Consider the following 144179-nt stretch of genomic DNA (forward strand, 5'->3'; position numbering starts at 1 on the left):
AAAATGGTGATAAATTTGGTGTGGAATTTTCCAGGTAGAAAAAAAAAGCCTCCCATTGATTTCAATGGGTTCTGCTTAAAAAAAAAAAAAAAAAAAAAAAAAAGCTAGCAAAACTCTCTGAAATCAATGGGAGGCTTTTTTTTATGTGGAAAATTTCACACCAAATTCCTCATCATTTTCCTCCATGTGAATGGACCCTGCGTTCACACAGAGTTTTTTGGTCAAGAATTTGGTCAGGAAACTGACTTAAATTCCTCCTCTTAAAAACGCCTCACCATAAGACTGCATGGTGAGGCATTTTTTGGAGGAGGAATTTGAGTCAGTTTTCTGACCAAAAAACTCTGTGTGATGGTCCGGGGCCCCACAGGACGTAAATGCCATGATTTGCCTGCGGCAGAAACACTGCGGGAAAAATCGTGGCGTTTTACAGTGCAAGCAAAGGGGATGTGATTCATGCGAATCCCATGCCCACTTTGCAGAAAAAAAACACAGTGCGGACACCGTTGCAGTTTTGAAAAACGCAGCATGTCAATTATATCTATGGAAACGCCGTCGACTTTCCCATAGATATAATTGTAACAAAGTCCACGGAGGAAAACTCCACAAACTTTCTGTTGAAAGCGCTGCGGAAAGAACCGCAGTAGGTTCCCATGCCGCGGTTCTTTCCGCAGCGCTTTAGCGCTGCGATTACGGCCCGTGGGGCCTTAGCTTAATAGTCAATAAGTGCCCACTGTTTGGTGTCTGCGAAGGACTTTTTTCTTTTCTAATTTTCAGTGGTCTCTGGAATAGAGATTGCGACAGATGTGAACCCAGTCTTACCAATAATCATATTTCACTACCACATAAAATGTTACTAGCTTGTGACAAAAGCAGTGACCAGGAAAAATATATCGTCCCTACATCACCATGATATTATAGGGATTCTATCATTAAAATGCAATTTTTTTTTCTCTGGTTTTCTTTGCAGCACTGGGTTCTCTTACAGCACTGGGGGCGTCTCCAATGCTGCAAGAGAAATCTCCAGTGCCACCTCCATCTTCATCTGGAACGTCCTCTCTCCGCATCCTCTTCCGGCGCTGGGTTCAAACTTCTACACAAGCCCAATGGCAGAGCCAACTGCACATGTGTAGAAGATTGAACTCTGCTCCGGATAAGGATGGTTTTGAACCCACAACATTTAAATTTCTTTCTGCAGGCTGGCATTGCAAAGGTTGAGAACTGAGTCAGGGCTCGTTCACATCTGAGCCCTGGGTCTCGGGTAACCTGCCTCGGGTTATGCAGTTTTCTGTTTCCTGCCCGAAATTGGACAGGAGATGGAAACCTCCAGTCAGTTTTCAAACCCATTCATATAATAATGGTATTGGAAACTGTCTGGCCGTGAGCACCGGTGAGCGTTTTGTGCTCTCCGCGGCGAAACCGCAGAGGACTTTGTTTTCGGTTAAAAAACAAAAAAAACAAAAACCAGTTTCGCCATGAAGAATACAAAACGCTCACCGGCGCTCATGGCCGGACACAGTCTGCCAGGTTTCCGTCTTCTGTCGGCAGAAGACGGAAACCTGAAAACGTAGATCGAGCACTGGTGTGAACCCAGCGTCAGGGGTAAAACCTGCAGAAAAAAAAAAAAGACTTTGGCTGAGGCCTCACATTGCAGAAAACAGCTTTTTTTTTGTTGAATATTTTGTTGCTTTTTTTTTTTTTTTTTTTTTTTTTTTTTAAGCCAGAGCCAGGAGTGGATTGAGCAGAAGGTAGTAGTATGAGTACTTCCTATATATTTACCACATCCTTTTGTAGCCATTGTTTGCTTTGGCTCAAAACACTGCGACAAAATCTGCAACAAAAAAAAGCAGTTTTTCGGTAATGTAGGGCCTCAGCCTTTGACTGCTTTTTGCCATGAGTGTGTCCGCTGCGGGATGAGGCACAGGACCAGCACCAGGTTTAAGCTGGGTTCACACAGGGTTTTTCGATCCGGATTTTGACTCAGAATCCGGCTAAAAAAAACGCCTCCTATTGAATTCAATTGGTTCCTTTTTCTGCGAGCGATTTGTTCCCACTCACGGAAAAAAGAAGTGACATATCCTTTCTTGAGGTGGATTCTGCGGCTGATTCAGCCGCGGAATCCACGTCACGAGACTCCCTCCCAACTAGGCCCATTCATTTGGGCCTAATCTAAGAGCGGGATGCCGCGACTGGATGCTGGTGCAGTGCACATGGAGTTTTCCGACGACTAGCCGCGAGAGAGGTTTCTTGGAGTGGATTTTGCGCGTAAAAAATCCGGACCAAAAAACCCTGTGTAAACCCAACTTTAGCAGGCCCTTGGGCAACAGAGTGTCAGTGGGCCTCCTGTTAATCATGGTAAGAAGCCTAATAAGTAGAGATGAGCGAACACTGTTCAGATCAGCCGATCCGAACAGCACGCTCCCATAGAAATGAATGGAAGCACCTGTGACGTCACAGGTGCTTCCATGCATTTCTATGGGAGCGTGCTGTTCGGATCGGCTGAGCCGAATAGTGTTCGCTCATCTCTACTAATAAGTTACATCCAGTGAGTGCTGAAGCTCATAAAGAACATCATATATGCTCTGCCTGGGTGGACAAAGATTGGGTCTTTTTTTAAAACTTTTTGTTAAACTTTGTACCTCCCAAAAAAAGCCCCACAAATTAAAACTCTGTTCACATGCAACATGGATTCTGTTGTAAATGCAAAACAGAACACAATGTTTTTTTTTGTGATGGTAGACACCACCTTTCCCTAACAGATTTTGGTCTGTTGAGTTTTATCATTTCATGCTTTTACACTGGACGTTTGCTGTAATAATTCCTCACTACAACTACAGATATACAATCACTGATAGCTGTGTAACAAGGGTGAGGTACTACAAATCCCAGGGCGGAACTGTACAGACCAGATTACTAAATGTTAGCAAATTAACAGGATTAAGTGTTTCACTGCTTATCTATAATTTATCTCTGTGTCACTCACATGCCAGCTGTACTGAAGCTCTGTATATCAATTGGAGAAGACCACAGCTACAGATGAGTCAGACAGGACACAGGGGGTTGCAGATGGACTAACTGTAAATTGTCTGGTGTAAATAGGGGATTTTATATTCTTTGAGTAAATCACATGAAATACTGGAAAAATATATAATCTAAAACATGATGACATGAGGTGTAGATTTTGGATTGTGTCTGGATATGATGTCACTTCTTCAAAGAGGAGAAAATTTAAGTATTGTCCCTTGGCCTCCCTCAGTCCAGGTGGTCGCCATGTAACTCTGCAAGGACTTACCTGTACGTCCTTGCAGAGTAAGCAGCTGCCTATCCAATCGCTGTATACATACACTCACCGGCCACTTTATTAGGTACACCATGCTAGTAACGGGTTGGACCCCCTTTTGCCTTCAGAACTGCCTCAATTCTTCGTGGCATAGATTCAACAAGGTGCTGGAAGCATTCCTCAGAGATTTTGGTCCATATTGACATGATGGCATCACACTTTTTTGCCGCAGATTTGTCGGCTGCACATCCATGATGCGAATCTCCCGTTCCACCACATCCCAAAGATGCTCTATTGGATTGAGATCTGGTGACTGTGGAGGCCATTGGAGTACAGTGAACTCATTGTCATGTTCAAGAAACCAGTCTGAGATGATTCCAGCTTTATGACATGGCGCATTATCCTGCTGAAAGTAGCCATCAGATGTTGGGTACATTGTGGTCGTAAAGGGATGGACATGGTCAGCAACAATACTCAGGTAGGCTTTGGCGTTGCAACGATGCTCAATTGGTACCAAGGGGCCCAAAGAGTGCCAAGAAAATATTCCCCACACCATGACACCACCACCAGCCTGAACCATTGATACAAGGCAGGATGGATCCATGCTTTCATGTTGTTGACGCCAAATTCTGACCCTACCATCCGAATGTCGCAGCAGAAATCGAGACCCATCAGACCAGGCAACGTTTTTCCAATCTTCAATTGTCCAATTTCGATGAGCTTGTGCAAATTGTAGCCTCAGTTTCCTATTCTTAGCTGAAAGGAGTGGCACCCGGTGTGGTCTTCTGCTGCTGTAGCCCATCTGCCTCAAAGTTCGACGTACTGTGCGTTCAGAGATGCTCTTCTGGCTACCTTGGTTGTAACGGGTGGCTATTTGAGTCACTGTTGCCTTTCTATCAGCTCGAACCAGTCTGGCCATTCTCCTCTGACCTCTGGCATCAACAACGCATTTCCGCCCACAGAACTGCCGCTCACTGGATGTTTTTTCTTTTTCGGACCATTCTCTGTAAACCCTAGAGATGGTTGTGCGTGAAAATCCCAGTAGATCAGCAGTTTCTGAAATACTCAGACCAGCCCTTCTGGCACCAACAACCATGCCACGTTCAAAGGCACTCAAATCACCTTTCTTCCCCATACTGATGCTCGGTTTGAACTGCAGGAGATTGTCTTGACCATGTCTACATGCCTAAATGCACTGAGTTGCCGCCATGTGATTGGCTGATTAGAAATTAAGTGTTAACGAGCAGTTGGACAGGTGTACCTAATAAAGTGGCCGGTGAGTGTAGTGCTTACTGGGTTATGAGTACAGCTGTGGGAGCCTCCATAATGCATTATGTGATCTGCCAGGGGAGGGGGAACTGCCTAAATTACTGTGTCCAAGAGGCCCTTGATTATAGCCGATTGCACGCAACCGTGTGCTAACCAGCAGTCATGAATGAACAGCATAGGCAGCGCGCAGGCGATACACGGATGTCACCTGTGTGCCGCCTGCGCTTCCGAGGCCCCTTCTATTAAATGAATAGGAATATAGAATAGTTGCAAAATTGGTCAGGAATACGACCTGTTCCTTATTTAGCTACCCGGACTGACGGCCTGCATACGAGACTATGTAATTCACAGTCATGTGTACGGGCCCATAGAATAGAATGGGTCAGTGTGCTCTCCAGCAAAAACCTGTAGCCTGCTAGAAGGCTGTATTCCTCCTGTAACTGGGGATAATGCATCATCCCAAGTTACAGGATAAATCAACAAAACAAAATGTTAAAATGCCCCCCAAAAGGTCTCTAATGTGTAAAATAATAAAATAAAAATTAAAACACAAATATAAAATAAAGAACAGCACTACCACGTTCTTTTTTTTTTCCTTCACATTTGCTCAGATGTTAAAAAAATAAAACCAGATGCAAGATTTATTTGAATAATCCAAAAAAAGTTATAGCCTTTAAATGTAAAAAAAAAAAAGTCATCTTACAGTAAATTCTATATTTTACCCATTGTCTCACGCTGCCTTACACCTGCTTACTTGACAATCAATCCCATATACAGTAAGGGGTTTTCCAAGTTATTACCCAGCAATAGTAAGTTTATTAAAACGACAAAAGAGACAGCAGTTTTCTCACCTGTTACTTCTAGTGCTGCACCTGCACAGTCAGCACCATGACAATGCTGTAGCAAAAATGATGGCTGCAGGACTGGGGAGCAGCAATGAAAAGAGAAGAATAAATTTAGGTAGCAATTCTTTTATATTAATATTCTTACTTCTGGGTAATTTTGTAGACGATCGGAAACCCCCTTTATTGTATCATGTAAAAGTAAGTAAACAAACATAAAACACAGCTTTGTTTATCTCTGAATCAATGTTTAAATCCTGGATTACATAATTAATACAGAATATATTTTACATGGAGATGGTGCACATTCTAGATTAGGAACAGACAGAAGCTAAAATAGGAAGTGAATGGTACTTGTAAACGAACAGGAAATCTAATGTAATATAGTCTTGCCTTTCACAACTTCTTCAAATATTTTCTTAAGTAAGGAATCATGTTTTAGTTGTGTCACATCTAGCATATACTATTCAGCTGCAACAAATAGTCTATTTGCAATGCGTAAGAATTATTATAGTGCTAACCATATTACCACATTATATGGAAACCCTGTACCTTAAGAATACGTTTATATGACGAGTTTTTTTTTTTTTGTTTTTTTTTAAATGTAGATTGTGAGCCCCACATAGAGCTCACAATGTACATTTTTTCCCTATCAGTATGTCTTTTTTGGAATATGGGATGGAAATCCATGCAAACACGGGGAGAACATACAAACTCCTTGCAGATGTTTTTTTTGCCCTTGGCGGGATTTGAACACCAGGACTCCAGCGCTGCAAGGCTGCAGTGCTAACCACTGAGCCACCGTGTGGCACCTATATGACGAGTTTGTCATGAAACTAGGTCCTTGTGTTGGAGGAATTTACTGGCCTGCACCTTATGCCGAGAGAGGGACTTCTACTAGCAGTGGACTAGTTGCAGGGGGCTCAATTGTGATGACCCTGTAAAGGGCCTACAGCCAACTGGAGGCTGCCGGGGCTCTGCAGCACCATGATAGCGGTCGAGGAAAGCCTGGTTCCCTGAACACTACTCATCTCAAGAAGCAGATATTGTCACTCATCTCTGGTATCTATGAACAGCAACGAAAATGGAAAGTGGCCCGGTGTTATGTGATGTATGTACTTGACAGGTGAGAAAAAATAAATCTTATACTCCCCTCTCCTGAGCTTCCGATGGTCTTGGGGCCCCGGCCTGCATCTGACATCATGCACCCAGGGATCACCACTTGGGCCTGTGATTGGGCCTCTGCAGTCATATAGGACGTGCTGACATCATTACACTGGCATGCTTTATGTCACTGTTGAGGCCAATCATAGGCCCCAGTGGTGACGCCGGGAGTGCATCAGGTCAGTCGCAGGCAGGAGAAACCCTAAGTGGATGCTGAAGAGAGCTGGACGCTGGAGGATGCCAAGGAGAAGTGAAGCAAGGTGAGTATTGTTTTGTTATTTTTACTCACCCCCCCTGGGCCTCTACTTGTGAGGAGACTCCAGTGTATAATAATAGCACTGAAATGACCCAGAGAGCTGAACCTCAGGAATATTTGTGGAAATGAATTTTTGGGGGTTTGCCTGAGCCTTTCAAGCTTGGCAATTATCCTTTCTTACTACCTAGTGAGCAGATGTAGCGGGATGAAGGTCTCCTGACTGAAACGTTGCATTACTTTGATCTACGACTTCACTCTACTATATACTATGTAAAATGGTGTTGCTATTGATTGTATGTTGTGAGGAAAAACAAAAGAAGATTCTGCGCTTCCTTTTAGTGGGATATGACAGTGGTCGGGCTGATAAGGTTGGTGGATGACTCTTCCTCCAAGAGACACCCACTTCCCACCTCACCTTTTTGGTGGATTAGGATGGGAGTAATGTAGGGCTGTATAGCCAAAAACGGGCGCCGCCACAAACTGGAAGGAAGAGCTCTCCTCAGGGGAAATGCTGTTTAGACACTCAGGCAAAAGACTAATGGAATTCTGAAGAAAACCACAATAAAAACCAGTGGGTGCAACACACCCTCGACAGCAATGCACTCCAGTCTCCAGTCAGCTCCAGTCGTTGCTGTCAAGGGTGTGTTGCACCCACTGGTTTTTATCGTGGTTTTCTTCGGAATTCCATTAGTCTTTTTCCTGAGTTGATATTGATTGTGAAATATTTTTTTTTTGTCACAAAATAGTGTGAAAATAAAGAGAACTCTTTCTGAAAGCTCAAATGATTGATTCTGTTGTCAACTAGTGTTATCTCAAGTCCCTTTATAAGTAGTACTAGATTCTTGGGATATGGAAGATGAGAACCTCAGCTTTCATGTGATACCAGAACCATTTTTCTAGGTCATACAAAACCGGAGATACAGCTATTTTAAAATTTTAAGTGACTATCCCCTTCTTTAGCAAATGTTATAGCTGTACATACTAGCAATACAAATGGGGACTTTCCCCAGTAACAGCTCAGTTAGAGCGCTGCTAGGGAGAATTTAGAGACTGTTTTTTTAAGGTTACTTAAAGGGGTTGTCCCATCACAAGGATCCTATCTATACTGCTTGTTAATGTGGATGTAAGACTTTTCCTAAATACATTGCTTCAGCAAAACTGCTTTGTTTGTCCACTATATTACTTTATTAATTTCTCTGTTGACACATCCCTTGACTTATCTTGTCAAAAGTCAAGTGATGTATCTGCTGCTCTCAGGGGGGAGGGAGCAGGGGCTAAGTGCACAGGAGCGAGCCTGGAGGGGGGTAGTTTACACTTTGGAGGGGAAAGGGGCCGCTAATACAGACAGGGCCGGCTCCAGGTTTTTATGGGCCCTTGGGCGACAGAGCCTCAGTGGGCCCTCTTGTAAAGGAGGTGGGGGAGTCGAGACACTGTGCGTTGCAGATGAAGCGAGTGACGTCATGCAGGAGTGTGGCGTCACCAACGCCATACCTCCCAATCTTTTAAAGAGCAGAAAGAGGGGCAAAATGTGCGGCGCGCTCTGCGCGCCGCGGCAAATTTAGTTCCACCCACTTTTATGTTGATTCCACCCATTCTCATTCATTTATTATGTGCTCCCACACAGTATAATCCTCCTACAGTCACCCGTAAATTATATGCCCCCCCTCCATCTCTCCCCCAGTTTCATATACACCCTTCCTCTGCCCCCAGTTTCATGTCCCCCCTCCATCTCTGTCCCCAGTTTCATCACGTTCTCCCCCTTCATCTGCCCACAATTTAATGTCCCCCGTCTCTGCCCCAGTGTCATGCCGTCCTCCCCCCCTTCATTTGCCCCCTCAGTTTCATTGGGCCCCCTCCATCTCTGTCCCCAGTTCCATGCCGTTCTCTCCCCACCCCCTCCATCTGCCCCAGTGTCATGCTGTTCTCCCCCCCTGCATCTGCCCCAGTGTCATGCTGTTCCCCCCTCCCCTTCATTTGCCCCCCAGTTTCTTTGGGCCCCCTCCATCTCTGTCCCCAGTTTCATGCCGTTCTCTCCCCCCCTTCATCTTCCCCAGTGTCATGCCGTTCCCCCCCCTCCCCTTCATTTGCCCCCCAGTGCTCTGTGGGCCCCGGCACTTGCCCGACTATGCCGTGCGCTGACGCCGGCCCTGAATACAGACCCAGCATCCGCTGTAATAGAGAGGCGGATGCCGGGGAGTGTAGACGCCGGCACAGGTGCCTGCAACATCGCTATGCTCCTGCCCTGCATGAAGCCAGCAGCGGCAGGAGCAATGCTGCTATTCCCTCAGTGGTTTGTGTTCATGCATTAGTATATTATCTGATCTGGTCCAGGCAATGCAGACAAACTGACATGGGCAAACACCTTTAATCCAAATTGGCAGTTTCTCAATTTTAAACATGCCAGGAAAAAGAAAATCTAATATGTCACAAACAAGGAGAGCTATGAAGGAAGCCAGAAGTCACAGAGTTCTCCTCAAGCGAAGCTGAGGGGGATCATCAACGCCAACAACAGATGCATTATATGGCATCACAGTGAGCGGCTGAGATGCCAGAACAATTACAGGCACGGTGAGAAGAGCAACTTCAGTGCCAGGCCAACTTGAGAGCTGCTGAAATGCCGTAGCAGGCAGATCATCAACGCCTACAACACGCTCATTATATGGCATCCCAGCGAGTTACTGAGATGCCACAACAATCACGGGCACAGCGCGAGGAACGAGTTCAGGCCAGCTTGACAGCTATTGAAACGCCGGAGCTGGTGGATCATCAACACCAACAACATGCTCATTATATGGCGTCCCAGTGAGCTTCTGAGATGCCGGAACAATTACAGGCACGGTATGAAGAACAAGTTCAACAGCAGGACAGCTTAAGTGCTGCCAAAACGCCGGAACAAGCAAACCATCAACAGCACCAATTTGCTGAATACGCTCATTATATGGCGTCCCAGTGAGCTGCTGAGATGCCGGAGCAATCATTGGCACGGTGCGAGGAACAACTTCAGTGTCAAGCCAGCTTGAGAGCTGCCGAAACACCGGAGCAAGCGGATCATCAATGCCAACAACACGCTCATTATATGGCGTCCCAGTGAGCTGCTGAGATGCCGGAACAATCACAGGCACATTGCAAGAAACAAGTTCAGCAGCAGGATAGAGCTTGAGAGCTGCCGAAACGCTGGAGCAGGCATACCATCGATGGCAGCAATGTCCTTGCAGAACAAAGAAGCCACTATCTGGATATATACAGGGGTGAACCTGCCGTTTTCGTGGATGACAGAAAGCCCCCCCCCGGAGGAGGGGGCGGGACGGAGCGAAGGGGGCAGGGCGGAGCGGCGAGAGCAGGCAGGGAGAGGACCTGCTCTCTGTCTGAGTGTGAGGGGAGGCCGTTGGAGCAGCGCTGCGTCCACAGGGTCTCCCCAATCCACCGCTCAGTGACGGTGACGCTAAGCCAGTCCAGGACAACCTGTCCTGGACTGGCTTAGGTAAGCAAAAATGTCGCCCTCCCGAAGCCCTGGCATAGCGTCGCCTAAAGCGGTCGCTTCAGGTCGCCTCATGGGAGGTGCGGCGCTGGATATATATAATCTATCGACAGTCCGGAAGTGGTTAAAAACTCATGGCACCATATTTAAAAAAAAAAAGAAAAAAAAAAAGGGAGTTCACTTGAAAGAGAATGTCCAGACACCATTTGCATCAGGTCAACGAACAACGGGCCAATTAATAAATAATTTTTCTCTGCCCAGACGTCAGTGCTAACAGTCTAGACAGTTCTCAGTAGAATTAACCCTTCCTAGCATTACCTCTCCCTGCTCCCTTATAGCCCAGTCTCTTCTAGTATTAGCTCTCCCTCCTTCTCATATACCGTTCCAGCAGATATGGAGGTATGGAGTATGGATATACTGGTTAGTGGCTGGAAGTGTCTGCTGCTTCTCCCTTCATACTTCACACAGTAGTGCAGGTTGCAGTCTTGTGTAAAGTATGGAGAGAAAGGTGACAAAAGGTGAGAACGGAAGCTGTTCAGATGGTGGTGTGGGTCAAGAGTGTTATGGCAGGGTCACACGGCTGTAATACTAATGTATTCTGTGCTCTGTATTACAGCCATGAGTCCCGTTATAGGTGTAGAGAACCTCTCAGTTATTGCACGACACACCCGGTACCTCAACTTTCACTTCTTTTTTTTTCTTTTTCCTCTTTTTTTTTTTTTTTTTAATTAGCTTGCCATACACAAAAGATTGCCAACCCTGTAGTAGAGATTGATCTGCTTCAAAATGGGAACTAGTGAATTCAATGAAAATCACTGAGAAGGATGGCTAACTATGTATATATTTATTAAAGTTAATAAAAATGTCTCACCCATGGCCAATTTATACCCAGGACAGTATTTATTACATAGGGGTATCCTCTTCCTCTAGAGGACTCTTTCTACCCCAACCAAGAAAGTAGTCTTGGTGAACTCAGCAAATTAGTTCAGAAATGACATGGATACCTACTTTTTGGTGTATTTTTTATATTACAAATTTACTAGATTCGTGATCAAGGGATTTATTGCCTGGGATTGCCAGATGAGAAAATGATGAACATTTGTTAGTGCTTTACTTTTTTTTGCAGTACTTTAAGGGTAAGTTCACACAGGGTTTTTTGGTCAGGATTTTCAGTCCGTATCCACCTCAAAATCCTGACCAAAAAGACTGCTCCCACTGAAATCAATGGAAGCCAGTCAGTTCTTTTTCTGGGAGCTGGTTTGTTCCGGCTCCCAGAAAAAGAAGCGCGATGCTCATTCTTTTAGGCGGATTCGCCTCGCGACATCTGCCTGAAGACACTCCCTCCCGACTAGGCCCATTCATTTGGGCCTAATCTGGAGCAGAGTGCATGACTGGATGCCAATGCACTGCACCAGCATCCGGTCACAGCTACCTGTATTTTGGACTGGAACTTGAAGCGGCCTCCGCCTTAGATTCTGGTTCAAAAAACCCCATGTGAACTTACCCTTAGGGTGCATTCAGACTACGTAACGCCGGGCGTGTATGAGAGCCGTACACGCCGGCATTACGGCAGACTGCCGAACACTTCCCATTCACTTCAATGGGAGCGCTCGTAACAGCGGCGTTTACGAGTGCTCCCATTGAAGTGAATGGGAAGTGTTCGGCAGTCTGCCGTAATGCCGGCGTGTACGGCTCTCATACACGCCCGGCGTTACGTAGTCTGAATGCACCCTTAGGGTGTCCAAGTGCAATCTTGCTGCTGAGAAAATCAGTTTGTAATCAATAATCAAATGAGCTGTTCATCTGAGGTGTGCCCGTGCCTGCTACTGCAACTATTTTTGGCTACGGTTGCCACACAGTGCAACCCCCAACATGACTTGAGAATAAACAACAGCATGTAAATTGTTTAGAAGAGATTTTGGTGAAAACGTGTGTGAAATTTGCAGTAAGCCCACATGTTCCCTCTAGTGGCATTTGCAGGTACTTAGCATATTATCATTTTCAGTCTTAGTCTATGCAAGAGATTTGACCAGGGCTGGTTTATACAGGTTAGGGCTCGTTCACATCTGCGGCCCGGCACTCCGTACTTAGGTTTCCGTTTCCTGCCTAAAACACAGGCAGGATACGGAAACCTGCAGGAGTCTCTCTCACCCATTCATTTGAATGGGTGAGAGAGATGTCCGGCCGTGCGCGGCGGTGAGCGTTTTAGGCTCTCCGCCGCAAAACCGGGTTTTATAATCCGGACACAGTCGGACATGCAGTACTCTGTGTCCGGATAAAAAAATCAGGTTTCGCGGCGGAGAGCCTAAAACGCTCACCGCCGCGCACGGCCGGACCCGGTCTATGGTTTCCGTCTTCTGGCATGCAGAAGACGGAAACCATAGAACGGAGACCCCAAACGCAGGTGTGAACCCAGCGTTAGCAGAAAAAGAACCCATTGAAGTCAGTTTTTTTCAGCGCTGAAATTCCACACCAAATTCCTCACCATTTTCCTACGTATGAATGAACCCTTACTCCCTCTTATTAATAACAGTTCCCCCATCCTTATTATTAGTAGTCCCTCCTTATAAATAGCCTTATACATATTGTGGGGAAGGTAGCTCGGTAGAAGCAGTGGTGCGGACCCAAACAGTCAAGACAGGGACACAAAATGTGCAGCAAACTGGTTTATCTAGAAAAAAAAGAGGAAAATAAATAAACCTTTACATCAGGCACAAATCAGCCAAACAAAATACAGCCTTAACTTCAGGCAAAAATAAAACAAATTCCTGCTCGTCCGACTGACTAACTAAACAGAAGTAACAACCTAACTATACATGTGACTTACTACCAGCCACACAAAAAACACAAGCACAAACTGAGCTAACTGGACTCAGGGTTACAGGACAGACCAGCCACCTCCTCTCTTCCTGGATCTGCCCTGAAGAGCAGGCCCCTCAGCCTTTTATAGGCCAGTAATGAGCCTATGACCCACACCGGCACTGAGGCCTGTTCCCGGCCCGCCCTGGACCACACATAAGTCAGGAATCTGGGGGTAATATAGCGAGACTTCAGAACTTTGTCTGTCACCTTTTCAGTATATATATATATATATATATATATATATATATATATATATATATATATATATTTATGACAAACTTCCACAACCTACCGTATTTTCCGGCGTATAAGACGACCCCTGACTTTTCCAGTTAAAATATAGACTTTGGGATATACTTGCCGTATAAGAAAATAATCATTTTTCTTAGTTTGGTGCCATCAGCTGTACATGCTAATACCACTGTAAAACTTTCTCATGCCCTGTTGTTTTAATTGTTTCATGCACTTTGTGCACAGGTTTGACATCCATGGATGGAAAGAGACACCCACAACATGCTGTATTTTTCATTCTGATGTTAGGAGGCATTCAGGGTCTAAACTAATGTTGTGGATGTCAGAAGAAATACTATAGAAAGAAATAGGAACAACTCTAATTTCAGATTTCACTCCTGCAGTGAAGCTATGCAAGAAGAGAAAAAGGGGCAGGCCAGACGGGTGAAGGAGGCGTGGTTTTCTAAGCAAACTTGAAAACACACCTCCTTCATCTGTCTGGCCCGCCCCTCCTTCCCTGCCTGTGTGGCATCATTGCAGGAGCGAGATCTGAGAGGCAGTGAAGGAGGGGCAGGCCAGACGGGAGAAGGAGGCGTGGTTTTCTCGGCAAGCTTGAAACCACGCCTCTTTCACCCGTCTGGCCCGCCCCTCCTTCCCTGCCTCTCAGATCTCTCAATGAAACGACACAGGAGGGAAGGAGGGGCAGGCCAGACAGGTGAAGGAGGTGTGTTTTTCTCAGCACAGCACTGCTCTCCTTTTGCCATCCCCCAGGCTTTCAGGACGCCTCCAGTAATAGGATACAAGGGCCAGAGGGATGCACTCTGACTAGACCCGGCATATAAGACGACCCCTGACTTTGGAGAAAATTTTCAGGGGTTAAAAAGTCGTCTTATACGCTGGAAAATACGGTACATGTGTATGGGATATTTTTGAAACCTGATAAGTTCCGCACAGCAGGGAGCGCTCTTTTCTGCTTATTTCTTTCCCATTAAACAGCCTGTATAAATATATATATATATATATATATATATATATATATATATATATATATACAGTCCTATGAAAAAGTTTGGGCACCCCTATTAATCTTAATCATTTTTTGTTCTAAATATTTTGGTGTGTGCAACAGCCATTTCAGTTTGATATATCTAATAACTGATGGACACAGTAATATTTCAGGATTGAAATGAGGTTTATTGTACTAACAGAAAATGTGCAATATGCATTAAACCAAAATTTGACTGGTGCAAAAGTATGGGCACCCTTATCATTTTATTGATTTGAATACTCCTAACTACTTTTTACTGACTTACTGAAGCACAAAATTGGTTTTGTAACCTCAGTGAGCTTTGAACTTCATAGCCAGATGTATCCAATCATAAGAAAAGGTATTTAAGGTGGCCAATTGCAAGTTGATCTCCTATTTGAATCTCCTCTGAAGAGTGGCATCATGGGCTACTCAAAACAACTCTCAAATGATCTGAAAACAAAGATTGTTCAACATAGTTGTTCAGGGGAAGGATACAAAAAGTTGTCTCAGAGATTTAACCTGTCAGTTTCCACTGTGAGGAACATAGTAAGGAAATGGAAGACCACAGGGACAGTTCTTGTTAAGCCCAGAAGTGGCAGGCCAAGAAAAATATCAGAAAGGCAGAGAAGAAGAATGGTGAGAACAGTCAAGGACAATCCACAGACCACCTCCAAAGAGCTGCAGCATCATCTTGCTGCAGATGGTGTCACTGTGCATCGGTCAACTATACAGCGCACTTTGCACAAATAGAAGCTGTATGGGAGAGTGATGAGAAAGAAGCCGTTTCTGCACGTACGCCACAAATAGAGTTGCCTGAGGTATGAAAAAGCACATTTGGACAAGGCAGCTTCATTTTGGAAACAAAAATTGAGTTGTTTGTTATAAAAAAAGGCGTTATGCATGGCGTCCAAAAAGAAACAGCATTCCAAGAAAAACACATGCTACCCACTGTAAAATTTGGTGGAGGTTCCATCATGCTTTGGGGCTGTGTGGCCAATGCCGGCATCGGGAATCTTGTTAAAGTTGAGAGTCGCATGGATTCCACTCAGTATCAGCAGATTCTTGAGAATAATGTTCAAGAATCAGTGACGAAGTTGAAGTTACGCCGGGGATGGATATTTCAGCAAGACAATGATCCAAAACACTGCTCCAAATCCTCAGGCATTCATGCAGAGGAACAATTACAATGTTCTGGAATGGCCATCCCAGTCCCCAGACCTGAATATCATTGAACATCTGTGGGATGATTTGAAGCGGGCTGTCCATGCTCGGCGACCATCTAACTTAACTGAACTTGAATTGTTTGTCCAAAATACCTTTATCCAGGATCCAGGAACTGATTAAAAGCTACAGGAAGCGACTAGAGGCTGTTATCTTTGCAAAAGGAGGATGTACTAAATATTAATGTCACTTTTCTGTTGAGGTGCCCATACTTTTGCACCGGTCAAATTTTGGTTTAATGCATAGTGCACATTTTCTGTTAGTACAATAAACCTCATTTCAATCCTGAAATATTACTGTGTCCATCAGTTATTAGATATATCAAACTGAAATGGCTGTTGCAAATACCAAAATATTTAGAACTAAAAATGATTAAGATTAATAGGGGTGCCCAAACTTTTTCATAGGACTGTATATATATATATATATATATATATATATATATATATATATATATATATATATATATAAAAATATACATATGTAAGGAGGAACTATTATATAAGGGGGCTTATTTCTAAAAATCTAGTGGGGAACTATTTAAAAGGAGGATCTATTATTAATGAAAACTATACATATACCATATTTTTCGGACTATAAGACGCACTTTTTTCCCCACCAAATATAGTCCAAATGCAGCAGGTAAATCACTGTGTGCTGCGCTGCTGTGAGGAAAACGAGGCAAGTTCACGAGTAGATAGATATTACTGTACATTGACTTGTCTATGTACAGTAATATCTATCTACTCGTGAACTTCGCTCAACTTACCTGCTGCTGCTGCCCTCTGCTGGTCCGGTCCTCTGTACTTCATGTGGCTTCAGAGCGCCCTGCGCCCTGCCCCCCTAGACTAGTATTATAGAGAAGGCGGGGCTTAGGAGAGTGTGGGTGGGTACTGGGAGGGGAGACATGAATGATGCACTCACGTCTCCCTGCCCACACTCTCCAGCCGCCGCACCAAGCCCAGCCTACTCCCTGCATCTCTACAATACTAGTCTAGGGGAGGGGGGTGGGGGGTGCAGGGCGCTCTGAAGACATGTGAAGGACAGAGAAGCGGACCGGAACAAGAAGAACTGGGAGCTGCAGCTGTGTAGGTAAGCGGAACCCGGAGGGGTGTGTGTGTGTGTGTGGGGGGAGGTCTTAAAGACTTGTGGCCGCTCCTGCAGAATGGTTGACATAGCTACTGAGTCTCTGCTGTACAGGAGACCCGTTAGCTATGGCAAACGCAAGAGCGGCCACAACACAGTTACATGAGAAAACCCCACAACATTGGCCATTTTTGATATACTGTCCCCAGCATCATTGTTTCTCTGGTCACACAATTCACATCTAAACCGATCCACTGACAAGTTGCATTCCCATATCACGTGTCTGATTTCCAAACAAGGAATTTCCAATGATGAAAACTGCTCGGTGCCTGAGTGTATATTTGCATAGAGCAAAGTCAGGGATTAATTTGCTCTATTACAAACTTATTGGTATGTGCCAAAATTTATACTGTATGGTGATCTCAATGAAAACACATTTTCTATCAGTTACAACTGGTTCTTGAATGGTCCAGCTAATATCACATAGTGTTGCCAGCAATACAATTGAATTAATATGGAATTAAAAGCAGTCTTCAATTTGTACTCAAACATGGAATATAATATAAAAATATTAAAGTAGATTACAAAAATCATCAACAAACACAATAGTGCAAAAAAAAAGGGAGTTACACTTTAAGTATTCAGCATTGCCTGGGTCTGGTGCATAGCAAATGTGGTGACAGTATTGAAAAAGCGGACCTAAATGATAGACTGCTAAGTTTAACTTCCATTGGGGGAAAATTATTTGAAGCCTGTCATATTTGTAATAAAATATTTTTCCCATATAGTGAAAGCTGTAGAGTTAAAAAAAAGAAAAACAGATCCTTTGGAATTCTCATACAAGTTCCGTCTGCCCTCACCTCCCTATTATCTGACAGACCCACACCAATATCCCACTCCTTCAGCCACTTTAGTGAGAGTTTAGGTTTGGTGAGCCGTATAACCCCTATATCAGTGGGTACAATATTAGTAAGCCTGTTTCTCACCACACCTATTGTCTTTAAATACTGGCGTTGTGGGGTAGTCTTTACCTTCAGTTTGGGTTATTTGGTTGTTCACTTCACGATTCCTATAAGGAGCCTTGCTCTTAAGCAGGGGCTATCATTTTTGAATACTTACGTGTTCCTATCTGTGTGTAGGCAGCTCTACTTTATTGAAATATTGCCTTCTTATATCAGGGGTTAATGATGCACTTTTACAATTAGGGGCTATAAGAGCCTGTATGCACCTCTTGAAAATTAGGCTGCCTACATTATGACAGTTTGTCATAAATTGGGGTTTTCCACTATCCCTAATGTGTGTGTAGATTGATATAAACTCCTATTTCTATCTGCTACTTCGTATATTTGGTCCTAATATCACATGCAGGTTATTTTATAGGATTGTTATATCCTAGAGTCGACTTATTATTATTTTTTTTTTCCTATGCTTGGTTTCTCTGTGTTCTATTTATATACACTGTATGTATTTATTATTTAAGGTAAATTCAAAAGCAAAAACATTTCTTTAGGGATAAACCTAGCCTCTCCGCTGCCTGAGGTGAACTATAGAAAGGTGCTCCCCACCCAAAAAAGGATACACACAGTACCCAACTCCTTTGTTTTTCCTACATGGTACATAACTAGCTTTTTTTTTTTTTGGCCCCCACTCAAAACCCAGACCCCATTTTTTTGTTACCTCAGCCCAGTATATGACCCTCTTTTTTGGGCCCCTCCCCAGTATATGACCCAATCCCCCCAAATTATATGAAACTGCAGTGACACAATTCAACCACTACACAGAAAATCGAGCTTTCTGCTTCCTGCTCCATTCTCTGCACATCCTGCTCCACCTTTCTACAAAAACATCAAGTATCACAAAATATTTTTTTCCGCTTTTGCGTATAGATTTTCCCTCATTCTAACTATATGTAATACGTACACTGTACTATATCTCACAAAAACAAAACATTTTTCACAAGGTTGTGTGTTTACCAGGACACAATCCAAACAGTCATCTATGCTTACTAAACTGGATTACTCACATAATCACTGTGGTTACGTTATCATCAAAATAGCAATTACTGACTTCTAGATCGTGATTTGTGCTAATAGAATGGGCAGCCAGACACAGGTCTCTTACTGACGCAAATATGTCTGGCGGGAGCTGAAGTGGCTTCAGGGCAGCTCACATTATTATTGTACTTTTATGATATTAAATTAGAATTGTAGCATGTACGTACTCTGTAATGAGTGATTAAAGGATCCATACATCACATGACCAGTGACAGGACTTTGTGGCAGATATTCTGAGCTAAAGGTTTAACATATGAGTGGCGAAGATTAGGGCACTATTACCTATGTGAGGACTATGGATGGGACTACTATCTGTGGGGGCGGGCTCAATAGAAGAATGTTACCTAAGTGGGGGTGACTATTACCTGTAAAGAGTACTATTAAGGTACCATTACCTGTGTGGGTGGGATTATTACTTATGTGAAGGACACAAGGGGCACTAATGTTTTGCTTCATCAATGGGTCAGAGACTCATCTAAACGGCTAAAGATTCGGATGGGGCTACACAGCAACTTTGGCAGCAACTCCCACTGCACAACCAAAGATCACTGTGTCACCCTGCAACTTATCCACTAATGTAAGTGAATGAAGTCACTTTGCGACCCCGAGGGTGCTGCGACTGTGACTTCTAGACACAAAAACATCAAGCAGTGCAATTTTCAAGAGAACAGTGAGTTGCCATGGAGCCCAAGAGACATAATTAACACTAGTTTTTATGTTTGCTCTCCTCCCCTGAGCCGGGAGGGGTCTGAAGAGTTAAAGGGTTGGTCCACACCCCCGCACGGAATACAATTGCAATTGTAAGCGATTTGCTGGCAAAGCACACAGACCCCATAGACTATAATGGGCTCCGTGTGCTTGTCAAGCACTGCCCGCATGAATGATTCGTGTGGGCAGTGCGCGGCAAGCACACGGAGCCCATTATAGTCTATGGGGTCTGTGTGCTTTTCCAGCACAACGCTTGCAATTGTATTCCGTAAGGGGGGTGTCCATGTGGACTCCCTCCGAACGGAATTCAAGCGCTAGTGTGAATCAACCCTAAGTTTGCACATATTCAGTCTGAATGGAACCAGCAGGTGAAGCTCGCGAGATGAATCTTGTGGGGTTTGCCCTACAAATACTCTTGCCTCTGAGAATAAATGGTGTCAGGGTTTCATTGACCGTAACAGGATATGAGACGCATGGGAACCCCTGGAGGGCTAAGTAATGGGCCCTATTTACGGTAAATAAATAGGGCCCATTACTTGCTGGGGTTACTCCAATAGATAATGGTATATTTTTTTTAAAAACAGCAGGGGCCCTAGGATCACATGCCCTGTAGCAGCCACTATGGCTGCTACAGCAGCAGTTATACGACTGTGTTCATGAAATCCCAGATGGACTGGTTGATGTTGAGATTAGGATTCTGTGGGGGCCATATAACCCCTTCCAGGACTCTTGATCTAAAGGGCGGTCAAGGCAAATATTGATTTGATTTAGATTTCTCTTTTGTTTTGTTTTTTTATTAATTTTGATAAGCAACCCTAATTTTGTAAACATTCTTATGCTAGGTTCACACTTCGGTTCTCAATCGCATGGGGACTTGAAAGACAGAGAGCCCGTCTCCTTGTAATGTGGTTACTTGCATATACCCACAGATTCCATAGACTATAATGGCTTTCTAGTGGTTAACCTAGCCTTACTTTACCCCATTTTTTCATTCCAACCTAAGGCCGGGGCCCCACGGGTCGAAAACGGTGCAATTTACCCGCAGTGGAGATGCCGCAGGAAAAATTGTGGCATTTTGCAGTAACTGTAAAGTGGATGGGATTCTTGCGAATCCCATGCTCACTTTGCATTAAAAACCTCGGCGCAGACTCACCACGATTTCCAAAAATGGCGTGGTTTTGGAAATCACAGCATGTCAAATATATCTACGGAAATGCCGGTGGTTTCCACATAAATATAATTGTAACAGAAAGTGCGCAGAGGAAAACTGCACAAACTTTCTGTTTAAAGTGTTGCGGGAAGAACTGTAATGCTTTCCCGCAACACCTTTCAGCTGCCGGATGTCCCGTGGGGCCTTAGGGCCCGTTCACACGGAGTAAGCGCACATGTATTTCATCAAAATACACATGTAAAAAATACACGTGTAAAAAGACTCGCATTGACTTCAATGACATTTTTTTACATGTGTAAAAAAAAAAGAAAACGTCAAAATACACGTGTAAAATGTCATTGAAGTCAATGGGAGTCTTATTTTTACACGTGTATTTTTCACACATGTACTTTGCAAAAATACACACGCGTTTACTCCGTGTGAACGGGCCCTTAGCCTAAAATAGGTAAAACTTCCATCAATGAACTATCCACACATCACAGGGGCAGTTTTTGCCACTGTGGATTTTAGCCAGAAATGCTGTTGATTTTATGAACTTTAAAATATGCAGCATATACCTATGTAGACATGCCCTTAGGCTTTTACAGTATAAAATAACAAAAAATACACACTTGGGTACAGCTGCTTTTAAAGCATTTTTACTGCAACTTTATTTCATACCTGCCTAATTCTATGTGCCTATAAATGCTTCTTGGCCACCAATTCTATACTAAAATTGCACCTAGTTTCATAGTTCCTTATTTGTCAGTAGAACGCCCCCCAAAAAACAAAAAAAGCCCACTATTATTTGGAGCACTGACCATACCTATTTGATAAGGGTTCCATACACGGTTGCTATTGACTACTGTAAGAGCTGCATACAGAACAGTCCCCTAGTGGCAGTGTAGTATCTGATCAACCATCATGTTATCAAAGCTGCAATATTTATTAACTTCAGCAAGTTGCGTATATTAGTATTAAAAGGAGTTTTCTACATTCTGCTCTGGTTACCTTTCTAGCTTACCAGGTCACACTATGGTGGGTGGTCAAGGAATACTGCTGCCGAAGTCTTATGATTCTGTTAAGAACACATTCACTAAATGGTGTCTTTGTTCCTTGGATTCTGGAAAGAATGCTGACTGCACACTTCCAAGCAGACTCAGGCTTAGTCCTGACCACGGGGGCATACGAATACTTGGGAGGTAAGAAGCAAAGATTATAACCGTAGTATATAAGAACAATGGAAATGGAATTAGTTAAGCTTTACCAGTGGTAATTTTACTATTGCAGTACATCATTAGGGAAATTATCATTTCAGGTACGTGTCATATTACTGTAATAAGTTTATGACAAAAACACAAGCTCCTCTAAAGTCTTCTATATTTTACAAGAGGAAAATAGAAGTTGTTGGCAGGAATTGCAACAGATTTGTTAAAAGGCAACAACCTCTTAAAGGGGACCTACATTTTTATCAGAGTTGAGATATATGCAGGGTCTTGTTGGGCAATCTGCCCTCTGGTTATATAAGCCATTATATGTGGTGCTCAATCAGTTTTTCTGCTGTTAATAGCCCCATTATGCCAGCAACACATTTTGCAATTCTGTTTGAAGCATTATAAGAAAAGTTGCTTGCTGTCTATGATTAACATCCCATCAGCATAACACAAGCACCTTGCTTTGTTTTGATAAGGTTCACTGTATAGCCAAAATGACATGTCACCTGTATTGTATGGGTCAGTATGATTCTGGGTACTCCAAATTTACTAGAAGCACAGATCCTCACCTTAAATTAAAAATTAAAGAGCCATTCACATCTCAAGGTTCCTATCTATAGTGGTAGCTTATGTAAATTGAAGCTTTTTCCTAAATATATTGCTCTAGAAATGCTGCTTTGTTTGCCTGCTATGTGAACTTATTCCTTCCATTTACACAGCATATCCATAGAGCTGGACCTGTATGATAGGACAAGTGATGTCTCTCACTTCTCTCACTGTTATCTACAGGACTCTGCGGGACAATCCGTTCAGATAATTGCAGTTTGCTGATAAGACCCTATCTGTTTTCTCTCTATGTAAACACATAGATAACACTGAGTCCTTCTCTGCAAGCATGGGTATATTATATGATCTGCATTTATATTAGCGTTCTAGTAACATAAGAATGGTGATACTCCATAGTGTCCTGGTCAGCAAGCTGGGAGGTGGGGGGGGGGAGCATACAGGAAATGAGAAGCAGAGCCAGCAGGCGAAGCTGCTGAAGCAAGAGATGGGAAAACCCCTTTAACATTTAATCACTATTTAAAAAATGTTCTCTACTCCTAAATATGTCATGAATTAAAGTCGTAACAATCCTACCAATTTGGGTTGTCAGATGCAGACACAAACATTGTACCAAAAAAACCTCTCAGAAAAAGGAGGGGGGTCCATGTACTGGGTGTAGGAGACAGTAAACAGTAGTGAGACGATTTAATGGAGCTCACCTTCACACAGGGTTTGAGCCCTCTACAGCTGGAACTGTCAAGTTCATCTCTAAATATTCCCTGTGGCGCACCCTCGACAGTGTTGCGAAACATGGAGATGGCTTTAGGGCTTTGTTAGGGCCAGAAGTGGGACCACCCTCGTAAGAGTGGGAATCTTTCTTTTGGGGTGTCAGGGATGATTTAGGGTTTACCCCTCCCGCATCCAGTACCTGGATCATTACAATGATAATGAATTGCAATGCATTGCAAAATGACGACACTTCTATTACAGGCTGCATAGAGTGACTTGTAATAAAAGTGAATAGAAGACAAGCCCGTAAATCGGCAATAAGTTCCTGGCTGTCATAGTAATGGATTGTCAGCCCCAGATCTCACTCTGGAGCCAGCGATCCACAGGAAAATAGTGTCTTGGTCAAACATGTTTGACTTATTGACTATATTGGGTCTGTGTGCGGGAGCTTGCTCTTTTACAAGGCAAAATATTCTGTGCTATTTTGTCCGACACATAATATTGCCCTTTTTTTTGGGCTGCCACCACTGATATCTTACTCCTTCGTCCCCATTCCAGCTCAATACCAATCTGTTTTGTCCTCCAGGGGGTGCTGCATAGTGCCAAAGCAGAGAGGTACTAGACAGGTGCAGGGATGGGTGAGTAAAATATCAGCTGCTACCTTTTCAATACGTTGCATCTGATGTGAAAAAAAAAAAAGCCATAACGTGCTTCCCAATTTCCAGGGCCTTTCACAAATGTGGATTGCCTTATGGCAAAATCTGTCTGTGATTCAAGAATCAAGCATTGTGAGTCAAATAAAAACAATTTTTTAAATAAACTTCTGACAATGCTTTTCTTTGAAGTAGATGATTATAAAATACAGAAAAGAAGCTGCATAAATACAGAAGTATTACACTTAGGTACGTCCAGGTTCCGCCTACAATACTGCAGACATACAGTAAAGATTAAAGATAGATTTTCAGTTCAACTATTCATCTCAAAATGGTGATTTGTGTATATTATCAGTATTTTGCATCTATAAAAATTCAGATGAACTTTTGCCTCGGAGAGAACCTTGACATTTTTGTGGTGAGTTTACTGTTTAGTAGCAAACATTAAAGATAGTAACTCCAAGCTGCGCAGCAAAAGGTCACAAGGTCAGGGCAGTGACCAGGAGGATGATTATTTCAGAGTAACACATAGTACCCTTTGTACATTAACTCTGTAATCTAATAAAATATAATATATATGTATTATATGTGTATGCCAGCATGATAACAGTAATATATTTGTCTGATATGCTTGTGTATTGCTGCATACTGGGGTGCATGTAGGACTTGACTTGGTGGTAAGGGGGTATAGCGCTAATGCTGCCATCTATATCCCCTTTCAGCAATGCGAATCACATGCCCACTAAGCGGTGCCAGACATACCTGTATGTCCTAATCTCAAATTCAACTGCTATCTGCAAGCTGCATTTTTCCTCTTCAGCCTACTCCTTGACCTTAGCGACAGAATCAAATACCCAGTTCTGCTAATGTGGTACTTCTGATCACAAATAGCCATTTACACCATTAAGTGTTTGGAAGTTTGGTATTTGTATGTAACTACTAGAGCATCTCAATAAATTAGAATATCATCAAAAAGTTATTATTTTTTTTTTTAGTAATTAATTTGAAAAAGTGAACCCCATATATATTGAGGCATTACAGACAGAGTGCACGTTTCCAAGTGTTTCTTTGTGTTAATGTTGATGATTATGGCTTACTCCGAAGGAAAACCCAACAGTCATTATCTCAGAAAATTTGTATATTATATAAGACCAACTGTAAAAAAAATATTTAACACAGAAATGTTTGAAAATAAAAATTCTGTCCAGTAGTAAAACTACTTAGGCAATTTGCATATAAAAGGTATGTGTGGAATAGCCTTTCTAAAGGCTATGAAAGTATGTGCTTAGTTAATAATGACTTTTCCCAATTTTAGAGCTCCTTTAACCCCTTCCCGACATGCGCCGTAATAGTATGGCGCATGTCGGGTCTGTAACTATGGCGACCGCCCGGGAGCCGCCGGGTGTCTACTGCTTTAGACAACCGGCTCATGCCTCCGATCGGTCCCCAAAATGTAAATAAAACCATATAAATTTGGTATCCCTGGAACCGTACCGAAACACAGAATATAGGGGACATGTCATTTTGGCTGCACAGTGAACACCGTAAAACCAAAGCCCGTAAGAAAGTTGCAGAAATGCATTTTTTCTTCAAATCCACCCCATTCTGAATTTTTTTCTTGCTTCCCAGTACATTATATAGAATAATTAATGGTAGCATCATGAAGAAAAATTTGTCCCGCAAAAATTAAGACCTCATATGGCTCTGGGAGCGGAGAAATAAAAAAGTTATGGGGTTTAGAAGGAGGGGAGTCAAAAACGAAAGACGAAAAATCAAAAAATGCCATCGGCGGGAAGGGGTTAAACCAGGTCTTGGTAATTTTGGCAGTGTGGACAGGTGCCAAGTCCTGCTGGAAAATGAAAATTCCATCTCCAAAATGCTTCTGGGCAGAGGGAAGCATGAAGTGCCCTAGAATTTCCTGGTAGATGGCTGCACTGACTTTGGGCTTGATAAAACACAGTGGAACTACACCGGCAGATGATATGGATCCCCAAACCATCACTGATTGTGAAAACTTCACACTAGACCTCAAGCAGCTTGGACTCCAGACTTGCTCCAGACTCTGGGACCTTGATTTCCAAATGAAATGCAAAATTTACTTTCATCTATAAACACCTTTGACCACTGAGCAACAGTCCATAACTTGGAGGAATTGTAGCAGTCTTTTGTATATTAAACTGTGCCCAATCCTGATCTTTTTGAAACATGTTTTGAATATTAGCTTTTATTTATGAATATGAACTTTGTGTACCAAGAACCAATGTGATACAAAGTGACTACTATCCCTGTACTCAGATTTCTTTGTAATGCGGTAGATACATTCATTCTCAAGTGAGATAGCACCTAAATACTGTCTTGTATTAAAGGGGTTTTGCCACAAAGCATATTTATACTCTGTCCATATGTTCTGGGGACAGATCCACACGATCGGGTATTTATACTCTATCCTTTTGCTACAGAAGAAATGCAAAAATATGAATGAAGCATTTATTGTCTCCCTTCTCCTCTATCCTCTCCAAGCTTGCAGAAGTGGATTGAGCGGAAGGGAGACGTATAAGGACTTCCTATATATGTCCCATTCATTTTGAAGTCATTCTTGGCTTTGGCTCAAAAAAACTGCAGTAAAATCTGCAGCAGAGTTTTTCCGCAAATTGGGGCCTCTGCCTTAAGATTTACCTGTTTCATCAATTGCAACATAACAAAATCTGTAACATCATCATAAAGTATAACATTTCCTCTTCCTAAAAAAATTGACAAAATAAATAAAAATGCAGTTAAAATTCCATATACTGCGTAAGGCTGCATTCACATGAAAGAGGTGCAAAACGACCATGAAAAACATAATTTTTGTGCCCAAGGGGCATCCGTTTTGACAGTGTATGGAGGGATCAGTGAAAACGGCCAAAAATAGGAAATAACCTACATTTTGATGGTCTGTGGTAAGACATGACATAGTCCCCATTTACTGACAGTGAAATTAATGCTATTGTGTGATGTCCTTTAAAAAAATGGACATCAAATTGCCAGTTTTCACTATTGTGTGAATCTGGCCTAAGTGTGGTTTGCATTAAACAAATGGCTGTAGACTCAAGCTCTCCAGTGAAATTGCCTGTCAGAGAATCTCTAAATTCAGATTGGTATAAAGAATACAATTTGAATATCAATACATTTTGGGGGTCATTTACCATCTGCCCCATCACAGGTGTCTATTTATGATGTAGGTATATCTCCTTGTTAACAAGCAAGCAAATTAATATAAAAGCATCTATTGTTGGTTATAGAGACATGGTTTATTCCCCAAATGAGCTTCAAAGAGGAAACATATTTAAGTATTGAGATCAATGACCTGAAAGTCACGGGGTCTGCCAAATGACACAGAGTTTTTGCAGAAACTTGAACTTGGCAAAGTCCACTATCACCTGTCCAGAGCAGAGTGTTACAGCTGTGAGCAGCAGAGCGCAAGCAGAGGGCAACATCTGAATCATGGAGTCCACCGAAGAGTTTAAACCAGACCCCAGGTATAGTGATATTAGCATTCACCTACATACATGTATGGCATTGTGCAATATGGTTTAGATAATGCTAACTCTTAAATTCAGTATTGTTATAAGATACATACAGTATATATCTTTTCTATGGTATCTGCATCCTGCGTGGATAATGTAAGTGTGCCGTTCTGGATTTAAAGAAGATTAGTACTTAATCTAATCTTCATTTCTAAATCACACATTGTGGAATTACTTGATAATTTAACATTCTAGGAATCATTTAGGAGGAAGGTGTAATGGCCACTACGTATACTACTGACCATACACTCAGCTATGTTGTCCAACTTACCCATACACATGCCTCGCCAGTCTGGCAGCAGCTTATCCCCCTGACAACAAAAGGACTGAGCACTAGATGTCCTGAGGGAAGGTCAGTTCAGTGTATGGTCGTCCTTTGTGCCACATATGCTATGTCAGATCAAGTCACTGTTCACGCCACAAAGACTGTCACCCACATTAGATAAATGACCAAGAGACCATTTTATACATACATATGTGAATGTTCTTATTATGAGCATGACCAAGAAAAATAACTTTTCTTCTGTGACGTGCCTTACATGGGGAGGTCAGCACTGTCACTCCATTGGCGCTCCTGCAAAATGACGATGGGGTGACAGTTATGGCAGCCAGTGGTCTAACAAGTGTCCCCCCTGGTCCATTATCATTCTTTGTGTGGAAACCAAGCAGAAACCACATGGACCCCATTATAGTCTATGGGATCCACTGGTTTCCTAAGGTAACCGCTTTTTTATGCGGATTAGGTTTCCGTTCAGGGAGTCCCCAAGCAGACTCCCTGAACGGAAATCCATGCACAGATGTGAACTGGTCCTCAGAGTCTCACTGAAAGTGCACAATACACTGCAATAGAGACATATACATATATATATATATATATATATATATATATATATATATATATATATGAATGTATTGGAGGGTATAGCACCATCCCAACCCTATAAACATAGAAAAAGCAATGATATAATAAAAGACAGGTCACGCTCATTCTTTTCCCACCAAACTCTATATTAATGTGCTTAGCTCCTCTTGCTCTCTAACATGCTGCCTGCAAATTGGACTGTATTTTCAATACAACAGGATATCTTTAAAAGAAATATTCAAGAATAAGGATTTACCTAGTGTTAAAAACAAGCTGTGTACACTAGTTTAACTGTATGGTTCATAATGGTTGCATCTGCGACTGGGCCCAGGAGCCAAGGGAGCCCACAGATCACCCTCAACACAAAGGCTGAATACATTTATTTGATCTCCTTTATTTGTGATAATAATTAGAGATGAGCGAGTACTATTCGAAATGGTCGTTTCGCATAGCACGCACTCATAAGAATGAATGGAAGCGGACGGCACGCAGACTTTGCCGGTGGCCGGCCGCTCGACCCCCTTACGGCTGCGTCCATTCATTCCTATGGGTTTGTGCTATTCGAAACGGGAGTACTCACTCATCTCTAATAATAATCTGATTTCCTTTGATGGCTGGTAGTTTGTGCATCATAAATTTATTATCTCTGTTCTTTGGTGAGCTGGAGAGATAAGATATATGACACACAGCTCTCCAGTGTCAGAAAGGAGTAAATGAACCATTTCATGGCAAAACAGAAATTGATCAGACCCATATAGCCAAGGAGAGATTCTGTAGGGGCATCATTACAGTGCATGGGGGCACCCACTGGGGATGAGAATGATGGGACGCCTGTTTGCACAGACATGTTGTGAAGAGGTTTAGGCCCAGATACAGAAAGACAGGGAAATGTAAATAGGAATGGATGGGATGCAGCTGCAGGTTGAGAAGAGAAGTTGTGCTTTGTCCCAGGCTGAGCTTTTGCACCAGGGCCTGTGAGCCTTTAGTTACTCCCCTGGCTGTAAATATGTACATTATAAACTGTCAACTTAGTAGCAGAATGTAAGTGCTCTATATGTAGTATAGCTAAAACTAGGCTCACACTAGCGTTCGGGAACTCCATAAGCAGGACTTTTCTCTCTGCCGATTACCTTTGGCAGAAACCTGGTGGAGCCCATTATAGTCTATGGGGTCTGCAGGTTTCCACAGGTAACCGTTTTTTAAGGGTATTAGTTTTTCAAGTCTCCAATCGGACTCAAAGAAAGGCAACACAGAAGTTAGTGTGAACGTAGTGTAAACTGTGAGGTTACCCAGGGCATGCTATCAGATAGGAGTGGACTTTAATTCTGCTTTGTTAGGTAAATCCTAATTTTACAGGTAATTTTTCTTTTTTTCAAAATATGACATGGTGGTGTTTATATGAGGGTGTAAACCATCCAAAACCTTCTCTAGGCAAGCTACTGGGTGCAATTATATTCTAGAGGTACTCTTTATGATCCCAGTTCATGTTTTCATGTGTTTGTTGTTTCTTACAGGCTTCCCAAACAGCTTGTTTTCTTCCTGATGAACAACCACAGTGTTCCACCATCCTGCTTCTCATTACCACCAACAGCAGCACGATTGCCATACTGTACGTCACCTATACAATTCCATTCCAATTATAATATGCTAAACTGTCTCTCTAGTGCCACCTATAGGTGGCTTACCTGTCAATGCCTGTCCCTTTCTACAGGACCTGTCAGCTCTCTGAAATGCTTTTATTAGCAAATATTTTCACTTCTAATGTTGTAACAGTTTGCTGGAAAGTCCTTTTGGCCTCTCTATAAGTGGGTTAAACATTAGTGGGATAAAAAAATATTTATCTTACCTAAATTTCCCTTTGGATCCTCGTCTGGCTTCAGAATGGAGGGGTAGGCAAGTTGTGTCTTCCTACTATACGCAGTAGATTATGTTTAGCACAATCTTAGACTACCACTTTCCCCATTCATGGTGTCATTTGTCACCATGACTACCCCTGGATTGGTGACAATATGAGGTCTTGAGAATATGAGAATATGACATCTTAACATCTAATCTAAGATAGATACATTTTTAGCCTTATTTATCCTAAATCTTACCAGTAGGTGAACAAACATGTCATTCGAGTTGGATAGTTCATATAAAAGTTCAGTTAAGGTTCACGCCTGCGTCAGTGACTTCATAGGAGCTATCGCTGAAAATAAGCGAAGAGAAAAGGACTTTTGTCGTCGTCGGTTTCAGTATAAAACCAGCGGAAACCTGACGGACTCCATAATAACCGCTGTTTTAGTGGAGGTGCTCTCCGTCAGGGGGACTCGAATGACTGAGAGCCCATTACTAATGTGAACCTAGCCTAAGTCAGTAGGGAATAAAGAATCAGCAGCATATCTGTAATACAGTAAACTATAAGTGATGAATATTATAACTTGGTGCAGTCGTTTCCAGTAAATACATAATACATTTAGGTTGTAACGTGTCAGTGTTTCATCATATTGGGTGCCTTGTACCACTCCAGAACTTTGGTTACTTGCAGTGTCAGCCTGTATTATGCTTATTGTGTTATCTATAACATATCATGTCTTCTCTTTTTAGTGGTGGACACTATGCAGCTGTGCATTATGGGGATTCTCACTATTCTTTCTATAATCTCACTCATTGTTTATATTGAAGATGCTATTTATATTATAAAGAAAGTGCAATGCCCAATGAAGAAAAGAACATCTCTATGGAGCAGTGCTGCCCCAACGGTAAGAGCCTAGGGTAATGCCTGCAAAAGTCACAGAGCATGCCCACAACACCCTTAGTCAATCAGCCGTTGTCTTATGTTCATGTACATTCTATTAAGAACATCTCTTCTGCTTCTGCTGCTGTAGCAACTAAGGTAAGATAGATAATGAAAAATACATATCACGATACAATACAAGGAAGCTTCAGACAGCTAGATCAATATAAAGATTGAAAAATTACGTCGCAATAGGTAAGAGTAAAACAACTTTTGCATTATGAGGCAGTGTAAGTGGTAAAGGAGTCCTATATACTAACTTACTGTGACACCAAACGTGTCCCTTTGACGGCAACCATAATTCTGATGTGGCCTTCGCTGAAAATGAGTTTGACAACCATATACTATAGATTGCAGGTGGCTGAAGGTTTGTTCAGCCAAATGGTTTCTTGTCCAATTTGGAAAGCCCCATACACATTATTTGCTGAAAATATCCCTTTCTCATCACTGAGATACCTTACACATACTGGCTTTTAAAGGGGTTGCACAGAATTAGAAAACATGGCTGATTACTGTTTCTCAGGAAGTGACATCACCTCCATTGGCCACGGTCCTGCTGCCCCTCACTACCATTCATTTTAAGGGGACTGAGCTATAGCATTACCATGTGACCAACGGATGTGAGATCACTTCCTGTGAAGAAAGCAGCCATGTTTTCTAATCCTGTGCAATCCCTTTTAAAAAAAAATCCATTCACAGTCACAAGATCTACATTTCTTATTATATGTAAATTAGATAAGTCATCATTCTTAAGATGTTAAAGGACTGTATGAAAGTAACTGACTATGACGTGCCAGATATTTACCTGCTTATTCACTGTTCACCTAACATTTATATGTAAGGACTCTGTACAATGTATCCTGTACCAGAAATGTGCATTATATTAGATTCATTTTCTTGTGATGGTTTATATTACTTTAGGTCATCTCAACAATCACATGCTTGGGTTTGTGGATTCCGCGTTCTGCAATGTTTGTAGAGATTGGTATTGGCACGTGAGTATTAGTTCAATGTTAAAAGATAATGCGTGTCTGCTAGAAGATAACTTAACTTTAGTTAGTCAAATATGCTTTCTCCTATAGAGAAAGCTAATCTTTGTAGTCAAATAATCGTCTATTCTGTTGAATGTGGCCAATGTGCAATACCGAATACAGCCCCAGAACAAGCATAGTGCTGTTCAAGAATATATGCCTTCATTATGATATTTCATGTAATATTTTATACAATGCCATTGCTGACACTTCCAGAATCTGTTTAGACATTATTTGGATAATATGCGGCTAAGACTATGCTTCCCCCAACAGGGCCATATCCAGCAATCGGAAAACCCCGATTTTGGGGCTCCATACTGGCAAAATTTATGGGCTCCCTTCACCCAGATGTATTTTACAGCTTCCTATCTTTTATCCCACACACAATATAATGCTTTCCAGCCCCCCTCCCCCCACAATGGCCCCACATGGTATATAATGCTTATATTTCAGTGTGACATTTCTTTTATATGTGTTTGTTGCTATCTGGCCAAGGGCCTTGCTCCTTTAATACATACCATTAAAAGTTATATTTTAGTTTTTATTTGTCTGTGGTCCCACTACAGAGCTAAACCTCAAACTGCTTCAGGTGAACATGCTTGAAATTCATCTTGACAAATATTCATGGGGTTTGGCCCTCTAGTTTGTTTTGGTGTTATTATTGCACTCTGGTTTCTCCTCAGACCCCAGAGTATAATAAGTGGAAGCCCAGAAGAGGTGAATAAAAATAACAAACACTTATACTCAGTATACTCTTCAGTTAACTTCTGGCCTCTGGTTGATGTCATGTGCCCGGGGTCACCACTGAGGCCTGTAATTGGGCCTTTGATGCCCATGCACCGTCAACCAGGGGAATGAAGAGGAAGGGACGCCCAGGAGAGGTGAAACAAGGTGAGTTTAAGTGTTTGAAATTTTTACTCACCTCCCTTGAAGACCCCAGATTGTAATATTTTTTTATGGGTGATGAACCCCCCAAATTTCCATTTTTTGGCTGAGCCCAGTGCTGCTCTTTTATTTGTATTAATTTACACTGAAGTAAGTGAATGCCAATGAAAGCAGCTCAGCTAGGCGCTGCCACTCTACTGCAATATAGCAAGCAGGCTACTATTGGAAAGGGGCCTGAGGCCAGGACTTTTTCCATTAGCAATGTGGGCCAGTCCAACACTGGATGTATATCATTGGGGTTTTAAGACCTGGTGACAGGTCCTTTATAAAGGGAAATAGTCAACTTTCCTGGCTAGTCTATTTTAGCAAATACTTGCAATCCCTGAGTAATAACAATTTTGGACTATCATTTCTTATAACACAGTATTGTGCTGTTCCTCTGTTATTGCTCCTAGACATATATGAAGGAACTAACAACTGGACTTACTATTCTACTTATCAAAGGGGTCTGTAAAGGGTCACACAGTATTAAGACCCTTGCAGATAACCATATGAAAGGTCCAGAGAGCACACTGACACATTCATTTCTATGACATCCGTGTGCCTTTCATTCACAGCCAGCGGTTAGCACACCCGCCTAACACTAGCAATGCCGATAGGACAGCATCACACTGTGTAGAGTTATACCTCCAATTGGTAACGTCCAGTTGTCAATTTCTTCATAAATTTCTAACACACAGGAGATTCTACAAAATTGTTATTTCATGGGAAATACAAGTATTTGCTAACACAGGCATGTGAGGAGCAATGACAGGTCTTCTTTAAAGCTATTTTTTCTCTAAACATAGTCATAATGATTATCCGACTTGTCACTGGGTCATGCTTGTCACAGACAGAACAGTCCTGTTCCCTTTAAGGTAGGAGACACAAGCTACAAACAATTAGCTGAATTTCCTTCATGGATATTCAGCAGGGTGTGTACCTGAAAGTTGGGTGGCTGGTTTTTGCTGGGATATACCTGCAGGCATTGCTATGGGATTGCTGTAGCTTTTAATCTTTGCATTGCAAATATTGGAAGCTGCAGGTGAAGCCCGCAGCCATAAATACCATGCTGTGGATTTAAAACCTATGACACTGGTCACATTGTACTCCAGATTTTACTCTCAGCATATGGATTTGATATTTTAACGTCATCTACAACTGTAGGTCACAGTGAGTTAGCTACAGGCAAATTTCCTGTGGCAAACCTGCTGCAATCCATCCTTGTGTGTCCCTATCCTCATACAGAATCTCAATAGACCTTTATGGAAGAAAGAAAGTTGTTTTCTAAAACCGTCTTTACCCACCATTGTCAGCACTTTAGTTATTAGCCACCATCATGATTCATCTTTACGTATAAGCACAAATATGAGCAGATTTTTCAGATGCACATGTAACATACAATACATGACACTTCAAACCCTCTGAATCAAACATGCTATATACTGTATACGGTATTATATATTCTGTATGGTGTTCTGCCCTCACAAAGTAATACATATACTTATATACTAGAAAGATAAGGCTACCATATATCCAATCTCTATGTAAAATGATAAGTGGTAACTATTTTGTCTCAAAGGTATTTTGCAGTTTGCTTCTACCTCATTTTGATGGTTATAATAGAAGGATATGGGGGAAAAGACGCCCTTGTCAAGAAACTAGAATCTACAGATGTGCACCTTAACACAGGCCCATGCTGCTGCTGCTGCGCATGCCTCCCCCGCATCAAAATGACCAAGTAAGTTTTACCACAGTGCTTGTAAGAGGAAAACAAAATCGTCAGTGACCGCTAACTTTCTACAGCGCCCGGTCAAACATATCAGGTTATTGTGTCATTGTGATGCACCGAGGTAGGATGTATTTTATTGAAAGTAGCTAAACTAAAATAAATTAATTATTATTAATAATAATAATAATGGTTAAACTTCACTGTTACCAGCAAACTCATGCTGTGCTTGGTTACCACAAGTGGCCAGGAAATTGGCCATACACAGTTGCCGCAATATCTTGCCATGTCTCAGTAGGGTATATGAACATGTGTTGTCTTACTAAGACAACCCTTTGTATTGTGGGAACACTGCAATTTTGCATTTGTTTTAGTAAATTATATAGAATCCTTGTAAGGCTAAGGGCTAGTTCACACGTGAACTGCCCGCGCGGGTTTTGACACAGAGAGAGACGCGGCGAGCCGCGTCTCTCTCTTGTCAAAACCCGCCCGCCGCGACCATCGCTGTCGCGGCTTAACCCTCTGCTGTCGGCTCAAATGAATGAGCCGACATAGGAGGGAGCTGCCGGGGGCGGAAGCCGCGCGGCTGAGCCTGCGCGGCTTCCGCCTGAAGAAAGGACATGTCCTTTCTTTTCTCTGCTAGCAGCAGCTCGCCGCTAGCGGAGAACAGAAGCCCGGCGGTCTCCATAGACCACCATTATAAGGGGAGGTTTTTGACGCGAAATCCGCTGTCAAAAACCTCCCCTTATACTCACGTGTGAACTAGACCTAAGGCCTCTCATAGCGAAATGCATAGAAAAAAAAAAAAAGATTGCTGTGGAAAAATATGCAGGGTTTTTCATTGTGATTTCGCTGATTTTTTTGTGTACCAGTAAAAAAAAAGCAATGTGTGAACCCTATAAGATGACTCGAATGAAGTTAGTATATACAAATACAATAGGTATTTAACAATCAACATTGAAACCACCAATGAAGCTGAAATGAATAAGATTGATTGAATCAAATTAGCACCTGCCATATTAGGCAGCACATGATCCGCTGTTTCCTGGTACATGCAGTTCCCAGCATTGTCTACATGCCAGGCGCTGCTCTGCTCACTCCCCATACTTTTAGTAGCCACTAGGGTTGAGCCGATCTTGACTTTTCAGGATCGATTTTAAAATACGATTTCTGATCATTTTTCATTTGAACCCGATCTCGATCCCAATTCCGATCCCAATGCTCAACCCTAGTAGCCACAGTTATTAGTACTGTAGCAATTTTCCATTCAAGTCTATGAGACATGTTACAAAATCCAAAACTGCTGCTACTAAATGCATAGGCATGTATACAATTCAAGGAGCTGTGCACTCTGGGAAACAGCTGACCTGCAGGCTTTTCAAGAGCCTGACCCCCACTGATCTGGTATTGATGGAATATCTTAAGAATAGACCATGAATTTTGTGGATAGCTCCTTTGAAAGATGTGTTACTAACATATTGGTGCCAGGTACCACATGATACCTTTAGAGATCTTGTGGAGTCCATGTCTCAACCTATGTCTCACCACTCAAGGAAGACCTACACAAAGTCAGGAAGGTGGTTTGAATGTTATAGTTGATTAATGGATGACAAGAGCCTACCGTGTTTCCCCGAAAATAAGACAGTGTCTTATTTTAGATTTTGGTCCTAAAGATATGCTATGTCTAATTTTCAGGGGATGTCTTATTTTATTTTTGTGTGCTGCTGTCACCACTGCGCTACGCTGAGATGTGCTTGCTGCGTAAAGACTGTATGAAGAAAAACATTGCAACCGGCTGAACGCTGTGTGCGGTGCTCCGTGTGTACAGGAAAACCAGCTGCTGCCGTGATACCGTATGTTGTATCCATTGTTCCTGCTGCTGTGGGATGAGCTGGGAGAGTGGAACCCCCCCCCCTCTACAATGCTTAGTGTATGCGCAGCGAGCATCTCCCAGCTCATCCTACAGTGGCAGGAACAGTGGATACAACGTACGGTATCACAGCGGCATCAGCAGCTGGCATACCTGTGCACACGGAACATCGCGCAATGTTTTGCTTCATACAATCTTTGCGCAGAAAGATTATTATTATTGGGGGATGTCTTACTTTCGGGGGGTGCCTTATATTAGGAAATTCAACAAAAACCTCTGCTATGTCTTGCTTTCGGAGGATGATTCTTTTTTGAGGTAACAGGGTAAGTACCATTGATACAAACAGGTGCATATTATCTTATGTATATGTTATACAAACATGTGGATATTATCTTATATATGTTATATAAATCATCGTAATTATTTTATATAATTTCATGGTGTAAATGGCAATTTGTGGGATTATTGTAAGAGAAGTTAAACTGACTTATAAACATTCAATCTTGTCAGATCCAAGCCATCCTCTCCTAATGTAATGTCTATTGGTGCTGTTTTACAGAAAAAAATATTTCAGAAATGTAAGCTCAAGTATCCTTGCGTTTCATAAAGTGGTGTTCAGCAGATCCTCTGCCAGAACAGCAGAAAAGCTTTTACTGAATTTATTAATGAGTGTTTAACTTTGCTTACTCATCTCTGGTGAAAACTATTGAAACCAGACTGCACCCACATCATTTACTGTATTTGCTTGCACCTTTATTTCAAGGACATGACCTCTGCATCTGATGCTTGCCTTGTCAAAACCAACAGAAAGTCATGTAAGCCTAAGGCCCTACGTAGCGAGTCGCAGCAAAAAAGCACTGCGGAAAAGACCATGGCGGAAATGCAACACATTTAATAGAAAGTCCATGTCTTACATTTTTTACATGAAAGCATGTGCATTTCCCATGAAATAACACTTCAGGAGTAAGTTTTCTCTGAGGCCTGCTTCACATCTACGCTTAGGTTTCCATTCGGAGAGTCCGCTTGGCAACCCCCCCCCCCTTCCCGAACAGAAACCCATCCACATAAAAAAGCGGTTACCTACAGAACCCATAGACTATAAGAGAAAAGTGCTGTTTGCAGGACTTTTCTCTCTGCATATTTCATGTGGATAGGGGACCGGAATGGCCTGAACGTAAATGTGAACTGGACTTGAGTTTTGCTTTTTGTTTTTCTTCTTATTCTTCCAAAGAATGTGTAAAAAAAAAAATTGTCAACTCAGCATCCCCAGTCTCCTTGGTAATAGTCTGATCCCTACGCATTCTGATATTTTCAGCAAAGATTGGACAGTTTTGGAACATACAATTCATTCATAGATTTCCAGAACGAATAACAGGATAATAATACTATGTAAAGTTTTCAGAAAAGAATCAAGGATTTATTAGGACAAACACATCAGGAGATTCAAGATCCTGCTTTATTACAAATGAAAAATGTGTCCAATGTTTTTCTTTTTAATATCACATTTTATTAGTGATTAAATAAAAGCGCTCTCATGGTCCTGTATAATACAATTCCAGTACTGAGTTATATGGTATGAGCCTGCAGCAGGGATTGACATCATTGATAACGTAATTGCTCTCATGAGTTGTTGTTATGCAGCTTACTGTACATAGTATTCACCTAAACAAGCCCTTTATATTTTACTTTTGCAGGAGGAAGGTGAACATCTTCATTCTAAGCGTCTTTCAGATGGCGTTCTTGAAGCCACTTTTTAATTTCATTGGCTTGATTCTTTGGACTGATGGAATTTACAATACAGAAGATGTGAGATGATATTTGTTTTCTCATGTAGCCTTAGCTGTCTAAGTGCTGTGAGAATGTTTAGTTAGTCATGCTGTACATTTGTATACTTTCTTAGTATGGGTATCTTCTTACTTATAGGAATCTCCCTACTTGATATGAATATAAACTAGAAGTAAATCTTGCCACCGAACATTAACTCTCACATGCCTGTGCTGCATGCTGTTTTATAGCTATGTCCTGGGGAGATTATTACAAGATCTTAAGCAGCCTTGTAAACTTTTTAAAGGCCTAGGCATATAGAAACAGAATTTGTAGTGATTGAGCTGCGACACTAATACAATACTTGGTAAGCAGTGAATAAAAGTGTCAACTTCTTCAAACAGTTTACCTAAATGAAGAGAGTCCCATTTATTGGGTAATCCAAAGTTACCCACATCTGTTTATGTGTCAGCAAAGTGGGTAGAGTTTATTCTGATTGACAAGTCCTATGCCAGTCTTAAAAGAAACTTGTCAGGTGGATTTACCACCATAAACTGGTTCCATGATGTACATGTTCAAATATTTCTCTACCATAGCTGTCTTTCTGTAATCTTTATGTTGCATCAAAGTAAACCTATAAATGTTTGAAAGCATAAAAAGTCATATGCTACACTAAGGAGTCATGGTGGTTGGGGAGAAGCTGCAGCCTAGTCTCACTGTCCGCTGTCTAATCTACCTTGTGATGTCGGGGATGAGGAGCCTGTGACGTCAGTCATAGCTAGGAGGTTTGATTAGCCAGCGGACTCCCCGTCCAGTGTGACTGCTTAGGGTAACTTAGATATGACGTTTCATGCTTTCACACATTTATAGCTTCACTTTGCTGAAGATTACAGAGGGGCAGAATGTGGAGGGCGAGGTGAAAAACGGTGCTCGAGGCAAATATTTGGCATAAGGGGACATTCGTACAGAGTATTTCTGCTCTCAGTTCTTAGATGGATACAAATTTATGTTGTCATTTTCAAATATATTCTGTGAATTTTAGCTTTCAGGTGCCAGTGTTGCACTATGGATGAACGTAGCTCTTGGCTTTTGCACTATAATAGCCCTATGGCCAATCGGGATACTTTTCCGTGAGGCTAAAGTACACTTGGCTGAAAACAACATGGGAACTAAATTTGCAGTTTTTCAGGTAAGCATCAAACTGAATTTTTTCACACTTTCTTTTTGCACTTTTGTTTTTCCTGTCAGCAGTAACATTTAAAGGAGTTTGCAGAAATATTATGTATATGCAAATGTTTTGTCGCTTACTGGTAAAAATCCGTTTCATGTCAAGACATCCTGCAAAGACCTGCTGTCATGCAGCTACACTGATGGAAAAATAAAAAGTAGTAAAAAAATATAACAAAAATGATATACATTTGGTATTGTCATAATTGTGGTAACCTTAAAATAATATTACTATATTATTTATACAGTGCTCACCATGTATACATAAAAAAAAAAACCTATGGAAAAATTGGAGTGGATACAGGCTTGGAGTGGCCCACAGTAGAGCAGGTCCCTGATCCTGGAGGGCTAGTGGACCCCTAACCCCAACCCCTGCAAGCATGGTACATGGCACAGAAAACTCACCACCCTATATGCAGGCAGCATCTCACATAGCATGTGCACCCATGTACAGGGGGATAACTAGTGGGTAGCAGTCCCATGTCAAATGTTCACCTTGGGGCCCTGCCATTCCTAGTTACACCACTGCACATGTAATAAACTGGGGGGAATATTTAACAATCTACAACTACATATCATCTTAGCCACCCATTGTTTTTTAGAGATGTCTTGGGTGGCTAAGATGATATCTAGGCAAACAGACAGGTCAGCCACTATCTTTCCTCCTGGGCTCAATCTAAAGAAGCCCCAGTCTAAGGCAAGAGCAAGCCAACAGGCTACTAAGAGGACCGCTAGAAAGAGATAGTCCATAATGAAGGCTAGGTAGCAGGACATTACCAAAAAAAAGTGCCAGTTTTTAGTAGTTGTCAATGAGTGTCAGGTAATATTTGCATTTAGCTGAATAGCTGGCCTACTCCTAGGCACCCCAGTCCAACATTGCATCAGTGTGTTTAGGTACCAGACAACATTGATGGTCTATACCTCTTAACTCTGCCTCTGGATGTAGAATTAGAACCCAAAGAACTTAGCAAGACGCATAGAAACTTTATTTATTGGGACCTATAGTCTTTATAAGAATACTGTTATTTTTTTTTTATTAATTATTATTATTATTATATATTGACTATAGCAAAACCATAATCCATCAATTTTTAGTATTTACGGTACATAAGTTTTCATTGTTCTCTTCTCCTTTTTCCAGTTGCAGCTTATCCTGACCACATTACAGGCCTCTATCTTTAGTATCCTGGGTAACACCGGAGTGCTTCCTTGCGTGCCTCCATATGCATTTAAAGCAAGAGCTCACTGTGAGTTAGCACACTATTCTTAATAGATATTTACTCCTAAGATATATACTGTATATATGTACAGACTAGGAGTTAGAAAATACATTTCACTGTCTTGTGTAATGACCTGAATAGATAATATTTTATTTGCAATATGTATAAGCTTTAGATGAAGCCGTACCACTTACATTGCTGCTGGCAGAGACAGTAAATAACTGAAAGATATTTGTTTTATACTGTTTGCTAGTTCAGCCAGTTCCTTCAGGAGCATGACATGTAAATAGGTGCACACACAGGGAACCTGGCCGAATGTTATATACTGTATATCTATGAAAAAGGTCTTGAAAATGATGTAAAACATACCGGCTAAATTTTGAAATCTGGTTTAAGTATTATTCTTTTAGGCATATCCACTAAATCCTAAAAGTGACACATAGTTTTTAGCTGGTGTAAATGTTCCACACTAAATCAATCTGTCATATGCTCAAACCAACGAGCAAAAAAAGCACCTATGATCTCCAGTTATAGAGTCTGATTTATACTAAAGCTGCAACAGTATCCACATGTGTGCCCAAATATAATACAGGGGCTTTCTGACTTTAAATATTTCCTTTGTGTTGAGAAGTACCAGAAAGCAGTATATCATAGTAGACAAAGTACAAGGTGTGAACCTAGCGCAAGGCAGGCTTGTCACACTGCAACCCCACAACTGAGCATGAATGAATGTGGCATGTTGTCCATATGTAAGGACACTCTAGCTGATTCCATGTTTAATGAAGGAACATTACAATGCCAAATTTTCCAGGATGTTTTTGATAATTCAGGACAATCCCTTCTAATTCAGTACCATATTCCGGAGAAGTCAAGTATATTGATGGATGTGTGTGTGTTATGTCTGTAATATACTGTATACAGTGGTACTTACGTTATGTCCTTGTCTCTTTACAGTGATGCATTACCATCTGCTAATTATAGAGACATTTTTATTGACGATATTGGCCCGGAATGCATATAGGAAGAAGGATGAAGAAACGGGATACACAATAAAAACACAGGCTGTGTGACTTCGAATCTGCAGTCAGTGCTCCAGAATACCGCACTCTGTGGGTTTATACATACCATACTGTTTATAACCATGCCATAGAAAAGACTCCATGAATAACAGCAGCATTTTGTTACATTCAACGATGAAAAATTTAACAGAAACATTTAATGAGAGTTCTATGTTAACCTAGGATGTCATCTACAAAGACCAGTCCAAAATACCAAAGCAAATATTATCGGTATCTATACATGGAGTCTTCCAATACTACACGGCCATGATTCTTGACATGAAAGAATGAAGTATCTAAACAGGATGAGCTTTTATTCATAAAGTTCACAACCAAAAATTATCACTGAAAATCCTTTATCCAGTTCTGTGCAATGTACATTGTAACCATTTCCCATAATACCAATTTTCTTTATAGTGGAATTATGATGGTATCACAAATAGGTAATACCCAACAGACTAAGTACAATTTTTTTTATACTGAAAACTCTGGTCCTCATATAAGAAATCATACAAAAGGAATTATGGCCTCCTAGAGACAGAGTACACATTTTGTACGGAATGTGATTTTATTTACATGAGAACGTTTGCAAACATAAGGCCCATAATTTCCAATATGAACAATATTGAGCACAGCTCATTCTAGCACAGCTGCAGGATCTATCGAGAGTATTATTGGCCTGAAGCCCATTTATCCTGTTTCTCCAAAAATAAGCCCTATCCCCAAAAGTGAGTCCTAGCTTGATTTTGCAGGGTTTTTGGAGTAAGCTTGCAATATAAGCCCTAACCCAAAAATAAGCCCTAGTTACAGTCAGTGCCTCCAGCGCCAGGTTATATCATGTGACATGACAGAGATAGAGAATAGGTATGATGTACCTCCCAACCGTCGTAGACAAGTGCCCCACTACCTCCTGCCATACTTGGGTAAAATTCACTCATCCACTCCCGAGTCCTCCTTCCTGCCTCCTGAGTCTGCTGTCTGAGTGCTATCTCCTGGGTCCTGACTTTTGGTCACTATCATGCTGTGGGCTCGGCTACCTACGTGAGCAGACGTCACATGCCATCCCTGCTCGCTCCAACAGAGGCAGCCATTCCACTATAGTACATCCCCCTTAGTGTAAAGGAGAGGAGATAGAGAGGGCATGGTGCCACTGCCCCACAAATCGTTGAGAGAGCGAAAGAGACAGTAAGTTTGTTCAAGAGACACTAACATAGCACCAGCATTTGTGGATGTAAGTTAGGGTTATGGTTTCTAACCCTAACCACTTTACAAGATTCGTCTGGAGTGAATCCGAAAAGATTCGGATTTGCTCCGATGCCTGAAAAATAAGACCTACCCTAAAAATAAGCCCTAGCACTTTTTTTGGAAAAAAAAATATTAGAAGACACAGTTATTAGTGGAGAAACAAAGGTAAATTTGTACTCTGTTATTGTTCATTATAGTTCTCATGAAATGAATCATATCTTTGTTAACAACTTGTATTCTAATAAATTCTTGCACTTTGTTCCATTATAGTCCAATTACAAACATCCATTTTTCGCTATTACCTTTATTATTGTCATACAATAAACTGCCCTGTATGCTGTATATGTCACAGGCATTGGCTCTTTTTTTTTTTTTGCAGGTATTTACCAAAAATATAATTTGTAAAGCATATGCATCTGAACCATAAAATGCTAGGACCACCACCAGGATGGTGACACACAATATACTGGATATGGCAATTGTTGCACCAGTTCCTGAGCCGTCAGTGCTTTCTCTTATTCCGTAGGTGACAGCACCGTTTAATTTCCGCACCATTTATTACTGACCAAGCAAATTTGATGTTACCGTGCGGCCAGTAACTAAATCCAGATGAAATTAGTTTGTGATTTGATTTACAGAGAAGTAATAACATCAGTAGCTCAGGGACTGGATGTGGCTATTGCTGCACCTAGTACATAATGTGTCACCACCCTAAGTGGTTAGACTAAATGTAGAATATTAAGAAATCACCACCATAATGGGGCCACAATATGGCTCAGTGGTTAGCACTACAGCCCTGCAGCGCTGGAGTCCTGGTGTTCAACTCCTGCCAAGGACATAAAAAACCATCTGCAAGGAGTTTGTATGTTCTCCCTGTGTTTGCATGGATTTTCATCCCATATTCCAAAGACATACTGATAGGGAAAAATGTACATTGTGATCTCTATGTGGGGCTCACAATCTACATTTAAAAAAAAATAAAAAAATCACCACCATATTCTCTGCAGTTGTGAAGTGTCTTTAGGGTGACTGTATATGGTGCTTTATAGTCTGCTGAAAAACTACATGCAGTTTTTATTTGCAGTAATGAGTAGCGCATGTTACTATACATCTCAATGTCAATAACCATTAAATTGAAAATTTCTGGTACTGGTTATCATACAGGTGAGATACATACTAACGTGCTAGGCATTATTACAATTATACCACATGCAGTTATTCAGCAAAAAAAAAATAAAAAAAAAAGAAGCTGTATAAGGCCGGGGCCCCACAGGCCGGAAACACCGCAGGAAAAATCGCGGTATTTTACAGTACTTGCAAAGTGGATGGGATTCAAGCGAATCCTAAGCCCACTTTGCGGAAAAAAATCGCAGTGCGGACACGCTGTGATTTCCATAACCGTTGCAGTTTTGAAAATCTCAGCATGTCAATTTTATCTACAGAAATGCCGGCGGCTTTCCCGTAGCTATAATTGTAACAGAAAGTCCGCAGAGGAAAACTCCATGAATTTTCTGTTCAAAGCGCTGCGGGAAGAACCGTGATGCGTTCACGCCGTGGTTTTTCCCACAACGCTTTAGCATCCCGTGGGACCTTAGCCTAACATGAGCAAGCCTAGCCTCCACCCCCACCCAAAAGAAAAATACCTGATTCGGTGATCCTTGGTTACATGATGGGGCCACCTATTCGCAGATCAAGAAATCCCCTTATTTGACCCCCACACAGTAGAATGCTCCCCCTTTACTGGCTCCAACACAGTATATTATCCCTTTTAGGCCCTAACACACAATATTGCTTCCTTCTTTTTGTCCCCCACAAAGTATACTGCCCCAGTCTTGTCCATGGGTATAGGAACACATTAAGTCCTAGATAAGCTCAATCACTGAGAGAGCAAAAAGCCCCTAATTTCATAATTCAAACACCCCCAACATACTGCATCAGTTTGAGAAATACTACCTAGAATTCCACAACCTTCCATCAGAATCTGTGCGCTCCTCCTCCATGACCTTTATTGAAGTCCATTCACCACTACTTCAAAAACTATAACATGCTCACTTTACTACCAAGGTTACATCAGCCTTGGAACAACCCATCTTTGGGGACGAGGTAACCCTTCAAACTAAGCATTCAAACAAAACTCCAGGCCTCAATGACTTACCAGCCTCATCATATAAAAAAAAACCAAAAAAAAAACAAAAACAAACTGAAGCTTTAACAGTATTCTTGGTACATATATTTAACTCACTGGCTGGGGGCACCCCCTCCCACCGGATATTCCCGGGGCTATCATTTCGGTGATACATAAAGAGGGAAGCATAAATGCCAGCTATTGGCTAATCTTCTTAAGTGTGAATATCAAAATATTTGCTCAGGTCATTGCAACGTGACTTGCTCCCCTGCTTCCTGGAATGGTCCATTTAGAACAAGGGAGATTTGCACAAAAATGTGGCTGTTTATGTGAAAAGGGCCCACACTGTCGATATGGAGTTCTTGGTATCATTGTAACGGTTATGGTGTAACATTGTCCAAAACAGCAAAAAATTTTTTATTGAAAGCACAATTGACATATTTTTAAATAAAATTTTTGCATAAAACAAAATTGTGATTTTTTTTACCCAAATATGTTTTGGACTATTTTCTCTATAATTAGTATCGACGATCTGGGCCCTTTTCACGTAAACAGCCACAAATGCTTAATGGCATCCATTTCGTCCAGATCAAATGACTTCCCTTATGCCTTCTCTTGAGTGATGCGGAGAGAACTCCGCTGTTGGTTTCCAGCTTCCCATCATACAGAATATTAAAATGGTACCATTAGAAAGTAGAGTTTGTCCTGCAAAAGTAATGTCAGAGAGTGAGAGGACTGTGAAGGAAATGTCAATTACTTCCAGTAGGTTTGGTTAGCAAGCGAACAGTGCAACTAGTCTGCAGCTTCTCCCCGTCCACCGTGACTACTTAGGTTAATTTACATGTATAACATGATAGGGTCAGTTTAAACCTCACAGGTTCCTCTCAAGACCTTCAACCTTTTTTTGTAGTCTAGTTTTGAACTGTTCAATTGTATTTATGTTGTTTTGTGAGTGAGGTCCCCTGCACTGGACACAGTATTCCAGACAGGAGCGTAATTACTGCAGAAGCAGCGGAGGCAGCTGCCACAGGGCCCGGGCCATTAGGGGGCCCGGTGACAGCCGCTACCACTGCGTTTTTTTTTTTTTTTTTAATAAGCCGTTACGGGCCCTAGTTACTTGCTGATCCTGGCTGGGCCAGGATCAGTAAGTGACACCGCGGGCCCCACAAATACTATCATTATACTCGGGGGTCTGCGAAGACCCCCGAGTATAATGATCGGCAGACCGGGAGAGGTAAGGGAACGTAAAAAACACTGTTACCTCTCCACGATCCTGCCAGGCCTCCTTCCTACTTGTCTGACGTCTCTGATGTCACATGAACCCGGCCTGCTTCCCGGGTCATGTGACGTCTGACGTCATAGAAGTAGGACGGCAGCAGAGAAGTCAGCGTAGGAGCCAGGGGACAGGTAAGAAACAGTAATTTTTTATGTTTTTATTCCCCCGGGTCTCCGATTATTATACTCTGGGGTCTGAAAAGACCCCAGAGTATAATAATTGTTTATGGGTGTCCACTATGGGCTATAATACTGTGTGCAGGGGCCACTATGGGGGATAATACTATGTGCAGGTACCACTATTGGGGATAATACTGTGTGAAGGGGCCACTATTGGGGATAATACTGTGTGCAGGGGCCACTATTGGGGAATAATACTGTCTGAAGGGGACACTATGGGGGATGATACTGTGTGCAGGGGCCACTAAGGGACATACTACTGTGTGCAGGGGCCACTAAGGGACATAATACTGTGTGCAGGGGCCAGTAAGGGACATAATACTGTGTGCAGGGGCCACTATTGGGGATGATACTGTGTGCAGGGGCCACTAAGGGACATAATACTGTGTGCAGGGGCCACTATTTGGGATGATATTGTGTGCAGGGGCCACTAAGGGACATAATACTGTGTGCAGGGGCCAATAATGGACATAATACTGTGTGCAGGGCTTACTACTGCACCGCCAGGAATTAAAAGAGACTGAATTTAATCCACGTTTCATTGAGGGCGGGTTCACACCTGCGCCCAGTCTCCGCTTTGCAGGTTTCCGTTTCCTGACCGAGAAACTGGACAGGAGACAGAAACCAGCAGTCAGTTTTCAAACCCATTCACTTGAATAGGTTTGTAAAGTGTCCGCCCGTGAGCATCTTGGACACAAAGTTGGACATGCAGGACTTTATGACTGCTGCAGAGACCAGAAGACACTCACGGGCAGACACTGGTTTGCCGGGTTTCCGTCTCCTGTACAGTTTCTCGGGCAGAAGATGGAAACCCACAAAGCAGGGACTGGACACAGGTGTGAACCTGCCCTTACAGAAAACTGAACTTACTGACGGCTGGGGACTAGATGCAGCACCCATGGAACATTGTGTGTCTCCCCCTACAGGTGTTACCTCACTCTGCTCCCAGTCACATACATTATCACTAATTATGGGTTACACATGTACTCATATTACTTCTAATGGAAAAGCACATGTGTATCCAGGCAAATAGAGGTACGTGCATGTGGCTGAGAGCGCAGTATGATAGCACCCCTATGTTTGTGTTATATGACTTTAGTTCGGTGTCGTCAGCCTTACAATTATTGCCCGGCACTGCGAGGACCTCATCTTTGATTTTTTTTTTTAATTCGGCATGCTGAACAAAAATGGTTGCCTACCCCTGTGCTTGAAGGTTTGACTGGTGAATTTTTTTTTAAATCTAGGTTTACATAGAACTATTTCCTGCATTTCATCCTTCTAAAAGGTACCAAAAATATGCAATAAATATGCAGTGTAAATCAGCTGTTTATTTCTTTAGAAACAATTTTGGTGATACTTCCTAAAACAATTTCTTTACATTATAACAACTAAAATAAATTAAAAAAATACACACCTTTGCTAGAAAAAAACATTATTAGAAGCAATGTCAAACTACAATGAAAAAATCCAGTGGTATATCCTAAAGGAAGCCATTTATGCAAGCAGAATCTGTATTACTCAATGGAAACTGGGATTTTTAGTGTATTTTAGTGCAGCCTCATTTTGTTCCTTATTTGTTGTCAGTGTTTGATCAATTCAGAATTTTACTACAAATTGTTGGATAGTGTGAGATTTATTATTTTATAAACACGATAAATCTGCACATTCATCTGAAGAAAGGCAGAATGTTGCGATGTGCAGATCTAAACATACGCAGAAAATAGATTTATGACAACAGGCACTTTTAATGAGAAATGGCTAAATTCCATGGGGTTAATGTTTAATACAATACATTTTGCCTGTCACCACCCCCACAGAACAGTAAACTGTATTTAATATGTCCACTATCATGACACGCACAGATCTAGTCTCCATGTCACTTGGATCAAGCTCTTTCTCCTCCATGATAATAATTTACTGTCCTGTCACATGGGAGCTCATGGCTGAAAACATCTGTAGGGAGTTCAAGTACTAAAAGGCTACAACAGGATGCAACAGTCCATGCGATAAAACCTCCCGGTAAAATAGAAAATAAATCAACAACAAAAGAAATATATTTTGGACACTTAGTTCATTAAAAAGAGATTGGCTTCATTTAAAAATACAACAAAACATGGTAATTCGTAGGAAAGAAGCTCATGTCCTATCCACTACCACAAAGCGTGCCTCGTGGGAACCGTTCGGTTGAGTGTTTTTTTTCTTCTCTATGTGGCTCCTTTCCTGGAGGTCAGAGGGTATAGAATCTGCAACTGGAAGGAAGGACTAAACATAACAAAAAGTACAAATCTTTAGTCCTCCTCATCCTCACTGATGTCATAGGCGGCAGCAGCAGATCGAGAACGTCTGCCCGGTGATGAAGGTGGAGAGGATTTGGCAGAGAAGGGCCATCGGAATGATGGAGAAGGAGAACGTTCCCTGGCTGGACTGCTGCTGGGGCTCTGTCGTGGACTAATAGCTTGGAGCATTCTTCCTTTTCCCTCCTTCAGCATGTGTTTCTGGAACAAACAAATGGGAAAGGGCACAATAACTTCCAATCAAATTCTTCAGATTTTTGTGTAGTCAGACTGTCAATATCAGAGCTGTGAACAAAGCTTTATCTGTTTAGGCCAATACTTATTAACGCTAGGTTCACACCTGCGTTCTACTCTCCGTTTTGTGCTTTCCGTCTTCTGCATGCCAGAAGACGGAAACCACAGACGGGTCCGGCCGTGAGCGGCGGTGAGCGTTTTATGCTCTCCGCCGCGAAACCGGATTTTTTTATCCGGACACAGAGTACTGCATGTCCGACTCTGTGTCCGGATTATAAAACCCAGTTTCGCGGCGGAGAGCATAAAACGCTCACCGCCGCTCACAGCCAGACATCTCTCTCACCCATTCAAATGAATGGGTGAGAGAGACTCCTGCAGGTTTCCGTGTCCTGCCTCTGTTTTAGGCAGGAAACGGAAACCTGCATAACGGAGTTCACAACGCTGATGTGAACGAGCCCTAACAGATGGATTACTTTTCCAAAGTATTGATTAGCCCTTGCTGCTAAGAACAGAAGCATGGCCACCATGAACCACAAGATAGATCACACTTTTACAGGCCAGTTATTTATATGTTGGAGCAGAAGAGCTTTGTCAGAGTGGTGCAAGGTACAGTAAAAAGCTGTATGAGCAACTATTCTATCTATAGTGGTGACCCTTAGTGCCTTTAAAGGAACCCCATCCCAAGTATGACTGGTGGAGATCTGACTGCTGTGCCCCCCTTTCCTCCAGATCACTAGGCCCTAAGTCCTCACACTTTCGAGAGGCATTTTATTGGAGCTATGGTCATACATACATCGTGACAATCCATGCAAAGTCTAAAAGATTTATAGAAATAACCGAGTACACGGACAACTGTCTTGGTAAGCCCCAGGGACAATAAAGGGCATAAATATGAAGTTATCCCTTATTGATACTCTAAGTACTACACATTAAACCATGGAATTACAGACTTCGGGGGACCAGGTGCCATGCACGTCATAAACAGTAGCGTAATTATGGCCGTAGCGGGTTATTATACTGTGAGGAGGGGCCACCATAGGACATTATACAATGTGGGGGCCACTTTGGGATATTATAGGGTGGGTAATTGGGGTGTTATACTGTGTGAGGTGAGGAAAGGGGCACTATGTCATGGGGGACAATGATTTCCAGTCATTCTACTGCACCATAGGGAAAATACATCATATATATGTTTTTTACAATTTAGAATTAAAAAGTAAAAGATGGCTTACCAAGGCTCCTTCTGGGCCAAACATCTCCAAGAAGTTGCCAATAAATTCTCGTGACTTCTCTTCCCATTTCTGAATGAGATCAATACTCTTCTCTTCTACTTTTTGAACAAACTCTTTTGACTTCTCCTCCACATCCTTTACCTTCTTTTTTACCTTATCAACTCGTTCCTGCAAGTTGTATTTCTTCTCCTAAAATCAACACATGTATAGTGAGGTCCATGCCCAAACCATAACTAATAGCCTTAGTAATACATTGGAGGGAATAAGAGTCATGAATGGACCACTGCAAGCCATTCTTTACTTATATGTACAATACAAATAATCCTCACGTTGATAAAGCTGACATTCAGCTCTTTAGCTGTATATCCACGCTGTAAATTACGACGAACATAGACATCATAATCTCGTACGATCCTTGTGATAATGTCAGATGTAGATATTCCTTCTGTCCTTTGGGTTGGTGCAAACATTCCTGTTTTAATGAGAAAAAATAATTTCAGGATGATTCCAGATTTATTTTAAAGGAGTATTCCCATCTCAGCCATTTATGGTATATCTAAAGTGTCATAAATGTCTGATAAGTGGGGGTTCTCTTATCATATCTTATCTATCAAGAGAACAAGGGTCCCCTGACTATTGTTCCACCAGTTGACAGGTTACAGACTGAATGGAGAAATGGCTGTACAAGTGGTCAGGTCTCTCCATGCAAGTCTATGAGCTTGTTCTGCTCTTTTTGTAAGGCGCACCCACTTAACAGAAGAACTAAAACATAGCAGATATAAAGCTGTAATATGGTAAAATAATATTTAGGCTATAAGTGCTCATTGATGAATTAAAATAAATTGTGCTATTTATGAAACTTATGTGTGTGTATATAACATATTACAGAAGAGTACACAAACCTGCATCTTTTATGTGTTTGTAGACGTCGTCACTTCCCGCAGAAGAATAGGGAATATCATCATGTGCAACAAAGTCAATCTGTAGACAAGAAAAGATTCACTAATGATGATAAACAGCAATTCTAGGGAATACATAAATGAACTAAATCACTTTATAAAAAGAAAAAAAAAAGTCAATATTATTGTTGGTAAGTCCACGAGATGTTAAAACATGCAAGAAACAGATTTTAGTTGATGAATGGGACCTCCTCCAAAAATTAAAGGAAGTTTTAAAAAAAATAAATTTTTATATATACAGTCCTATGAAAAAGTTTGGGCACCCCTATTAATCTTAATCATTTTTAGTTCTAAATATTTTGGTGTTTGCAGCAGCCATTTCAGTTTGATATATCTAATAACTGATGGACACAGTAATATTTCAGGATTGAAATGAGGTTTATTGTACTAACAGAAAATGCGCAATATGCATTAAACCAAAATTTGACTGGTGCAAAAGTATGGGCACCCTTATCATTTTATTGATTTGAATACTCCTAACTACTTTTTACTGACTTACTGAAGCACAAAATTGGTTTTGTAACCTCACTGAGCTTTGAATTTCATAGCCAGGTGTATCCAATCATGAGAAAAGGTATTTAAGGTGGCCAATTGCAAGTTGTTCTCCTATTTGAATCTCCTCTGAAGAGTGGCATCATGGGCTACTCAAAACAACTCTCAAATGATCTGAAAACAAAGATTGTCCAACATAGTTGTTCAGGGGAAGGATACAAAAAGTTGTCTCAGAGATTTAACTTGTCAGTTTCCACTGTGAGGAACATAGTAAGGAAATGGAAGACCACAGGGACAGTTCTTGTTAAGTCCAGAAGTGGCAGGCCAAGAAAAATATCAGAAAGGCAGAGAAGAAGAATGGTGAGAACAGTCAAGGACAATCCACAGACCACCTCCAAAGAGCTGCAGCATCATCTTGCTGCAGATGGTGTCACTGTGCATCGGTCAAAAATACAGCGCACTTTGCACAAGGAGAAGCTGTATGGGAGAGTGATGAGAAAGAAGCCGTTTCTGCAAGCACACCACAAACAGAGTCGCCTGAGGTATGCAGAAGCACATTTGGACAAGCCAGCTTCATTTTGGAAGAAGTTCCTGTGGACTGATGAAACAAAGATTGAGTTGTTTGGTCATACAAAAAGGCATTATGCATGGCGTCCAAAAAAAACAGCATTACAAGAAAAACACATGCTACCCACTGTAAAATTTGGTGGAGGTTCCATCATGCTTTGGGGCTGTGTGGCCAATGCCGGCACCGGGAATCTTGTTAAAGTTGAGAGTCACATGGATTCCACTCAGTATCAGCAGATTCTTCAGAATAATGTTCAAGAATCAGTGACGAAGTTGAAGTTACCCCGGGGATGGATATTTCAGCAAGACAATGATCCAAAACACCGCTCCAAATCGACTCAGGCATTCATGCAGAGGAACAATTACAATGTTCTGGAATGGCCATCCCAGTCCCCAGACCAGAATATCATTGAACATCTGTGGGATGATCTGAAGCGGGCTGTCCATGGTCGGCCACCATCAAACTTAACTGAACTTGAATTGTTTTGTAAAGAGGAATGGTCCAAAATACCTTCATCCAGGATCCAGGAACTGATTAAAAGCTACAGGAAGCGACTAGAGGCTGTTATCTTTGCAAAAGGAGGATCTACTAAATATTAATGTCACTTTTCTGTTCAGGTGCCCATACTTTTGCACCAGTCAAATTTTGGTTTAATGCATATTGCACATTTTCTGTTAGTACAATAAACCTCATTTCAATCCTGAAATATTACTGTGTCCATCAGTTATTAGATATATCAAACTGAAATGGCTGTTGCAAACACCAAAATATTTAGAACAAAAAATGATTAAGATTAATAGGGGTGCCCAAACTTTTTCATAGGACTGTATATATATATATATATATATATATATATATATATATATATATATATATCATTTTTCATATTACATCTCAAAGCATATTGTTAGAAACATACTAATCCTGCAGTTTTCACTCTAGCCACTAAGTCTAATAATAGACTGACACTTGACAATTCTGAGAGAGTTTTCTTTTCAGCAGTCACCTCATTTACATCACAGACAGGATTACAATAGAATAGAACACCTCTATAGATAACATAACTGACCCATCATTGAATACACTACTGGCAATAAAAGGATGTCACATGTTAACTACAACCACCATCTGCACAGAGCATCTAGACCAGGGGTCCTCAAACTGCGGCCCGCGGGCCACATGCGGCCCACCAAGCACTTCTGTCTGGCCCCGCTGACAATGCTGGCAGGCATGCATTTATAATGAAGCTCCTGGGGAGCTCGGGCCAGGCCATGGAGCGCACTTCACTTTACCTATTGGAGGTCAGCGCTCCCGATGTCTGTGCGACCTGCTCTTCCTCCGGCCCACTGTTTAAAAAGTTTGAGGACCCCTGATCTAGACGAAAGCTCTACCATAAACCTAAATCTATTTCTGACTATGGCCATTACTATGCTGTAAAGCACATAAGTAAATGCTGTTAACAGGGCAGAGGTGAAGCTCTAGTAAAGGAAAACTATTAAAAAAAATATATATATATTTCACCATCTGCTTTCAATATATATCAAAAATGGTAATGCATTTCTGAATTTCAGCCTACAAAATGTATTACAGTGGATAGGCATAAAAGGACAGGTGGCAATTTGACCACTGGGAGCCTGACTGATCCCTAGAACATGGGATGGAGCAGTGAGTGATCATGTACGCTTCTGCTATATTCACAGTCTATGGCACTGAAATCTTTGCAAAGGGATCCTAGCTGTCCGGTCTCCACTAAGCTGACTTTTGTCATTGATTCATTGGATAGGTGATAGATGTTTGCATTAAAGGAGTATTTTAAATGCAAAGGATAGCCGTGGGGTGTGGTGAAACCTCTCTCACCCTGTGCTCCTCAAGAAATTCTGGGGTGAGCGTCCATGGTGCATTCCTCACCACCTCATCCACATAGCGACAATGTTGAACTGCATCATATCTTTCTGCTTCATTCATCACTGTGAACCCCTTTAAGTTATGCGTCAGCTCATCACTACAGACTACAAGAAAAAAAAGAAAAAGGTATAGTTATAGTGTACATTTCCCCAATTATAGCATATCCACTGTACCAACATAAATACCTTACACGTTTCCTATTATTTATAATAGCACCATAAAATAGGGCCAACTACATTGCAAGCCAGTTGGCCTATCTATAGGGCTAGCAGCCATGGTAACTAGAGAAAACCAATGCAAACATAGGTAGAAATATAAACTTCATGCAGATGTGGCTCTGATCAGATCCCTATGATATGAGGCTGCAGTACAAACTATTGAGCCATGGACTGACCTTAGTGAAAACTAAAACATTTTCACTAACTAGAAATGTTGGTGTTAATGGGTTACTCCATAAACTGATAAAGTGAAAAGATACCGCTAGGATTTGCCATTACTATTACTATATGATCTTTCATTCTCAGGATTGGGTGAGGGTCCAAGAAATCAGACCTGCACCAATACTAACTATGAAGGGGCCGCTGCTCTGATAGAGTTTTCAGTTTTGTCTGCACAAAGTTACTCCTTTCCCGGAGGTCAGCTCTGCAAGGAAAAACAGTGACTGAGAAGACCGTCCAATCATGACGTGTCCTAGGTTACCACTTTACAGGATGGAAACAATCAGTGCAGGGAGCGAGCCTGTGTATCTAGCTATTCCTGTGTCTACACATGACCTAGCTCCCTGCTCTCAGATAGAGGAGAGGAGCTGCTTTCATTTATTCTGTTCTCCCATTTATCAGGCTAGCTAATTCAATTGTGTTCATTATGGCAGAGACAGGCAGTCTCTGTATGTAACACAGAATGGAGTTGCTGCTGCCTGTACTTCATAGTCCAATATGGGTGGGCGGAGCTACACATGAATTTGGGGGTGGAGCTAAACGGCAGGTTGCATGTGAAACCCCGCCCACCAAATGATGCAAGAAACCAGGAAGAAAGAAGATTTTACAGCAGTAAAGACTGATGAGTATGTGAGGTGGGAATACCCATTTAAGGAAATATTACATATGGCTATCTTTGGAGGAGACAACTACAGTTTACACTACAGAAACAGTGCAACAATTTTTCTGATTCACAAAACAAGTATATTTGTAACACATTACTATGTCCCAACCTGTCTTACAAATCTACTGGTACAGCACTCTAGGAAGTGGTCATTTCAGATGGCCCATAGCGGCCCTTCATATGATAGAATGGGAACCGCTTATATAGTAATTCCATAAATGTCATCATCAAAACATTTGCATAGATCTTAATAATCTCAGTCCAGACCACAGGAAAAAGTCTGAGTCCTGCCAATGGGTTTACAGGGCATATGTAACTCTGCACCCCTTCAGCTTATAACTGAAAAGATCACGCCACTACTAACATTATATAAAAGGCATGACTATTTTGGTAGTTCCTGAGTACAGTATTTTGCTCCAGGTTAACACCACTGACTATTCTGTGAAATACAAGTGATAACAAAAGGCTAAAGGCAACAGAGTCGAGAAGCCAGGATAATTTTCTATGAAAAAGCGCAGTGGATAAGGACAGCAGGATTTTCCACAAGACTCTCAAAAGCACTATATTCTGCCGTGCTAGTGTACCAATATGAATCACCTTGCAAACTCATTTCCGGAAAAAAAAGAAGAAAAAAAAAAAAAGCAGCATCTATGAGTAGGGCTTTGTGCGGTGCACATCAACTCCGTGTACTCAGCATAGAGCCCACAGTGTTTCCATGAGTGCGGTTACAAATACAGGAAAAGGTTCCCCGAGAAATAAACCTCCCTTACCAAACAAACCGGGCTGTTACAGCCTTTACTTACCCCCTACAATCAAGTATGTGTTAGGAAAAAGATTCTTTGCTTGCATTAATGCACGGGCATGTCCAGAGTGAAACAGGTCAAAGATACCATCCGCATAAACTCGTACAGGCCTTTCAACTACAGAAACAGATAGAAAGAAAGATCAGCCTATAAGAATAGGGCCAGGCAATTATTCACATAAGAACTAACATCATAACTCAGATCAATTACCCGATGTCAACAGACATGCCATCCTGTCTGACACTGCCATTGGCAAAGGGATGTACCATTAACTGTATACTAGGTGCCTCACTTATCAGAGATTCCGACTAGACAGTATACAGTAAGTGACATATCCTGTTTAGACAATGGCAGTGTGAGACAGGATGCTGCTTAGTGTGTAATACATGACTGCACAGTATGGCTTGTATAGCCAGGAGTAGACTCTAAATGGATGTATTTCAGTGTGTAACCGCCACCATGTACTTTTATATCTGCTATGTACACATATATTGTGTATGTATATAGCAGTTATACATGTGTAGGGTGCTTAATTTAATATATACCAACTTATAAATACATTAATAACATATGCAAGTTGTTATACCATGTAATATATACCATATATTAGAAGACTTAACATACTACTTTCCACATTTGAGGGACACAATATGGTCAGACACGTGATACATGTCATTTTATAGTAATACACAGTGGGGCAAAAAAGTATTTAGTCAGTCACCAATAGTGCAAGTTCCACCACTTAAAAAGGTGAGAGGCGTCTGTAATTTACATCATAGGTAGACCTCAACTATGAGAGACAAAATGAGAAAACAAATCCAGAAAATCACATTGTCTGATTTTATAAGAATTTATTTGCAAATTATGGTGGAAAATAAGTATTTGGTCAGTAACAAAATTTCATCTCAATACTTTGTTATATATCCTTTGTTGGCAATGACAGAGGTCAAACGTTCTCTGTAAGTCTTCACAAGGTTGGCACACACTGTTGTTGGTTTGTTGGCCCATTCCTCCATGCAGATCTCCTCTAGAGCAGTGATGTTTTGGGGCTGTCGCTTGGCAACACGGACTTTCAACTCCCTCCAAAGGTTTTCTATAGGGTTGAGATCTGGAGACTGGCTAGGACCACTCCAGGACCTTGAAATTCTTCTTACAAAGCCACTCCTTCGTTGCCCTGGCGGTGTGCTTTGGATCATTGTCATGTTGAAAGACCCAGCCACGTTTCATCTTCAATGCCCTTGCTGATGGAAGGAGGTTTGCACTCAAAATCTCACGATACATGGCCCCATTCATTCTTTCATGTACCCGGATCAGTCGTCCTGGCCCCTTTGCAGAGAAACAGCCCCAAAGCATGATGTTTCCACCCCCATGCTTTACAGTAGGTATGGTGTTTGATGGATGCAACTCAGTATTCTTTTTCCTCCAAACACGAAAAGTTGTGTTTCTACCAAACAGTTCCAGTTTGGTTTCATCAGACCATAGGACATTCTCCCAATACTCTTCTGGATCATCCAAGTGCTCTCTAGCAAACTTCAGACGGGCCCGGACATGTACTGGCTTAAGCAGTGGGACACGTCTGGCACTGCAGGATCTGAGTCCCTGGCGGTGTAGTGTGTTACTGATGGTAGGCTTTGTTACATTGGTCCCAGCTCTCTGCAGTTCATTCACTAGGTCCCCCCGCGTGGTTCTGGGATTTTTGCTCACCGTTCTTGTGATCATTTTGACCCCACGGGGTGAGATTTTGCGTGGAGCCCCAGAGCGAGGGAGATTATCAGTGGTCTTGTATGTCTTCCATTTTCTAATTATTGCTCCCACAGTTGATTTCTTCAATCCAAGCTGGTTGCCTATTGCAGATTCAGTCTTCCCAGCCTGGTGCAGGGCTGCAATTTTGTTTCTGGTGTCCTTTGACAGCTCTTTGGTCTTCACCATAGTGGAGTTTGGAGTCTGACTGTTTGAGGGTGTGCACAGGTGTCTTTTTATAGTGATAAGTTTAAACAGGTGCCATTACTACAGGTAATGAGTGGAGGAAAGAGGAGACTCTTAAAGAAGAAGTTACAGGTCTGTGAGAGCCAGAAATCTTGATTGTTTGTAGGTGACCAAATACTTATTTTCCACCATAATTTGGAAATAAATTCTTACAAAATCAGACAATGTGATTTTCTGGATTTATTTTCTCATTTTGTCTCTCATAGTTGAGGTCTACCTATGATGTAAATTACAGACGCCTCTCATCTTTTTAAGTGGTGGAACTTGCACTATTGGTGACTGACTAAATACTTTTTTGCCCCACTGTATATTATAGAGTATATTTTAGACAGTGCTGCCCTGCAGTATATACTGTATACAGAGTCGAACACATGGATGCTCTGTATACAGTATATATCAGTAGAAGGTTTGGGTATAACGCAAACCACACAATTGCATGGGTGCTAGGGGTTGGGGGGCCCCTGCAGTATATATATATATATATATATATATATATATATATACATACACACACACACACACACACGCACACACCTTTCCCAAGTGCTCTGGTGGCTCCCAGCATGGTCTGGTCCTCCTGGTTCTGGCAGAAGTCACCGCTGTAGTCAATTAGCAGCCTCAGCGAAGGGAATGTGGCGTCACTGCCTGTGATGTTCTGGGGTCCTTCCCTAAGACTACTGATTGGCTTTAGCAATCATGTGACCACTGAATCTAATCAGTGGCTTCAGAGAAAAGGGATCCGGGACACCACAGCCAGCGAGCAGATTCATTTTGAGAAGATGCCAGAGTAGGAGGACCAAAGCAGCGAGAACAGGTATGATTTTTTTTTTTTTTAACGTCCCCCTGCCTATTTTAAAAATCATAGTTTTGCCTGGACAACCTCTTTAAATGTAAAGGTGATTTGAGTGAATCTGGGGTGAATATTTCACAATTTCCTAGACAGACTATGTTGGATCTGAAAATAAACCTGCTCCAAAGCTTACTAGCTGGGAGATTTGAATAACTCTGGTTCTCGTACATGGGGATTAAGCTATTATTTTAACAATAATATAGTTATTGTACAGAAGTGTGGGGTGATGATGGGGGTGGTCCTACATTCCTAAGCCTGTTCTGGTGGCCTGTGAATGTTAGTATTACTGTGTTGTTGTGATATGTATATTAATGAATGTCTTTATTTTCAAAAGAAGAGTACAGAATCTGTTAAGGTAAAAGCGGAAAAAACAAAACAAAAAAAACCCCAGAAAAACAAACAAAAAAACAAACCTAAACTCATAAAATGTTCTGTCAGATAGCGTCTATTTTTTATGGTTTACAGATAACAGAAGTTTTTCTAGCCTGCTAGAAAGGGTTTACAACTGTAAAAAAAAAAATATAAAAAAATAAAATGAGAAGCAAATAAAATATGTATGCAAGAAAATAATAAAAATACACAGTCACACTGGTAACTAGTACAGATTATGCCCTCTGACTCCATCTACACTATGACGCTATTGTAACATCACAACTGCCCAGGATAACAGGATCTAGCTAAAAACTTACGTGGGGTTCCGATCTTGGCCTCCTCCATTGTTACTCTCTTGTATGGCTTACTGTAGTCAATGTGTAACTCATCGGAAAAAGGTGCAGGTTCACTCACACCCTGTAAATGTAAAAATAATAACATAGAAAAGAATTAAAAGCTATGACACCGTCAGAAACACAACTTTTGTTTTTAATTGAAAACATTGCATAAAATACCAAAGAGACCCATTTGCAGACAATGGTTTCAAGAATTGTACCTCTTATCAGTTATAGCAAATATATGTAGATGGGTTGGTTTATACACTTAGTTATGTGGAAAGGATCAGATGTTGACTTGTAGGGTATCCTCCTCCAATAGGTGGCACTAGAGAAACACTTCTCTGGTCTGTCCTTCTATAAACATATCTAACTGTCTATGAAGATTTATGGCTATGATCTAGTTCTCTAGAAGAGGCTTAGAAAAGGCTTTATACATATAATGTATGCTTTATTCACAACAATACTTAGTGTTATATTATAATGTTTTGTGTGGTATTGCTGAGTTAAAGAGAGTTAGGCCACAAGATCTCCTGCCATCTCCACGTGCTGTTTTGGGGAGAGACCACAGCAACTAGTCTCCAGCCACTAGCTCAGGGACAACTGACAATGATAGAGCCGGCAGAGGGGAAATAGTCTGTGAATAGACTTAGAGTACAGAACAGAACAGAGTAAATCATTTTACAGGTTAGGTACACTTTAAATAAGTCATTTTACAAATCCATACAGGTGGTTCCATTTCATTCCAGAAATATGTGCCAGTCTTTGCACACAAACATAAGTAATCTATTGTAAGCGGAGATTCCAAGCAGAGAAACAAATCAGAATAAGGATTAGTTGCCCTGAACTCTTACTTGGCAGCTTTTAGACTGAGCTATAGAAATCAAGATTACATGGTGAGGCAATAAGAAAGCTCTGCGGCTGCTAGGGAGAAGGATTGAGTGTAATGAAGAAAATCACACACTTCATATATGCTGGAACTGACCATAAAAAAGTGGTGTTTTATTATAGGGTTGATAATCTGAGTAAGTATTGACCATGATCGTAGAAGATTAGGACCCCCCCCACACCCAACCCATGTGTTACTGGAAAAGCAGGAGTTTGCTACAGTCCATACAGAGCATATCTTAGGACTGCCAACTTCCACATTGGAAAATACAGAAATGTGACGGATATACATTAATAGTAAGTCAGCTAACTGCTGAACTACTTGGAGCAAAACCGCCAGTGCATAAGAAAAAGCATTATATGTTACGTTTCGGAGCAATGATTCCCTGTATACTTTTATGACCTGTCTATCTGTCTGATGTCTGTGACCTCCACCAACACAGAGAAGGAGAGATCCTCAAGTTCAGTCACACATCTGTAATTAATGGACATGTAGACTCCATGTTCTCCCTGGACACAACACAAGGTCCAACCTATTAGAAAAGGGTTTTCTGGGACTATTGATCGCTGTGCCCTCTTCACTCTTACAGTACTGCATATTATATAATGGCTGTGCATGGTATTGCAGCTCAGACCCAATCATTCAAATGGTACTGACCTGCAACATAGCCATGTATGCAATGGGCATGAGGTCACTGTCCCGAGAAGAGGGAGTGGAGCTCAATATTATAGTCTTAGTAAGCCTCTTTAAGTGATTGTATACAGATATGAGGACAGCTTTATTTAGCAGATCTAACACACCCAATAAAAGTCCATGGATCCATATATGTGCTGTTTTTCCCATATATTCAACACATTGAAAATGACAATTTGTCATTTAATTCAATTAAAGAAATAACGATGATTTCTCACAGGAGTAAAAAAAAACAAAAAAAACAATAGGACCGTATGCTGTCAATCAAACAAAAACATTGCATGTCCGTGAATCATGCATGAATAAGCCTGAACTTTCTGTAATAAGGAGTCACACTGACAACCTGAGGACATGCCCTTTAAACTGAATCCAAAAATCTCTTTGAATGATTTATTACAGAAAATAAAAGGAATTTGCTGCCATCAGGTGGACAGTATGTGAAACATCTTTTTATGGAGTAACAAAATAACAGAGGGTTCAGCAAATCACACTGCTTGCACATCGCATGGACTCAAACGTGTCAGCCTGTAATGCAGAATATATGGCCAAACCAGTCAATCCAATCTCTGTGACAGTGTTGAAATGCATTTGTCACATATATCATGGTGTCCTGTTTTGCTGTTACATAGTTAATAATGTTGAAAAGAGACGCAAGTTCATCAAGATCGACCTATAAACACAGTGTTAATTCAGAGAAGGGCAAAAAGGCCCATAAAATGGATACCAAAATTCCTCCTAACCCCAAACAATCCAGGAAATCGTAATAAATCCCTGGATCAACCTGTCAGCTCCAATAAAAATTGTATAGGATTTGTAGCAATTATAACCCTCAATATAATTTCTAATTGGATAACTATCTGTCCCTTTCTTATGTATGTGCCATTACTACCCGAATAATGAAACTGAGAATGCATACAGCATGGGGTCCTACTGCAGTCCCCGGCATAGCGGTTTGTCATGGCGCCACAGTGAAGGGAGTAACAGTAAAGAGAACTAAAGGTTATACAGTACTGCAGCCTTTCTGCTTTCAGGGTCAGTGCAGTATTACAAGTTGTAGCCTTTGGAACACAAATCGGTGGTGGATTTTTCCAAGGGCATGCATTAGTTTTTCAGATAGGAATAGTCCTTTAAGACAAGATACAAACAAACATAATATCTGCAGCAGCAGCACATATTAGACTGTGCTAACACGTATGCAGACATTACAGATTAAAACGTATTCGGCTACATTCACACTACTGTTGCAAATGTCTGTTGCTGTCATCCATCATAGGATAACAGCAACAGACATTAACTGTAGCAGAGCAACAAATATAGCTGGGGTTCTGTCTGTGTTAGTTTCCCATTGACACAAACGTAAATAGCATGAAGGATGAGGTGTCAAATTTGAAAGATGACAGAAGAAATTTTCCGTTATGTATTTGACGTTGGGGCAAATGCAGATGGACCTCTGACAGTGGGGGCTCCATCTGCAACCGTCATTTAATGTCTGTTATAATCCAGTTTAGAAGTGCAACGAATATTAAAAAAGAATAATGTGAACCTGGCCTTATACTCATTATCTGTTCATTTAAATGAGAGGTCCATTTGATCCAATTGTGATAGTTCCATCTGCTCTGACATTCAGATTACGACAGAACTGTTATGTGTCTGCTGACCAGTTTCCTTAAGAACAGAAAAAAATACATTTTTTTACTTTCAGATAAAAGATCACTATGGAGTCTGTGTTCTGTTTGTTTTTCCTCATTCATTGGTTCAATACTTCACAGTCTGAAAAGGTCATCACAGTAAAGTAGTCTTAAGTGTTGGGCTAAAGCACTGATAGCTATTTTTACCATAGCTGACTAATGTGTCTATGTTTTTGAGTATATATATACTAATCATGGGAAAGTGAAGGTACCAGGGACTATGAGAAGAGTGAAATCTGGATAAGGCAGGATAACACTCTGGGCCCATAATGCTGGGAAATCTTGGATCCTAGCATTCATGCGGATCTTACTTGACGTGTACCAGTAAATCACCGATGGTGGCAGTAGTACACCAAAGGATCAAAACTCACTGAAACGAACCCCTAAACTTAACTTTTATTAATAATTATGAATAAAACACACACGTTCGACTAAAAGACAGCTGGACAGCCACCTGGATAAATAACAAGCATCTGGTCCAGTGAACTGTATATTGTACGGCTGTTATATAAATATCCCCCATGATGTAGGGGTGATAACCACCCCACAAATTAAAGTAACCCTATTAGCAGGCAATGCGGTCTCCCCTTAGATAAATGGAGTAGAGTAACTCACGTGCCTGTCTGTCATATCCCACAGGTCAACAAGGGACTAAGTTCCATGCTCCATACATATACCAGGGCAATGAACCCGTGTGGGATTCAATAACACAGAATCCAACAACATTGTTATTGTTATAGAATGTGGATGAAGGATGTCCGGCACATATCTCTAAGAGGTTGATGTCTCTTGTATCACTACTAGAGGTGATCAACTGCTGTATGCAATGGGTCCCAAATGCATCATATCAGATGCTGGCGCATTGCGTCACTTCTCAGCAAAAACCAAGATTGAAGTGCTCACCACAAGGCCTCAATACACGAACGGCAGAGAATGTATTACTCGTAATGTATAAAACGTTTCAGCAGAAATAGGACCAGATGTCTGGGGAACAAGGCACGGAAATCTATATTGTCATTAGTGTTACTTACCGTCATTTGCCGAAGAATCTTTGTAGGCAAAGCATCTTCATCCGTTGTGCCATTGGGACCCAAAACATCTTTTCTTCTCTTACGAGAACCAAGCTTTGTAATGTTCTGAGGCTCCATTATTGGGATGCAAGGGGGTGTCTATATAAATATATCATAGGTTTTCTATCCACCTATTAAATGGATAAACAAAGTTATTAATAAGTCCATAATGCTTTCATATTGAAAAAATTCTCAAAAAAGTTATTTTTTTCAGTTATTAACCCCCTTCCTGCCAAACTAATTCTTCATTTTGTGTTTTAATTTTTGGCTTATAAATACTCTTCTTGGATTATACTGGTGAGTGCAGAACTCTTCTTTTTTAAAATTTTCCACTTTTTTTGGTTATAACTTTCTTGTCCTGATCCTCCCCTGGACCCAACGATTGAAACATCTGCTGCTGACATCGTGGATAACTAATACTTTAAAGAGAACCTTTCACAGATTTAGGCACAGGCAGTTCTATATATTGCTGGAAAGCTGACAGCACGCTGAATTCAGCGCACTGTCGGCTTTCCCAATCTGTGCCCCGGGTAAAGAGCTAGCGGTGCTAGCTCTTTACTTCCATGTACTAGTTGTGTAAGTCTAAGGCCCCACGGGATGACAGGCTGCGGGAAAAACCGCGGCGGGAACGCATCACGGTTCTTCCCACAGTGCTTTGAACAGAAAGTTCACAGAGTTTTCCTCCATAGACTTTCTGTTCCCATTATATCTACGGGAACGTCACCGACATTTCCATAGATATAACTGACATGGTGCGATATCCAAAACCGCACCGGTTTTGGAAATCGCAGCATGTACACGCTGCGGTTTTAAACGCAAAGTGAGCAAGGGATTTGCATGAATCCCATCCACTTTGCAGTTACTGCAAAACACTGCGGGCAAATTGCGGCGTTTCTGGCCTTGGCCTAAGGAGTATTCTTGTTTTTCAAGCAAAGATACCCAGCTTTCACTGATACCATTTTAGGGAAATTGTGACAATTAGATCACTTTTTCTTTTTTTAAATATATTTTTATAGTTTGTACATTTAGTGACACAGACGCAACTACTACTGTACTGTATTAGAATCTACAGTAAAATTACTGAATTAATACTGATATAATGGTAATATGTTTGGTGTAGACTTTTGCAAATTCACTGGAAGTGTTCAGAGATCTTAACAGCAAAGACACTGTGGCTATGACGCCTACACAGCCTGTCAGTGCTCAGACCATACGCAGCACATTGCATCAAACTGGTCTGCATGACTGTTGTCCCAGAAGGAAGCCTCTGCTAAAGATGATGCACAAGAAAACCTGCAAACTGTTTGCTGAAGACAAGCAGACTAAAGACATGGATTACTGATAAGACCAAGATAAGCTTATTTGGTTAAGATGGAGTCAATCATGTATGGCGGCAACCAGGCGAGTACAAAGACAAGTGTGTCTTACCTACAGTCAAGCATGGTGGTGGGAGCGTCATGTTTGGGGCTGCATGTGTGCTACCGGCTGTGGGGAACCATGAATGCCAACATGTACTGTGACATACTGAAGCACAGCATGATCCCCTCCCTTCAAAAAACTGGGCCACAGGTCAGTATTCCAACATGATAACTAACCTCCAAATACTCCTTCAAGACTGCTTTGCTAAAGAAACTGAGGGTAAAAGGTGCAGGACTGGCCAAGCAAGTCTTCAGACCTAAACCCTATTACGTATCTGTGAGGCATCCTTAAATAGAAGGTGTAGGAGCACAAGGTCTCCGACATCCACCAGCTCCGTGATCTCGTCAAGGAGGACTGGAAGAGGATTCAAGTGGCAACCAGTGACGCTCTAGTGAACTCATGCCTAAGAGAGTTAAGGAAGTGCTAGAAAATAATAATGGCTACACAAAATATTGACACTTGGAGCACAATTTGTCCATTTTCACTTAGGGGGCGTTCACACTACCGTCGGTGTCCTGTGCAAAATTACAGAAGGCCCTGCAATAGTCAAAAAACAGTGTACTTTCTCTTACAATATTAGAGAGAGCCTGGTCTATGCTCTGGCATTTGCAGAGATTGCCACCCACGTCTTTTCAACCTCAAAGGACGCATTTGGCGTCCTCTGTGAGGGAGCAAGGATGCATAGGGTTAAGAAACCTAAAGGCCACACACTGTGCAGACCATCCTAAGGGACACCTCAAAAGCCCAGATCACCTTAAAAGATTTTGTGACAAATGAATATACTTGAAGACTGAGGACTGTTTGTACCTACTACAGAGAAGCTGGAGAGGTTGTATTTACGGGGGGCAGATGGGATAGGAGGGCAGATTTGATGTGAATGCTAGGAAGGGGTAATACTGTTAAAGGTAAGTCTATTGTGACTACCCTTGGTGCCATTGAGGAGGTAGGGAAAGTGCTCAGATATGCTAGTGCTGTTTTTCCTGCTCTGTACACTATTTAGATAGGGTCTAGCAGGTACATCAAGAATATGCAATAGAGATGCACATAGATAACATTATGTCATGTTGTGCTATTTATGCAAATAACACAAAGAATCTAACGGTTACATAAAGTGACAGGAAGGTAGGTGCAGAGGCGATAACATATCTGTAGATTTACCAGTAAGACAATCGCTTTGATATGCTAAAAAGATTTACTTGGCAGAAATGTCTCTATAAACATTCAAAACGGCAGAGGTTAATTAGGTCCTGCATACTTCCGTAAAGAGTTAAAACCAATTTAGGACCAGTCTGTTTTTGTTTTAAGCAGCCAAGCTATAATGAAATGACATAACTTTTCCATAGTACAGAGGGGGAGATTGCTGCCCACAAGCACTCATCTAGGAGGGGAAGAGCTAGAAGCAGTTTAGAGTTTTGCCATGGAAAAGTGGTTATTGCAGGTAGTCATCTTTGCGTCTTTTTCAACCTTGATCTAAGATGCATTTAACACATGCGTCTCAATGGCATGGGCAAATTGCATGCAATAAATTTACCTAATAGATCACTGTGCTATTTTCTGGTGCAAAATACTGTTCGTGTAACAGCCTTAAGATGGTCTAAGTATATCTAGTTTGTTGCATAACATATTACATAGCATTCTAAAATGGGATGGAAGTGTTGCAAAACTACACATTAACTTTTCATGTGTCATTCTACGTGCCTGGGAACACACCCAAAGATGCTTGAGAACAGTATGTAGAGTGATATCAAGCCTGACACCAAAGTATTTAAATATAGCTTCAGCAAAGTGACCTGCGTTCCTTCTGGGACTGACCGGTATGTGCAGTACGCCCGGCCATGAGGTGTTACATTACATACAGAGTCATTCTGGTCTTGTGATAATAATAGGAAGATTTGCTGAACAGCTCTCAACGATATGGATTGGGGTAATGGGGTACTTTGATCTTTTGCAAACAAGGCTGAATATTTTCTAAAGATTTGTCACACAACACAACTATGGGTTTCAATTCCCAATAATATGCAAGATCTCAGCTTGTTGTCAGTGAACGGAAACATCATGTTACATTCAGAGAATGAAATTCTGAATGAATATAATACCTAAAACCTGTAAGGCTATACATGTAAGCCAACGAGCCAAGGTTACAATCCTATATATAGTATATTACTAGGTCCCCTAACAGACGACCGTTTTTTAACCGGATAGCACACTAACCCATTCATTCCTATGGGCTTGTACAAATGAACGTGAATGACACGGTCTCGTGTGTGGCCTGACAATCTGGGCTGCAAAATATGGAACAGGTCCTATTCCTGTCCGATTTTGCGGCCCTACTTCCGCATCTCCTATTCATTAAATGAAAGGTGTAAGGGGCTGCAGAAGCATGGCCAGTGCACAGGATTCGTACATTCACGACTGGTGGTTAGCACATGGATGTGTGCAACCTGCTTTAGACTGATACATCCTAGCACGTTCTCAAGACAGGACAGAGATTCTTTAGTCTGTCTGTGTTCAGACATGTGGTTAAAGTTGTGTTAGGAATGTGCACAGGTAAGTTTTGCTGCATTTTTTTCATTTTAAAGTGAAACCAGGGGCGGATTAAAGTTGCCATAAAAATTGTTGGCTCAATGATGGCCTAAACCAGGGATATTCAACAGGCAATCTTCATTATGATAGTGGTTGGAAGAAAAACATCTCCCAAGCGCTGTCCCCTAAGCCCTGATATAGTAGGGGTTGGCACTCCCTGTAGGCACAGCACTTGTGCAGGCAATAGAAATAATTGCCAGTCCTTACTGCATCTATTGTAAGGTATCTGGGTTTAGGGGAAAGTCAGGAGAAGAGTCTGACATCCAAGTCACAAGTGCTTTGTAAGGGACACTCAAGAGCATTACACTGTGTGTGCAATAATGGAAAATTATGCTGTGTGTTAATATAGGGGTAGGGTACTAAAGAGCATTACACTGTGAAGAGGCACCAATATAACATGTGGAGGAAATTAAAAAGGTATTATATTGTGTGGGGTCCCTAATGTCCCATTAGTGCACCCCCCATATTATAATGCTCCCCACAGAGTATAAAGTTCCTTAGTAGCGCTGAAACAGTACAATGCCATGTTAATGCTCCCACATACAATATAATGCCACATTCATGCTTCCCCCCCCCCCCACAGTACAATGCCACGTTCATGCCTTCCCACACTTCAATGCCAAGTTAGTGTCCCCCCACATTGTAATATACCACGATAGTGCCCCTTTATAGGGCATTTTTTTCTCTAATTTTTCTGGTCTAAACCCAGGATACCTCTTATAATTAGTCACATCTTATTGTCTGATAAAAAATACACTAAATACTGGATGGGTTCAGCTCAGACTCAACAGTCAGTGGAGCAGGATCATATATGGAACCAGACACTCTGCAATGCCCATATATGCAGTATACCACTAGTGGTACTGTATAATGCCCATATATTTAGGATAAGAGATTCAGCTCTGCAACCCAGCACACATGTATGTAGGATAGCATGTCCCCTACTAATTTTGTAGGACTAAATCACATTGATGGATGGTCTGTGATGCCACAGGTCCCCCAAGAGCCACAACACCACTTATATTATAATCCAATATTGGGTGAATAAATAAATGTTTTTCAGTGGCTCCATCCATTCTCGGATCCATTGGACATCACTGTCTGAATACATCCTTAGACCTCCTGCACACAACTGTATGGGGATTTATGGTCTGCAAATACTGAGCCGCAATCTGTATTAAAATATAGGATTCCCTACTTTGTTCTGTGCCGCAAATGTGACCCAAAATTGTACACATTTCATAATTTGCAGACCTTGAATATGGCCCAGATACACAGCCACAAAAATTGTGCTTGTGTGTTTGGACTCATAGAAATGAAGGAGGCCATAATTTTATCTACAATTGTGGATAGAAATGATGGTCGTGTGCATGAGGTTTTCAGGCCTTGGATGTAAACGAGTGTTTGTTCCCAACAATTGGCTGTCAAATTGCCCTGTCTAGTAGGGCCTGAATGTGACATCTAGCAGTCTATGTACACTACATGTATGTCATTTTGCAGCACAGGATTAAGCAGCATGTGGAGGGGGATTTGTTGATATTATAGTAAATTGCCGCGGATTAGATGTTGATGAATTTGCGGTGGCAAACTGCAAAGTGGATTCATATGCAGCAGATTTTGTTGTTGAAAAGTATGCAGCTAAAAATCAATTCCACTCATGTGAAAGGGGTGGTTTACACAGAAAGCATGTAAGTTTCTGAAAGTTTCATTCAGAAGAATCAGGCAGTCAAGGGAATGTATGGACATACCCCCATCTGGTAACACTCAGTTTTCTATAGTCAGCCGGCCCTCATAGCATAGGTACCTATTAGATCAGGGAAGAAGGGAGGGGGCGACATGACCCCTGGGGTTGAACGCTGCATTGGAACACATATCTGGGGGTCGTGACATCGCTGGAACCCCTGAGTTCATTGTCAGCGATCCCTGGGACCAGGTAAGTAAATTACTACTCCTTGGACAACCCCTTTAATAAGATAGAAATGCTAGCAGAGGGAACAGATCCTGTAAAGAGTCTTGACATGGTGACATCATAGTTTGGGAGCTGAGGGAACCCAGAGCAAGAACAGTTATTTGTTTTTCAGCATAGAAAAACCCTGCATGTCCATGACAATCCACATGTAGTGATTAGCTATGAAGTTCATTAGCTTATGCATTCACTTGCGGTCTAATAGACTGCACAACGTTGTAATTAAGGTTATAAGCCCCCCAATCTACTGCCCCCCCCCCCCCCGGAAATCCACCAATGGTATGTGTACCCATGCATTTACAACTCATACACATACTTTCTTATTTTTGCTGCTGACATAAGGGAGAGCTCAAGGTCAAATAACACATTGTATTACATAATTATTGTGGTTCCTTGCAGTGGTCAGTACCCCTTTACAGGCTTGGCTACTAAATTGTAATGCTGTTTTGTATGTAAAACTTTTCTTTACCTTAAAAAATATACTTAAATACTGAAGTTGCAGCATATCTGCACAGTTTCAGACAACAATGTGTGAATATAGCCCTAGGCTAGACTCCAAAATAAATACGGTAAAGACCCTATATTCCAAAATACTGAACATGACTACAAACTCAAGTTTTGGTGTCTGATTTGCTACTTAGGCTCTATACCAGGGGTCCTCAAACTTTTCAAACAGTGGGCCGGAGGCAGAGCAGGTCGCACAGACATTGGGAGCGGTGCCCTCCAATAGGTAAAGTGAAGTGCGCTCCATGGCCTGGCCCGAGCTCCCCAGGAGCTTCATTATAAATGCACGCCTGCCAGCGTTGTCGGCGGGGCCAGACAGAAGTGCTTGGCGGGCCGCATGTGGCCCGCGGGCTGCAGTTTGAGGACCCCTGCTCTATACAGTCAGGAGGGCGGTGTCAAGCAGTAGCAGTTAAGGGGTGTGATTCAGAGATCCAATCAGAAACAGCGAGTGTCTGAGTTCAGGTTCAGAGCCACAACTCTTGCCTTTTCCTGTTTGTCACCACCCACCTGACAGCCGAGAACCTAAATAGCAGATGAGACATCAAAACTAACAGGACTGATGAAGCCAATCATTTGGTGAAACATGTCGTTTGGCAGACGAGACATAGAACATACTGCAGACACTTATATAATACACATTATACTCAGAATTATATTATGGAAGCAAGGAAGGAATTATTTAAGTGGAACCTCCGTTCTGCCTTCAGGAGGGGGTAGAATCTTTCCTGCCATCAACTTTCTGGGTATTTAGAACTCTCTGAATCTGAATTGAGTTTTAGAATAAACAATTAAAAGTTGGCTTTTATTTCCAAACGGTATAGGTGCTATATAAGGGAAGCTAATTGCCAACAGACCAATATGAGAGTTTAATTTGTATATCCCCGCACCTATAGGGATAAATTAGAATTGTTTTTACTTTAGTAAACAAAGCAGTAGGTGCTATGGATTTAAGTGTAACTAAACTTTTGCACAAATTTTCTGGCAGTATTTGTGTCATTAATAAATTCTGCAAAAGTAGGGGAGGGGAGGGTCACTTCAAACAGTTATAACTCGGACATTATAACATCACATTTTTCTAAATAGCATTTATTATACAAAATCCTCTCTGTCCACTGGCCAAAGTTGCAGTGTCTCTCCTCAATTATCATGGTAGATGTCCTCTTTACAACATACTCGGCATTTGTGCCCTGAATCTTTGAAGACAAAAATGCAGATTATAGTTAAACCATATAGCCATAGGCTCCCTGCCCTACCCTTCTGCATTAGTGAACTCAAGCATCCAGGTACAGTTGACACGATGACTTTACTAGGTCACTTACTAACTAGTATTTTACTCTGTTCACTAAGGGTCACTATTAAAGGGGTTGCCTGGAGACTTCAATTAAACTTACTTTGGCCAGAAGTTTCTTCATGCAGGATATAGGGGTCCTGGGCTGATTCCCGACCGTGGGTCACATCATCGGAAACAGCCTTGTTCACTGTGTTGCTCCACCTCTTTCCTCGTCTCTAGTCTTCACATGTATTAACTTGTGCTATAGGTGCCATTTCTGATCACGTGACCTGGGTCGGAACTAGTCCAGAACCCTCAGTTCTTGCATGAAGAAACTACTATACAAAGTATGTTAAATAGAAATCTGTAGACAACCCCTTTTAGGGAAATATCTGGCTACTGGGGGCCACTGCCTGTCTATAAGGGACACTATCTGGCTATCTAGTATCATATCTTATTTGATAAAGTTCGATAAAAGGCATCAAGTAAACCTATAATCCTGCCGGAAATAAAGCTTAGCCCCTACCTGGTAACCCCTGTCCACTACCAGCGCAATTCCCAGACTCGTTCTAATGGATTTCTACAGTTCACAATGTTTTTTCACTGGCTAGGGCCCAGTGGCAATTTATTACTTGAAGCTGTACTACTATTTAGTTGGCCCCCAATGCAGCTGCACATGCTATAGGTTTGCCTATTGACCTACTTTTGGATAAATCATGTATAGACATAATGTAACAAAATGTTCTGTACAAATAAAAGCCTTCTTTGAGATGTAATGGGAAACAATCTAAAGGTTTTTTTTTTTTTTTTAAATAAATTAAGTATGCAAATGTTTCTTTACATTCTGCTAACACGGATTCATGACAATGCCCACAGCATGTACCATATATTAACACTGTAATAATGGCCCCTGCATAAAAAAGTCACTTACAAATAGTAAACCAATAACTCATTTAACACAAAGTAAGATGGTGGTTGACACTTACATGGGAAAATGTATGTAACCTGTGAAGAAGAGACTTCTGTGAGTACATAACAGCTTATTCACATGATCCGTGTGCGGGTTGCATTTCCTGTGTGAAATGGAAAAGGGAGTTCTAATGCAATCGGCCCCTGTACTGAATGTTACTGACAGCTTTATGTTATTTATTATTATTATTATTATTATTATTGTTTATTTATATAGCACCATTAATTCCATGGTGCTTTACGTTTAGGAGCTTGTGGCATTTTTTTTTATTGAACTTTAATTTTTATTAAAAGGATTTTTATAAAATACAATATAACAAAAGAGTTGAAAACATAAAAAACAAGAACGTGATGCAATGCATATACCGTCAAGTAGACTGGGAATGTATACACATCGCAAAAAACCTGAGAGTGGAAATGAGGGGGTGGGGGAGGAAGGGAAGGGGAAGGAGTCAGAGACCATTCAAAATACAGTATGTGTCCCAAGATGACCATATAGCCTGGAACGCCTCAACAGTATGGTTAAGTGTGGCCGTCAAGTTCTCCATACTACGGACATCCTTAACTCGGTCTACAAGATCAGAGCCAGAGGGAGGAGAGGCACTCTTCCATCGGAGAGCGATGAGAGTTTTGGCTGCGGTAAAGAGATAAAGAAACAATTTAGAGGTATGTTTACCCAGATGAGCAGGGGGGGAAATTGAGGAGATAGATGAGGGGGTCTAAAGGGACACCTTGGATAAATAGAGCGTCCGTAAGGGACTTGACCTCCAGCCAGAAAGGACGGATCCCTGGACAGTCCCAAAAAACATGATACAGAGTACCAACTCCTGCCCGGCAACACCAACACAGGGAAGAGATGTTAGGGTTAAGGGAGTGGAGCAAGGCTGGGGTATGGTACCAGTGCATAAGTAGCTTGTAGCTGGGTCTCCCGGAACGTAACACAGGTGGATGATTTAACTGCACGGCACCAGATAATTTGCCATTGGTTCGGGGAGATCTGCCTGTTCAAGTCCCCAGACCACCTCTCCATATATTTATGCGATACGGGGCCCTGCCGTACAGAGGAGGAGAGGATACCATAAATACCAGAGATAAGGCCTGCAGTAGAGGTGCCCGCACGACACAGTTTTTCAAAGACAGTCGGTGGGGACAGCTTCAGAGAGCCGAACTGGGTAAAAACAAAATGGACAATCTGCTGGTAATGCAACCATTCAGTGGCGGGTAGATGCAGTTGTGAAACAAAATACTCAAAGGGCCTAAGCAGCAACGTCAGCGGGTCTATTAAGTCAGCGACACGGAAAAGGCCTAGCCTACTCCATGGTCGCACCAAAGCTGACGTAAGCCCATCCGGTAGGAGGGGGTTGTACAAAAAGGAAATCAAGGAGGAACACTGGGAGGCCAGGGGAAAGATTTTAGAGCAAGTAATCCAAATGGCCCTAGTGAAACATATAGGACCCAAAAGGGGAGTGGACGGAAGGGGGGAGGAACGGGACCACAGAAACGCAGTGAGATGTATCGGAGCCAACCAGAGTTTCTCTATCTCAACCCATTTGGTATAGGCCTGCGGGGCTGTCCAAAAAGGCAGGCAGCGCAAGTGAGCAGCCCAATAATAATGCAATATGTGCGGTACCGCCAATCCCCCCTCCTCCCTACCAGATAGCATCACCGAACGAGGTATGCGGTGACACTTGCCATTCCAAATAAACTTAAAGATGGATTTTTTTTTTCCCCCTATCAGTATGGTTTTTTTTTTGGAATATTGGATGGAAATCCATGCAAACACGGGGAGAACATACAAACTCCTTGCAGATGTTTTTTTTTTTTGCCCTTGGCGGGATTTGAACACTAGGACTCCAGTGCTGCAAGGTTGCAGTGCTAACCACTGAGCCACCGTGTGGCCCCTTAAAGATGGATTTTTGAAGGGAGTGCAATTCAGAGTGAGGGACTGTGCCCGGAAGAGTTTCAAAATAGTAGAGGAGCTTTGGGAGGAGGGACATTTTGACCGCATTAATACGACCTATAAGCGAAATATGGAGAGGATGCGATTTGTCCAAGAGGCCACTCAGTTCATTAATTAGGCTAGGGTGATTAACTGAATAGAAGGTGGAGTAAGAAGAGGAAAGCTGGATCCCAAGATATCGGAGAGAGCGTTTCGCTCATGGCATTTTAACTCACTAAGATGCACCATTTCATACAGCTCATATAGACAGTATAGGACATTTAGTTCACACAAGGACCTTGTTTTCTGAATGGAAAATGGCTCTGTGAACAAGCCCAAACAATACCAACATAAAAAAAAACAAAAAAAAAAACCAAACATGTTCTCTTACGCTATGTTCACACCTGCGTTCAGGGTCTCCGTTCTATGGTTTCCGTCTTCTGCATGCCAGAAGACGGAAACCACAGACCGGGTCAGGTCGTGAGCGGCGGTGAGCGTTTTATGCTCTCCGCCGCGAAACCGGTTTTTTAAATCCGGACACAGAGTACTGCATGTCCGACTGTGTCCGGATTATAAAACCCGGTTTCGCGGCGGGGAGCCTAAAACGCTCACTGCCGGACAGCTTTCTCACCCATTCAAATGAATGGGTGAGAAAGCCTCCTGCAGGTTTCCGTCTCCTGCCTCTGTTTTATGAAGGAAACGGAAACCTGAAGTACGGAGTGCCATTGCAGATGTGAACAAGCCCTTACAGACTTTAAAACAAGTAGGTAGAGCAGCAAATATTACAAACCTGTGCAATTCTTTAGTGAAGTTGGTGACGTATACCCCAGCTAGGGTTGTATGTCTTAGGTGGATTGAAGCTGCTAGGTAGCCATAAACCCAGTGATATTGTGGATAAACATAGAGCATTTTGTGATGCAAGAAAAGCATCCGCAGGGGTTTCTAGACCAATAGGTGTCTTTAAACGCAATGATTTATAAAATCATGTAAGTTCCTGTTCTGGTCTAGAAACCCCTGCTAACACATCTCTGACATCCCAAAATACACTAAGATTATCCACAACATCACTGGGTTTAGGGATACTTAGCAGCTTCAAATCCAGCTAAAATGTACCACGCTACTGAAACAATCATACACCTAATATAATGTGATATTAAACAGATCACACAAGCAACTACAACCAGGAAATTATCATCAAACTGGCAGATAAGGGGGAAGGTGGTGGTGGGGCGATACCCATTATACACCGCTTAGACTAGATCAAGAAATTACACGTCAACTACTCGACACCATAACCTATAGGGAACCTAACACTGACCCTGTACATAACATTCACTGAAAAATAATGAATATACTTGGTGTTTACCTAGAAAGGGGCGTTATTGATACATACATATATATCTTACAGATACAAATACATATACAAACACAAATACATACTTATAGAATCCATATCCTATGACCCCAGTTTTGTACATCTAAGGATTGTGCAATAATTCCTGTTACTATTTCATAGGAGCTATTCACATTTTCAGTATTTATCAGTTTTCATAGATCCGTCATTGGACTCAAGTTTATGAGGGATCCATGAAAATGGATGCACCACGGATGCAAAATATCCAGCATCATAATCCAACTTGTAGCTTGAAGGGTTTTCTAGGTTAAAAATATTATGACCTATCATAAAGATAAGTCATCAATCTCAGATCAGTGAGCTTCTGACATTGGACAACCCTATGAATTGCATTCTTTGTGTATATTCTGCTGACCTATATTCTGAAATAGGTGGGGTGCAAAGTGTTTTTATATTTGCTATGCTTTTAAATGCATTGGATCAGTGAAAGACAGAAAGCACACAGGACCATATCTCGTAGGAACCTAAACACCTCAATGGTCTGGTCTTCAGAACAAATGACAACAGTGCATGGCTCCATTTTTTTTTTCCATTGCCCTATAGGCTTTGGATGGAAAATGGACAACTGCATGACATGTCATGATTCACAGATATGTGAATAAGGCCTAATACTGTACAACTGGCAAATTCTCCCAGTGAATCATTTTCCAGATCCATTAGCAGGGTCATCACCCTACAAGTGAGTCCAGTGAAGGCTACAAACAAAGCAAGATCTGACCTGCTATTTTTAAGGCTAACCTCACTTTCACAGGACAGAGTTTCTGTCCATGTGTGTGCTGGATTTACCAGCCTGAACATCACGGCAAAAGAGGGACTTCCAGCATGATAGTTATCTATGACGCTAGAGGTACCTGCTTCCTAGTGACTCACTGTTCCATAATTAATATAGTAAGGGGACAGTATGATGCTGGAAGGCAGGGACTCCTATCATTGTAGCTAACTAATATGCTGGGAGTCCCGCTCCGGCCATGATGTTCAAACTGCTAAATCCAGACAACACACATGGACCAAGTTTTACGAGTAAAAATAGATTGTGTGAATGCAACTAAGGCCCACATAACACAGTATTTTTGAAAACCACACCATTTTAGCTGCAGAATGGATATGGATTCCCCATATAGTGAATAGGGGAAGAAAAATAAAACAGCAAAAACTCAATTAAAAACAAAGTGCGTTATTAGCTGCGATCATCCAAAGACCTCCTACTCCGCTCCTCACACAACCGTCTCCAAGATTTCTCTCGTGCATCCCCCATACTCTGGAACTCCTTACCAAGACACATAAGACTGACACCCACAATCACAGGCTCCAAGAAGGCCCTGAAGACTCACCTATTCAGGAAGGCCTACAACCTCCAATAACACTATCACCGCACCACCATCTGTACAGTCTCCCCCTCTCCTTCTGTCTCTCCCCCTTCCCTCATAGATTGTAAGCCCTCGCGGGCAGGGCCCTCTACCCCACCAGTCCGTCATTGTTAGTATTATATCTACCTGTGTATTCTGTGTACTGTATGTAACCCCCAAATGTAAAGCACCATGGAATTAATGGTGCTATATAAATAAACAATAATAATAATTTGTAAAGTGAGGCTTTAAAAATTTTTCTAAGGCAAATAGTTGGGGAAGAGAGTAAAAAGCATCATGCCTGTTATTGTAAAGTATGGTGGCACAGGAATGCTACATTTGGTAGTTAAACTTTACAAAGCTTGGGTGGAGATCTACTTTAGAATTGTCTCTAGCTGGTTTGCATTGTAATAAAACAAGTTTCTTTCTCATTCTCCATAATAAATGCCTCTGACAGATAAATGTCCACCAAAGTATAAAGTTTATAGGTCAATGACTGCTACTACAATATTACATTGGTATGATTTTCCATCATATGATGGGCACATACAGGTTTCACCAAACTCATGAGCTGAATGGATGAGAGGATTTAGTAAAAGAATGTGAAGATTAAGCTGCGGATCTGCTTGCTCCTATCCAGCAGGTCAAAGTCTCAGATTTCAGTCTATATATAACGTTGACTAATAATCCAAGTTACTAGGTTGCCCAAGTTACAGTCATAGGGTCTAAATAGCGAATAGTAACAGTAGTGCACTTGCTCCAGTAGCCAAAGAACTTTAAATGGGCCAATTCATGACAAACTCATTGTAGCTCACATTGTGGTATAATATATCAGTTGGGTTTTTGTGCTTTTTAATTATTGATGACTGAAAATTCTGGGCCTAGTAGCCACGTGGACATTTCTTCTCGGTGACTGATAGGTTTCCTGTGCATGCAGAGCTAGCCGCCAGTCACTGTCTAGGACCATCCACAGAACTAGGAAGTCCAGAATGAAAAGTGGTTGGAATGAATAAATGACAATTATTACTGATTTCTTTCCCACAAAGTTACATGTTAATTTGCTGAGCTCCGCTTGCTCTGACATGATGCCTGCAGATTATGCTACAGCTTCAGTGTGCTGGGTCCCCTTACAGCTGCATTACATGTAGATGTAATAGAGATGGTTTGACACCCCGATGAAGCTGCACGTGTGTGGGGTTCTTCCTTCCTCGCCTACATGCTGACTCATATCCATCTCCTATGGACCCTTTTTATTCATATTATAACTGATCTTCATATGGTATAGTTTTTGGTATCTATCTATCTATCTATCTATCTATCTATCTATATATATTTGTGCTTCAGCTGCTTGATTATATAGTGGTTATGGCGATGTGACTAATATTGTGCATCTTTCTTAGCTTATTACTTTTCACTGTGGGACCGATTACTCAAATAATCTAACAATTACTCCTCTCAGTGAATAGTTTCTTAGCCTGTTAGTCAGAAGTGTTTGGGGCAGGGATTGTGAGATTATTGCGCTGGCTGGTGAGCCATCCTTAGGCGTATATTTCAGGGTTGGGTTTAGGTTTTGCCCGTTTTTAATTGTTTTTTTTTGTTCCCTTTGAATTTATGTCATGAGATCTAATAAAAGTGATTGATATGATATATATATATATATATATATATATATATATATATATATATATATATATATAGTTAGTTAGTTATAGTGGGGTGCACCTCTATCCTGTAGCCTCTTGTTTGTTGTAGGGTATTAGAGGTGGTTTTAATGCTCAGGATCCATTCAGCTACTGTATTTGTTAGCATTATATTGATAGGTGATACAATCACCAAATGGATGGGGACTTTTCACATAAGCGAGCTTTTTTTTAACTCACAACCACTTTAAAACAAAGTAAAGTGGATCTCTTAAACACAGCAAAACATCTAACAACTCCTTAACAGTGACCACAATAATATATCTCATACACCTGCAGTATTAAAACTACTGCTCTTCACACAAAGGTCTACCATCACTCACATTCTTATTGGCTGTCGTAGCAATACCTTCATACCCTGGCATTGTAAACAGATGCTGGCACAGTGAATCTCATATGTAAAGGGTTGTACTTTCGCAACCAGAAAAAAAAAAAGGGACAGAAGCAGATCTATATTTTCTTTTATCAAGTCTATGTAAATGAATCGTAATTCCTTTGCGTCGTTTGTAAAAAAGTCATCTGAATGGAGACTCACTTACAGAGCCACACATAGTCTGTACACTCACAAATATTGTAAATCACATAAGTAAATTGTGATTGATAGTATATTTTACTTTTTTGTGATGTCTCAACTCACAGAACACAGACAGTGATAGACCAGGTTTATATCTGTGTCAGGAGTCTCCTAGATTACATCTATAACCTCATGGAATCCATTATATATTGTGTTTCTATAGCAAAACAGGAAAAAAAAAAAGAAAAAGATGTGAACATATCCTTAAATAGAACATTCTATAGAATATTCTGCTGAGGAGTATCCCTGTAATATGAGATTCCCTAGCAAAGTTTAGGGAGACATTTCTATAATGACCCCACTCATGATCCAATTCCCATAATTCAATATTTTATCTGGCTCCGAACCAGGACATCAATTTAGCAAAATGATAAAGTAGTGATTAAGACAGCAGGAAGATCCTGGATCTTTTCAAGGCAACATCCCAAAGAACCCTGATATATGTTACCTTGAGGTCACCAGTGACTTGCGTTCCAGATATTCTTCACAGACAGATTATTGTCCCTCTACAGACTTGGTGTACATTTCCCTCGTAGTTATCTCAGGCAATAAATTAATTTTCAGCAAAAAAAGGATTAAGATGTGCCCATGGAGTAACAGTAATGCAGAAGAAGTGCTGTGATGTTCTCATTTGCAGCTCGAGTACCTGCTTATGGAGAAATGACACTCTGCACTTTGTCCAGTGAATTCCTAGTGATAAACTGCTGACATGTTTAAAGGTCAGAATGAAAGTCAAAGATATTAGTATTGCTGTACACTAGTCTAAGCACTGGCCCACTTTCCATATCACATAAGTGATTAACCTTTCAAAGAAGTAGCCTAGTTAAGGCCTAAAAGAAGTTGTGCCACAAACACTCTTGAAAGTTCCCCTGAAAGCTGTATGTGAATGGAGCACATTGTGGTCCACACTCTATCCACCTCTATGGGGATGTCCAACATCCTCATAGACGTTAACAGAGCACTGGCTAGTCATGTTCACCTGCACTCTACTCTCATGAAGACTTTAGTGGACCCTCCAGATCGCTGACAGTCCAACCACTGAGACAGGCCATAAAGTGTCATTTGTATTTCACCAGTTATTTAAATTTTTCCATCAAAATGGCCATATAAGTGTTTGTTCTTTTTAGCTGTGATGAGTTGAGCTTTAACCTTAATGCCATAATTTTACTGGCATTCACCATACAGGATAAGTAACATTATTTTTTTAGTAGTTCAGATTTTTACTTACCAACCAGGTTTATTATTTTATTTAATAAAGGCATTCATGCTACCACACTTCGCTGAACCACTCAAGTACTGATCACACATCTAATGAATTAATCTGGCAGTAATATTGCAGGCAAAGCTTCTGTGCCAGTACCACTGCAGCGCCATGCTACTGCCAGCCTTAGTGATAATTAGCAGCTCAGAAAGACATAATAGACAACGCAGAGTAATAAGGGGTAAAAGAAAATGGTCCTTGTTTTTGTTTGGCATAATATAACATTTAGGAAAACATTTTGTCCAACAATTTCAGTTAAAAAAAAGCCACCTGAGAGACACCTTTACTGTTAATGGAGACCCTCAGGCTCGATTTGTGTCTTTGCATTGATCCATTTTTGTTGGAATAGATGAACAGAAAAAGAAGCGCTGATGTCTACATAGCGGAAAAGTGTTGGTGGCATATATCAATATGTGCCACTAGCACTTGGTGCCAGATCCATCACACAAGCATGGACACTAACCTCATCTGAATGAGGTTTAAAATGGAGTATACTAGCTGGGACAGTCATCAGCTACGGCTTCTCCAAACCTCAGCGATTACCTATTTGTCAGGTAAAATGTAGCATTACAATCTGAGTGGCTGACCTTGCCATAGTTACATGAATGGCTAGGTCCCACAAAGGAAGAGGCAGCTTTCCACTTTGGCTCCCAGTAGGAGATCTTAAGCACAGGAGTTGTCTTCATGAGACATTCCCTTTAAAAGCAGTCAGCAGAACAGTACAACCTCGGAGGTGCTCAGTATCAGAATTATGCTGTATATACTGCTGGTATTATCTCCTAATATATGAGCCCCATCAAGGCAAGCGCACATTGTGATTAATCTCTGCTCGTTTATGAATTGCCGTGAAATGATAAATAGCGGTCATCTGTGAATACATCAGGAATCAGTGAGTCAGCTTGTGTATGTGGCAATGACTGCTGCCCTGTGGGACGTTCTAGGACAAGGGTCCTAGGATCCATCCCTTATCTTGTAATGCATGAAAATGAATTGACGTGTCAGGGCAAAGGCTCATCTCTGTCAGAACAGACTGTCACAGCACAGGCAGATCACACCAATAGATAGGACAGGAGATTTGTAATCCAATTTACCCCATCAGTTACCCACTGCTGCCTCCTTTCGCCCATCATGGTCACTGGAGGGATCGATCGCATCATATAAAGTCACACACTATCATTGCTATGTGTATTCCCCATAAGCAGCCAATAGCCTAATACACACATCTAATCTGCAGATCAGACTCACTCATCCTATATGTACATAGATACGTGTTACTATGTACGCCAGCAACTACCTTCCGGGTTGTAAAGTCCAAACAATACGCTACTTGCCGTCCGCCGCTTTATGTACAGCACATGAAGTTGGGAATACGCAGCGCCCCAGCCCCTGCTCACCTCCCGGTGTCTCCGTGTCCAGTTTCCGGGCGGGGCTAGTGTCATAGTCTGACAGCAGCGTCCGGAAGTACAGCTCATAGCCAGCATTACAGCGGAGCAGCTAAGTAAACAGTCCGCTGGGAACAAGAGTGCGAGCTAGACAGTTCCGCCGCTAATCCTAATGAGGCGTGTTAGGGATAGAGATGACTAAACATTTACCTCTGGCCATAGGAAAACGTCTACAACAGAGGAGACACATGAAGCTGCTAGACCCCAGTGCGAAAGTGTAATGAGGCCCTCACCTACTATGTGCCATATAGACTAGTCATATCTCACTTGTCGGAGGGACCTTTGGAGCCACTTCAAGTTCCTGATCTGCACATTATACTTATAAAATGAGAATTATGAGACAATAGAGCTATGCTAAGATACCATAAAACTATAGTAAAAGTTCCTAAGGAGTTCTGTACTCTGCTAGAGTAGAATGCAGAGTTGGGGACTGGGCTAGTTCACATGGGGCAATGAGGCAGATTTTGACAGCAGATCTCGCCTCAAAATCTGCCTCCATACAATGGTGGTCTATGGAGAAGCAGAAAAAAGAAGCAACATGACTAGAGATGAGCGAACAGTGTTCTATCGAACTCATGTTCGATCGGATATTAGGCTGTTCGGCATGTTCGAATCGAATCGAACACCGCGTGGTAAAGTGCGCCATTACTCGATTCCCCTCCCACCTTCCCTGGCGCCTTTTTTGCTCCAATAACAGCGCAGGGTAGGTGGGACAGGAACTACGACACCGGTGACGTTGAAAAAAGTAGGCAAAACCCATTGGCTGCTGAAAACATGTGACCTCTAATTTAAAAGAACAGCGACGCCCAGCTTCGCGTCATTCTGAGCTTGCAATTCACCGGGGACGGAGGTTTCCGTCCATTTAGCTAGGGCTTAGATTCTGGGTAGGCAGGGACAGGCTAGGATAGGAAGGAGAAGACAACCAACAGCTCTTATAAGAGCTAAATTCCAGGGAGAAGCTTGTCAGTGTAACGTGGCACTGACGGGCTCAATCGCCGCAACCCAGCTTTCCCAGGATCCTGAATGGAATACACTGACAGTGTATTCCCGTATACCCCATATATACACCCCAAATCCCCGTTCCAACGGTGTGCCCCCCCCCCCCTACCCCCCCCCCCTTCACCTCAGAAATAACCTGCAAGTCCCCTAGCAATAGGATTGGGGCTATATACACCCACAATTTTTGCTACTGGTATATAGTGCCATTGTCTGACTGTGAATTCAAAGAATATATTGGGGTTACAAATACCCTCATTTCTTGCTACTGCCATATAGTGCCAGTTTCTGACTGGTAATTCAAAGAATATATTGGGGTAACGTGCACCCACAATTTTTGCTACTGGTATATAGTGCCATTGTCTGACTGTGAATTCAAAGAATATATTGGGGTTACAAATACCCTCATTTCTTGCTACTGCCATATAGTGCCAGTTTCTGACTGGTAATTCAAAGAATATATTGGGGTAACGTGCACCCACAATTTTTGCTACTGGTATATAGTGCCATTGTCTGACTGGGAATTCAAAGAATATATTGGGGTTACAAATACCCTCATTTCTTGCTACTGCCATATAGTGCCAGTTTCTGACTGGTAATTCAAAGAATATATTGGGGTAACGTGCACCCACAATTTTTGCTACTGGTATATAGTGCCATTGTCTGACTGTGAATTCAAAGAATATATTGGGGTTACAAATACCCTCATTTCTTGCTACTGCCATATAGTGCCAGTTTCTGACTGGTAATTCAAAGAATATATTGGGGTAACGTGCACCCACAATTTTTGCTACTGGTATATAGTGCCATTGTCTGACTGTGAATTCAAAGAATATATTGGGGTTACAAATACCCTCATTTCTTGCTACTGCCATATAGTGACAGTTTCTGACTGGTAATTCAAAGAATATATTGGGGTTACGTGCACCCACAATTTTTGCTACTGCTATATAGTGCCATTATCTGACTGGGAATTCAAAGAATATATTGGGTTTACAAATACCCTCATTTCTTGCTACTGCTATATAGTGCCAGTTTCTGACTGGGAATTCAAAATGCGCAAGGCTCCCGGAAAGGGACGTGGGCGAGGTCGGGGGAATGGTTCTGGGGAGCAAGGTAGCAGTGAAGCCACAAGGCGTCCCGTGCCTACTCCTGTGGGGCAGCAAGCATTGCGCCACTCCACAGTGCCAGGGTTGCTTGCCACATTAACTAAACTGCAGGGTACAAACCTTAGTAGGCCCGAGAACCAGGAACAGGTCTTGCAATGGCTGTTGGAGAACGCTTACAGCACATTGTCCAGCAGCCAGTCAGACTCTGCCTCCTCTCCTCCTATTACCCAACAGTCTTGTCCTCCTTCCTCCCAAAATTCCCAAGCTTCACAGAACAATAACCCCAACTGTCCCTGCTCCCCAGAGCTGTTCTCCGCTCCTTTCATTGTCCCTCAACCTGCCCCTCCACGTCACGATTCCACGAACCTAACAGAGGAGCATCTGTGTCCAGATGCTCAAACACTAGAGTCTCCTCCATCTCCGTTCGATTTGGTGGTGGATGACCATCAACCCACCCTCATCGACGATGATGTGACGCAGTTGCCGTCAGGGCATCCAGTTGACCTGCGCATTGTGCGGGAGGAGGAGATGAGACAGGAGTTGGAAGAGGAAGTGGTGGATGATGAGGACACTGACCCGACCTGGCCAGGGGGGATGTCAAGCGGGGAAAGTAGTGTGGATGTTGAGGCAGGTGCAGCACCAAAAAGGGTAGCTAGAGGCAGAGGCAGAGGTCAGCAGCTTAGGCGAAGCCAGGCCACACCCGGAATCTCCCAAGATGTTCCAGTTCGTACCCAGCCCCGAAAAACTCCCACCTCGAGGGCACGTTTCTCGAAGTTGTGGAGTTTTTTCAAGGAATGCGCCGAGGACAGATATAGTGTTGTCTGCACAATTTGCCTCTCGAAATTGATTAGGGGCTCTGAGAAGAGCAACCTGTCCACCACTTCAATGCGCCGTCATTTGGAATCCAAGCACTGGAATCAGTGGCAGGCAGCAACGGCAGGACAAAGGCCGCCTGCCGTTCACGCCACTGCCACTGCCTCTGCCACTGCCTCTGCCACTGCCACTGCTGACTGTGCTGGCGATGCACTCCAGAGGACGAGCCAGGACACCACTTCATCTGCCTCCGCCACTTTGTTGACTTCTTCCTCATCCTCCCCTGTTCCTGTCTTATCTACTTCTCCTGCACCATCAAAGGCACCATCAGGCGCTTCTTTACAACAACCCACCATCTCTCAGACATTGGAGCGGCGGCAGAAATACACTGCTAACCACCCACACGCGCAAGCCTTGAACGCCAACATCGCTAAACTGCTGGCCCAGGAGATGTTGGCGTTCCGGCTTGTTGAAACTCCCGCCTTCCTGGACCTGATGGCAACTGCGGCACCTCGCTATGCCGTCCCTAGCCGTCACTACTTCTCCCGGTGTGCCGTCCCCGCCTTGCACCAGCACGTGTCACTCAACATCAGGCGGGCCCTTAGTTCCGCGCTTTGCACAAAGGTCCACTTGACCACCGACGCGTGGACAAGTGCATGCGGACAGGGACGCTACATTTCACTGACGGCACACTGGGTGAATGTAGTTGAGGCTGGGACTGCTTCCCAAACTGGCCCGGTGTACCTCGTCTCCCCGCCTAACATTCCTGGCAGGGACACGAGAAGAACACCCCCCTCCTCCTCCTCCTCCACCGCCTCCTCCTCCGCCACCGCCTCCTCCTCTGCCACCGCCTCCACCTCTGCTGTTAGATTGACCCCAGCTACGAGTTGGAAACGTTGCAGCACTGGCGTTGGTAGACGTCAGCAGGCCGTGCTGAAGCTGATCAGCTTGGGGGACAGACAGCACACTGCCTCCGAGGTGAGGGATGCCCTCCTCGATGAGACGGCAATATGGTTTGAGCCGCTGCACCTGGGCCCAGGCATGGTCGTTTGTGATAACGGCCGGAACCTGGTAGCAGCTCTGGAGCTTGCCGGACTCCAACATGTTCCATGCCTGGCCCACGTCTTCAACCTAGTGGTGCAACGTTTCCTAAAGAGCTACCCCAATGTTCCAGAGCTACTGGTGAAAGTGCGGCGCATGTGCGCCCACTTTCGCAAGTCGACAGTAGCCGCTGCTAGCTTAAAATCTCTCCAGCAACGCCTGCATGTGCCACAACACCGGCTTTTGTGCGACGTCCCCACACGCTGGAACTCAACGTTTCAGATGTTGAATAGAGTGGTTGAGCAGCAGAGACCTTTGATGGAATACCAGCTACAAAACCCTAGGGTGCCACAAAGTCAGCTGCCTCAGTTTCTCATCCATGAGTGGCCATGGATGAGAGACCTTTGTGACATCCTACGGGTGTTTGAGGAGTCCACAAGGAGGGTGAGCTCTGAGGATGCGATGGTGAGCCTTACAATCCCGCTCTTGTGTGTTCTGAGAGAATCCCTGATTGACATCAGGGATAACTCAGATCACACAGAGGAGTCAGGGATAGCATCCGATCCGTCACAGCTGGAGAGTAGGTCCACACATCTGTCCGCTTCATCGCGTTTAATGGAGGGGGAGGAGGAAGAAGAGTTGTCCGATGATGTGATGGTGATACAGGAGGCTTCCGGGCAACTTCGAATCGTCCCATTGTTGCAGCGCGGATGGGTAGACATGGAGGATGAGGAGGAAATGGAGATTGAACTTTCCGGTGGGGCCAGAGGAGTCATGCCAACTAACACTGTGGCAGACATGGCTGAGTTCATGTTGAGGTGCTTTACAACCGACAAGCGTATTGTCAAAATCATGGAGGACAACCAGTACTGGATCTTTGCTATCCTTGACCCCCGGTATAAAAACAACATCTCCTCTTTTATTCCGGTAGAGGCGAGGGCCAATCGCATCAATGCTTGCCACAAGCAATTGGTGCAGAATATGATGGAGATGTTTCCAGCATGTGACGTTGGCGGCAGGGAGGGCAGTTCCTCCAGTAGGCGACCAAGTTCTCACCGGTCCACACAAACGAGGGGCACACTGTCTAAGGTCTGGGACACCTTGATGGCACCCCCTCGCCAAAGTGCCGCCACGGAGGGTCCTAGTGTCACCAGGCGTGAGAAGTATAGGCGCATGTTGCGGGAATACCTTTCCGACCACAGCCCTGTCCTCTCCGACCCCTCTGCGCCCTACACCTATTGGATGTCGAAGTTGGACCTGTGGCTTGAACTTGCCCTATATGCCTTGGAGGTGCTGTCCTGTCCTGCCGCCAGCGTCCTATCTGAGAGGGTGTTCAGTGCAGCCGGTGGCATCATCACTGACAAGCGCACCCGTCTGTCAGCTGAGAGTGCCGACCGGCTCACTTTGATAAAAATGAACCACCACTGGATAGAGCCTTCATTTTTGTGCCCACCTGTGTAAAGCACCCCAACATGAAACTCCATGTCTGTACTCAACCTCTCCAATTCCTCCGCATCCTCATACTCATCCACCATAAGCGTTGCACAATTCTGATAATACTAGGCTCCCTCCACCCTGATTTCCCCCAACTCTGCTGGTTAGAGGCTCCCTCCACCCTGATTTCCCCCAACTCTGCTGGTTAGAGGCTCCCTCCACCCTGCTTTCCCACAACTCTGCTGGTTAGAGGCTCCCTCCACCCTGATTTCCCACAACTCTGCTGGTTAGAGGCTCCCTCCACCCTGATTTCCCCCAACTCTGCTGGTTAGAGGCTCCCTCCACCCTGCTTTCCCACAACTCTGCTGGTTAGAGGCTCCCTCCACCCTGATTTCCCACAACTCTGCTGGTTAGAGGCTCCCTCCACCCTGATTTCCCCCAACTCTGCTGGTTAGAGGCTCCCTCCACCATGAATTGGTCCAAACTGGGGTTTTTAGAGGCTCCTTCCACCATGAATTTGCCCAAACTGGGCTGGTTAGAGGCTCCCTCCACCATGAATTGGTCCAAACTGGGGTTTTTAGAGGCTCCCTCCACCATGAATTGGTCCAAACTGGGCTGGTTAGAGGCTCCCTCCACCATGAATTGGTCCAAACTGGGGTTTTTAGAGGCTCCCTCCACCATGAATTGGTCCAAACTGGGGTTTTTAGAGGCTCCCTCCACCATGAATTGGTCCAAACTGGGATGGTTAGAGGCTCCCTCCACCATGAATTGGTCCAAACTGGGCTGGTTAGAGGATCCCTCCACCATGAATTTGCCCAAACTGGGCTGGTTAGAGGCTCCCTCCACCATGAATTGGTCCAAACTGGGCTGTTTAGAGGCTCCCTCCACCATGAATTGGTCCAAACTGGGGTTTTTAGAGGCTCCCTCCACCATGAATTGGTCCAAACTGGGGTTTTTAGAGGCTCCCTCCACCATGAATTGGTCCAAACTGGGCTGATTAGAGGCTCCCTCCACCATGAATTGGTCCAAACTGGGCTGGTTAGAGGCTCCCTCCACCATGAATTTGCCCAAACTGGGCTGTTTAGAGGCTCCCTCCACCATGAATTTGCCCAAACTGGGCTGTTTAGAGGCTCCCTCCACCATGAATTGGTCCAAACTGGGGTTTTTAGAGGCTCCCTCCACCATGAATTGGTCCAAACTGGGCTGGTTAGAGGCTCCCTCCACCATGAATTGGTCCAAACTGGGGTTTTTAGAGGCTCCCTCCACCATGAATTGGTCCAAACTGGGCTGGTTAGAGGCTCCCTCCACCATGAATTGGTCCAAACTGGGCTGGTTAGAGGCTCCCTCCACCATGAATTGGTCCAAACTGGGGTTTTTAGAGGCTCCCTCCACCATGAATTGGTCCAAACTGGGGTTTTTAGAGGCTCCCTCCACCATGAATTGGTCCAAACTGGGCTGGTTAGAGGCTCCCTCCACCATGAATTGGTCCAAACTGGGGTTTTTAGAGGCTCCCTCCACCATGAATTGGTCCAAACTGGGGTTTTTAGAGGCTCCCTCCACCATGAATTGGTCCAAACTGGGGTTTTTAGAGGCTCCCTCCACCATGAATTTGCCCCAACTCTGCTGGTTAGAGGCTCAATCCACCCTGATTTTCAAAACAAATGTTGGTGCCAACCTCAACTTACTACAAGGGCCAAATTCACTGCTGGTGACAAGCTCTCCTCACTGCAAGTGCCAAATACACATGTTTCAAGGTGTTTTCCTACTGTCAGAGAGGTGGTATTGAGTGTGTAAAGTGTGTAGTTGTTAGGCTGTGATGTTGGGGTAATAGAGGGTCTTTGGTGTGTTAGATGCCCCCAGACATGCTTCCCCTGCTGTCCCAGTGTCATTCCAGAGGTGTTGGCATCATTTCCTGTGGTGTCATAGTGGACTTGGTGACCCTCCAGACACGGATTTGGGTTTCCCCCTTAACGAGTATATGTTCCCCATAGACTATAATGGGGTTCGAAACCCGTTCGAACACACGAACAGTGAGCAGCTGTTCGATTCGAATTTCGAACCTCGAACATTTTAGTGTTCGCTCATCTCTAAACATGACCTTTCTTCAGGCGGATTCTACCTGAGGAAAGCAACAGAAGTGAATTGGAGGTGAAAAACGCCTAGCTTTTTTTTTTTTGCAAAAAACAGCGACTGAAAACGTTATTTTTTTTTACAGTCCATTCACTTTAGGGGAGGGGGAAACCGCCTGGCGTTTTCTGAAGCAGTTAATACCAAAAACTGCTCCAGAAAAAGCTCAAAAAAACACCTCAAGGTCAAAAAAAACGCTTCCTAATTAGGAAGCGTTTTTTTTCAGGACCAAAATAAGCCAGGAGGTTTTTACATGTAAACTAGAGCACTGTTCCATATAAGGCCGTGTTCACATTACCATCGGTTCTGTCACATTTGGCAAGAATATGGTAGCATGCAATATTATTGGTGCTAACAGAAAATAGAAAGTCAAATCCCATTGCAAGACAAATTCTGATAGATCCAAAAATGTTTTGTGGGTTCTGTCATAAACAGTGAAGTTCCATGAAAGTGAACAAGCATGAAAACTCTGTTCCTATGTTGTTACATGAACATGTTAGTCTTATGTTCCATGCAGGCTCCCACATATATGTTGAATGTAGCCTGATGGAGGCTAAATGAGTATCCTTTTGACAAGCACACCTTTTTAATAGTATAGGAAACAGCATTAAGGCCGGGACCTCGAAGGATGGAAACGGGAAAAATCGTGGCATTTTACAGTAAGAACCAAGTGGATGGGAGTCTAGCGCCCATTCTGCAGCAAAAAAACGTGTGGAAGTCACGCTGCGATTTCCAAAACCATCGCAATTTTGAAAATCGCAACATGTCAATTATATCTACGGAAAAGCCAGCGGCGTTCCTGTAGATATAATGGTAAGAGAAAGTCCATAGAGGAAAACTCAGTGAACTTTCTCTTCCAAGCGCTGCGGGAAGAACCACAATGAGTTCACGGCGCGGTTCTTCTGGTAGCTTTTTAGCGCTGCGTTTACAGCCCGTGGGGCCTTAGCCTCAAGGAGTTTTTTGGGCATTTTTATTTTTTTTTAAAGGGCTAACAGTGCACCCATATACTTTTAGCAGTGTTTTGAGTGATTTCTGTTGGAGCTCCTGGCATCTTCTGCATTTGTTTACTTGGTGTTAGCTTCTTGCTATGAAGCTTCCTGTGTACCTTCCACACTACCTCTCTGACACTGCTTCCCCCCCCCCCCCCCCCTTACTCTGTTACACCCCCCTCCCTGTCTGCCTAAGCTAAGCTATCGCACCCACTTTCTACTTGGGATGACTAGAGCTGCCAGTCCCATAGAAATGAAATGAACAGTGGCCGAGCATGCACAACACTGCTTGATTCACATGTGGCAATTGTGGGGGAAAACACCCTTTAAGAAGCCACAAGGTGCAAATTGGGGCTTATAATGTTTATTTAAAAACACATACAAAAAAAGCAAACATGGAAAATGACTGGTGCTTCTTTAATAGAATAAAAAGTCAGACAGTAACAGGCAAGCCCAGCTTCTGATTGAGAAGCATGAAAGCTATTTCTGTTATATATGTATTATGTATAAGAGTAGTTTTTTTTTCCTTTTATCTACCCACTTTCCTTTCTAATCTTGTCAATCTCAATTAGCTACATTACAATCCATTTTATACGTTATGTGATCATATTCTTGTTCTATAGAAAACTATTCTCAGTAGTCAAACTGATATATCAGGATGTGTACCTTCAATCCTGTTGCGAAACTGATGCTAAGAACCAGATTTCATTTGGTGGTCATACACTCACCGGCCACTTTATTAGGTACACCTGTCCAACTGCTTGTTAACACTTAATTTCTAATCAGCCAATCACATGGCGGCAACTCAGTGCATTTAGGCATGTAGACATGGTCAAGACAATCTCCTGCAGTTCAAACCGAGCATCAGTATGGGGAAGAAAGGTGATTTGAGTGCCTTTGAACGTGGCATGGTTGTTGGTGCCAGAAGGGCTGGTCTGAGTATTTCAGAAACTGCTGATCTACTGGGATTTTCACGCACAACCATCTCTAGGGTTTACAGAGAATGGTCCGAAAAAGAAAAAACATCCAGTGAGCGGCAGTTCTGTGGGCGGAAATGCGTTGTTGATGCCAGAGGTCAGAGGAGAATGGCCAGACTGGTTCAAGCTGATAGAAAGGCAACAGTGACTCAAATAGCCACCCGTTACAACCAAGGTAGCCAGAAGAGCATCTCTGAACGCACAGTACGTCGAACTTTGAGGCAGATGGGCTACAGCAGCAGAAGATCACACCCGGTGCCACTCCTTTCAGCTAAGAACAGGAAACTGAGGCTACAATTTGCACAAGCTCATCGAAATTGGACAATTGAAGATTGGAAAAATGTTGCCTGGTCTGATGAGTCTCGATTTCTGCTGCGACATTCGGATGGTAGGGTCAGAATTTGGCATCAACAACATGAAAGCATGGATCCATCCTGCCTTGTATCAACGGTTCAGGCTGGTGGTGGTGGTGTCATGGTGTGGGGAATATTTTCTTGGCACTCTTTGGGCCCCTTGGTACCAATTGAGCATCGTTGCAACGCCAAAGCCTACCTGAGTATTGTTGCTGACCATGTCCATCCCTTTATGACCACAATGTACCCAACATCTGATGGCTACTTTCAGCAGGATAATGCGCCATGTCATAAAGCTGGAATCATCTCAGACTGGTTTCTTGAACATGACAATGAGTTCACTGTACTCCAATGGCCTCCACAGTCACCAGATCTCAATCCAATAGAGCATCTTTGGGATGTGGTGGAACGGGAGATTCGCATCATGGATGTGCAGCCGACAAATCTGCGGCAACTGTGTGATGCCATCATTTCAATATGGACCAAAATCTCTGAGGAATGCTTCCAGCACCTTGTTGAATCTATGCCACGAAGAATTGAGGCAGTTCTGAAGGCAAAAGGGGGTCCAACCCGTTACTAGCATGGTGTACCTAATAAAGTGGCCGGTGAGTGTAGGTGTGAGATTTCTAGAGTCTGTTAGTTGAATACACAGTTGGGAAAGGGAGGTGTGCAAAAAGTAATATATATTCCTGGCTTTAATTCAGCATCAGGGTCATGATTCTGGGTGGTACACATCCTGAGATATTGCTGTTTGAAGAGACCACACCCCCCCAGCCTTTGCTCAGCTCATAATCGTCATTCTATCTGGACTCAGCGCTGCTACCAACCACTAGTATAGTACATGGAAATGTGTTTCTTGTCTCTGCTCTAACTGCCTGCCTAGTGATGCTCTCTACCATGGATGGACAGGCACGTAAACAGCAATGGTGAAGCTGCCGGGCCCTGCGTAATTTACTAATAGGAGCTCTGATTCCTGCAGGATGTCAATTTAGGGGTATCCACCTGTATACAGCACCGATAGAGTCAATGAATGGAGTGCATAGAAATGGTAGATGAATCTCTAGCAGCACAAAGAAAAATCACAAATACAAAGAAAAAAAGTAGCCTTACTACAACAAAGCACAATTTGATAGTGAAGCAATTTGCAAAAGTGGTTAACTCTACAAATGCTGCAAGAAAATGAAAAAACGGTCTGAACATTTCTTTATCCATTAATGATGGATGCGGTGAAGGTATTTGAAATTTTACTCATTGACACTGAATGACATATAAATAAATACGTTCATTATATTATTTATTGTGTTTTTACAAATATAAAAAAAATATTTACAACTGAATATTTCTCTGTTTGTTAATAACCTGAAATATTTGCAAATATTATACTGCTCGTAAAAGGTCTTCTTAGTAGTAGAAACATCCAAATGCAGCGGCAACACAAAACAAGTATTCCTGAAAAGAACAAAATAAAGTTAGTGAATATCTATCTGATGAAAACTGTCTATTACACACTCCAAATAGTATGCATAATAATAAAGCATTGATGGGGAGGAAGAGACATTTAACACATGTACAGATGAACAATGTTTAATGTGACACTGAAAGATTTAAAGGGACACTAAACCCTGAAAACTAACAAACTATGCATTACATACATCGTTTATAGGCATATCCTCAGGATTACTGTAATTGATAAACTGCTGAGCCCTTTAGCAGAAATCTGCAGAGAGTGTTTCTTGCCTCCAGCAGCCTCCATCTTTAGCTAAAGAAGGACTAGGACCATGAGCAGGATATCAGAGGAAGTTCAGGAGAGGTGGGGCTTAGCTCTCCTATACTATAATGGACGCAGTGCAACTCCAGGATATGGATTACACCAAAGGGATGCATCAAATGATTGTTCTTTTCATCCACTTTATGCAGCACAACTAGCTTTCCCAGTTTCCTGAGAGGCAAAACTGGCATAACGTGTCTTTTTTTTTTTTTTTGCAGGGCCAGATGTACTTTTCATTTATACGGTAGTATTTTTGAAGAATGTCAGATGTTTGCTGTGCATTAAAATGTTTATGGGTGGCACAATGGCAAAAAATATGACAGTTCCTTTGATTTTTTTTTTCCCCCTGCTACAGCATTCCCGTATGAAAAATAAATATTTTTATATTCTTGTAGCTCTGACATTTTCAGATGCAGGCATGCATAATTTATTTTTGTTTATTTTTATTTGAAATCTCGGAGCGGGATGATTTGAACTTTTAGGTTTTTTTTTTTTTTTAATTTTTAAAAGATTTTCAAAAACTTTTTAACTGTTTAATTATTCCCCCCTAGAGTCTGTAACCTGCGATCTTTATATTATTTGTCCCATAAACAACAATACAACTGTCTATAGGAGATTCGGTACCTAATTATTGAGGCCTACCTCAATCATCTTAGGACAGGCCTGGGAACTTTCATAAGGCTAACGGCTGTCATAGTAGCAGTACAGCTCCCACGATTTCGAGGGTGGTAGGGACTCATTACAGGGTGCTTCTGGGACACTCAAGGAGGCATAAAAAAGTAATGCCTGCGATCAAAGTGAACTCTGATTTCAGGCAACATCCTTGGGTCTTTGTAAAACAGCAGAGACCCGATGGCTATGCCGGCTGCCATACTATTAAAGGATGTCAGGAAGGAGTTCAATCCTGCCAATAGGCGTTCCCCTTCTAGCTAATTTGCTGTTCACTCTCAGTTACTAGGAAAGATACATCCATGGATGCCATGAAAAGCAAGTCAGGAGCACAGTGAGTTCAGGAGGGAGGGATTGGGCTTTCTTCACATAGTGAATAGAGAGGGGAAGACTCCATGTAGCTTTCTCAGCTTCTAGACTGCAAAGAGGTGTGTAGCAGGTCAAACTGAGTATTATTTAGAACAGACTAGCTGCTTGTGTTATTACTAATGGGGTATTAATCACAGATAGTAAGCAACTTTACTTATTGTGTTCAGATGTCTCTTTTCCTGTGTCAGAGATCTATTTAGCAGCATCATAACCTGGATTTGTAGGTTGTTCTATTGGGCTTTTTTCAGCTCTTTGTTTACTATTTTACAGTTAACCCTGGCAAAATTACATGTAGGGAAACCAGTTATTACTAGTAATAGTGGTAATGGATGGGGGGGCAGACTGTTTATTATTGTAAATGCTCCTGCCTGAGATAGAAATGCAAAGTGTGCTGCAGCCATAATGAGGCTATTAGAAGCAGAAAAATTAATTAATAGGACACCATTTCTGAAGACTTATACAACCATACAACAAATTGCCTTGCAAGTCCCTGCAGATAGTTCAGCTTCTGATGAAAACTTAGGTACCCTTTATATTTCCCTGCAGTGTAACCACTCAGATGTACTCTAAAACACATATCTTACATTCATGAAGACATCTTCAGCATAGTTATCAGTATCAGCATCCCAGAAGCATCTAGCTGCCATTCTGAAAAGGAACAGAGTACATAATATTTGAATATTCTAATAAGAATATGTAATGCGCTTCAATATTTATCTTAAAAAAGGGAATGGTGTTTAAAATGGGTCCAGCAACAAAAAAATAAAAATACTCTCCACTTCCTGGGTCCTCCGTTTCCAACTGCAACTGCTTTGACGTCCCTTGGCTGACGTCAGCAGTGATGTCCCCTTTTGTGAGGTGACCATTTCTGCCAATCACAGTCCTCAGCAGTAACAAGTAAATCATGACTGGACGTAGTTAAATTGTACATCCTTTATTTCTTTATTTTGAAGGCTATAGCTTGTTTTGTTCAGGTTATTTAAATATTTTTTTTCGATGATACATGGGGGTTTATTTTCAGATCATTGTTATTTTTGCAGGTTTTTTTTTTTTTTTTCTTTTTTCAGTGTTTAGATCCCTGTGTATCTGTTTTTGCCATATTTTTTCATTTGTCTTTTTAAATAGTAAAAAGTACATTTTTATGTAAGAGACTGTTTTGCGTTTCCGTGGGTGGGACTTGAACCTGTGATCTTTTTATTTTATTTTTGTTTACACATTGTGCCCACCCATGAGGTCATAATAAACCAAAATAAACCATCCTCACCTTCTCTTTAAAGGGGTTGTCACTTTCAGACCAATATTGAGAGACAAAGGTTATGGTTTGTATAATAAAAAGTTGTACAATTTTTCAATATACTTTCTGTATCAATTCCCCACAGTTTTCTAGATCTCTGCTTGCTGTGATTCATTCTGTTTCTTCTAGTGGATAAAAGTCTGACCATGGTCATGTGATTTACGGTCCATTGTCATATGATGAGTACATGTATCAGCTTGTATGAACATATTCAGATAAATTGTTTTTAGGCCATGCCTGCTATAGGAGCACACCTCCTCCCTGTGCTTCAATATTGCAGTGCCCCGTAGTCAACTTTGGAAAATTCTTTGTTAAATTTTCCTTTAAGGGGTTGTTCAGGAATTACAGGTTTCTGCAAAGAGGCCGGGGAACGTGAAAAATAAAACCTACCCACCTGTCCCTGATGTTCCCCACCACGGTCCAGTCTGGCAGCGCACTGGAGTTTGTTCCAGCATTAGTTCTTGCTGCATGTGACTTTTCATAAGGATTTTTTTGTTTTTTTTCCACCTCCCCCAGCCTACTTGCAGAACCTATAATTCCAAATCAAACTCTTTAACCCGTGATATACATCCAGACTAGACCAGAACAAATTAAGAGGTTTCCCTAGCAGGTACATCCAGCATCACGCAACCTTTCACATGAGGAAGGTGACGTGCTCCTTAGGAGAAAATCGCTAGATGTAACAGAAGAACTGCACATTAAGAAAAATAATATATTATTAAAATGGACATATGAGGTGCAGCTACAGGTCCTCTTTAAAATCAGTGATGAGACCACTCCTTTTAGGATTTTACCCATAAGGTTGTTTTTGGCCATCAATAAAAGTGAGTATTTATATTCTTCTGTAGAATATATGTATGGTATTATTTATGGTAAGTTTTCTATATGTGTATGGTGTTAATATGGCGGATAATACAATTTAATGTACTTACTTGACTCCTTCTCCTCTCTGCTCACCAATCACAACCTGCACCACCATTTTATATCTGTCAAAACCCATTTCTGTAAACAAACAGGAAAAAAACAGAAATATAGTTATTTATGGAATTCTCAATTGGGCTGTTTCTGAAATGTAGTCAGTGGGTAACAATGTAGGATGTTCATGAAGACGTAGCAAACCAGTACTGTCATGCTCATAAGAAAAAAGGCTGCTAGAATATATTCATATTTCCTATCACTTGAGGTCTCAGGTGGGAGTCAAAATCCAGAACTGAATTATAAATTACATTGTGACCATCGATACTTTTTCGCTAATGCTATGTGAGAGATAGGAAGACCCACAGAGACTTTCCTTGCCCAAAGTTTTTTTTAAAATTTGAATTCAACCATTATAGTTGAAAGTGAGGATGAAGCCTAACCTGATTTGGAAGCCACTAGGGTCTCTAACAACAAAACATCATTTTGTTAGCATGTTCTGTCACTAAGTGTAAGGCTAAGCAAGGTAAGGAATGCAAATAAATATATGGAAAGATTTTCATCAGTCCAGCAGTAGGACTAGTCCTACAAGTAGCTTGTGCACCCTTATCACATGATGAACTGCGGATAACCTGGAGAAATACTGTATATTTACTGTGGGTGACTTGTTCCAATTTTTCTAAATATAAATAAATCAATATGGCCTCACTTCCTGTTCTCAATGTTGTAAAAATGTCCATGACAACTGAATATAGAAATTTTCATATCTCTGCAAGTAAAACAAAAATAATTAGGTGATAAATGTATTACTGCATGGACTGCAATGCTAGAACCACTATTAACTAGAATGGGGGTGGGGTCCCAAGTTACCTATTCTAGAGGACTTTGAATGGAGTGATTGACATTAATGTGCCCTGCTGTATTTAAAGAGGATCTTACATGTCCTCATGCGGTTTTATATACAGCTAGAGAGCCGACAGTGCACTGCCGGCTTTCCCGTTATGTGCCCAGGGGCTGGATATATCGTTGTTGTTAGTTTCGGCACCAATCTCTCCCCACTGTCATAAGGGCGTTCCTGAAAGTCTAGCTGGGCTGTGAGGAATGCCATCCCTGACAGTACTCGTCCATAGACTTGTACTGTCAGAGGGGGAGTTCCTTACAGCCCAGCGATGACACTGAGCTGTGAAGAACGCCCCCCCCCCCATTCCCACCCATCCCAGTACAAGTCTATGGACGAGTACTGTCAGAGAGGGCGTTCCTCACAGCCCAGCTAGACTGTCAGGAACGCCCTTATGGCAGTGGGGAAAGATTGGTGGTAAAACCAACGCCAGCGATATCTTAAGTCCCAGGGCACATAACGGGAAAGCCAACAGTGCGGTATATAAAATCGCATGAGGATATGAAATGTCGTCTTTAAAGTCTACAGTACTCTTGGTGATAGTCATAACTGGTCTTTCTGTCCAACAGACTCTGAATGAAGTGGCTGCTCCAGAATAGGAGCTCAGACTTTTAATGGAAATATTTAATGTTTTATGGCGCCAATTTATTTACCTTTTAGTTTATCTTTTATTGTCTCTGACAAAAAGCGAGTCAGTTGTGGGACCTCTTCAGGTATATATTGCTTGCTTTTAAGTTCTTCTTTCAGCACAGATCGTATACAATCCTTTACTGCTGCTGTTTTAAACCTGGTGAGAAAATACATATAGAGCACAGGAAAATATTTTGTCAAAAATCTGTTGCAAGAGAAGCACAATTTTTGCTGCAAATCTCTACACTTTTTTTTTAATTTTTCTGTCGTTAATGGCATTTTGGAGAAAAGTTGACTGAGCAGCTTGAGGAATGGGCACAGACCTCTTAATAATCATGGAGCAACTGGTGCCTGTACCACAGATGGTTAAAGAGTTATTTTTCTGGGTCAGAGGTCATAAATATCAGCAAAGTGTTGATCAGTTTCGCAGCACCTTGAGCGATCAGCTGTCGATACACAGACAATGAAGCAGGCACCTCTGTTCTCGGTCTAGATCAGGGGTAGGGCACCTTCGGCACTCCAGCTGCTGTGAAACTACAACTCCCAACATGCTCCATTCACTTCCATGGGAGTTCCACGAACAGTAGAGCAAGTATGCATGCTGGGAGTTGTAGTTTTGCAACAGCTGGAGAGCCAAAATTTCCTACCCCTGGTCTAGAGGCTAAAATGAATCACTGTAGTTTAGCTTCCATTCAAGTGAACAGGTAGAAAACTGCAGCAATCTGGTCTGACCACTAGACAGAGAGCAGAGCTACCTGCTTCCTCCTCCATTCTCTGTATTAGCTGATTGATGCCTGGCGTCGGACACCCACCTATCTGATATTTGTGACCTAAAGAGAATATGTCACCAAGAAATTACTTATTGTTTAAATCACATTTTTTTAATGTTATTATTAATATGTATTAAGAATTTTTGTGATGTTTTTAATTAAGTAATTAAATATCTGTATTTTACAAAAATAAATCCTAATCTTGCAATTATGTGATTTTCTGTTTTCTATAGAAAGACCATGGGCAATAGACACAATGTTTTGAAGCAGACCCTATTCTCTTGTATGGGAGAATTTTCTAGGTTTACTCTGTAACTTGGACAGAGGTTATTGTGTGGACAAGGAAGTAGATAAGTAGATAGTAGATACTGTGTAAGCGGCCATTTTCTTGTGGCCAGCGGACATGCAAAGTCGGCTTTGCTCTAGGCCCGAGGCCTAGAAGTTTGAAGCCAGCGCCGGAAGAAGATGCGTGAAGAGGACATTCCTGAAGAAGATGGAGGCAGCGTTGGAGAGTTCTCTTGCAGCACTGGGGATGCCTCTAGTGCTGTTTGAGCACTGGGGACCGCCCCCAGTGCTGCGAGAGAACTCATTTGCATACCGACGGAAACCGGGATTTCTACCAAACAGCGGCCCGGAGAAGACATCTAAAGGTAGGAGAAGAATAGCCTTTCTTAAGGCTATTCCTACGTATTAGTCACAAAAAAATTGATTTTAATGATAGTATCCCTTTAAAGCACCGGCTATGGATACGTGACATATTTATCAAACCCCACAAACCATGGAGGGGTTCACAATCATGTTAATAGTGGCTGGACGCTTTATTTGAAAGCAAACCAGTAAAAGTTATATTTTGTATTTTTTGTTGTTGAGATAAAGATGGTTCTCTAAAACCTTTCCTTTCTGTGAAATATGGTTGAGAATTACGATTGGGATAGCACAATTCTGGGAATTGTTTATTCACATGTAGTTTATATACACAAGTTGTGGGTTACACAGTGTCTAGAATGTTATGTGTTGTGTGCAGCTTGCTGTACTGTGGTGTTCTAGATGCAATGTAAATGTATCGGTGTACAAGTATGAAACTCTTAAGTCGTTATTTCCCTGCACCCTTTTATATAGTTCTTTACCCAAAATAAATCAAAGTAACAAACCTCACACATCACAAGCTAATGCTGACTGCAAAGCACAGATGCATTTTACATGTGGTCTGCCAGTACTTATGCTTTTGTGTTCAAGACTTGTAACTATATCTCCAGTTATAAACATCCTTTCATACGGTAAGTGAACAGCACAAGTGACTAAAATAAACTTTGTAATATCTGTCATATATATAAAAATGAGTTTCTGTCTGTCCGTCCATCTGTCTGTCTGTTCTTTATGCGCAGCCAAACGACTGGACTGATCCTCACCAAATTTGGCACACAGATACTTCAGGTGTCTGGGAAGGTTTTAGACCGGGTTTCAGCTCTCTAGGAAGCAAGGTTCCTGAGATACAGTATTCCAAAAATAATGATCTGCATTGCCAATACAAGCCTGCAAGTCTTTCATTCATATTCCAAATGACATACACACGGTCACTCCACTTGCACAGTCCAACAATGATAACCAAACTGGAGGATTAGATACAAAGCTCAGCACACACCAATACACATCAGAGCTTTAGATACACAGCTCAGTACACAGTATCACACATCAGAGGATTAGATACACAGCTCAGCATACGGTATCACACATCAGTGGATTAGATACACAGCTCTGCACACACCAGGGGATTAGATACAGAGTTCAGCACACACCATCACACATCAGAGCTTTACTCCAGTAAGCTTTACACCAGTAAGCTGGTGTAAAAGGCCACAAGAAAATGGCCACAAGCATAAGCAGTCAGCTCTTCCCAAGGCCCGATGGAAGAGCTGACTGCGCATGCGAAGAAGTTTGAAACTCAGGAGGGAAGAAAACAAGGAGAGAGGCATTCCAGACGAAGATAAAGGCGTCGCTGGAGATTTCTTTCGCAGCATTGGGGATGCCCCCAGTGCTGTTTGAGCGCTGGGGACAGCTCCCAGTGCTACGAGAGAACTCATTTGCATACAGAAGAAAACCGGGATTTCAACCGAACAGCGGAACGGAGAACACATCTAAAAGGTAGGAGAAGAATAGCCTTTCTTAAGTCTATTCCTATGTGTTAGGGAGAAAAAATGGGATTCCAATGTTTGGATCCCTTTAAAGGGGTAGGGCCCTGTTGATGACACTGTTACACAAGGTCACATACACACAGTTTTACTCCAGGTTTCCATAACATTTTATTGCAGGTTTTTCACTGATATCCAAACTGAGATACACATGATCACATGATGCTTATGGACACACACACACACACACACACACGCACGCACGCACGCACACACACACGCACAAACGACATGCAAAATAGACCAGTGCAAAACTGAGCAATTCTTATGGCACCACTACACAATCAAAAAATGACATATACTCGTGCAAAGCCGGGCCCTCCTGCTAGTATTTTATAAAATACATTTCTTCACTTCTACACTTATTAGGCTGCTTTCCTCCTCATCTTCGCACAGACTGTTTCTTTAGTTACAGTCTGTCTCTGTATTTATCTCACACCAGGCCTGTAGAGTCAAAGTGGCAGTTGTGGACCAATTTTGGCTGGAGTCACAAAATAAATTATCAACTATAATTATTGTATAATTAATTTATTATATTATATATTATATTTGCTTCTCCTAAGAATTCAGTAAATAGTGTTTTAAAGAGTTATAGTATCTTTACTGCTTCTGAATGACCATGACTTTTAGCCATTTGTGAAGGAGTAGAAGTCACAGCTGGAGTTAGATGTTTGGTCTACTGACTCCACAGCGCTGCCTCACACACAGAAGTCTATGGAGAGGAGGCGGTTAATTGCCTCATTCTGTACAGTAGAGTCTTATCCTGAAACATAGCAGTTTAAGGGTAACTTCACTTGACGGAATAAGAGGAATTCCGGCTGCCTGAGATAGGATGACGCTGTACTCCTTATGCTGGTGCAGGTCTTCACTGAAGCCAGAGGAGTACACCTCAGCTTCAGTATGCATGCCCTGTACCTCCGATACTTCAATAAAGACAAGGATTTATATCTTTGGCTTCACTGTGGAAGAGCTAAAAACTCGCTGGATGGAGGGGCCACACAGTGGCTCAGTGGTTAGCACTGCAGCCTTGCAGCGCTGGAGTCCTGGTGTTCAAATCCTGCCAAGGGAATAAAACCATCTGCAAGGAGTTTGTATGTTCTCCCCGTGTTTGCATGGATTTCCATCCCATATTCCAAAAAAGACATAATGATAGGGAAAAATGTACATTGTGAGCTCTATGTGGGGCTCACAATCTACATTTAAAATAAATAAATAAAAAAAATAAATAAAAACTCGCTGGATGGTTTAAAAACAGGGAGATTTGGGACAATAAACCTTCAGTATATAAGGACCTTTGGATGGTTTAATATCCCAAGTTGACTTGACAGGTTCTCTTTAATGCATTCAGCATACCAAGACATTTTGAAAAATTGTATGCTGACAATTTTGTGAAACAGTTTGTGAAAGATCCTTTTCTGTTGCAGAATGACTGTGGCCCAGTGGACAAAGCAAATGGCAAAGATCATTAAAGGGATAATCCATCTTTATAATATTGATATAGCCTGTCCTTTTACTGAAAGTGGATGGAGACGGGTGGGCCAGAAAAGCCTTGGCCATAAATATTTATTAGAACTCTTACCAAAAAACTGCTGCAAGTTACATTAGAAATCTATGCCAGTTGTAGTGCGCCTGATTTATTAAGGTCAGTGCCGCCTTGCATTGCAAATTTTATTAAGATTGGATTAGGAAATGCCTGTCTTAACAGATTTCCGCCATTGTGTAACAAGTGAGCAGTGTGACTCCCAGAATGTGAATATTAGAGGGAGCTGAGCTGTCCGAAGTAGCTGATCTACAGGGGTCCTGGCTGTTGGACCCCTACAAATCTATAATTGATGGTCTATTGTAAGCAAAGGCCATCATATTACAAAGGTGGAGAATTCCTTTAAGGAATAGTCATACATACAGATATTAAATAGACAGTAATAAATATACAGAAACCAGTAGATGAGGCAGAGCTAGATACTGTGACAGTGTATATAGGTAACCCGGCCTGCACTAATAGCATGTAATAGCCGCCTATTGCGCTGTGTATATACAGGCACTTACTTATGCTGGAAGTTAGGCCTGATGCAGTAAGAATTATCGCCGCTTTCCCCCATGATGGTTGATGTCAGGACCAGATTCACTCTCAAACTCCTAGCAGCTTGTCCATCACCATGGTGACCATCGCCGAGTACGTCACTTCCTGTTCCAGGGGAAGGTTCACTTCCGGCAGGTCTTGCCGAGGCAGACGTGTGGCTGTTTGCTCTGTGCGGGCAGCGCCTCTGTTTCTCCTATCGGGGACGTAGTTCTATAGAAAGTGACCTCACAGTTGTGGCCTCACAGACAGGCGTATCTGTCACAGACGTATCTGTGGCAGAGCTCCTGAACATGGCGCATGCTGACATGCTGTACTATATAAAGGGACGCTCCGTATTATTCAGACGACTACTTGAGTCCCTTTTGCTCCTGTGAATGCCTTACACAAATGTCTGATCATTCTCACTCCCCGTTATCCAGGCTGTATAAAATATATAATAAAGCTACCGTGGCCATGATGAACGGGGCGCCGCCTTAACCGTGGCTACTAACTCTTTCCTAGATCAGCAGGGGTTAAACCTCACACAACTTCTGACCCAAGTGCCTGCGGTGTTACTAGTGAGCTCACCAGCCATGTAATAGTACTGCCACAGCACCGTATGTAGAAGAAGGTTACTGTCTCCTCAAGCAGCTGGGGTGCCCAGTATCAGACACCATGGCTTTGGTACCGATAATCTATCCTAAACATAGGCCATTAATATCATAGTCTTGGAAAATCTCTCTAAACTGAACATGTCTCTATAAAAATGCAGTTTAATCTGCAGAGATCATGTTATAGAACAGGGGGAGCACATTGATGTATCGGCTTGTGGGAAAAGGTTCGTTATAACCTGTTATTTATTAATTTCTTTATGGTTTAGAAGGAGTAATTGAGTCCATTGGGTGATGCTAAGGGTATGTTCACACGGAGGTTTTTGCAGGCGGATTTTGACACGGAATCCGCCTCAAAATCTACCTGCACAAAAGTCTCCCATTCGTTTCAATGGGAGTCCCTCACTTTTTTTCCTGCTCTTTTTTAAGCTAGCGTGAAAAAGAAGTGACATAATAATAATACATTTTATTTATATAGCGCCAACATATTCTGCAGCGCTGTACAATTTGTAGGGTTCAAATACAGACAGATACATAACAAAGAACGTCATTTCACACAATGGGACTGAGGGCCCTGCTCGCAAGAGCTTACAATCTATGAGGTAGAGGGGGTGACACAAGAGGTAGCAGGGGCAGCATTGCTTATATAGTATTCAGACGATTTTGTAATAGAGGTTACTGTCATTACACAAACAAAACTTTATGAGCCGTCATTGGTGTCCTGTAACATGTGGCTGGAGCTTGGACAAATAAAGTTAGCCTGAAAAGACATCATATCATGTGGGGTAATGTGGGAGCGGGGACAGAGGAAGGTTAAATTTTGGGGATTCTAATTATTGTACAGAAGGGTTTACGTTAGAAATTGTGATAGGCCTGTCTGAAAAGATGTGTCTTTAGTTTGCGTTTGAAACTGTAGAGTTAGGAGTTAATCTGATTGTCCGGGGTAGAGCATTCCAGAGAAGTGGTGCAGCTCGGGAGAAGTCTTGTATACGAGCGTGGGAGGTTCTGATAATAGAGGATGTAAGTGTTAGGTCATTGAGTGAGCGGAGAACACGGGTTGGGCGGTAGACAGAGATGAGGGAGGAAATGTATGGAGGTGCAGCATTATGGAGAGCCTTGTGGATGAGAGTGATAACTTTATATTTTATTCTATAATGAATAGGCAGCCAGTGTAGTGACTGGCACAGACCGGAGGCATCGCTGTAGCGTCTAGACTGATAGATGAGCCTGGCCACTGCATTCAGAATAGATTGTAGAGGGGAGAGTTTAGTAAGGGGAAGACCAATTAGTAAGGAGATACAGTAGTCAAGGCGAGAATGAATCAGAGAGACAATAAGTGTCTTTAGTGTATCTCTGGTAAGGAAAGGGCGTATTCTGGAGATGTTTTTGAGATGGAGGTGATATGAACATGCAATTGATTCAACATAAGGGGTGAAGGAAAGGTCTGCATCAAACATGACCCCAAGGCAGCGGGCATACTGTCTAGGAGTTATAGTAAGGCCTGAGACTGCAATGGATATATCAGGGACAGATCTGTTAGATGGTGGAAACAATAGTAGTTCAGTCTTAGAGAGATTTAGTTTCAGATAGAGCGAGGACATGATATTAGAGACAGCAGAGAGACAGTCACTGGTGTTCTGTATGAGTGCAGGGGTGATGTCACGGGAAGATGTGTATAATTGGGTGTCATCAGCATAAAGATGGTACCTGAAGCCAAATCAGGCGATGGTTTGTCCAATGGGGGCTGTGTAGAGTGAAAAGAGCAGGGGGCCTAGGACCGAGCCCTGAGGAACCCCAACAGCAAGGGAAAGAGGGGAAGAAACAGAGCCCGCAAATGATACACTGAAAGTACGGTCTGAGAGATAAGAGGAGAACCAGGAGAGCGCAGTGTCGTTGAGGCCGACTGAGCGGAGCATAGTGAGGAGATGTTGATGGTCAGCAGTGTCAAAAGCTGCAGAGAGGTCCAGAAGAATAAGAAGAGAGAAGTCACCATTGGATTTAGCCATTAGGAGATCATTGGAGACTTTTGTCAGAGCCGTTTCAGTAGAGTGCAGAGCGCGGAAACCAGATTGTATGGGGTCAAGCAGAGAGATAGCGGATTAAACGAGAATAGACCAGGCGTTCCAAAAGTTTAGAGATGAAGGGGAGGTTAGAGACGGGTCAATAGTTAGCAGCACAGGACATGCCCTATCGTTGCCACGGATTCCGTAGCTGAGTCAGCCACAGCTCCAGACACACTCCTGCTTACGCCCATTCATTCGGGCCTTATCAGGAGTGGGATGCCAGTGCATCACACAGCGAAAAAGGTTTCCACCATGTGACTTTTCCGCACGGCTAGCAGCAACGGGATGCCGATACAGTACATCAGCATCCCGTCGCGGCATCCCACTCCTGATTAGGCCCAAATAAATGGGCGTAATCAGGAATGAGTCTTGAGCTGCGGACGCCGCGGCTGAGTTAGCCGCGGAATCTTCGGGACAAAAGGGTATGTCGCTTCTTTTTCCTGCTAGCTAAAAAATAATCGCTAGCGAGGGACTCCCATTGAAATGAATGGGAGACATTTTTGCAGGCGGCTTTTGAGGAGGATTTTATTCAAGGTGTTCTGTTAAACCCTCTTGTTTATTTGCTTAAATTACCACCCAGGCAATTAGGTAAGAAGACTTCTAGATTGTTTTTGTACCTCTGCACGGCCTCCTAGACTGTTATCGCCCTCCATTGGGAGGATGCCCACCCCATGGTGCTGCACTGGTAGCCTTGTTCCCCACATTTTTCCTTGTCTTGTCTATATCCCACCAGTGTCTTGGTTAGCTTTGACTATGTTCACACACTTTGCATTTATGTTTGTTCTCTGATGTTAGCTCCACAATGTTATTGTATCCCTCATGGTTCATTCTTTTTCTCTTCCATGTTGTGTATTCTTAAACTTAATAAAAATTACAATGAAAAAACCCCCCCCACAAGCATAGGGAATCAGATAATTTAGACCATGGGGCTACACTGTGTTTAGTTGAAAGATCCTTTAGGCTTCTTTCTTCAGGATTTTTGCATCCCTATCACCTCTCCATGTTGTACTGGGCACTGATCCAATGCCTTTTTTAATTTTATGACATGTAAATTTACAATAAGCATCTCATTTGTGTTTTGTTAGCACGGTTTACAGCTTTTTATTATGATGCCCTAACATGGTGTCAGGCATCGGAGTCACTCTCACAGATATATCCACTGACTGTGTAACAATTCTGGGGGATATCTATTCACCTTATTCATTGCACATACACATTTGACCATGATGCAATCATAAAAGAGACCTCTGATTCCAAACTCCCGTCCAACTCACCTGTTACACGTGATGACAGAGGAGTGAGCGCAGCACTTTTGCAGTCATGCATCGCCACAAAGCTGCCACTACTTGCCATTAATGGTACGATGATACATCAGTATGTTCACACCACGCAATCTAGCACTCAACAAGGTAACACGGCTAGCAATATTCACTCTTTGGAAGTGAGGGAAACTTAGACCAAAGGATAATCTGATTAAAATTTATATTCAATATATGTAAATAAAAAAGTACAGTGCATAATAAAAAAAAGATGGATCAAAACATAGTCAAATACATGCCAACAATGCAAAATAAATGGAAATAACTTTACAGGCCTGGTCTGTTAAAGTCTGGCTCAGAGCTTTATCAGAAGAAGATGGACCCACAGAATCCAAAAGAATCTGACACTGGAATTATGGACCCCCTAGCCCTCCCCAAGCTACTTCCTGCAACCTCCCATCTGTGATGTTATAATATTCTTTTATTGGAACTGTAGGTCCTTTGATCAACCAACTGTAAGATGGTTTGAGGATACAATGCCTACGTTGCTCAGTACCCCTAGCTTGTTAATTAGATAACTTAAATTTAAATAACACTAAAAATAAAAAAAAACTATAAATCTAATACTGTGTATATTTGTACTATTTGCCCCTATTATAAATAAGAAAACAAAAAGATAACTATATAAAGTATGAGAAACCAATCATAGGTTTTATGTAAAACATTGCAAATATTTTTTGATAGTTGAACAAACCTTAAACCTCCACGTACAGAATTACAAAGGTGTTTGGACATTTAGGACACCCTTATTGAGAGATTATTTTTGTCATGCACCACCACTAAACATCTCTTAGTGACAAAGGAACCCATCAGCAATAATGCAGTGTGATTCATTTAAGTATTTTACATTTACCTTGAAATGGAAAAATTGATGCGGTCCTTGACTGAAAGGCTGAATGTCCATTGCATATAACGTTATCCACTCTGAACGTATCGAAAGTGGTAAATGTAGCTACACTCTACATAGGAGTGTGAAAAGAACAAAGATGACGTTGTGAAATATCTTAAATGTCACAAATATGTCCAATTTCTATTTTAGACTTTTTTCTTATAGTGATATATGTCTGCAAATGGCTGGTACATTCTCAACTCGCTTATTGCAGAAATGAATCATATAAGCACTTGGATGAAGATTTTCTGTTGTGGTATGATTTCCCTGGGATATGGAAATTGCTGAGAGCTGTTGTCTGTTTCTTACACAGCTTACTGAAGAATACAGCAGAGGTAAAGACCCTGTACCAGTGATGGCCAACCGTTTAGAGACCGAGTGCCCAATTTGTAACCTAAAACCCACTAAATTATTGCAAAGTGCCAACACAACAGTTTAACCTTAATACTGTGCGGATCCACAACTGCAGATAGTTACGGACCCACAAATTACAGTTGTGTTAATGGGGCTTTACAGAGCTTGTACTGGAAGGTAAAGGTCTCTGCATTTAGTACTTTTGAATAATTAATGTTCACTATTTACAACGCACAGGATCTGTTTTATAGTGTCCATGAAATGTTATTGCGCCCTGTAATAATATCACATCTGCTATAAAATAGATACTGTGTGATATAAATAGTGAAGGGGCCCTCACACAGTACAATCTGCCCCACAGTGGCCCCCATTCAGCACAATCTTCCCCACAGTGGTCCCCAGGCAGTACAATGTGCTCCACAGTAGCCCCCATTCAATATTATAGGCTTCACAGTGGCCCCCACACAGTATTATATGTTCCACAGCGGCCCCCATGCAGTATTATATGCTCCACAGTAGTCCCCATATAGTATTATATGCTCCACTTTGGGCCCGCACTCAGTATTATATGTACCATAGTAGGCCCCCCACACACAGTATTATATGCTCCACAATAGGGCCCCCTCCACACAGTATTTTATGCTGTACAGTAGGACCCCCCCTACAGAGTATTATACTTACCTGAAGTCCCACAAAGAGCAGTCGTGCGTCCTCCTTCTTTTGACTGCAAGTGCTGATGAATTACGTCATTCACGCCTGCATCGGGGCAGAGGTCACAGACTGTGGGGGTAGCTGGAGGTTGACATTAAACTGTGGGAGCACTTAGAGGGGGATATTATGCTGTGGGGGCAGATGGAAGAGGAAATTAAATTGTAGGGGTAGCTGGAGGGTGACATTATATTGTATGTGGTCACTAGAGAGGCATTAAAATGTGTGAGTGTCACTAAGGGGCCATTTTAATTTTGACATGTTAGGTATTTTAAGTGACCATTGTGTTAAAAGGGCCTTGTGTCTTACCCCTTGTTTTTTGTCTCCTGTGATTTATTATTTTATGTGTTTTATAAGATGATTAAACAAAGAAATTAAAATAAATCCAGAAATATACAATTGTATGTCTACTCTGTACACAGCATTCTGTTTCATGTATGAGGAGCCCACCAATTATGTGGAGAGTAGCATAGTCTCTTGTACAAAATAATGAATTATAGTAACCGCACAGAGGTTGCTGGTGAACATAACATTGAAAGCTATATAAGAGCCTGTTCAGATGGATATTTTAATGTGCAGTCAGAGCCTGATGGACTAGACTCAGCCTGCATATAGACTTTTTGTACTGAGTGGGGCCATCCACACTTAACTTTTTTGCTTACCATTTATAAGTGTATTTTATAATAAATTATTACATTTTACTCAATGCAATTGACTCCTCTCGACTGTAACTGTCATTTGATGCACATTTTGTAAAGTTCAGGCCATGTCCACAGTAAAGAAAATTGTTGTGTGCCAACATAGAATATGGTGATGTTTGAATCTGAGTTTCTTCCCAGAAATTCTAGAAGGGTGCTTTCACACAACTGAGTTTTAGCAGTTAGATTTATGAGCCTGAACACTATGTTAGGAGATGGACTCCTGGCATTACAGTTATCTATGATTGCAGTACGGGACAGTTTTGCAGGGAGGCAGGGAATGCTACCATTATAAATAACTAATGCTAGAATTCCGTCTCCCCAAACTGGTGCAATCTGGTAAATCTGGCACACACACAACAAATTTCATGGCCGAAACTTGATAATGTTAGATCAAAAAATACCTAAGATTTGTCGTAATAATAAAAATGATTGATACACTGACTCTAAATACACTGTAGAGCTGTATGTAGGATATCACAAATGCTTCTGATATTCAGCAGACTCTAGCCTACTTTACCTGCTGTATACATTTAAAACAGTTGTGCCTGTAGCTCGCTCCATGGAAATATAAAAAAGTTATGGGTCAGAATATGGGGAGGTCAAATTTTGGGGGGTTAATAAATAATAAAAACTGTATAAATATGATAGATCTATAATAGTACGGACCCACAGAAAAGAGGTTGGAATAAAAAAATGTCCACCGTATAGTGATTGTAGTTAAAGTAAAACCCAAAACACAATGGTCGGATTTCATTTTTCCCCGTTGCACCCAACAAATAGGTTTCTCAGCACATTAAGTGGAACATTTGAATGACATCAATGACAAGGAGGAAAAAACTAAGATGAAAAAAAAAATAGCTCAAAAGAGTCCTCAAGAGATTAGGGTTTCAGTTAGTGAGCTTATTGGGTGTTTTCTTTATTTTTAGAGAGATGAATTAACCATTGACTTCTGCACATACCTTAATTTTCCTTCCTCTTGTTCTTCTCAGTCATTTTTTTTTTTTTTCTGAAGTAAGATTAGTAAAAGGAATATAATGTGTGTGCTTTATGAAAATAGACGTATGGCTAGACTATGAATAAAGCAACAATTAACATTTAACAAAATCCACATGAGCCACATGTATAAATATAGTATTTTCCATTTTCACATGGGGTAAAGGGTGAAATGTAATGATAACTACTTATTTCCACTGTCAGTCAGCAGATGTATGACTACAATCAGATAATGTGATTGAATTGATAACTGAAATTGGTGCTGAATTGTGAAAACTACTTGCTGTCTATCTACTACATGAATGCGAGTTCACATAGAAGAAAAGTCTGATCTATCTATCTATCTATCTATCTATCTATCTATCTATCTATCTATCTATCTATCTATACAGCACAGACCAAAAGTTTGGACACACCTTCTCATTCAAACAGTTTTCTGTATTTTCATGACTATAACAATTGTAGATTCACACTGAAGGTATCAAAACTATTAACACATGTGGAATTATATACTTAACAAAAAAATTGTGAAACAACTGAAAATATGTGTTATATTCTCGGTTCTTCAGAGTAGCCACCTTTTGCTTTGATTACTGCTTTGCACACTCTTGGCATTTTCTTCCTAAGCTCATAAAGAGTACTATGGAATTAATGGCAACCTAATGTATAAAACCACAATACCACTATGTAGTAAAAACTATATTAGCCATCGACCTACAAAGTATTAACTTTATGCAAATGAAAATAGATGTAGTTTCTGAGAAGAGAAATGGTTTGAAAACTCCAAGTTATGCTTTTATTTGCTAACACAGCTAACCATATCCTGCCTCATATATTGCAGTTTCACATTCTCGGTCTAAGAAGCTCTGTGGATACCTTTTCCAATATATGTAGTTAGTCATCCAGGGAAAGTTTCACACTATCTAAATGGTTGTTGATAATCCATTTTTAAGACAACTATCTGTTTGCGTTCCTGTGCTTTATAATTTCTCCTTGTGTTCAGTCTTAGAGAGAGCAGACCACCCTATTGTTCTTTGAAGTCTCAGTAAATGGAAATATATATTGCGATCAGGAGAGTCAAAATGTTAATAAATATGTAATAAAATCGTATTGAGAAAGTCAGCAATGGTGAGCTGAGGGGTAGAGAAATGAAGATTTGTTACATTAAGGAAAATAACCTTTAAAAAAGAGTTGTCACTACTCCTCACATGTCTGTATTAGTGAGTAATTGTAAGTCATTCCATATCTTTTCTCAATGCTCTGAGTTGTGCCTTTCTTCTGAGAAGTTTATGAACAATAGTTGTTTCGCACAGTCAAGTTAGGGCTGGGCTTTTCCCAGTCTGTGTATTGTGGGATTTTGTGGTCCAAACTCATGTTAGCTGAACTAAATACTTAACTTTTATTGTTTCAACTTCAAAAATGCAACGGTTATTTCAGACTTAAAAGTCTTTGTCAACTTATGTAGCTTCATGGTTGAGGTTACATCCCCTTAATTTCCTGTGAACTTCCTAAGTATTCATGACTGTTGTGAACAATTAAGGTTAAAGAGCAATTAAAATGTATTATAAAACAATAGACTATCCAGAATTCCAGCAGAGATGTAACTTGGAAGTTCATAGGTCCCTATGCAAAAACTTAAATTTGACTCCCACTTACTACTTGTTATTGATAATACTAATGTCTTCTTATGTTGTACAGTCCTTTGGGCCCCTTCAGACTCTAGGGCTTAGTAGTGATTGCTACCTCTGCACCCCCTTTAGCTACACCCCTATTCCCAAGGCATGTGGATCATCCTATAGCTGCATGCATCACAGACAAAGCCAAGGCAATGATACAAACTAATGAAGGCACTCACTCTGGACAAATGAACGTTTTGTAGTTTCATTGAATATTAGGGGCCATGTGGCAAGTGTGATGTGTAGTACATTAATGGGGTTGTCCCATCACAAGGATCCTATCTATACTGCTTGTTAATGTGGATGTAAGACTGTTCCTAAATACACTGCTTCAGCAAAACTGCTTTGTTTGTCCACTATCTTACTTTATTCAATTCTTTGTGGCCACAGCCCTGACTTAGCTGCTCATGAGTCAAGTGATGTATCTGCTGCTCGGAGGGGGGAGGGGCTAAGTGTACGGGAGCGAGCCTGTGTATCTAGCTATTCCTGTGTCTACACCACGTGACCTAGTTCCCTGCTATCAGATAGGGAAGAGGAGCTGCTTTCATTTCTTCTGTTCTCCCAGTTATCAGGCTAGCTAATTCAATTGTGTTCATTATGGCAGAGACTGGCAGTCTCTGTATGTAACACAGAATGGAGTTGCTGCTGCCTGTACTTCATAGTCCAATATGGGTGGGTGGAGCTTCACGTGAATTTGGGGCGGAGCTAAACGGCAGGTTGCATGTGAAACCCCGCCCACCAAATGATGCAAGAAACCAGGAAGAAAGAAGATTTTTCAGGAGTTAAGACTGCTGAGTATGCGAGGTCGGAATACCCCTTTAACTTCCCATGGATAATGTCTAATAAGTTCCGCCAGTGCCAGACTGTGTTGGGATCACACCCTTTAGAAAAAAGTGAGACCCAATTAACAATTTGTTCATAACTTTCTAGGAGGAATAACATGGGAACAAAACAACAAATGCTTATGAGAAATGATGGTCTAGAATTATTAAATAGGAAATACGCAAATATTTACTAAAACAGACTCACATGTTGACAGATCCCCAATAAATTGCTAGAGTTCTGCCTTATGTGAGAGAAGTAGCCAAAGCTGAAGAGGAAAATATTCTAGATCAGACACCTACTGGATAGATGGAAAAATGTGGAACTTGCTGAAGAAAGTTTATCAAACATTTGCATCAGAAAAATGGTGTGTAACATGGAGTTTTTGGACATGGTCATCTACAGCAAAATTGTGCCATTACTGTAAAAAGGGTATGAAGAGGGGAGGGATCAAGGAGGGGCAGCCAGTTTGGGTATGCCTTGGCCTGACAAATTTAATAAAACAGGCATTAATTAGACCTGAAATCTATTATGGTTCCTGATTGGCATAGATTTTAATTTTGGGGCACAAGATACTCTAGAATTATTAAGGGGCCAAAGTCTCTCTATAATTCTGGGGTATCTTGTGCCTGCAGGTGAATTGATTAAGACTAGAAAGCATCATTCTTAATAAATTCCTTTCATTGTGCTATAGCAGAGGATTCATTTGTGTCCACAATGACAAATTTCTTAATGCATATACAGAACACCAGTGTCTGTCTCTTTGCTGTCTCAAATATCATGTCTTCACTTTATCTGAAACGGAATCTCTCAAAGACGGAACTACTGCTGTTTCTACCATCTAACAGACCTATCTCTGATATCTCCATTTCAGTCTCCAGCCTTACCATAACTCCTAGGCCGAATGCCCGTGGTCTCAGAGGTTATGTTTGACTCAAAACTTTCCTTCACACCCATATTCAATCACTTGCATGCTTATGTTATCTTCACCTCAAAAACATTTACAGAATCCGTGCTTTCTTTACCACACAGACATTAAAGACCCTTATTGTCACCCTGATTCATTCTCGCCTTGACTACTGAAACTCCCTTACATTCGGTCTTCCCCCTTACTAAACTCTCCCCTTTATAATCTATTCTGAATGCAGCGGCCAGGCTCATCTATCAGGCTAGACGTTACAGTGATGCCTCTGGTCTGTATTAGTCACTACATTGGCTGCCTATTCATTACAGAATACAATATAAAGTTATCACTCTCATCCACAAGGCTCTCCATAATGCTGCACCTCCCTACATTTCCTCCCTCATCCCTGTCTATTGCCCAACCCGTGCTCTCTGTTCACTCAATGACCTAAGACTTACATCCTTTATTATCAGAACCTCCCACTCCTGTATGCAAGGCTTCTCCCGAATGCTCTACCCCGGATAATCAGATTAAGTCCTGATTTCTACAGCTTAAAGCACAAACTCAAGACACATCTTTTCAAACAGGCCTATCACAATTCCTAATGTAAATCCTACCGCATTTAGATTCCCTAAATATAACCCTCCTCTGTTTAAGCTCCCGCATTACCCCACAGGATATTATACTGTCATATCAGACTGTACCTTTATATTCCAGGCACATTAAAGGACACTGACTGACAGCGGCTCATACATCTTTGTTATCTGTAATGAAAATAACTTCTATAACCAAAAAAATTCTGGACCACTGCATGAGCAATTCTACCTCTTTTGCCACCCCTGCAACCTCTTGTGTCAACTCCTCTAACTAATGGACTGTAAGCTCTTGTGAGCAGGGCCCTCAGTGCCATTGTGTGATTTGACTATATCTCTGTAAAGTATCTATTTGTTTCTTTACTTAAACCCTACATTTTGTAAAGTGATGTTGAATATGTTGGTGCTATATAAATAAAATGTATTATTATTATTATTAATAATGTACTTTGTAACAGAGCATCTTACAGGAGACTTCTATCGTGATCAGGAGGCCAAAATTATATAGATAATAGAAAAACAGTTATTACAGAGCTGAAGATTTGTTAGAGCTGTTCTTGTTATCGTAACTAGACTGACTAAATGATCACTCAGTGTACATGTACAAAGATCAGTAAGTGTACTAAATGGTCTTCAGTTCACTAAGTAGTGTAGAATATAAAAGTCTATGGCAAACTATAACCTTGCTGTTACCCAGATCTACTGATTTATGGCACATGTAGGCATGATATGATGATAAATACAACAATACCAAATAGTCATAGGTTCGGACTTATTAATAGATAAGATATCAGTGGTACACTAAAATGTAGCCTCTTTATACAGTATATGTATATTAGATTAATCTTTATATTCTACATACAGTATAAGAAGAAAGCAGCACTAAATAAAAGGTCAGAAATTCAAGCTTGCTGAATGAAATGTCAACAACCTTCGATAAACTGATAAGACACGTGACTGAAAATGAGAAAACATACTGAGATGTAAGCTATGAATAAAATAATCTTAAGATCTAAAGAAAGGAATGCAGCTTTGTATAATAGATACGGAAGTTTTTTTGCCTACTGAGATCAATTATGCACATAAGACTCAGCTGTATTGAAGTATACTTGGGGGGGGGGGGGTAACATACTGGGGGATATCAGCTGTGCCTTTTTTTCACAAGTGTGCATTTCTTGTGGTGTATAAGATGTAGAAGCACTTCCATGATAAAATGTTGCAGACATTTGTTAGTTATTATAGGTGCGTCTTTTTTTGGCCATGTGCACTTTGTGCTTAATTGTTCAAAACTGTGCATGTGCGTTATAAATATCGCACAAAATTCATCACATGGCATTGTGGTTCCAATGCTGTCTGACACAGTGGACTTTTTTACGCTCTCCATGTAGGTGCTTTCACATATATATATACAAGCTATTTCTCGTTACTGAAGGTAAAGATTTGCTGTTAACGAGGCCAGTAATGAGAAATATTCTGGAAATAATCAGTTTTCACTTATAAGGGACAGCACCTGTGGGCTCAGGTTTTAGTGCAATTATAAGGCTGAGTTTAGATATTTTTTGCTATATAAAAACCGTATGCATTTAAACATAGCCTAACTTAGTTCAGAACACTGCAACACTAACCTAAGAGATTGTGAACTGTATCTTCCATATGATCTCCACAAATTAAAGCTGACTTTACTTTATATTAAAGCTAAAATATATTAGTGCATTATAATTTAGAATAGTGCTGCTATTCACTTGAACAGGAGCTGCCCTACAGTAACCCAGCATAGCCACTGGACAGTGTACAGAGCCATCTGGTTGTGGCCCTGTTACACTGTTTCATTCTGGCACTTGCGACTGTTGATATCAGTGCATTAGTTAGGGTGTAGGATGCCGAACCTACACTAATATGATGTTGTGAAATGTTAACCCCCATGCCCCCAATCTCTGCCTCAGTTTCATGTCCCCATCTCTTCCCCCAGATTCATTTCCCCTCCATCTCTGCCCCCAGATTCATGTCCCCCCATCTCTGCCCCCAGATTCATGTCCCCCCATCTCTGCCCCCAGATTCATATCCCCCCATCTCTGCCCCCAGATTCATGTCCCCACATCTCTGCCCCCAGTGTCATGCCTCCATATCTCTGCCCCCAGTGTCATGCCTCCATATCTCTGCCCCCAGTGTCATGCCGTCCTCTCCTTCATCTGCCCCCAGTTTCACATTCCACCTCAGTGTACACATTAAACTTACCTTCTCCTCGTTCCCCCGCCTCTCTCTCGCACACAGTTGTAGACGCGATGTGACGTCATCACATCGCTTCTACACAGCCAGTAGGCGGCGTGCAGCGGCTAAGCAAGGAGCTGAACTGTGACAGCTCCTTGCTATAGCCGCGTATGTGTTCAACTCAGATCTGCGTCCTCTGGACGCAGATCTGAGTTGAAATCGGACATACAATGACTGCTGCGGGCGCCAGGGGGCCGGCACACGGTGGCGGGCCAAAACTGGGCCCCCCCCATTTTTCACTTTGGCCCCTGACACCAGTAGCAGTAATACTGGCCTATCGGCGGCCCTATATGATACAGCACACAGAAAGCCAGAGGAACTACAGTGTAAGGCCCCTTGCAGACGACCGTGGTGTGGGTCAGTGTGCTATCTATGTTTTTCATGAATAGCACACTGATCCATTCTTTTCTATGGGCCTGTACACATGACCGTGAATTTTGTGTTGACAGTCCGGGCCACATCAAATAGAACAGGTCCTATTCCTGTGCTGTGTTGCAGCCTGTGCTTCTGTGGTTCCTATTCATTTAATGAATGGAGCCACAGAAGCACAACGAGTGCAAGAGCAGCACATGAGGACATCCCCGTGCCTGTGCTTTTAATTCATGGTAGGCCGGTTGCAGCACGGTCATCTGCAACCAGCCTTACCCCACACTTGGCTTAACCGCAACCTAATTTGCATCACCGATGAGGTATGTCATTGGACTTCTTACACGTGGTAATATCCTCTTCATTATTATTTTAATACTCAGATTTAACGTGGCAGACTGTGTTCGGGCAACATTTTCTATGTTAAGAATTCAATAGTTATTAATTTATTTTTAATATTTCAAGTTATTTTTGACTAATTTATAGGTTGCTGTATGCCTCCTTATAGAGGTACAGCAGTGCCCCATAGACTCACAGGTTGTACAAAGCTCTCAACTAGTAGACTCTGTTCTTTTTTATGTAGATGATTGTAGTTAACTCACTGAAAAATCTTATCTCATCATCAGGACACTGAGTGGGTGGACGATTGTTTAACTTTCTTCCTGTTTTTTTGGCACCTCATTTATAAACCAGACAGTTAACCGACGACATCTACCATAAACTGAAACCAATAGTTTTTTATTGATTTTCATTGTTCACACCTTTATTCTTTATAGATGTCTTCTAGAGACATGCTTTATAACATCTAAAAGTAAGCTGTTGAATGACATGTCTAACAGCAAAATGATAAACTATTGCCTGTTTCCTAGATATTCAATTGGAGAAAACGATTCAGAACATTCCTATGAACGTTGGTTCCTCATCATTGCCCCACTGACCTATGAAAATGGAGCATAACCTGCCTACCCTCTAAAAATTATTTTTCTTACTAGTATATGCAGCAAAGCCAACAAGTAAGCTAACAGGAACATCAGCTTATTTTAACTACCCTAGTGGACAATATGGAAACTGGAACATTTTTAGATTTTTTTATGTGGCTAATCACATAAAAAGTAAAAACAAAAACCCCCCAAATGATCACATTTTTATAATAAATGCCTGGTTTAAATATGTATTTTTCTGTTTCTGAAAGCTTTGTTTAAAGGGGTTGGCCATTTTCAGACCAACATTGAGAAACCAATTTTACTGTTGGTATAATGAAAAGCTATACAATTTTCCAGTAAACTTTCAGTATCAGTTCCTCACAGTTTCCTAGATCTCTGCTTGCTGTCATTCATTTTTTTCACTTCAAAGTTTTATTGCAAGGTTTAAGTATAACAAGGCATGAAACATGCCAATAACACAAAGAAACATGGAAAGGAAAAACACAAGTACAAACAGTACATTCAAATAAAAAATAATAGTAGAAGCAACAACAACCCGGACCCCCAGGGAATCCCGGGATAGGTCCAGTCATAATAGGAGCGAAGGGCAAAGGGGAAGAGGAGGAAGGAAAACCTGGAAGAGAGGGAGAGAAAAGTAAAACAAAAAAAAAAAAAGGGGGGGGGGGATGAGGGAGGCCAGAAGTCCGATACCAGAGAAGAGAAGGCAACAAACCAGTGGGAGCAAGAGTGCACCCACTCACAGCAACCATGAACAGAGCACCTCTCACAGGACTAGGAGGGGGGTCCAGAGCCCAGGAGCATCCAATAATCCCTGGAGCGTTGGAACTCAAACCAATAAAATCAGGTCTTAGTGTAGGCTTCAGTCGTGCCATGCAGGAAAGAGGTGAGATTCTCCATACGCACGATCTCATTGACCTTCAAAATCCAGAGGGACAGAGGAGGAGGTTCAATTCACCTCCAGAAGAGCAGAATGCAGGCACGGGCAGTGAGGACCAAAAATCAGAGCAGGGAGCGCTTGTAAACTTTCACCGATGACTCACAGTGATTGAGGAGAAACCGCGCCAGGCCCAAGTGATGAGGCGTGTCAGTTAATTGCAAAATGATCCGTTTAACACCATCCCAAAACAAAGACAATGCCGGACAGGACCAGAAGACATGGAGCATGTCCCCCTCTGTCTGCCCACATCTCCAGCACATCGGGGAAACCTGTGGGAAGAACCTGTGTAGCTTCGTAGGGACCCTGTACCAATGAGGCAGACTCTTGTAGCTGGTTTCCTGGTAGCAGGATCTGACAGAGGTTTTGTGCAAGAGGTGAAAAATACACCTCCTCTGGTCCTGGGAGAGAGAGAGGGATTGTTACGGTTCTGTGTATATTTTAAAAATAATAATTTTAAACAACAGAACCTCCAGTCTGCAAGACACTGCAGCGAGGTCCACAGGCCCAATGGTGGGCGGCTGTATGTCTGAACTATGTGCTACCAGTTAAAACTGCACTGGCAGACAAGTGACGCAATACTTAACCCCTTAGAGACACAGCCCAAAAGTGACTTAAGGACCAGGCCTCTTTTTTCAAATCTGACATGTGTCACTTTAAATGGCGATAACTTTGAGACGCTTTAACTTACACAAGTGATTCTGAGATTGTTTTTTCGTAACACATTGTACTTCATGTCAGTAGTAAATTTTCGTTGATATGTTTTGTCTTTAATTATGAAAAAATAGGAAATTTGGTGAAAATTTTGAAAAAAATGCAGTTTTCAAACTTTGAAATTGCAAGCCTTTCAAATAGAAAGTCATACTACCCGAATTTTTTCATAAATATAATTAACCATGTCTCTGATTTATGTAGCAATCAAATTTTAAGCACCCTTTCATTTTTTTCAGATATTATAAGGCTTACAAGTCAAGCAGTAATTTTCCAAATTTTCAAGAAAATTTCCAAAACACATTTTTCAAGGGACCAGTTCAGTTCTGAAGGGAACTTGAAAGGCCTCTCTAATAAAACCCCCCAAAAGTCACCCCATTCTAAAAACTGCACTCCTGAAAGAATCTAAAACAGCAGTTAGAAAGTTTCTTAACCCTTTCAGCATTTCACAACAATTAAAACAAAATGGAGGTCAAATTTACATTTTTCAATTTCTGTCACTAATATATTCATTTAGCCCTAGAATTTACACATTTACTAAGGTTTAAAGGAGAAACTGCACCCCACATTTTGTTACACAATTTCTCCCGAACATGATAATACCCCATATGTGCTGGTACCCTAATGTACAGGCACACGGTCGCTCTCAGAGCGGATGGAGCACTAATTGGATTTTGTAGGCCAGATTTTGCTAGAATATTTTTCAGGCGCCATGCCCCGATTGCAAAGCCCCCAAGGTGCCAAAACAGTGGAAAACCCCAAAATGTCACCCCATTTTGGAAACTAGACCCCTCAAGGAATTTATCAAGGGGTATAGTGAGCACTTGGACCCTACAGGTGTTTCACAGATTTTTTTACCATTGAGATGTGAAAATGAAAAATTACTTTTTTTATAATAAAATGTCACTGTAGCCCCAAATTTTTCATCTTCACAAAGGGTTAAAGGAGAAACTGCACCCCACATTTTGTTACACAATTTCTCCTGAACACGACAATACCCCGTATGTGCTGGTACCCTAATGTACGGGCACACGGTCGCTCTCAGAACGGATGGAGCGCTAATTGGATTTTGTAGGCCAGATTTTACTAGAATACTTTTCAGGCACCATGTCCCTTTTGCACAGCCCCCAATGTGCCAAAACAGTGGAAACCCCCAAAATGTCACCCCATTTTGGAAACTATACCCCTCAAGGAATTTACCAAGGGGTTTAGTGAGCCCTTTGACCCTACAGGAGTGTAACAGAATTGGCCCAACAAAAGGAAAAGTGACATTTTTTGCTATAAAATGTAGCTTTAACCCCAAATTATGCATTTCCACAAGGGGTTAAAAAAGAAAATGCACCCCACAAATTGTCAAGCACTTTGCCCCAACTACAGAAATGCCCCACATGTGGATGTAAAGTGATGTATGGGCACACTGTAAAGTCCAGAGCTGAAGGATCGCTATTGGGATTTTGGAGGGCAAATTTAGCTGAAATCTGTTTCAGGCACCATGTTGCATTTGGAGAGCCCCTGAAGTGCTAGAACAGTGGAAACCCCCCCCCCCCCCCAAAAAAAAAACGACCCCATTTTGAAAACTAGACCCCTCAAGGAATTTATCAAGGGGTTTAGTGAGCACTTGGACCCTACAGGTGTTCCACAGATTTTTTTACCATTGAGATGTGAAAATGAAAAATTACTTTTTTTCCAATAAATCGTCCATTTAGCGTCATATTTTTAATTTTTGCAAGTAGTTAGAGAATTAAGAGCCCCCCACAGTTTGTTACACAATTTCCCCTGAACACGGCAATACCCCATATGGGATCATAATCTGCTGTATGGGTACATGTTGGGGCTCAGAATGGAAAGAGCGCTATTTGGATTTTGGAGGGCATATATTGCTGGAATAGTTTTGAGGTGCCATGTCGCATTTGCTGAGCCCCTAAAGTATCAATACAATAGAAACCCCTCAAAAGTGACCCCATTTTAGAAACTACACCCGTCAAGGAATGTATCAAGTGGTATTATGATTTTGAGACTAAAAATGCTTCCCAAAAATTGAAATTTTTAAAGAAATATGCCATTTTGGTATCCAATGCATTGCACCCACTTTGTGTTGTCAGAGACCTGCACTCCTAAAACTATTAAGTGGGCCTTCCCGAGGGGCAAAAAAATTATATATGTGGGTATAAACTGCTGCTTGGGCGCACAGCAGGGCTCAGAAGGGAAGGAGCACTGCGCTTTTTAGCTTTTGGGGTACAGATTTAGAGGGACTTCCTGGGCGCCATGTTGTTTTTGCAGAGCCCTGGAGGTGCCAGTAAACTGGAATTCCCCAAGAAGTGACCCCATTTTGTAGGGGAAATTTTAGAGTCTCTGCAAAAGTGCCATGGCATCCAAAAACCAAACCGTCTAAGTCTGTGCTCCAAAAACCAAATAACCTTCTTCCCTTCTGTGTCTGGCTGGGCCCTAATATCAGTTTATACCCACATATGACATTACGTACGTTATCCGGGGTACACCAGTGTCATATATGTGCCCTAATATCAGTTTATACTCACATATGACATTACCCCGGTTACACCAGTGTCATACATGTAGCATAAACTGCAGTTTGGGCACACAGCAGGGGGCAGAAGGGAAGGAGCGCGATGCGGCTTTTGGAGTACAGATTCAGATGTTTGGTATCTAGACGCCATGTCATGTTTGTAGAGCCTGTAAGGTACCAGAAAAGTGGATTCCCCAAAGGAGTGACCGCAGTTTGAAAACTGCACCCCTAAAAGAATTTATCAGGGGGTGTAGTGTAGTATTAGTATCCCGGACGTGATTGCACAGCGGATGGCGAAGAGGGAATGTATAAGCGGTGCGGAGGACATTGCAGACACTAAATTCCCTACTGTACCCCCAGTAGCTCCTATGATTGGGGGAGTCACACTGGGGTCACTTTGGGGGTCACTTCTGGTATATTTTCCCTCATAAGCTGTAAATATAGGGTGTCCCCTGATATTCGCTTGCACAGCTTATACATTCCCTGCCTGCCGCACCCAGTTGTGTTCTAATGATTTGGCGATTTTGCGTGATTTTGTCTTCACATTGGTAGAGGCTATATTTTCTTTATTTTTCTGCTGAAGTGGCCGTATAAGGGCTTGTTGTTTGTGGGATGCGATGTATTTTGTAATGACACCATCTTGGGGTGCCTAAAACTTACTGATTACATTTTATTAACTCTTTTTTTGCTGGATTTAAAAGAGAAAAAATCAATTCTGGTATTGAGTTTTACCTTTTACATTTTTCGCCATGCAGCGTACAGTATAAGTAACATGTGACCTTTATTCTGCGGGTTGGTACGGTTACGGCGATACCTCATTTATGTTATTTTTTTTATGCGATACTAAGTCTGCAGAACAAAAACACATTTGGGGACATAAATCAGTGATTTTTGCATCGCCATCTTCTGAGAGGCGTAACATTTTTATTTTTCGCTTGACAGTGTTGGTTGAGGGCTTATTTTTTGCGGGACAACCTGTGCATTTTATTGGTACTATTTTGGGGTGCATATGACTTTTTGATCACTTTTTATAGCACATTTTGTAAGGTGAGATGGCGAAAAATCACTACTTCCGGCGGGTTTTTTCCGTTATTTTTTCCCGCCGTTCACTGTGTACATTAAATATTGTTTCAGTTTTGTTGTACAGGTTGTTACGGACGCGACAATACCAAATATGTATTGTTTTTATTAATTTTTTGTTTTTTTTTTACATAATTCATTTTTTATAGAAAAAAGGGATTTTTGGGACTTTATAACTTTATTAATTGTTTTCAAATACTTTATTTTTTTTTTTACACTTTTTTTTTTACTTGTTCTTGTGTCCCTATGGGACACATGGATCAGTGAAGATTGCATCACTGATTCTCTACTCTAGACTGAGACACAGGCTGCAGTGACAGCCTGCACGTGTCTCACTCTAGACACAGGAAGTGAGCTGTGCGGATGGGACAGCTCACTTCCAGAAGACGCCGGGAGCATCACCAGGTAAGTGAGTGCTCAGGGCTGTCTGGGGTCACTAACCAGACCCCAGACTACGTATTACAGATACCGGCACCCCCCGATCTCGGTCCGGGGGGTGCCGGCGGGGGGGGGAGAGATCGCGGCACCCTTTGTTTGCGGTGGTCATGTTTGACCATCGCAATCAAAGGGTTAAAACCTCCGATCGGTAAAAGTACCGACCGGAGGTTATGGAAAAGGGTGATAGCTGTCAGTAACAGCTATCACTCAGTTCCGATTCCGCCCGCTCAGCTAGTGAGCGGGCGGAATCACCATGACGTAATATTACTTCATGGTGCGCAAAGTACCTCGCGTCCATGACGTAATAGTACGTCAAAGGTCGCTAAGGGGTTAAAGTGAACTAGCTGCAAGAAAGCCCTGCCAGTTAACCTAACTGGACAGGTGCACAGTACAGCTGAAACCGCAAGACTGCCAAGGGTTAACAGTCACCCCAGGTCAGCAACTAAACATGCTCCTGCAACAGCCAGGAGAGTAAAGGAAGTTTGATAGTAAAGAGGCTGAGAGCCCAAGCCTGCTGCAACTCTACAGGCTGGAACAATGTCTATTGCTCCTAGCCCTGGTGTAAAGCTGGCAGTTCAGGATTTACTGGTACTAAACTATAGAGCAGATAGAGGATAAGGAAATTCCCAAGCAGAGGCCAAGTCTGACACCTGCCTAAATACTGGAGCTAACCCTAACCTACTGTCATTAACAAACTTCATTCAACCTGATTCAAAGTGTGAGCGCCGGGCGGGCGTCGGCTCACACCATTTAAAGGCAAGTCCCCGCCCAGCAGGGGCGGCGGCCATGACATCAGCGGTCATGCCCAGTATGGCCAAAATGGGACTTAGTCTGTGAGCGGCTCCAAAATGTCTGAGCATGCTCAGTAGGGAAAAAACTGGACTTATACTCCAGTCGCCTACTGCAGGAGGCCAAGGGCGAGAGTCTGATTGACCCGCAGGTGGCGCTGTGCGCCGTGATGGAAACCTGCGAGACCCGATCCTAACAGGGATAAGTAAGCCTCCCATTTCAGCATGAAAGTTGGCACAAACTCCTCAGGGGATCTATCAAGAGCCTGTAAATGAATGAAAGGGAGTGGTGAAGGGGGCCTGCTGTCATTCATTCTGCTTACCTCTAGGGGATCAAATTCTGACCATGGTCATGTGATGAGCACACAGGTGCGCAGCTTATTATTGACACAGCACAGTAATCAGACATCTGCCTGGTAACGAGCTGTGCACCTGTGTCTACATCACATGACCATAAACCATAAATCACATGACAATGGTCAGAATTTTATTCACTAGAAGTAACAGAATGAGTGACAGCAAGCAGAGATCTAGAAAAGATAAGATAAGATAAAATAATCTTTTAATAGTCTCACAGTGGGGAAATTTCAGTATGTTACAGCAGCATAGTAATACAGATACAGGATAATACACAGTAATATATTACGGAAGTAGACACACATATGCTGAGAAGAGAAGATATACTAGGAGTCCATAGCAGCTAAAGAACAGAAGAAGAAAGAAGGAAGACTTCAGAATCATAATCATTAGTTTTCTGTGCGGAGTGATCTTCGCTTGATCTTATGTAGATTATACAGCCTGATCGCGGTTGGAAGGAAGGACTTGCGATAGCGCTCCTACTCACACTTGGGGTGAAGCAGACGGTCACTTACAGTACTGCTAAGTGCCATCAAGGTCTCATACATGGGGTGGGATTTATTCTTCTGCATGGAGGTTACCACGGACAGTATCCTTCTGTCACCCACCACCTGTACTGGGTCCAGGGGGCTCCCCAGGACAGAGCTGGCCCTTCTGGTCAGCCTGTCAAGTCTGAAAACCATTAGGGATATATACAGAAAGTATATTAGAAAATAGTACAACTTCCACAGTGATTGTGGAAGTGCTTTTTTTGGCATTAAAAATATTTTGGAAAGTAAATTACAATAAACTAATTTTAGTAATACACTTTATTAATTGATAGTCACGAAACATAGTAAATAACAGAAGTATTTGTTATCACCATGTTACAACCCCTAAAATAAAATAAACAGTATTTAAAAAGATCACTAAATGGTTTAAGTTATTTTTTTATTTAGCCAGTAATCTACGGTTTGATATTATTATACAGGGTTTGAATATACAGTATTTAGCTACTAGCTTCTGCCCGCGATTTCGCTGCGTGTTGTTGGCGTTGATATTCTGCCTGCTCCAGTGTTTCGGCAGCTCTCAAGCTGGCCTGTTGCTGAACTTGGTCCTCATGCCATGCCTTGATTGATCCGGCATCTCCGCAACTCGCTGGGACGCCATATAATGAGCGTGTTGTTGCCGTCGATAATCTGCCTGCTCCAGCGTTTTGGCTGCTCTAAGAGCCACTTGATGACTAGCTTAATCAATCCTCCTCAGCTCCACTTGAGGAGAAGTCTGTTGACTTCTAGCTACCTTCTTAGCTCTCATTTTTTGAGAATTTTGCGATAAATTAGATTTTCGTTTTCCTGGCATGTTTAAAATTGAGAAACTGCCAATTTGGATTAAAGGGATTTTCCCATCTCAGTGTCTTAGCATTTGTTACGGTTCTGTGTGTTTATATAAAAAATAATGTTTTTATTCACTACTACAGAACCGCTGGACTGCAGGGCACTGCAGGGAGGTCCACAGACCCAGATGGGCGGCCGTATGCCAGTACCAGGCAGCAGTGTGTCTGAACAGGGAGAAATGGAAATTCACCAGTTCACTTCACTGGATGAATGCGTCAGGGCTGCAGCAGTGTGAACGGGCTGCGGCAAGGTTGTACCAGTTAACTTCACTGGGCAACCATGTTACACCATGGACTTTTACTCCAGTTATCCTCACTGGGTAAAAAGCTTTTTACAGCTTCAGTATTTAACAGACTACAGTCAAGTTTCACACCAGTTCACTGCACTGGGGAAATAGTTTTGTGCAGCTTCAGGTGGACCGGCTGCAACAAGACTGCCAGGGGTTAACGTCACCCCTGTCAGCAACACAAAAAGCTCCGCACAGCTTGGAGCTATACCACACACCGACAGTGACAGAAAGCCTAGCTAAAGAGACCAAGCCTGCCGCCAGTCCACCGGCTGGTACAGAGTCCACTGCACCGAGCCGTAGTGTGGAGCTGCCAGTACATTCAGGACTTATAGGTCTTGCTAACAGTACTAGCTGACAGCTAAGATAACCCCACACAGCGGCCTAGCCTAGCTACCTGCCTAGCTACTGGAAGCAGCCTGGAGCTCCTGTCATACCCTCCTGTCTTACGTGTTTTTTTGGATAAAGTGTGAGCACCGGGGGGGGGCATGGCTTGGCATGCACGCGGGCGGCAGCTTACCTTAAGAGCTCCGCTCTAGGCTCCGGGGGCTAATCTACTTGGGCTATTTTCAGTGGCGAAATGGGCAAATCCCGGTCACAGCGCTCCAAGGGGGATTCGTCTGCCCTTCCTCCACCTGCCGGGAAGATTCCAACCTTCTTCACCCCGCGGTCGGGGCGGCGGGGACCCGTTCAGGATGCGGCCTACTGTCCGCCGCCGGCGCCATCTTCCTCATCGGCGCGTGTGCGCCTGCGCGAACTGCCCGGCTCCCTCTCCTCCTCTATGCCGGATCTCCGCTGCCAGGACTCGACCGCTCCGGGGCCTTCCACACTGCCCGCAGTAGGATCACAGGTACCTGCGGCTGTTTCTCCTGCTCTGGCCCCAGCCGGTTCCTCCTCTGAACCTCCCGTGCTCCACATGTGTGATGCTCCACAGGGAGCAGCGGCGTCAGCGGCACCACTGCTCTCTGCTCCTGCTTCCCCACCATTTGACCCCAGGTCCACTCCTAGGACCCTTCAGTCCTCACCCCCACATCTCCACCGTTCCATATGGCCTCAGGGGTCCCTGGAGGTAGCATCTGAATGGGGTGCCAGCCCCCATCCTGGACATCACCTCTCCCCACCGGCCGGCCTGGACCTGGTATCCGCTGCTCCTGGCCCTGATTTTCCCTCCGTGGCGGGTTCGCTCCCCCCAGCTGCTGGTGAAGGGGCACCTGGATCTACATCTCCCGCTGTGACCCTCCGTGCGGAGGCCCCTGTTTTTGTATCTCATCTTCCTCCACCTGAAGAGGCTGCTCTGACTCTGCGGAAGTTTCCAGAACTGCAGGCCTTATTAGCCCTAAGCCGGAGGGACATGGACAGTCTTGCTTCTGATTTAAAGAGCGCCTGGTGCCGGGACCTGCGTGTGGTCCAAACGGACATTTCTGATTTACAACAACGAGTACAGGTCCTGGAGGATTCACGATCTGCCACTTCCTCCTCTCTCGACTCCATCCAGCAGCAAATGGCAGTTCACTCCGCGCAAATTTGTAATTTGGTCTCTCACATGGATGATATCAAGAACCGCAACCGCCGCAACAATATCCGCATTCGAGGTCTTCCAGAATCAGTTCAAACGGCGGATCTGGTTCCGGTTCTGTCTGGCATCTTTAATTCGCTGTTGGGGCGCCCTCCTGACTCTCACATTGAGATGAACCGTGCTCACCGGGCTCTCCGCCCCCGCAGTGAGGACCCCGGTAAACCAAGAGATGTCATTTGCCGGATTCATTTCTATGCTACCAAGGAAGCAATCATGCATAAGATTAGAGATGTTGGCACAGTGGACTTTGAGGGAGCCTCCCTGTCGATTTACCCGGATCTATCCAGATACACTCTTCGGCAACGCGCAGTCCTGAAGCCTCTCCTCTCCCTCCTCCGGGAACGTAAAATTCCTTACCGCTGGGGTTTTCCATTTTCATTGCAAGCCCGCCGGGGTGACCGACTGCGCTCTCTTGCCCATCCAGATGATCTTCCGAACTTTCTGCGATCCCTGGGTTTGCCACCTTTGCAACTTCCTGACTGGTCTTCCCTGCTTGCTGATCCTAATCGGTCCGGCCCTTTTCACCTGCAATGGGATGCTGCAGAAGACTTAGGTGACTCCGGCCCCCTGCGTCCTCAAAGGCCTCAACGTCAGCGTAGACCCTCCTCTGGCCGGGGGTCCCAGAAGTGACTATCTACGTTGCACTTTGGTTGTCTGTGACCGGACTCTGTGAGTTTGTTCCATACCCTGTTTCATTGTGATGACTTTTTCTAGCCTTACCTTTTATATGTTTTTGCCCACACTTATATGTTAATTGCTCCAGTCCTCTAGCCGCTTCCTACTTCTTGTATGTTACTAGTCTGTTCAGATGCCCGTGTGTCGGAGCCGGAGCTGCTCTCTCTCCTGCTTGTGCCTTTCACTCTTCTTTGTGTGTTTCTCTTCTGGTGCTCTGTCTTTGGCCGCGTGGCTTGCCTTCTTTGTCCCCACATAGCTTTGTCCCTGCAGTGCGGGGTCATCTGGAGACTTGTGCTCCTGTCGCCTAGCTTTCCCCCGAGGGTACCCCGCAAGCCCTCTTTTTGTGTTCTTATTCAGTGTTTTGTGTGAGGTCTCTGGTCTTTAGTCTTTGTGTGTTCCTCGTGTAGTTTGGTCTCCCTCCCCTCCCTTCCGTTCTTCCCTTCTGTGTCTTATTTGTTCTTTGTTCCCCCCTAATGTCGGATATAACTGTCTCCTCTTTCAATGTTAAGGGGCTCAATGTCCCTGAAAAGCGTTCGCAAGTTCTATACGATGCCCATAAACGTAGGGTGCAAATTTTATGTTTGCAAGAAACTCACTTCCTGGCTACCTGTACACCCACGATTAAGAATAGATACTATCCACAATGGTTCCATAGTAGTAGCGCTTCGGGTAAGGTTAAGGGGGTGGCCGTCTTTTTCCATAAAAATCTCCCCGTGAAAATCTTAGATTCTTTAGTGGATAGTGAAGCGAGGTACTTATTTCTTATCTGTGAAATTTCAGGTGTTGTTTATACGATTGCTAATATATACGCTCCCAATGTTGATCAGGTTCCTTTTCTGCTGTCTGCCCTGTTTGCGCTCCAGTCCTTCGCCAGGGGTCACATGATTGTCTGCGGTGATTTTAACCTCCCACTTAACCCTTTGCTAGATACCTCCACGGGTAGGTCCCAGATTTCTTATGGCGCTCTAAATAAGGTTCGGAAGGCATTGAACGCCTTGCTGTTGTGTGATGTTTGGCGAATCCTCCACCCGACCGACAGGGACTATTCCTTTTTCTCCCATCCTCATGGTTCGTACAGTAGGATTGATTATATCTTCTTTTCTCATAATCTTCTTTCCTCTGTCTCAGCGGCCTCGATTGGTGTGGCCTTTCTCTCTGATCATTCTCCAGTTTCCTGTGTTTTTCGTTCACCTGTTGCCAGCTCGCGGTCTAATACTTGGAGATTGAATGAATCGCTCCTTCTTGATCCGCAGTGTTTGGCGGAGCTGAAGCTTTCTGTCTCTCACTTTGTACAGGATCACTCTAGTGACGTCACCGCCCCATCGATACAGTGGGAGGCTCTGAAATGCGTTCTCCGCGGAGTGCTGATGAAGCATGGTGCACGTCTAAAGAGAGAGGCTGGTCTGAAGCTTCGCTCTCTCTTGAGCGATCTGGCAATTTTAGAAGCTCAGCACAAGCGTACGCTCCAGCAGGCGACTTTGGCGTCTCTGACTGCTACGTGTCAAGAGATTAGATCTCTTCTTGAACGGAAACATCAGCGGCTTCGTCTATTAGGACAGCGCTCATTTTATGAATGGGGTAACAAAGCGGGCCGCCTGCTAGCGCGGGCAGTTCGGGAGCGCCATGCAGCCCAACATGTCATGGCTCTCAAATCGCCCTCGGGCTCTATCACTCATACCACATCTGCCATTGCCGCGGCCTTTCAGGAGTATTATAGTTCCCTCTATCATTTACCCCCACCGGGTCAGTTCCATCCGGCTCCTGCCACTTCTTCCTCAATATGTCGCTAGTACTGCCCTTCCGTCTCTGCGTCCAGAGGATGTGGCTGTTCTGGAAACTCCCTTTTCTGCAAGTGAGCTAGAATTGGGTATTGCCTCACTCCCCGGGGGCAAGAGTCCGGGCCCTGATGGTTATACAGCACGGTTTTTTAAGGTGCTTAAGGCTGACTTGGCGCAGCCGCTCCTGCGCGCGTTTAACTCCTCTACCTCTGGGGTTCCCTTCCCCCCTGCTTTCCTCCAAGCCCATATTACTGTAATACCTAAAGAGGGCAGGGATCATTTGCTCTGTGCTAATTATAGGCCAATCTCGCTCCTGAATACTGACGCTAAGCTTTATGCCAAATTGATTGCCAATCGCCTGAGCCCGTTCATGGGAGAACTTGTACATCCTGATCAGGTGGGGTTTATCCCTTGTAGGGAGGCCCGGGACAACACCCTGCGGGCCTTCTCTGCAATTCATCAGGCACAGCGCTCTCGAACCCCTATGATGCTGTTGTCTCTCGATGCGGAGAAGGCTTTTGACAGGTTGGACTGGAAGTTTTTAGAGGCTACCTTGACTCAAATAGGCCTCGGCCCAGCCATGCTCGCGCGCATTCAGGCTCTCTACAGTTCTCCTATGGCTCGGGTCCGGGTTAATGGCTCTCTTTCCTCCCCCTTTACCATTTATAATGGTACTAGGCAAGGCTGCCCGCTCTCCCCTCTCCTATATGCACTAGTAATGGAGCATCTCTTAGTCGCTATTAGGAACAACCCTGATATCCGCGGCCTGCAGATGCGTAACTGTCATCTTAAGGTGTCTGCTTTTGCAGATGACGTTCTCCTGTTCATCACCAGCCCGCTTACTTCACTCCCGTCCGTTCTTAAGGAGATTAGCACTTACAGCTTCTTTAGTAATTATAAGATCAATTTGACGAAGAGCACAGCCTTAGATGTCTCACTGCTTCCGTCGACCCTTGGTGCATTAAGTATCCATTAAGTATCTGGGAGTGCAGTTGCCCCGTAATTTGGGAGATACCTATATGCTGAATTTTCTTCCTATACTCCGCACTTTGCGGTCTGATCTTGAGCGCTGGGACACCAAGGGCCTCTCGTGGCTGGGACGCATCAATTTACTGAAAATGAATGTCCTCCCTAGGTTGCTGTATCTCTTTCAGACTGTCCTGGTGATCCTGCCTTCGTGTTTTTTCTCGGTGATTAACAAATCCTTTACCAAATTTGTCTGGGCCTCGAAACCCCCCCGTATTGCTCGCAGTACGCTAGCTCGTTCCAAACGAAGAGGAGGCCTGGCGGCTCCAGACTGTGTGAAATACTATTTAGCGGCGGTCGCTACGCGTATTCTTGACTGGCATCATTTGGCTAAGACTAAGCTCTGGGTTTCCCTCGAGGACTCATTGAGCCCTGTCCCCCTCACTGCACTTTCCTGGCTCCATGAGAAATATTGGACTGATGATAAACAGTATCCGCTTCCCTATATAGCGCGCCAGACTATGGGAGTGTGCCGTAGATATAGTGCCATGCGTCTCCTCTATACGAACGATGGCCCCATGACTCCCATATCGGGTAACCCGGACTTTCCTGCAGCGTTGGGCTCTTCCTTCTTATCTTATCGCGTCGGCTCTCCCACCCTTCGCTTTAAGCAGGTCACTTCTACCGCTTCGCTTCTCTCCCACTCTGAGATTTTGACTCAATCCTCTGGTTCAGATACACCTCTCTCCTCTTGGCAATACTCCCAGCTTTCTCATTTCTACTCCTCTTTGCGGCCCTCTCGGGACCTTCATAGATCCTTGTCGCTGTTCGAACGTCTTTGTATCTCTTCCACTCCTCCCTCCCACACTGTCTCCCTTCTGTATGGTCTCTTGCTGGACGGGGCTGAGGATTCGCTTCCGTCATTTACTGGTGGGTGGGAGAGGGAATTGGAGGCCTCATTCCCTCCTGATGTGTGGTCTTCGGCATTTCGTGCATGTCATACTTTCTCTATATCATGCAGGGCGCAGGAGACCAATTTTAAGATACTTTCCAGGTGGTATCGAGTTCCAGCCCTCCTGCATGATATTTACCCCTCCACCTCTGATAGGTGCTGGAGATGTCTATCCGACCGCGGCACGATGGCACACGTTTGGTGGGGATGTCCTCTATTACGCCCTTTTTGGACTGGGGTCAGACAGGTTATTCGGCAGGTGACGGGGATTGACTTGGAGGACGACCCGGCCCCGCTTCTTCTTTCCCTGTTCTCCCGGACGTTTTCTAAACCTACCCGTAGACTTCTCGGATTCTTGTTGGTGGCAGCGCGCTCTGTCATTCCCAGGTTATGGAAGTCCACGACCCCTCCCTCGCTCATTTGCTGGCTGAATGAGGTTCTAGCTCTTCGAACGATGGAGACCCTGGTTGCTGAGCTCCGCCAAGATGATACTAAGCATCAGCAGACTTGGCTCCTTTGGAACCATTTTTACTATTCTGCCGACTTCCGTTCCCTCTCCCCTTCTGTGTCCCCTGTGTAGTGTCCCCCTGTGCGTTTTGTCTGTTCAATATGTACCTATTTCCTCTGATACTTGATTTCCAATTGTTCTGAGGTTTTTACATATGCTTTGTTTTTCAGCTCTGCTGCGCCGGAGCGTTTGCCCGTTTTGGTTATTTGTTTTTCTTTATTCGTTTTTCACCTTGTACCCCCCTTTTTCCCCGCCCCCTCCCCCCCTTCACCCCTACGTTCCGCCTTTATTTGACTCCTTTGTTTTTTTATTCCCCCCCCTTTCCCCCCCCCCCCTTTCCCCCGGTTTTTGTAAAAATTTGTAAAACTTTCAATAAACTTTTAATGTTAAAAAAAAGTGTGAGCACCGGGCGGGCGTCGCCTCACAACTTATAAAGGAAAGTCCCCGCCCATCAGGGCGGTGGCCATGACCTCTTCGGTCATGCTCAGTAGGGCCACGATGGGACTTAGTTTCTGAGCGACTTTGAAATGCCTGAGCATGCTCAGTAGGGCAAAATCTGGACTTATACTCCAGTCGTCTCACCGTTCGGCGTCGAGGGCGAGAGTTGGGTTGGCCCGCAGGTGGCGCTGTGCGCCTGAAGGCAAACCTGCGGGAACCCATCCTAACATTACCCCCCCTCCTAGCGCCCCCCCCTCAAAAGCCGCAATGAGGTCCGGTGCGGCAACGTCCTCCGCACGTACCCAAGACCGATCCTCGGGACCGAAACCTGTCCAATCAACCAGATAGAATTTCTGTCCCCGGACTACCCTGGAATCGAGAATAGAATCGATCTCGAAGTCGCTTTCTGCGGATTCAGACTCCGGGGGTATGGGAGAGGAGAAGGCGTTAGTGCGCACAGGTTTCAACAGCGAGACATGAAAGGTGTCTGCAATGCGCCAATGGGGGGGAAGTTTAAGGCGGTATGTGACCGCGTTCACCTGGGCAATAACCTCAAAGGGGCCCACATAGCGTGGGGCAAATTTAGCCGATGCCACCTTCAACCTAATATGCTTGGTTGAGAGCCACACTCGGTCCCCAGGCTGGAAGGATGGACCAGGACGGCGGCGAACATCAGCCGTGGCCCGCATCCTTTCCTTAGAGGCAGCGAGAGCCTCCTGCGTGGAATCCCACACTAACCGTGCTTCTGTGGACCACTCCTTAACCGCGGGCAGCGGGGACTCTGCCGGGAAAGGAACTGGTACACGTGGGTGTTGCCCATTGTTTGGTACGAACGGGGTCTTCCCTGTGGCGTCAGCTAGGGCATTATTGAGGGCAAATTCTGCCCATGGGAGCAAAGGTGCCCAGTTATCATGGTGAGCGGAGACGAAGTGGCGGAGATACGTCACCAGAGACTGATTGATGCGTTCCACCAGACCATTCGTTTGGGGGTGATAGGCAGAGGAGAAGCAGAGCTCGACCTCCATCAGTCGACAGAGTTCTCGCCAGAAACGTGCTGAGAACTGGGTGCCCCGGTCCGTCACCACTCTGTTAGGCATGCCATGCAGACGGAAGACATGTGTAATGAACAGCTGGGCCAATTCCTTGGCCGAGGGTAGTTTGGGCAAAGCCACTAGGTGGGACATTTTTGAAAAGTGGTCTGTGAGGACCAAAATGACCCTATGGCCAGCTGAAGGAGGCAGGTTCACCACGAAATCCATCCCCACCGTGTCCCAAGGTCTATCTGGGACTGGGAGAGGCTGAAGCAGACCCGCGGGCAACTCCCTGGAAGACTTATTATGGGCGCAGGGCACACATGCCCGCACAAACCCCCTAACATCACGAGCCATCCCAGGCCAGAAATATGATCTGCCCAGCAATTCTTGTGTTCTCCTGCTGCCAAAGTGTCCCCCAATGCGCGAGGAGTGCGCCCAGGCGAGCATCTCCTGACGGCTATCTGGGGGTACAAAAGTTTTATCAGGTGGTACCCGCTCCTGGGAGAGCGGAGAGACCACCTGAACCTTCTCGGAAGGGATAATGAGTCTCTCCGTCTCAGTGGCCTCATCAAGCGGGTCAGACGAGCGGGAAAGAGCATCAGCTCGTACAGTCTTCTCTCCAGGTAGAAAGTGTAAGGTGAAGTTGAATCTGGAGAAGAAGAGTGACCACCTGGCTTGACGAGGATTCAGACGTTGAGCGGTCTGAAGGTACAATAGGTTCTTGTGGTCAGTATAAACCTCAAAGGGGTGTCTGGATCCCTCTAAGAGGTGTCGCCACTCCTGAAAAGCCAATTTCATAGCTAGTAGTTCACGATCCCCGATAGAATAATTCCTCTCAGCGCCAAAAAATGATTTGGAGAAAAAGAAACAGGGACACCTTCTTCCCTGTGCGTTCTTCTGCGAGAGGACCGCTCCCGCACCAACTGAGGAGGCATCTACCTCCACATAGAAAGTTTTATCCAAATCTGGGCGGTGCAGAATAGGGGCGTGTGAAAACTGAGATTTCAGCAAAGAAAAGGCCTCTGAAACCTCCTGGGTCCAGACCTTGGGGTTCATGCCTTTACGGGTGAGGGCCACCAGCGGTGCCGCCAAGGTAGAGAAATGTGGGATGAACTGGCGGTAATAGTTAATAAAGCCCATAAACCGCTGGATGGCTTTGAGGGAGCGTGGCTCCGGCCATTCTTGGACTGATGCCACCTTGGACGGGTCCATAGCCAAACCTGTCCCTGAGATAATGTAACCCAGGAAAGGCAGAGAAGACTGTTCAAACAGGCACTTCTCCAGCTTAGCGTATAGCTGGTTTGCACGGAGACGCTTCAGAACCTCAGCAACAGTGGCACGATGTGAGCGGAGGTCCGAGGAAAAAATAAGTATGTCGTCCAGATACATGACTACTGACATTTGAAGTAGATCCCGGAAGACATCATTCATGAAGTCCTGAAAAACCGCCGGGGCATTGCACAGGCCAAAAGGCATCACCAGGTATTCATAATGGCCATCGCGGGTGTTAAAAGCGGTTTTCCATTCGTCACCCTCACGAATGCGGATCAAGTTATACGCCCCTCTCAGATCTAGTTTAGTAAAAATAGAAGCCCCCCGTAACCTGTCAAACAGTTCTGAAATGAGCGGAAGGGGGTAATTGTTCTTTATTGTCACAGCATTTCGGCCCCGATAGTCGATACAAGGACGTAGTGACCCATCTTTCTTCTCCACAAAGAAGAAACCTGCGCCCGCTGGTGACACAGATTTCCGGATAAAACCTCGGGCGAGGTTATCCCTAATGTATTCTGTCATGGCCTCAGTCTCAGGCACTGACAAAGGATACACGTGTCCCCTAGGAGGCATGGCCCCAGGAATCAGTTCTATGGGGCAATCATAGGGACGGTGTGGTGGCAGACACTCCGCCGACTTTTTGGAGAAGACATCTGCAAACGCAGAATATTGGGGCGGTAGACCTGTCAGGTCAGATGTCACAGGTTGTAGGGAGACTCCCTCTGATTGTAAGAGGCAGTGCTGGTGACATTGCTCACTCCAGGACAATATCTCCCCCGTGACCCAGTCAATCTGTGGGGAGTGTTGACGCAGCCAGGGGAGACCCAGGAGGAGGTCATCCATACCCTCATGCAAGGACAAGAAGGAAATGGTCTCCCTATGCTTGGAGGAAAAGGTCATGCCTAGCGGCACCGTCTGCTGGGTGATCTCCACAGGCAGGATGGAGCCATTCACGACCCGCACCTTAACAGGCTGTGACAGAAACACCAGGGGGATGCCCTTCCTGCGTGCAAACTCAGACGATATGAAAACCCCGTCCGCACCTGAGTCTGCACATGCCTTGGCAGGTATGGTACGGGTACCCTCCACTAGGTGCACTGTGAAAATTAATTTGGTGGGTGAGGTAGGCATGGCTAGTAATCTCCCACCAATGGACACTAGCGACGGCCATTTCCCGACTCCCTAGGGCAGTGAGAAGAGAGGTGTCCTGGCTGCCGGCAGGAGTAGCATTATGTAATCACGCTTCGGACGCCGGGAGGTGGCTCCGGCGCAAGAAACGTCCATAGGCTCAGCTGCACCCTGTATTGGCGGTGTGGGTGAGCTGGAGGAAGGGAATATGGGGGCCAAACGGATACGGTTTCGGCTGGCCGCTACTTCCAGCTTTCGGGCACTGTGCCGCAAATCAATGCGAGTGGCCAGGCTGATTTGCGCCTCTAGGGTCAGGGGTACCTCACGAGTTGCCAACGCGTCCTTGGCATGGGAGGACAATCCTCTCCAGAACACTGGCACCAAAGCCTTATCCGGCCAGTCAATTTCCGATGCCAGTGTCCTAAATTGGACTGCGTAGTCACTAACTGTTCCCGAACCCTGGCTTAGGTCAAGTAGTTGCAGAGACGAGTCAAAGGTGACCCGTGGACCCAGGAAGACCTGTTTCAGGGACCCTAAGAAGGTTACGGCGCGAGTAGTGACAGGATCGCCCCTCTCCCATAGTGGCGTAGCCCACTCTAATGCCCGTCCGGCCAGGAGGGAGATTACAAACCCCACCTTACTTTTTTCGGTGGGGAATGCGGCGGCCTGTACCTCAAAATGAATTGTGCATTGACTTATGAAACCCCTACATTCCCTCGACTCTCCTGAAAATTTATTAGGGAGAGCCAGACGGAGGGTTGCGCCCGTAGTTGGTGATGTCTGGGCCAAAGCTTGCGCTAATGCCTGTGCAGTGAGGGGGGCATCCCCTGTTGCTGGTGTTCGCTGTTCCAGCGATTACAGACGAGCCTCCAGCTGCTGCACGTAGCGCTGCAACTGTGCGTGTTCAGACATACCGGCAAGACCTCTGGCTCACACTTATGTTACGGTTCTGTGTGTTTATATAAAAAATAATGTTTTTATTCACTACTACAGAACCGCTGGACTGCAGGGCACTGCAGGGAGGTCCACAGACCCAGATGGGCGGCCGTGTGCCAGTACCAGGCAGCAGTGTGTCTGAACAGGGAGAAATGGAAATTCACCAGTTCACTTCACTGGATGAATGCGTCAGGGCTGCAGCAGTGTGAACGGGCTGCGGCAAGGTTGTACCAGTTAACTTCACTGGGCAACCATGTTACACCATGGAGTTTTACTCCAGTTATCCTCACTGGGTAAAAAGCTTTTTACAGCTTCAGTATTTAACAGACTGCAGTCAAGTTTCACACCAGTTCACTGCACTGGGGAAATAGTTTTGTGCAGCTTCAGGTGGACCGGCTGCAACAAGACTGCCAGGGGTTAACGTCACCCCTGTCAGCAACACAAAAAGCTCCGCACAGCTTGGAGCTATACCACACACCGACAGTGACAGAAAGCCTAGCTAAAGAGACCAAGCCTAGTACTAACAGTACTAGATGACAGCTAAGATAACCCCACACAGCGGCCTAGCCTAGCTACCTGCCTAGCTACTGGAAGCAGCCTGGAGCTCCTGTCATACCCTCCTGTCTTACGTGGTTTTTTGGATAAAGTGTGAGCACCGGGCGGGCGTCGCCTCACACCTTATAAAGGAAAGTCCCCGCCCATCAGGGCGGTGGCCATGACCTCTTCGGTCATGCTCAGTAGGGCCACGATGGGACTTAGTTTCTGAGCGACTTTGAAATGCCTGAGCATGCTCAGTAGGGCAAGATCTGGACTTATACTCCAGTCGTCTCACCGTTCGATGTCGAGGGCGAGAGTTGGGTTGGCCCGCAGGTGGCGCTGTGCGCCTGAAGGCAAACCTGCGGGAACCCATCCTAACAGCATTCTGCTTGCAGTGTCTGCTTCTCAGTTCCTGTATTACACTCCCCCCTCCTCACTCTGGCTGAACGGGACACAGAACACTTATGCAGATCAGATAATATGCTGATGCTTGTACAGAATGGACTCAGTGTTATCTGTGTGTTTACATGGAGAGATACCAGACCATGCTTTATCAGCAAACTGCAATTAGCTGAGATTGTCTTGCCGACAGGAGCAGTTTAATATTACTAGGATAAATAAATTCATAGTCGTGAAGCTATGTCATTTACCGAGATAAGAAGTATCCTATGTGTTAATCCAAGTTACAAACTATGTATGTGCCTAATTTCATCCAAATCCATTCAGTCGTTTTTGCGTGATTGACTATCAAACACACAAACATACAAACTTTCACATTTATAGTATTAGTAGGATACCTTCTTATAAAGGCCACACTCCTACGAAAGACCATTCCCAATTTGCAACAATCTGCCATTTGAGAATCACCCTGTGAAGTGCCTGGGCCCTCAAAATTCTTGATGGCAGCTTTACTGCACCATAATGTTCCTGGATTCATTGTTTTATACTACAGTATGTGAATGTTTAATACAGATTGCAGCATTACATACAGTAGTAAGGTACAGATAAGTATAAAATAATAACCTTTGACATAGAGAGAACATGCATAAATCATAGTTTGTTTTCATAATATGGAATTGCCATATTCAATTCCAGTAAACTCAAGATAGTTGTAATATGGAAGATATTAAAGTGAAAAACATGAAAAGGAAAATACCAGCCATACAGCATATTGCCTATTTCCTGCCTTTTGTCTTTGCTTTCATTGACCACACAGTTTCCACCGGCATTGATACGGCTGTTCATGGAATATTACCTGTGGCTGTGCAGGTACTTCTACGTTGTGGTGGTTTCTGTTTGTTCTGTGGTATAATCATGATCTCAGTGAGGAAGGGAAATCATTGGTATTATTCTTCCACCTCTTGCTGACAGCAAGTTACAGTCTCTTTTCTCCCACCTTTGGAAACTCTGTTATGGTCTATAACATGTCTGTAAGATATTCACTTTGCTAGTGGTTGTATACAAAATAACCCACATAGTGCTTGTTTGTACGATGTACACTACACATGAAAGTGGAGCAGATGTAGTTTAAATCTGGACAGAAATGTTGAACTTTTCTTTTGCTTCCTATAGAGGACTGTGCTTTCATATGAGTGTAGGAGGTTGAATCAGCAATTTCTTACCACCACTAGAGAAGTTCAGAAAGATTCATACATTCCCCTAAAGCCTCTCCTTTGCATCTTTTTCAGCCTTACCATGCAGCCAGCAGCCAAAGGCTTGTCTATCTTTTTTACATAGTTTGGAATTTAGTCAGTTTAGGCAAGCAACACTGGATAGAAGACATATAGAACAGAAACTGCATATATGTCATCCTACTCAGTACAAATATATATCTTTCACTGGATTTTACAGAGTGGGAAGGAGAATTAATGAATCATCTGAATTTAAATGTTCCCCTTGTTTTCTTGAAAAGTACAGATTTTTCTTACCTTTGTGAAGTATACTTTGCCCCTTACAGGATATAAAAACCCAAAACCCTAATTTGAGTGTGGTCAAATGAGATATGCTTTCAGTATAAAAAAAAAAGAGCAAAATGCAAGTCCAGCAGTCAATTCATCTAAACTAAATCAAAGGGTTTATTCAAGTAAAATCCATCAGAGCGAACAAAACCTAAAGTTCATAAAGTGGAATCCCTATGGGATATATACTGAACATCATCCATGAGTGGTTTGACAAATAAAGAGTCCTGAAAAAGAATAGGAACCAAGCTGTGCACAATATGACATTAGATGTTATATTCCACACTGTAAGGTGTGGAAAATACAAACAAGTGTTTTTATCTCTTAGAATGTGTGCTACCGTATATACTCGAGTATAAGCTGAGTTTTTCAGCACAGTTTTTGTGCTGAAAAAGCCCCCCTCGGCTTATACTCGAGTTAGGCAAAAAAAAAATAAAAATATATATATATATATTTTTTTTTTGGAGGGGGGGTCTATGACCAGCATAATAATAATGTATAGAATCTCCCATAAAATAGTGAAAAAAAAAGCTTTAAAAAAAATATAAAAAAAATAAAACAAATAAAAGTTTTAAATCACTCCTTTCCCTAGAATATATATAAAAGAAGAAAATGACTGTGAAACACATAGACATTAGGTATCCCTGTGTCTGAAGGTGCCCGGTCTACTGAATATAGGGGAACTGCAGTGCTTCTATAGGGGTTAATAGGAGCACTGCAGATACTCTATATTCAGCCAGGCTGAATTCCAAGTGGGGAAAAAAAAAAAACAGTCTTCGAGCTCAGGGAAGGGGCAGACAGACAACCAAAACACCCCCTCCCCTTCCCCAGCATCTACAGCACCCAAAAACTCCGACCATTTTAATTTTGGAAATTTTTCAGTAGCTGCTGCATTTCACCCCTCAGCTTATACTCGAGTCATAAGTTTTCCCATTTTTTGTGGTAAAATTAGGAGCCTCGGCTTATATTCGGGTCGGCTTATGCTCGAGTATATACGGTAAGTTGTATCTGTTCCTGCTATTAGTAATGATGGGCCCCTTTCTAATAGCCATGCTGTGTATCCACAAGAGGGTAATCTGGCACAAGTGGTTTCCATTTCCTTACTGGCATCAGTATCTGTAGATCAAGTTCTCTTGAAGAGGATGAGCTCTCTGACAGGAACACTTTAATTGTGTTTAGGTTGACATGATGCTGCATGGAGTACAGTATTTAGGATGACATGATGCTGCATAGAGTACAGTATCCCCAACAGTCTATTTGCAAACCACTTTGATCACTGGTTCAGTAATACCTAGACCTAGAAAGAGAAATCATTGTTATCCTGTATCGTCTATCCACAATGCCTCTCACCGCAAGCATTTTCTCCAAAGCGAATGCCGGATGTACAGTTTATCTGAGTTAGACCCTGCACTGACTTCCAATGTCAACCTCTTTGATCTGTCCCAGTACCAACACCATGCTGTCAGGGAACCCATCTGACTTCAAGAAGAAGAGCGCTAAGTAGGAAACATACATAACATTTTTACCATAAACCTCTATTAGAGATAATAGCTGAATTTCACAACACATAGTTTGAAAATAAGATGTTGCAGAGTTATCATTTTGTGTAGAATACATTTACCAAAATAGACATCAGAAATAAGTGACATTTCTAAATGGATATTCCGATATTATGTAAAGAATTCTTAATCATTGTGTTATAAACAGTTATACAGACTCTCTTAGTAACTTTGTCTTTCAGTTTCTCATAATCTCTAAGGTTTTCTGTCAGCAAATGGAATAGTAGGAGTCTATTCATACGGAGGAAAATGGTGAGGAATTTGCTGGGGAATTTCAGCGCTGAAAAAAAGCCTCCAAATGACTTCAATGGGTTCCTCTTTCTTCTAGACAGTTGCCCTCTTTTTTATTTCTTAATTACACTTCAATTATGATTATCTATTCCGGAATCCCCCCTTAAATAAGAAGCTATCAAACACTTATAATTGGGGTAGCATTAATCTAAAGCAGCATTCTTAATAAAGTACACCTTTTCTGGGGTATATTACTCAGTGTATGATAAGCTATTTTTTCTTTTCCCCGCCTCCAGACTATTGTATGAAGTAGAGTCACAGTACAATACTCCTCCTACAATGAGCGAGAGAACATTATGAATGCAGGTGACTAGCAGACACTCAGATGTCACTTTCTCTTCATCACGTTTTTGCATACTTTCCACGGACAAGGCCTATATCCTTGATAGAACTTACAAGTCATCGTTTCATCTATTTCACGAAAAATGCGGCATGAGACATCAGAAACAACCAGTAAAAGAACATAAGATGGGAAAAGAATATTACTGCCAGACTCAAGACTTCAGAGCTGAGATCAGTACTGTTGTGATGCTGGATATATGATTTGTAAGAGATCAAGACCTGAAAGAAACTTGGGACTTTTACCTTGTGAACGATTACGGCTAAATTGCATCCTAAGGACTAGTCTATTTCAGAAACTGAAGTCCATATTACTTCCCTTTATCACAGACCTGTGAGTGCGACCACAGCGCACAAATCAAGGTAGACCACAAGCCACAAAGAGAGACCACCCAGTCTAAACAAGTTCTAACGTCTCAAACAGTTAATTTTTATCATCAGAACGGACTTCTTTATTTTTTTGTCAAACTTTAAACACTTTCTTTAGCAGGTGGCACCTCAGTTTTATGTTTAAGTAGAGCAAGAAAGCGATAAAGTAGACTCCCCCGCTCTCTTTGATGAGAATGGAGCATTTGTGTCTTATCATGCTCTGTATCTGTGTCAGCATTGTTCTGGGATATGCCCTTCCTGGTAAGAATGTGGTT

At 42.8% G+C, this 144179-nt stretch overlaps 4 protein-coding genes across 6 annotated transcripts in view; 2 read left to right on the forward strand and 2 right to left on the reverse strand.

The window, feature by feature from the left end:
- The first annotated feature begins 27253 nt into the window (after window positions 1–27253).
- On the forward strand, window positions 27254–41812 carry LOC142196714 (organic solute transporter subunit alpha-like). Its single transcript, XM_075266689.1, has 9 exons — window positions 27254–27288; window positions 29713–29807; window positions 30788–30942; window positions 31899–31972; window positions 34515–34673; window positions 38226–38337; window positions 39338–39484; window positions 40664–40769; window positions 41697–41812. Exons 1-9 carry the CDS (start codon window positions 27254–27256, stop codon window positions 41810–41812), a joined length of 999 nt encoding a protein of 332 aa, XP_075122790.1.
- A 6157-nt stretch (window positions 41813–47969) lies between these two features.
- On the reverse strand, window positions 47970–82514 carry PCYT1A (phosphate cytidylyltransferase 1A, choline). 3 transcript variants are annotated; one of them, XM_075268520.1, is made up of 9 exons: window positions 82436–82514; window positions 64058–64227; window positions 59739–59838; window positions 56214–56330; window positions 54262–54413; window positions 51288–51366; window positions 50715–50857; window positions 50386–50574; window positions 47970–49120 (listed from the first exon to the last, which is right to left on the reverse strand). In XM_075268520.1, exons 2-9 carry the CDS (start codon window positions 64172–64174, stop codon window positions 48914–48916), a joined length of 1104 nt encoding a protein of 367 aa, XP_075124621.1. In that variant the 5' UTR covers window positions 64175–64227; window positions 82436–82514; the 3' UTR covers window positions 47970–48913. The 3 variants fall into 3 exon arrangements, with proteins under 3 accessions (XP_075124621.1, XP_075124622.1, XP_075124620.1); XM_075268521.1 differs by lacking the exon at window positions 82436–82514 and adding an exon at window positions 82336–82408; XM_075268519.1 differs by lacking the exon at window positions 82436–82514 and adding an exon at window positions 80229–80454.
- Window positions 82515–93599: 11085 nt separating this feature from the next.
- Window positions 93600–103986, reverse strand: DYNLT2B (dynein light chain Tctex-type 2B). The gene is made up of 5 exons (XM_075268524.1): window positions 103871–103986; window positions 98889–99022; window positions 97355–97424; window positions 95713–95776; window positions 93600–93771 (listed from the first exon to the last, which is right to left on the reverse strand). The coding sequence occupies exons 1-5, from the start codon at window positions 103921–103923 to the stop codon at window positions 93724–93726; spliced, it is 369 nt and encodes a 122-aa protein (XP_075124625.1). The 5' UTR covers window positions 103924–103986; the 3' UTR covers window positions 93600–93723.
- Window positions 103987–144092: 40106 nt separating this feature from the next.
- Window positions 144093–144179, forward strand: part of PDCD1 (programmed cell death 1) — an 11527-nt gene continuing 11440 nt past the window's right edge. The window contains exon 1 of the mRNA XM_075269548.1: window positions 144093–144165. Coding sequence (XP_075125649.1) covers window positions 144093–144165 — 73 coding nt within the window. The remainder of the gene's footprint in view (window positions 144166–144179) is intronic.

The sequence above is a fragment of the Leptodactylus fuscus genome, chromosome 3, assembly GCF_031893055.1.
Source record: "Leptodactylus fuscus isolate aLepFus1 chromosome 3, aLepFus1.hap2, whole genome shotgun sequence".
In the NCBI taxonomy this organism is placed as follows: domain Eukaryota; kingdom Metazoa; phylum Chordata; class Amphibia; order Anura; family Leptodactylidae; genus Leptodactylus; species Leptodactylus fuscus.

What these genes read in the sequence shown, in the direction of transcription:
- LOC142196714 (XM_075266689.1), top strand. Translation starts at nt 27,254, where the DNA reads ATGGAGTCCACCGAAGAGTTTAAACCAGACCCCAG. An exon ending in GAGTTTAAACCAGACCCCAG is followed by an intron (nt 27,289 to 29,712) that starts GTATAGTGATAT and finishes TGTTTCTTACAG; the next exon opens with GCTTCCCAAACAGCTTGTTT. An exon ending in GGAGCAGTGCTGCCCCAACG is followed by an intron (nt 30,943 to 31,898) that starts GTAAGAGCCTAG and finishes ATATTACTTTAG; the next exon opens with GTCATCTCAACAATCACATG.
- PCYT1A (XM_075268520.1), bottom strand. Translation starts at nt 64,174, where the DNA reads ATGGAGCCTCAGAACATTACAAAGCTTGGTTCTCGTAAGAGAAGAAAA. An exon ending in CACATACTTGATTGTAGGGG is followed by an intron (nt 54,414 to 56,213) that starts GTAAGTAAAGGC and finishes TTTTTCTTGTAG; the next exon opens with TCTGTAGTGATGAGCTGACG. An exon ending in TGAATGTCAGCTTTATCAAC is followed by an intron (nt 50,575 to 50,714) that starts GTGAGGATTATT and finishes TGTTGATTTTAG; the next exon opens with GAGAAGAAATACAACTTGCA.
- DYNLT2B (XM_075268524.1), bottom strand. Translation starts at nt 103,923, where the DNA reads ATGGGGGAAAGCGGCGATAATTCTTACTGCATCAGGCCTAACTTCCAG. An exon ending in AATAAAAGATAAACTAAAAG is followed by an intron (nt 97,425 to 98,888) that starts GTAAATAAATTG and finishes GTTTGTTTACAG; the next exon opens with AAATGGGTTTTGACAGATAT. An exon ending in CTGAAGATGTCTTCATGAAT is followed by an intron (nt 93,772 to 95,712) that starts GTAAGATATGTG and finishes TGTTCTTTTCAG; the next exon opens with GAATACTTGTTTTGTGTTGC.